Raw genomic sequence first — 121,896 nt, 5'->3', positions numbered from 1 at the left:
TGCATTTTAATGTTACCTTTAAAATTTATATTGAATATATCTACCTATCTCAATATTATTTGTTACCTAGCTGGTCTCTTTGCTTTCACCTTTGCCTCCTACATTTGTAGAATACAGGTTTAACTTCTGTTCAGATACTCAAAATAATAGTGACTTAAAGAAAATAGAAGTTTAATTTTGTCTCATGTAACAGCCAAAACTGTGGTAAGCAGTGTACAAAGCTGGCATGGCAGCTCCATAATGACAGGGACCTCGGCTCCTAATAGCTGGTTGCTCTGCCATCCCTAGGGTGTTGCTCTTCTCTGCGTGATCTACAATGTCTCACGACTATGCTCACTTTATAGCTAGCAGGAAGTGGGGGGTGGACGGAAATAAAACATTCCCTCTTAACCTTTGAGGGAATGGTTTCAAAATTGTACATATCACATATGCTCACTCCCATTGGTCAGGACTTGGTCATATGGCCTACTTAGCTACAAAGGAAGCAGAGCAAGGTATTCTTTATTCTAGGTAGCTTTGTTCCCAGATAAATATTGGGAGATCTATTACTATAGAAGAAGAGAACGGGTATTAGGATAAATCTATTATAGCAGTCTCTGCCAATCTCCTTGTAATCCGCTCTTCTTCCAGCAGACAGTGACCATTCTAAAACAGGAATTGAATCATGGCATATACTGGCCACAAATCTTTCAATGGCTTCCCAGTGCTTTAAAGATACAAACTTCTAAAGTCTTTGCCATAGCCTATAAGACGGTATAGTCTGTAAGAGCCCTTGTCTATTTGCCTGTCTCATCTTGTATCTCACTTTCTGCACTCCAGCCATATCAGTCCTTATTCAATTCTCAAACACACCTTTTGCTGCATGTCCTTTATACCTCAAGTTCACTTCCTCAGGAAAAACTTTCCTAGTGCCCCCCACTTTGTTAAAAAGCTCTAATAATATAAATCACATGTTTCCATTGACACATTTGTCTCACTTATTTGTGCAATTATTTGGATGCGTTTCTCCTCCATGAGACTTTTAAGTTCCATGAGAATAGGGGCCTTGTTTATTTTTGTTTGTATTGTATTGTGTTCCTAGTGCTAGCCCAGTGCTAGGCATAGAGTGGACACTTGAAGATTTGAATATAAGCTGCAATAATTTAGCTCATTATTTCATGAGCCCCAAGGCATAGAATTTATTGTGTAGTGATCTAATATACTAATAGAAATTGTATTATTATTTAAACATTTTACTTTTTCTATTTTTTTAGATGCAGGGGTCTTACGATGTTGCTCAGGCTGGTCTCGAGCTCTTAAGCTCAAGCAATCCACTCATCTTGGCCTCCCAAAGTGCTAGGATTACAGGCGTGAACCACCACACCCAGCCTCAAACATTTTACTTTTTGCTCGAATTAGAGTTTAAAGAAATAGACTTTGGAATATAAGCTTGACTTTACCATTAAATTGTCTTTACTAATTCACATTAAGTCATTTAGTCTTTTTCTCTTTCAGTTCCCCATCTACAAAATAGATATTAAAACCTTGTTGGGGCAACTTCTAGGTCTCAAGCTACTAGAAGTCAGGTACAATAACCTTAGAATAACATCAGAGGTACTTGAGTTCTTTTAGGGATATTGCTTGATTTTCGCTGAAAATGTGCATATAATTTTTCAAAAAGCTAATATAGTTCAGATTTGTTTTGACAACAGTCTTTAAACCCATATGGAAGAATCATCTTGGCTCATTTAGTAAGTATATATTTAAGCCAAAAATATGACGGAAACACATCAAATTCATTCAAAATGAGACAGGAGACCAAAAAGTTGTTGCATTTTAACTTCTTTAATAATTCATTCAAAACTGTAACACGAGAGGAATCCACTATTTAATTAACATTTACACACAATTATAAAGAATAAAAGACTGAACACATTTATGAACAAACTGCAGTATGTCTTTAGGTTCATAGGCTGCCCAACACATTTAAAGTGTATAGCAAATGAAGTCACAGAACTATAGGGCTACAAGGAAATCCCACAAGTTTATAGCTTAACTGGAATCAGATTTATCTTGATACAGAATAATCTATAAACTCATTTAATGGTCATTTTGTCTCATCTAACAAACCACACAGATGTCAACCACCGGGCCTTGCAAATGCAGAGTGGCCATTTACATTTAAAATTAAGTATTATAGACAACCAGAATAAAATCAATTCCTGTATTTACTATTTTCCATTTTCAATATGAGCATTTGAAATGTTAATATGGATACAATTTCACTATTTAAACTCACATTACATATACTGAAACTACAAATGAGTACAGCAAGAATACAGACATACTGCAGCCTTTGACTTTAACATCAACACACTGGTTAAAATACTGAGAAATTCAAACCACACAAAGTCACAAAATGAAGTGGAAAAACCTTAAGACAATTTAATTTAGCACACTTATTTTGCAGCTGAGCAAGCTAAGGACCAGGGGCAACTAGAGCCTAATAATGTGTACTTTTGAAAATGATACAAACTACCTTGGTTGTGAGAAGTGCAGGTTGAACACTTTAGGAGAACAGTCTTCAAACCGGCAATTCAAAATTACCCATTATATGTGAATAAAATTGGAAGGATGTTAAATGTCCACGGAAAGTTACTCTTGTAAGTTAGGATGCCTTATACTGAGGCTTTAGAATGAAAGTACACTTCACAAATGGAATAGTGAACATAAATTACTACAAGTCAAGAAAATAGTCGTACTAGTAAGGTAAACAAGGTAAATTTCCTTATACACAAAAATTATTTTGATGACCTTTTTCAATAATGAATCTAAAATGAAGTGTTTTAGCTCCCTAAACACAAAACGAACATAAAACTGCTTAATAACTTTAGAGCTCATGTAATATTCTTGCTGAAAACAGTTACCGAAATTACCAGCAAAATGACGGAATATCTTTAAAGCAGTACACTCGTATAATCTGTAATAATTTCATTTGCTAACTTTTAAGAAGTATTCTCTGGACTATAAATCTTGTGCAAATAGACTTCCACTTTATTATTACCCAAATTACAGATATCCAAGATACCGACGATATGCACTCTATCCAGTTCAGTTGCCGCTTTTATAATATCACCTAAAAGTAAAAAGCAGATGGTAAGTACTGTAAAATAGTTAAATATTTACCTGACTTTAGTATCACATAAGCTGTTAATTTTTTCTTATAATATTAACACTGTGCCCCGTCCTCTCCCTCTTGCCTTGAATTTATTACATGCATTTACCAAAATTATATGGCAACTCCTGCAGATAAAGGTGAACACATCAAACAGATACACCAACAATGTCAAGGCATGAACTGGTATTCAAAAGCCACATTTAGTTTTTGGGTTTTTGTTTTGTTCTTGGTGGAGCAAAACAAATCCACATATCTTCAAGGTCACTTATAAGGTTCCAAATAAACAGCTTATTGGTATACTTCAAAGAAATGCAAAGATAAAGTTTTCTATTTGAAATTCAATTATCAATATTTTTGTAAAACTATAAGCCATAGAGCAAAACTATATTTGCCTTATATATTTTACTGCATAAATACATGTATACATATGTGTATATGTGTAACTGATGCATCTTTTAAAGTGTATTTCCTTTAAAGTGGCTTTATTAATTAAAACTTATCTTTGGATACTCTTGAGAAACTCTGTGAAAAATGGATCAGGTCTCCAGTAAGACAATTCGCTTCTCAGAAAAAAAAAAAAAAAAATGGATCAGGTGAGTGACATGGCAGAGTAATGAGTTCCAGGGCCCTGTCCTTCTATAAAGCATCTTATAAGCTGACAAAAACTCTTAGAATCAACTTTTGCAGAACTCTAGAATCTAGACAAAAACTTAGAGCAACTAGGGAAAAATTAATAAAGAAATAAACTGCTACACAGTGGGTGGAGTGTGCTGTGGTGTTTTAAATTGCCTGCCTACCACTCCTCAATCCGCAGATAAGGGGCAGTCACGAAGATGGCTGCTTGCACTTCTGGTGCAGGTTGCTAGTGCCAACGGGAGCAATGCAGACCTTATTCTCAAAGATGTGGTCGTGTGTTCTCATCTTTACAGTAGCTCCCTCAAGGAAGATGCAAGGGTTTACTTTTGTTTTACCCAGTTTGGAGCATTCCCACAGCTGGGATGGCTTTTCTGGTGGTGGCATTGCTGAATGCATTTAAAGACAAAAATACTAGCCCGTGCAGCTGGGCAGGTTATAAAGTTGGGACAAGCAAGCAGCAAACCAAAAAATCCTGGGCAGGAAGAAGCTGAGAAAAGATATATATGGTGGAATGTGGGCTTTAAAAGCTCCTTTGTACAACGGGGAATCAAGAAGGCCACATGCATACCCAGGGTAGATATATGGTCAGAAAAAGGCTGAGAAGACTCTAATCACTCATCTGTGGCTGACCTTCATGCTCTGAGCAAGCAGGAAGTGAAGGCTAAGGCAGAATTGTAAATGGCGTGGCTAAGTGTCGAAGGAGTGCCACCACTCCGGGTCAATCTACAAAAACTGGGAGAATATATTTTTTCTTTTTCATTTCTGGGCTCCAGGTGTTTAAGGAAACTGTCAAAACACTAGCTGACTACTGCTAACATAATGCATCACAGACTTCAGTGGCTACGCATAAAAATACTTTATTTTCAATATAAGAAAATGAAAACACTTAGAGGTTAAGTAACAAGCAAAGTCACATGGTGATTCTTATCCAGACAAGCTGGCATGAAGGCATATGCTTTTAATCTTTTATGCTAGAGCTACATCTCTACAAAACTATGCTAAAATATAGTAGTAGATCCAGGTTTTGTGGGACCCCAAGGGTATACTATTTGGGGGCACGTTTTAATGAAAAAATACAAAATACATAAGAATGCCAAATGGGTTTTAGAAGAGATTTGTGAAAATTTAGGCTACATTAGCATCACAGTAAATCCATCTCTGCTAGACTTATCAAAATATCTAATTAATGATTTAAAATTGTGTAAGTTCACAATAGCAAAGAGTTGGAACCAACCCAAATGTCCAACAACGATAGACTGGATTAAGAAAATGTGGCACATATACACCCTGGAATACTATGCAGCCATAAAAAATGATGAGTTCGTGTCCTTTGTAGGGACATGGATGAAACTGGAAAGCATCATTCTCAGTAAACTATCGCAAGGACAAAAAACCAAACACCGCATGTTCTCACTCATAGGTGGGAACTGAACAATGAGAACTCATGGTCACAGGAAGGGGAACATCACACTCCGGGGACTGTTGTGGGGTGGGGGGAGGGGGGAGGGACAGCATTAGGAGATATACCTAATGCTAAATGACAAGTTAACGGGTACAGGAAATCAACATGGCACATGGATACATATGTAACAAACCTGCACATTGTGCACATGTACCCTAAAACCTAAATTATAATAAAAAAATAAATAATAAAAAACAAAAAAACCCAAAAAAAAACAAAAAAAAAACAAATAAAATTGTGTAAGTTCACTAAATCATAATGATTGCAACTGGTAGTACTATATAATTTTCTTTTGCCTTGAGTGGGGTGGACTTTAATCCAGATGCTTTGGAAAGATTTCAAGATCTTGAGATCTGATGCTAACAGTGACAACCTAAACCTTGATAATTCTAAGTGTTATCATATTTTGACTTTTATGAACAATGACTTACTTCTATCCACAACATAAAATATAAATAAGTCTTCTGTTCAGGTAATTCTGCCTAGTTGTGTAATGCTTTGAACAAATGACAACTTCTCTATGCCTCAATTTGCTTATCTAGTACCTACATCATAGTGTATTTTGAGGATTAAATACACATAAAGCATTTAGAATGGTAGTTGACACATAGCAAGCATTCAATTAAATATTAGCAGTGATAATCTTTACTTAAGGAAACCTATTATGAAATTAGGATAGTATTTATATCATAAAAATTCTTTAAAAAGGACTATAGATTTTACCTATAAAACGAGCTACTCTTCGGTTCATTTTAAATTGCTAGAATTACAAAAATTATACATTTTTAGGAACCTTACAAATGCATAAGATAAGTGTGACAAAGGCAACACTATGTGTTCTCCACTCCATTTCCTCTCTTTGGTCATAGGAAAAAACAAAGTGTCCTGGCTTCCCTTGTAGCTAGGCTGGGATCATGTAACTTAGTTCCTGCAGATGAGAATGCAAGTAGAAGTAATGTGTCAATTCTGGTCCAGTGTAATTAAAAGCCAGCATCTCCTTCATCTTTTTATTCCTCTGCCTTGACAACGCTAGAAGCCATTTTTTCCTGCTTGGGCAGCAACAAGATGGAAGCAGACTGGATTCGTGAATTGCTGCTGGCAAGAGAACTGATGACTGATTGCATCAGACTTGAGCAAGAAATAAACTTCTTGAGTTAAAGTCCCTGTGACTTTAGAGTTGCTTTGTAATTGAGCATAGTCCAATAGATATTGTAATACAGTGTGGTATTCCTGTCTCTGAAACTAATAAGGGAAACCTTGATTACCTAGAGAATAATAAAATTGTTTTCTTAGATGTGTTAAAACATTTCCATATTATGCTGTACTTCCAAAATGATATCCTTGGACTTCAAAATTAAAGATGACACCAAGTAGGATATCATATCAGTAATCAGTATTCAATAAATGACTTGGGATAAATGGCTATTTGGAAAAATATATGAAGCTGGATCCCTATCTCACTCTTTTTTTTTTTTTTTTTTTTTTTTGAGATGGAGTCTCGCTCTGTTGCCAGGCTAGAGTGCAGTGGTGAGATCTCGGCTCACTGCAACATCCACCTCCTGGGTTCAAGCGATTCTCCTGTCTCAGCCTCCTGAGTAGCTGGGACTACTGGTGTGCACCACCACGCCTGGCTAATTTTTGTATTTTTAGTAGAGACGGGGTTTCACCATGTTGGCCAGGATGGTCTCGATCTCTTGACCTTGTGATCCACCCACCTCAGCCTCCCAAAGTGCTGGGACTACAGGCGTGAGCCACTGTGCCTGGCCAAGGATCCCTATCTCATTCTTTACACAAAAATAAATTCTAAATGGATTAAAATTTTAAGTTGTAAAGATGAAGCCATATCAACACCCCCCAAATCAAATTCAGAAATGGGCAAAGCATTTGAGTAGATATTTCTCCAAAGAAGACATACGAATGGACAGCAAGCACATGGAAAGATGCTTAACACATCATTAGTAATTAGGGAAAAACAAATCAAAACCACAATGAGATACCACTTCACATCCATTAGGATCACTGTTGTCAAAACAACAACAACAAAACAAAGCAGAAAACAAGTGCTGGTGAAGATGTGGAGAAATTGGAATCCTCATGAATTGCTGGTGGGAATGTAAAATAGTGCAGCTGCTATGGGAAAGCTTGGCAGTTCCTCAAAAAGTGAAACATAGAATAACCATTTAATCCAGCCATTCCACTACTGGGTATGTATCCAAAGGAAATGAAATCAAGTTGAGGGATCGGAGGCAGAGCAGGAGGGCAGAATAGAAGGCTTCACCAATTGTCTCCCACCCCTCCCCTGACAAGGACATTAATTTAACAACTATCTACACACAAAAAAAGCACCTTCATGTGAATCAAAAGTCGGGTGAGCACTCACAGTACCTGGTTTTAACTTCATATCACTGAAAGAGGCACTGAAGAGGTAGAAAAAACACTCCTGATTCACCAATACCACCCCCCACCCCCCTGCAGCCATGGCAGGGTACAGAGAGCATTTCTGTGCCCTGGGGAGAGGGAGATCCAGCAATTGTGAGGCATTGAACTCAGTGCTGCCCTTGTTACAGCAGAAAGCAAAAGTGGACCAAATTCAGCTGATGCTTGCTCATGCATGGAGCACTGAAACCAGCACTAGCTAGAAAGGAATTACTAATTCTAGCAGTCCACAAGCCTCACCACCACAGGCTAAAGTGCTCTGAGGTCCTAAATAAACTGGAAAGGCAGTCTAGGCTACAAGGACTGCAGCTCCTAGGAGAGTCCTAGTGCTGAACTGGACTCAGAGACAGTGTACCAGGGGCGGTGTGTGTGTGTGTGTGTGTGCGTGGGGAGTGGGGGGGAGACATAACCTACTGAGACATCAGCCAGGGTGTCTAAGGAAGTGCTGGCATCACCCCTTCCTTAACCCCAGGCTGCACAGCTCATGGCTCCCAAAGAGGTCCCTTCCTTCTGCTTGAGGAGAGGAGAGGGTAGAAATGGACAAAGCATTTGAATAGATATTTCTCCAAAGAAGACACAGCAAGATAGGGCATAGCAGGATAGGGCACCAGTCAGAGTCGTGAAGACCTCGTTTCGGGCCTTAGCTCCCAGATGTTATTTCTAGACACACTCTAGGCCAGGAGGGAACCCAGTGCCTTGAAGGAAAGGATGCAATCCTGGCAGTATTCATCACCTGCTAACTGAAGAGCCCTTGGGCCCTGAATAACCCACAGTGATACCTCAGGTACTATGTCAAGGATCTTGGGTGAGACCCTGAGACTGGCTGGCTTCAGGTGAGACTCAGCACATTCTCAGCTGTGGTGGCTTTGGGGTGAGACTCCATTTACTTGCGAAAAGTAGAGGGAAAAGTAAAGGGGACTTTGTCTTGCATGTTAGATACCAGTGCAGCCACAGGGAGGTAGAGCAACAAGTGGGCACTTGGGGTTCCCGATTCCAGGACTTGGCTCTTAGATGGTATTTCTGGACCTGCCCTGGGCCAGAGGGGAGCCCACTGCCCTGAAGGGTGAGTGCCAGACCAGGCAGCATTCACCGCAAGCTGACTGAAGAGCCCATAGGTCTTAAACAAACATTGGTAGAGGTCTGGCAGTGCTCCCCATAGGCCTGTGGTGCTGATAGCCATGGATGAGGTCCCTCCTGCCTTTGGAAAGGGAAGCAAAGAGGGGGAAGGACTGTGTCTTGTTTGAAAGCCAGCTCACCTACAGTACAATACAATACCAGCTAGACGTCTAAGATTTTTGACTCCAGTCACTGGCTCCTGGATAGCACGTCTGGACCTGCTTGTGGACTGGAGGAACTAGCTGCACTGAAGGGTAGGCCACAGGCCTGTCTGGCTTTGCCACTGCCTGACTATAGAGCCCTAGGGCATAAGGCGAACATAGGTGGTAGCCAGGGAGTGCTTACAGCAGGCCTTGGGCCAGACTCAGAGTGGTGCTGGCTTCAGGTCACAGTGGTGGCTACAGGGCAGCTTGTGTCACTCCAGCCTCAGCTTCAAGTGGCTCAGAATAGAGAGAGAGAGAGAGAGAGAATCTTTGGGAGAAAGTAAGGGAAGAAAACAAGAGTTTCTGCCTGGTAGTTCAGAGGATTCTCCTGGATCTTGTCCAAGACCATCACTCAGCCATAGCCACAAAAAGGAATGAAAAACAGGCAAATTTCTAGAGACGGAAAGTGGAATAGCTGTTACTCAGGGATCGGGAGAGGGGAGAATGGGGAGTTACTGTTCAATGGGTGCAGAGTTTCTGTTTGGGATGATGAAAACGTTTTGGAAATGAATAGTGGTGATGGTTGCACAGCATTGTAAATGTACTCAGTGTCATTGAATAGTACATACAAAATAGTTAAAATAGTAAATTTTGATCTGTATGTTTTATCACAATAAAAACATATCAGTATATATGGGTGAAGCTCTAAAAGTGCTGGAAAAAGACAGTGAATTTAAAAAATGTAGTCTTGACCTGAGTGATGCCTGAGTATGACATAAAACCAGCAGCTACAAGATAAAAAGTCTAGTGTATTTGAGTACATATGAGTAAAATTACTTAAACAACCAAAACAAACATCCCATTGAAACAATGTCAAACTGGGTAAAAGTCTTTGTAACACATGATAAAAGGTTAATTTCTTTAATATGCAAAAAGAACTTACAAATTATTAAGAAAAAATAGAGACAAATGAAAGGTAACACTAGCATAGAAAGTATATAGAAAGAAAAAACATATAAATGGCCAAGAAACGTATTAAGATTTTAAAGCTCAGAAATAATTGATAAATGCAAATCAAAATAATAATATATATTTTTGCTTATCTATCCACTATAGATTAGTAAAACCAATAATATCTAGTTTTTACAAGGGCATGAGTAAACTGGCACTCTTGCTTTTGGTTCTAGTGTAAATTAGTATAACCATTTTAGAGAACCATTTGACATATCTACCAAAGTTACATATCGCTTGTATAAGTATGCCCTGTGGAATACTATTTAGCCATAAAAAGAATGAAATTATGTCTTTTCCAGGAACATGGGTGGAACTGGAGGTCATTATCTTAAGTGAAACAAGTGTAAAGATTTTATTGACACACACACACATAATGGATATTCATGCAGTACTGTTTGTTAATAGCAAAAACATTTGGAAACAATCTAAATGTCTACCAGTAGGAGACTGGTCAAATAAATTTTGGCACATCCACACAGTGAAATACCTTGTAGTTATTAAAAAGAACGAGGTAGCTTTCTATATACTAATATGAAATATGTCAAAGACATACTGTCAAAGGGAAAAAGCTGGATATAGAACCATATGTTTACTAATTCCATTTTTGTGTATTTATTCGAGAAAGAGAGAGAGCAATAGAATACATACTTTCATATGCAAAAATCATTTCTTAAAGAGTTCAAATAATACTGGTTATCTCCTGAGAATAGGTGAGTGAGTTGGTGGAAAGGGCTGGACCTGGGAAGGCAAGGAGGGGAGCTTTCATTTTTACCTGGTACTTTTGTGTACTATTTGAATTTTAAAATTATTAATGTATATAGCTTTTGTAATAAAAAGAAACTACTTTATAAAGAATGTTTGAAAGATGACACTAGTATTATACCATGAGACACTGCATTACATCATTTTGTAACTATTTTTAATCTTTCAGTTGAGAATCATGAAAGGAAAGAAAGTTTGGAATCGGATCAGGTTTCAAAATCTAGCTTACTCATGCTAGTGAATCTCTCTGATTTTCAGTCTAGTTATCTATAAATAGGGGATAATAAGGTTCACCTTGTGATATTCTTATTAGGATTAGTTGTACCATATAAAATGCCCAGGCACAGTGCTTGGTACAGAGTTAAATGGACATTATTATTATATTATACATATTATTATTAATGCTATGTCATGAAAAACATGGTATTCCTCTCAAAATGAACCGCTTTGTTTGTGATTACAAATTAATTTTTCTTCCCTAGTGATTCCTGTCCTTCACATCTCAAATATTACCTGCGTTGTCAGAAGGGTACCAGGTATATTTCATATGATCATGTTAGTGACTACTGGAAGAATACTGGCACTAGCACCAAGCAGTTAGCTGAGAACACTGAACTGGTATTTTATATCAATAATAGTGTAGACATACAGCAGAAGACATGTAACATAAGTGGATATTATATGAAACATGAGCATACATGAGTGCACAAATATTTAAGCTGCATATTAGGGCACTAATTAAGAAATGTGAAATTACTGAAAATCTAAGGAGCTCCAATGTAGAAAGTAATACTGCAAGTGTACATCATCTCTAAAATGGACTGTGGGAAAAATAAAAAAAAACATCTCTTATAAAATTAGGTACCCAAGTTCAATTTGCAGCAACTGTTACTGCCCCAAATTACTTTGTCATCAGGCACAGCTCATAAGACTTGTTCAAAAACAACATACACTCAAGAGTTTCATCACCTTAGAAAGACCCACCATAAAATCCCAAGATAATAAGGCCTTTCTTAAAAGCCATTTTAAATGTAATATCCCGATAAGCTCAATGAAAACCGCTAGAAACTTTACCACATGATTAGGAATTAGAAATAACAGAAAAACGTGAATGGGGTAATTACAATTGGACAGATAATTTTACAGGTACATAGAAACAATTTAGAGTTCAGTATATCATGCAGCAACCTAAACAATTAGCTTGTTGAAGAGTTTCACTATTGGGAATACATATGCTCCTAGCAGTTCTCAAGAAATTTATTGCATAGCACTGGAATAACTAAACATTTATAAGAGAGAACAATTTTACTGTATTATACTATAGAGGTATTGTAATTTCAGGCAATTACAAGAAAGGACAAATTGTGTCGCCTGAGAAAAAGGAAGAAAAGAGTAGAATTTGTACTATTCCATGTGCATACCACTTATGTCTGATGAAATAATTATACTTGGAATTGCATTATAAGATAATATTCTTAATGCTTGTCTAGAGTAGAAACAGCTATTCAATTTATTTAAAAGACATATTCTCATGTATAAGTCTTGGGGAACATTTACCAAATAACCCTTTAATTAAAACTACATTAAATTTTAAGGCTAAAACTGTTTACATAATAAAATCTTAAGGTTAGGGCTGTTTATAATTTTTTTTTTTCTGAGTGAAAAGAACACTGAGATTGTTTTACCTGCAACCGCTCTTGGACCTGGCAATCGGTCATTTCCAGTTGTGTCCTGTGGATATGCACAGCTGTAATTCATGGAGGTCAACAGTGTGTCTATTTGAGATGTTCGAATATCTTCTGGACAATACATGGGTAGGAATGCAACATCGATTGCTATCTCATGGTTCAGACCTGTTAAAGAAAATTCATACATTATTAAAAGTTCAGTGGGTTAGCATGTGGTGCTGGTGCCAAGTTTGCTGGTTTTTGATCCCAACATCTTCCAGATAGCTTTAGATCTAAAAAAACCTGTGTTTGAAAACTGGAGACTAAACTCCTAGTATTGCAATTTATGAATACATGGTATTTGTTGAAAGAGTAGATACTCCAGTGCAACCTTTCACCACTGCTGGAAATAACAGTTCAAAAGGTTTCCCCTACTGATGGAAGATTGGAATCTTACTATCCAAAGGACAGCATGGTAACATAAATGACATGTAGAGTGTTTCCTTGGTCATTTAGGACAGGTGCTATTCCGGGGCAGGGGAGTTTGGAGATGACTATTGGTTCCCTTATTGCCATTTGGACTCAAGGATATCTGACTAATGCAAGGTCAGGGATGACGTAGTAGCTAGATCTCATCTGTCCTCAAATATACAAGACAAGGTTCGCACACTCACCATTAGGGCCATAAAAGGTTGTGCTAGAAAAAGGGCTAAGGGGGAAGAAGTAAAGTGAATCCTGACCTTTGGCTGTCATCTTTTTATGTGGGTCAATGTCAGTTGGGGTAGATAAAAAAGACTTCCTAGAGGAAGAAAAGAATTCTAGCTATGTACTAAAGGATGAATAGCATTTAAATAAACAGAGAAGAGGGCATTTTAGGCATGGCAGGGAATAGCACAAGCCAAAGGTGTAGGCCAGAGTAAAAGACCATCTTGGCTAGAGTAAGGGTAAACAAACACACAAGCACAGCTTCAAAACTATGAATTCCATTTAGTGACCCAAATCAGAAACCTGAGAGTTATCCTTAACTCCTCCTTTTCGGTCTTTCCCAGATATTTAGTCAGCTACATTCTATGACCTTAATATTTCTCTGATTCATCCGTTATAGTGATTCATAAGTACTGAGTACGGGCCAATGACGGATAACCAATCCTTCTCGTTAAGCTGCAAATCAATCCAGAAATGCAAGTTCTTTGCTTTTTATGGGGAAATGACATTAAATCTCATATATTTAACTTAACATATAGCTAAAGGCCCCTTAGCGCTTTCTAAGGATTACTAAAATTTGGTAGCCATAAATTGAAATAATCATGTTATCTAGAATTTTCCAAGAATTCTAATTCAGTATTATAAGAAGCATAGCCACGTCACAACTCCCAGCAATGCTGCAAGACTCATATGAATGTGCACATGCTGGTATCTTATATCCTTGATTCTAAGACTAAATTTAACTTAGATATATATCATTAATTTTATTTTTTAATAAAAAGAAAACACTGCATTGTTTACCATTGACCATTCCAACTTGCAAACAAAAAAGGAAGGACGCCTTAAAACTGAGAAACTATCAGAATTTGGAAATCCTGATATTTTCAAGAAAGTAGACATATTAGTGTGTTATTGATATTATTTTGAGTTGCTTTCTACATTATAAAATATTGGGAGTAGAGCTTCAGCATTATCAGTGAATTTTTTACTGAGCTGTTTGATTAAAACTAGAGTTCTGGTCGGGCGTGGTGGCTCATGCCTGTAATTCCAGCACTTTGGGAGGCCGAGGTGGGTGGATTGCTTGAGTCTGGGAGTTTGAGACCAGCCTGGGCAACATGGTGAAACCCCGTCTCCACCAAAAATACAATAATAAAAATAATAACTGGGTGTGGTGGTGTGCGCCTGTGGTCCCAGCTACTTGGGAGGCAGAGGTGGGAGGATTGCTTGAGCCTGGGAGGTGGAGGTTGCAGTGAGCCAAGATTGTACCACTGTACTCCAGCCTGGGCAACAGAATGATAACCTGTCTCAAAAACAAAAGAACAAACAAACAAACCACTAGAGTTCAAAGTACAAATGTTTAAATCAGTAGGCCTCAGGGCTTTTGTGCTTGCTGCCTCTATGCCTAGAATGGTTTTTCCCCAGATAACTACATCTCCACCAGGTTTCTGAAATGTTCCTTTCTCCAGGAGACCTCTGCTATTTAAAATGTAACCCTTTTCTACTACAACACTCTCCAGCACCTGTTTTTCTTAGCATTTATCACCAACTCACACTACTACAAGCTCTCATAGGGCAGGGTTTTTATCTGTTGTGTTCACTGATGTGGCTTTAGCACTTAGAAAAGTGCTAGGCACACAGTAGCTGCCCAGTAAATATTTCTTAAATTGAGTAAATAAATATACATGTGTGCATTTCACCTATAATTTTTCAATAATAGAATTTAAGACATTTGTGCAAGAGCATTCAAATATAAATTAATCCATATTCCCATTACCAAGAAATGAACACAAATATCCTGTACAAACTCCAAGAAAAATGGCTATGATGTAAGGAGAGCTGTTAAAATAATCTTTTCTAGATTTTTTTGTCAAAGCATTTTTTGGAAAAATTTGTCATATGGTGTGTTCTTTTCTTTTACTGTAAAATGCATCTAAAAGATAATTTCAAATTTTAATAACATTAATTGTGACATCAAGGTAATTTAATATACTATAGATACACTGAAATAATAAGGCTTTACTCATCTTTATATTTTCTTTTATGAAAGCAGCCAAGTAGACCAATATAATTCTTTCCCTCCTTGGTATTAGCCTGTGGGCTCAGGATCAATTATTTCTACCTCTGGGGTATGCCACTTTCCTTGCTGAAAGCCTATTTGAAAGATTAGCTGAGTAGCACTGGGTTCCCTCAATGTTGATTCCCTTACCAATTAATGCTGTTATTGGGGTTTATATCTTTTGACTTTTAAAAGACAAATAGGCAGCCTTCAGAGACTTGGAAAGGCTGGCTGGATTATGTTCCTAATTATCTAAGTCAAATGAAAATTGAGGAGATGACTTTTAAACTTTGACTCATCAGATTTCATGGGTAACCAAATTAGTGTTAGTAGAGCCAATGATACACTATAACCTCTGTAAGTTCAATTAAAACTTTTGAAAGGCGTGTTCTTATATTTAAGGTGAGAAATAATTCTTAAAATTGGGAAAGACTGACCAACAGAGTTTACATTTTGTACTTGGGCTAAGGGCACTGAAAATCTAGTTCGTTACTTCATCTCAATATATTCTATTTAAAGTGCATAATCTTACATGGTAGGCAATGGGCTGAGGTTTTAATGGTTATAATTTATTGATTTGAGGCAAGTGAGATGGCCCAGCAAGAATTTAAAGACAAGAACCAGTGCTTCTAGGATAGGTTTCTGACATTGCCATGGTACCAAACTGGTGGTTGCTGAGAGCCATTAGAACTGTGGGAAAGAAGGAAGACTAATAATTCTATTCAATGTTTTCAATAACAATTCACCCTTCCAGTCAGAGGTAATGACCAAGTAACAGGGTTGTGGTCCAAACAACATTTTTGGCTCCAAGAATAAGGCACTTCAAAATTACGAGGTCTTCTAGAGACTTGCAATATATTGCAGAGGTATAATAAAGCACTAGAAGATAGTATCACTAAATTAGACAATCTTCGTGCTTGGAGAACCTTAAACATCATACAGATTTATCTGCCTGGATTGGCTTAGGCAGTCTTAACTAAGAACAGGGGTCTAGAACAGGGTAAACTATGACTGGGGGGTTTGCGGGGGGCGGGGGGGGGGGAAATTCAGCCTGCCCCTGGTTTTGTACATTCCATGAGCTAAGAATAGCTTTCACATTTTTAAATAGTTAAAAAAGTCAAAATAACAATACTTCATGATACATGAAAATATGAGATTCATATTTTAGTGTACATAAATGTACAGCCATGTGCATTCATTTACATATTGTCAATGGTTGCTTTCACATTAACACAGCAGAGCTGAGTAGTTGCAAAAGAAATTGTATGGCCTGTAAAACCTCAAACATTTACTACTTGGCCCTTTACTGACCAAGTGTGCTACCTTGTATAAGATACACTTAAAGTCATCTTTCAGTTTTAGGATTCTACCTTTTAACAAATAGCACAGTAATAAGAGATTTATTCCTCTCTTCTGAGTTTATTGCTCATGTCCATGCTTAAAATATATACAAACCATTTGTGTGATCTTATAATACAACTTGGGTTCATACTTTTCTAAAAGATATGACAAATTCAGCACTTTCACATCCGATATTCAGCTCTCATTCTAAGTAGTACTTGAAGTATAGATGTAGATAGTACTTGAATGAATGAAGATATGAATATAGATAGTACTTGAAGTATAGACAATGTATACTTCAAGAACTACTTAAAGCACAGTAGTTTTCAACCTTTAATCTGTTAGTTTATACCTGATGGACAGGATGTGTGCTTGGCAGTGGCATTCTCTCTGTGGCAATAAGTCTCTCTTATGAATGGAGTAGACTGAATGGGCTGCTTCTCTAGTGTGTATCAGAATTCTAAGAAGTATGAGTAGGCCTCTTGCAGATGACTTTGATAAGCTACCCCTTCCCACCAAGACTATGAGAATCACTGGATCCAGTACCATTTATCCCAGCCCTCTAGGTTTTATCCCTCCATTAAGTTAAACTATTAGAGCGTGAAGTAATTGCATTATATAATAATAAAGTGAAAATATATTCCTTTATAGAAATGCTTTATTAAGGTATGACTAATGATTATACTGATTAGGTATATTAAAATGTTGATCCACGAAGCAACTATCTGAAGATCATTTACATAACTTTTTAAAAAAACTACAGTTGAAGTTTCATACAATTAATTCAGACTTGAATTTTGTTTGAGAGAAAAAATAGCAGGGTTCCTATATATAATTGTTTTCTCTGCAACAGATGATACGTTTAGAGAATCAGGAGATCTGCTTTCTAATCATGGCCTGGCTTTTACCTAGCCAAGGGTAAGACTAGAAGATATCCAAGGTTGGCTGGGCGCGGTGGCTCACGCCTGTAATCCCAGCACTTTGGGAGGCCGAGATGTGCGGATCACGAGGTCAGGAGATCGAGACCATCCTGGCTAACACAGTGAAACCCCATCTCTACTAAAAATACAAAAAATTAGCCGGGCGAGGTGGCGGGCGCCTGTAGTCCCAGTTACTTGCGAGGGGGAGGCAGGAGAATGGCGTGAACCCCGGGGGGCGGAGCCTGCAGTGAGCCGAGATCGCGCCACTGCACTCCAGCCTGGGCAACAGTGACCAAGGTTTTATTTGGCTTTAAAATTAAATAACTCATCAGAAAAAAAAACAATTAACAACTAAAAAAAAACCCCTTCTCCCTTCCTGCCAGAAAGCACAGAAAATTATTGCCAGTAGTAGAAATTTGGTTACTTGCAAGTACCTAGTAATACCTACTTTTGTGCTTCCTTTAAAATGTTCTGTTTTGTTTCATTCATAAATGGCTTATTTTCCACTGTCTTTTAACTATGTAAACCATCCTTGGAAAAATGTAGGATATAAAATTTATATAGAAATAGCATACTTCTAACATGGATTAAAGCTAGTGGGAAGAATGATGAAATTTCCTTCTTCACATTTGATTCCTGCTTTTAGCTGACTCATAGCCAAAGCTACACAAGTTTATAATTACATGTAATACAGCTGAGAAGTCTTAGTCAAGCTGTTTTAACAGAGCACTAACACGTTAAAAGTAAGAAAAAAATTTAAGTTCTATGTTTCTAGATGAACTCATCATTTCCATGGTTACCTTTTTAATTTTTAATTTTGTGGGTATATAAGTGTATATATTTATGGGGTACATGAGATAGTTTGATATAGGCATGCAATATGTAAAAATCACATCAGGGTAAATGGGGCATCCATCTCTTCACGCATTTATCCTTTGAGTTACAAATGATGCAATTATACTCTTTTAGTTATTTTAAAATGTACCATCAAATTATTATTGACCATAGTCACCTTATTGTGCTATAAAATTGTAGGTCTTATGCATTATTTCTAAATTTTTGTATCCATTAACCATGATTATTATTTTTTTGATGGATGGGAAATTTTGCTATAATTTTTTTTCCTAGATACAAAACTAAAGTTGATGAACTACTTGAACAGACCAAGTAATACATTCTAGTGAAAAAGCATTTGAAACTTAGGTCTGTGATTGTCTAATGGAGTCAGTGAGAATTCAGACTTTTCACAGATTACATACATACTCACATGTCTGTACATATTTATATGTGAGGAGGTAGGGAAGAGGGATTGGGAGAGAATAAAAGGGAAAAGAGAATCTTGATAAATGTCAAGGCAATTCATCCAAGGACTGCAAATGTTAGCACCACGCTCTCACCAACTGAGCTAACCGGCCAAGATGTCCAGTACTACAAATGTAAAAATCCATGAACTACATTATTTGGTCATTAAGTTAATTTGCTAATAATTTTTTCCTCATTCCTTCATTTTAAGGTAATAAGACCTGGTACTAAGATCTTCCTGTGAAACACAAATGCATTGTTTTGCTTGACTGTGAGAGTCATTTTAACTAAGATTTTGTTTTAGAATTTTTTTGTGTGTAAATTTTTCATCTTTCTGAAACAAAAAAAAAATCTAAGTTTTAAAATGTTTTGACTTCTTTAAATTTCTGTAAGTTCCATCGCTACCTCTCAATTTTGAAAAACCTGGGTAAATCAGCTTATTTTCTCTTATCAGACAAAGGAAGTTTTTTCAATAACTTATTTCTAGTCAACCTCAGTTACTTGATTATTTTATTATCTTGAGGGTCTAAACAGAACTTTTTTTTTTTTTGTAGGGGCTTCTTTTGATTAGTATTCTTTCTTCTCTTTAACTTACACTTTACCATACAGTGGTTCCGATGAATGAAGAAGCAGAGAATATAGGCAAGAAAGTGGTGGCTAAGGGAGAACAGAAGCTGCCTTAGAAGTAGTCAGATAGTCATGAATGAGGAAAATTCCCTTAGTTCTTCCATTCTTCTCTCCCCAGATACTTTCCAAGGACTTGCCAATGTTTAGAAGCACACAATTAGAGCTTCATTTATTCCATAATTTGTTAGGTAACATGGGGTACCTTAAAATGGCGCCGTACCTTAAGATGCGGCCGGTTCCGGGTTCTTCTCTCCTCCTTGACCGGGCACTGTCTGAACCCGCCAAAGGAGGGCCAATCAGAAAGAAGCATCTCCCGCCTTCCCTTGGGCCCGCCCCTAGCCCAATCCACGTAGGCCCAAGGGATATAAAACCCAGCACACCAGCAGCCCTCTCTCTCTTCTCTTCCTTCTCCTTGCGTGGTGCCTCTTGATACCTCCAATAAAGATCTCTTGACCACGACCGGTGTAGTTTGGTCTCCGCCCGGCCCCTTTCATAATTAGTGCTCCATTCCTTTTGTTGGAGCCAAACAAGAACTTCCCTTGGGCTTAATGTTTTTGTGGGAAGGGCTTAAATTTTTAAAGCAAAATAGTAGGTATATTTAAAATATGTTAAATTAATGATATTCAAAAAGAACAGTGAACTTACCTAGTATGGTTACTTCAAAATGTCCAAGGCTTCGGGCGCTCTTAAAATCATCAAGTTTTGGGGGCCTTCCTTCTGGTGGTACATATTTCGCAGGCTGAGAATTATACTGCTCACTAAGAAACTTCCTGTGTTCAAACATAAATTTCCGTGGAATACTTTCAGGATAAACACGGCTGTAGTGTAGGTGATCTATTAAGCCAAACTTTTTCTCTCTCCACAGCTGACTCTCCCATCTATCACTTATAGTTTTTCTGGCTTTCCCTTGCAGACTAGCACTTATATTTGCTCGACCTGTTAAAGACACAAGGAGATAGACACAATTGATCTATAAACTAATCAAATCAAGTCATTCACTGCAAAAAAAAAAAACACAGATTAATGAGGAAGAGTTTAAGTAACATTAAAAATCAAACCACCACCTACAAAATATAAAATGAATACACAAAAGAAAATTCTTGTTAAAGTGAGGAACTAAATTCACTTTCAAAATAAACTTTTACTGTAAAATACTAAAGTGACATTGTTTTCTCTGTTGTTGGAATTATGTAGATTTGTAATTACCTTCTTTCTACTTTTTCTAAATGTTCTAAATGCTCTTAAACGTATATTCTTTTTATATTCAGTGACAAATTCAAATTAAATCAAATTCGTGATTAGAGATCACTCACTCTTGGTGGAAATTTGAGCCTAAAATAAAATTTTATTAATCTCTGCTAAAAGTAAACTGAACAAATACAGTCTCCTTCTTCAATACTTCTCCCCTTCAGAGGGGCCATTTAGGGGTTGGGCATGGTGGCTCATGCCTGTAATCAGCATTTTTGGAGGCTGAGGCAGGAGGATCACTTGAAGCCAGGAGTTCAAGACCAGCCTAGTTAACATAGAGAGACCTGTCACTAATAAAAAAAAATTAAAACAAAACAAAAACAAAAAACAAAGGGGGGCCATTTATTTATTACATATGACACTCCTTTATGGAAAACAAAAAGGGAATGAAATTGAGATGAAAGACCACCTCAATTTTTGTTGTTCTCTATCATCAAATCAAATTATCATTTATGTATGATTAAAATCCAACACATTAAGTTTCTAATGCAGAATATAATTTATCCCTTATTGATATGGTTAGGCTTTGTATTCCTACCCAAAACTCATCTTGAGTTGTAATCCCCAGGTGTTGAGGGAGAGACCTAGTGAGAGGTGATTGGATCATGGGGGGTGGTTCTCCCATGCTGTTCTCCTGAAAATGAGATAGTTCCCATGAGATCTGACGATTTTATAAGTGTTTGACCTTTCTTCCTGCACACATTGTCTCTCTTGCCTGCCACCATATAAGACGTGCCTGGCATGATTGTAGGTTTCCTGAGGCCTCCCCAGCCATGTGGAACTGTGAGCCAATTAAACCTCTTTTCTTTGTAAATTACCCAGTCTCAGGCAGTCATTTATAGCAGTGTGAGAATAGACTAATACACATATACATTATGACATTCGTTCATCCATTCAACAAACAATTACAGAACATCTATTATGTGCCAGACACTGTGTTAAAGAATTTGGTACAAGTAATATTTTGATTAAATAATGTACCATAGTAGAATCGGAAACACTGTAAAATCAGAAAAAAAATTGATTTTGGAACAACAGTTCTGCTAGCTGAGATAGGCTGACAGCTTCAGAGTTTACCAAAGTTGCTGACTTTCTTTCTTGCCTATGTCCTGGTATTCTTATCCTAGCATAAAAAACCTTGCTGAGGCAGAAGGTGGCTGCAATAGCAAGGTTTCAGTATGGTTAAAATACTACTTCTGATTTTCAGACTTTATTACATATTCCCAGAGTACTTGCTTGGTTTCTTAAGCCTAGCTGGAGACTTATTGAAAATGCATTACAAGGTAAAGTATTAGTTTGAGTTGTAACGGAAGATGAAGAAGTTGAACACATACTTCTTACCAGGAATTTAAAATATTGCAATACTACAAAAGAGTTTTTTAAATTAAAAATTCAGTTGATGAACACACAAATTCCTATAATAATGATTGATAACAAAAGGGATAAAAAACTTAGTCACACATGAAAAGATCAAAAGGAATAAATCAAAGCTGAGAAAAAGAGTTAGTAGGACTAAATTGATGATTGGGAAATGACTTCATCTTTTGTATCTTCTAGAAATAAATCTCTTCTCAAACTAATAAAAGTACATAATCAGAAGAACAATTAGTAGCTATTGCAATGATCTAACCCATATTAAACATTCCTGTTTGACTTATTTTAGAATACAGCATGCAAAAGAAAAAGTGATATGCTATTCTAATTTTTAAAAATTAAGTACTTACATCTACCTTATAGAAAACAATTATATGATTGACTCGTTCGGAAAAAGCCAGAATATTTTCTATGCATATTTTCTTATTTGAGTGTTAATATTAAGGACTGCCAAGGTACAAATGTTTATATGAAAAATTCCTCTAAAGAAATATGCTTTATTTTTTTTATTTTAGTAACTGGGGACTACAATTACCTACCTCAATTATATCTTCATAATTAACTAATACAAATGGGTATGAAATCAATACAGGAGACATTGGCAGTTATTGGTTGTGAATAGTAACAAATCAAAGGCAATAAATAGGAAAGAGACAAAATATATCTAGAGCTCAGGTTTTTCTAAAAATAAGATGAAAATCATGAACTAGTTTTTTTGAATATTAATAAAATTACTATATGAAACATATTTTAAGCTTAATGCATAGCTAAAATATAGGTTAATTACTTAGCAAAAGTATATTTTTATATTTTACAATTGTAATTTTCATTCTATTATTTCAATTATCTATTTTACTCTTATTTCTGGTGAGATTGGTTCAATCTTTTAATGAGAAACATTTACATTTAGGTTGTAAGGTTAAAAAAAGAATGCAGTTCGAACGTATGTACGTAGGCATCGCAAATTTTTTTTTTTTTTAAATCTACTCCAAGCATTTCATTACATGGATAAGAGTGGTGGGTTGATAGAGGCAGGCTCACGCCTGTAATCCCAGCACTTTAGGAGCCTGAGGCAGGAGGACTGCTTGAGGCCGGGAGTTCAAGACCAGCTTAGGCAACATAGGGAGACCCTGTCTCTACAAAGTAATAATAATAATGATAATAATAATAATACTAATAAAATAAGCAGGCATTATGGCACACATCTATGGTTCCGTCTACTTGAGTAGCTGAGGTGGGAGGATCGCGGGAGCCTGGGAGTTCGAGGCTGCAGTGAGCCATGATCGTGCCATTGCACTCCTGCCTGGGTGACAGAGCAAGCCTCTGTCTCAAAAAAAAAAAAAAATGTGATGGGGTGTATGGAGGCATGGGGGAGGGAAAGGAGCTATTTTCTTTGCCTCTCCTTCTTGCTAGCAAGTATATAACAGGCTTTTTAAAGACTAGTGAAAGCCAGAGGCTACCTGTAATGCCTTGTGTTACTGTTAACTTTTCAAATGTATGTCTGAGTTACTAGATATAAGCACAAACCACACAAACATATAAATTGTATATTCACAAAATGAATGACTTTTGAATTTACAAGCATATAAAAAGCCAAAGCTATCATGAAACTACCTGGGAATACATTAGTGACCATGTTGACACATATAGATCTAATTCATTCATTAAAACTGCAATATAGTATTACAGTATATTAATATGCTGTATTTATAATCATATGTTAATTAACATTTAGCTTTTAATTTTCTCTATTATAAATAATTTTCCAGCGAACATCTTGGAATGTGTCTTCCTATGTGGCCAAAGACATAAATGGAATTTCTAGGTCACAGAGTGTAACACATTCCCAACAAATTAGGTATTGTCAAATTATTCTCAAATGGTGGTTGCAGCATATTTATTCTAAGAAAGGGGGGAGGTGCATGAGTCTCTCCCTAATACAAATGCCTACTCCAGCTGGAATACTGAGTTTGTTAAAAAGAGACAAGGAGTAGGTAATTGAGGGATCCTTGACTCTTCTCATTTCTCTACTTTAAATTTTTATCAATATCCAGTTATAGTTGATTGTATCAGAAATCTACTTTTCTGATATAAGTATAGACACTCAAGCTTTATTTTGTATGGTATGTACTTTTCCATCTTTTTATATCAGATCTTTACATTTAAATTGGTTTTCTTTTAGATGTTATATGGTTGGGTCTTACTTTTGTATCCAATACGATAATCTCCACTTTTTACTTGGGGGTTTTATGCTATTTATTTTAAATATAAAGGCATACCTTGTTTTAATGCACTTTATTGTGCTTCACAGATATTGCATTTTTTTGCAAATTGAAGGTCTGTGGGAACCCTGTGTTGAGAAAGTCTATTGGTGACATTTTTTTTTTTTTTTTTTTTTGAGACGGAGTCTCGCTCTGTATTGGTGACATTTTTTAAACAGCATATGTTCATTTTGCGTCTCTGTGTCACGTTGTGGTAATTATCACAATATTTCAAACTTTTAAATTATTATATATATTATGGTAACCTGTGATTACTGATCTTTGATGCTACTATTGTAATTGTTTTGAGGCGCCACAAACCACACCCATGTAAGATAGCAAACTTAATTGAAAAATACTGTGTGTGTTGTAACTGCCCCAATTACTGGCCATTCCCCTGTCTATCCTCTTTTCCTCAAGTCTCCCTACTCCCTAAGACAAAATAATATTGAAATTAGGCCAATTAATAACCTTATAATGTTTTCAAAGTGTTCAAGTGAAAGGAGAGTCACACATCTCTCATTTTAAATCAAAAGCTAGAAACAATTTAGTTTAGTGAGGAAGTCATGTCAAAAACCAAGATAGGCTGAAAACTAAGGCCTTCTGAGCCAAACAATTAGCCAGGTTGAGAATACAAAGGAAAAGTTCTTGAAGGAAAGTAAAAATGCTATTCTAGTGAACACATGAATGATAACAAACTGAAACAGCCTTATTGCTGATCTAGAGAAAGTTTTGGTGGTCTGAATAGAAGACCATGCTAGCCACAACAATATTCCCTAAGGCCAAAGCCTAATTCCTAGCAAGGCCCTAACCTAACTCTCTTCAATTCTATGAAGGCTAAGAGAAGCGAGGAAGCTGGAGAAGAAAAGTTGGAAGCTAGCAGAGATTGGTTCATGAGGTTTAAGAAAGACGCTATCCTGACTTACTAGAAATACCATCTGACCCAGCCAACCCATTACTGGGTATATACCCAAAGGACTGTAAATCATGCTGCTATAAAGACACATGCACACGTATGTTTATTGCGGCACTATTCACAATAGCAAAGACTTGGAACCAACCCAAATGTCCAACAACGATAGACTGGATTAAGAAAATGTGGCACATATACACCATGGAATACTATGCAGCCATAAATCATCATTCTCAGTAAAGTATCGCAAGGACAAAAAACCAAACACTGCATGTTCTCACTCATAGGTGGGAATTGAACAATGAGAACACATGGACACAGGAAGGGGAACATCACACTCTGGGGACTGTTGTGGGGTGGGGGGAGGGGGAGGGATAGCATTAGGAGATACACCTAATACTAAATGACGAGTTAATGGGTGCAGCACACCAACATGGCACATGGATACATATGTAACAAACCTGCACATTGTGCACATGTACCCTAAAACTTAAAGTACAATAAAAAAAAAGAAAAAAAAAAGGAAGAAGCTATCTCCATAACATAAAAGTGCAAGGTGAGGCAGCAAGTTCTGATGTAGAAGCTGCAAGTTATCCAGAAAATCCAGCTAAGATAACTGATGAAGGTGGCTACACTGAACAACAGATTTTCAATGGAGATAAAATAGCTTTGTATTGGAAGAAGATGCCATCTAAGACTTTCATAGTTAGAGAGGAAAAGTCAATGCCTGGCTTTAAATCTTCAAAGGACAGGCTGACTCTCTTCTTAGGGGCTAATGCAGCTGATGACTTTAAGTTGAAACCAATGTTCATTTACCGTTCCAAAAATCCTGGGGCCCTTAAGAATTATGCTAAATCTACTCTGCCTGTGCTCTAGAAATGGAACAAAGCCTCAATGACAGCACATCTGTTTATAGCATGCTTTACTGAATATTTTAAGCCCACTATTGAGAACTACTGCTCAGATAAAAAGATTCCCCTCAAAATATTACTGCTCATTGACAATGCACCTGGTCACTCAGGAGCTCTGATGGAGATGTACAAGGAATTCAATGTTGTTTTCATGCCTGCAAACCAAAACCATTCAGAAGCCCATGGATCAAGGAGTAATTCTGACTTTCAAGTCTTAATTCTTAAGAAATGCATTTCATAAGGCTATAGCTACCATAGTGATTCCTCCGATGGATCTGGGCAAAAGTGAAAACTGAAAACCTCCTGGAAATTTGAAAACCTTCTGGAAAGTATTCACCATTCTAGATGCGATTTAAAGTATTTGTGATTTATGGAAGGAGGCCAAAATATCAACATTAACAGGAGTTTAGAAGAAATTGATTCTAAACCCCATAGATGACTTTGAGGGGTTCAACACTTTAGGGTAGGAAGTAACTGCAGAAGTGGTGGAAATGGCAGGAGAGCTAGAATTAGAAGTGCAGTCTGAAGATGTTACTAAATTGCTGCAATCTCATCATAAAACTTGAATGGACGAAGAGTTGCTTCTTACAAATGAACAAAGGTGGTTTCTTTGAGATTCAATCTATTCCTGGTGAAGATGTCGTGAACATTGTTAAAATGAAAATAAAGAATTTAGAATATTACATAAGCTTAGCATAATAGATAAAGCAGTGGCAAGGTTTGAAAGGAGTGACTCCAATTTTGAAAGAAGTTCTACTGTGGGTAAAATGCTGTCAAACAGCATCACATGCTACAGATAAATCTTTCCTGAAAGAAAAAGTCAACTGATGTGGCAAAATTTATTGCTGTCTTATTTTAAGAAACTGCCACAGCCGATTCCTCAAGGATCTAGAACTAGAAATACCATTTGACCCACCCATCCCATTACTGGATATATACCCAAAGGATTATAAATCATGCTGCTATAAAGACACATGCACACGTATGTTTATTGCGGCACTATTCACAATAGCAAAGACTTGGAACCAACCCAAATGTCCATCAATGATAGACTGAATTAAGAAAATGTGGCACATATACACCATGGAATACTATGTAGCCATAAAAAAGGATGGGCCGGGTGCGGTGGCTCACGCCTGTAATCCCAGCACTTTGGGAGGCCAAGACGGGTGGATCACGAGGTCAGGAGATCGAGACCATCTTGGTTAACACGGTGAAACCCCGTTTCTACTAAAAATACAAAAAATTAGCCAGGCGTGTTGGCGGGTGCCTATAGTCCCAGCTACTCGGGAGGCTGAGGCAGGAGAATGGCGTGAACCCAGGAGGCGGAGCTTGCAGTGAGCTTAGATCGCGCCACTGCACTCCAACCTGGGGGACATAGAGAGACTCCGTCTCAAAAAAAAACAAAACAAAAACAAAACAAAACAAAAAAACAAAACAAAAAAAAAAGGATGAGTTCATGTCCTTTGTAGGGACATGGATGAAGCTGGAAACCATCATTCTGAGCAAACTACCGCAAGGGCAGAAAACCAAACAGCATATGTTCTCACTCACAGGTGGGAATTGAACAATGAGAACACTTGGACACAGGGTGGGGAACATCAAGCACTGGGGCCTGTCGTGGGGTGGGCGGTGGGGGGAGGGATAGCTATAGGAGTTATACCTAATGTAAATGACGAGTTAATGGGTGCAGTACACCAACATGGCACATGTATACATATGTAACAAACCTGCACGTTGTGCACATGTACCCTAGAACTTAAAGTATAATAAAAAAAAGAAAATCTGAAAAAAAAATAAAGCTGACAACAACTTAAAAAAGAAAAAAAAGAAACTGCCACAGCCATCAACATAAGGCAAGACCCTCCGCCAGCAAAAAGACTATGACTCACTGAAGGCTCAGATGATGGTTAGCATTTATTAGCAATACAGTATTTTTAAATTAAGGTATGTACATTTTTGGATATAATGATATTGCATACTTATTAGAATGTAAACATCACTTTAATATGTACTGAAAAACCTAAAAATTTGTGTGATTTGCTCTACTGCGATTTTCACTTTATTCTAATGGTTTGGCACCAAACCCACAATATCTCTGAGGCATGCCTGCAATTAACCATGGAAGGACTTAAATTTGCTACTTTTCTATTGTTTTTCTTTGACTCATCTATTCCTTATATCGATTTTCTCTTTTCCTGCCTTCTCTTGGATTGAATGTTTTAAAAAATAATCCCTTTGTAGATTCTGGATATTAGCCTTTTGTCAGATGGACACATTGCAAAAATTTTCTCCCATTCTGTAGGTTACCTGTTCACTCTGATGATAGTTTCTTTTGCTGTGCAGAAGCTCTTTAGTTTAATTAGATCCCATTTGTCAATTTTGGCTTTTGTTGCCATTGCTTTTGGTGTTTTATTCCTAAGTCTTTGCCCATGCCTATGTCCTGAGTGATAGTGCCTAGGTTTTTTTCTAGAGTTTTTATGGATTTAGGTCTTACGTTTAAGTCTTTAATCCATCTCGAGTTAATTTTTGTATAAGGTGTAAGTAAGGGGTCCAGTTTAAGTTTTCTGCACATGGCTAGCCAGTTTTCCCAACACCATTTATTAAATAGGAAATCCTTTCCCCATTGCTTGTTTTTGTCAGGTTTGTCAAAGATCAGATGGTTGTAGATGTGTGGTGTTATTTCTGTGGCCTGTGTTCTGTTCCATTGGTCACTTAAACAAATTTACAAGAAAAAAAAACAACCCCATCAAGAAGTGGGTGAAGGATGTGAACAGACACTTCTCAAAAGAAGACATTTATGCAGCCAACAAACATATGAAGAAAAAACTCATCATCACTGGTCATTAGAGAAATGCAAATCAAAACCACAAGGAGATACCATCTCATGCCAGTTAGAATGGTGATTATTATAAAGTCAGGAAACAACAGATGCTGGAGAGGATGTGGAGAAATAGGAATGCTTTTACACTGTTGGTAGGAGTGTAAATTAGTTCGACCATTGTGGAAGACAGTTTGGTGATTCCTCAAGGATCTGGAACCAGAAATACATTTGACCCAGCAATCCCATTACTGGGTATATACTCAAAGGATTATAAATTATTCTACTATAAAGACACATGCACACGTATGTTTACTGAGGCACTGTTCACAATAGCAAAGACTTGGAACCATCCCAAATGGCCATCAATGATAGACTGGATAAAGCAAATGTGGCACGTATACACCATGGAATACTATGCAGCAATAAAAAAGGATGAGTTCATGTCCTTTTCAGGGACATGGATGAAGCTGGAAACCATCATTCTCAGCAAACTAACACAAGAACAGAAAACCAAACACTGCATGTTCTCACTAATAAGTAGGAGTTGAACAATGAGAACACATGGACACAGGGAGGAGAACATCACACACTGGGGCCTGTCAGCATGTTGGGGGCTAGGGGAGGGATAGTATTAGGAGAAATACCTAATATAGATGATGGGTTGATGGGTGCAGCAAACCATCATGGCACACATATACCTATGTAACAAAACTGCACGTTCTGCAAATGTATCCCAGAGCTTAAAAGTATAATAAAATAAAATAAAATAAAAAATAATCCCAATAAGCCCTGCTATTGATTAGCTACACTTTTTTTTAGTGTTTTCTCTAAGGTCTATAATATACAACATTAACTTACTACAATCTACCTTCAAATGATGCTATGCATCTTCATGCATGTAGTGTAAGAATTTTAGAACAGTGTATTCCATATCCCCTCCAGTCATCATGCTATTTTTTCATAACACTTTACTTCTATATAAACTATAAACTCCACAATATATTATTATTATTTCTGATCTAAAAGAAAAATGAGAAAATATATTTTATTTTACCCACCTATTTACTATTTCTAGTGCTTTATCTTCCTTTACTTAGATAAAAATTTCCATCAGGTGTTATACGTTTTCTGCCTGAAGAACTTCCTCTAATATTTTTCATTGTGTAGGTCTGGTGGTGATGAATTCTCTCAGCTTTCGCAGCTTTTGTCTTTATTTTGCCTTTATTTTTAAAAGTTATATTCATTGTGTATAGAATTCTAAGTTTACAGTTTTGTTTTTTTTTTTTTGACAGAATCTCACTCTGTCACCCAGGCTAGAGTGCAGTGGTGCAATTTTGGGTCACTGCAACCTCTGCCTCCTGAGTTCAAGCGATTCTCCTGCCTCAGCCTCCCAAGTCACTGGTAATACAGGCATGCTCCATGATTATATAATTTCTTAAGAGACATCTGCTGTCATGCTTGTCTTTGCTCCTTTGTGACTTATGTGTATTTTTTTCTTTTCTCTTTCGCTTCAAGATTTCATTTATCCTGGTTTTCAGTGGCGGTGTGTGTGTGTGTGTGCGTGCATTTAATGATGTTTTTGTCTCCTTGTTCTATTATTTTAAGAGGAGTGCACCATGATTGTTATGTGCATCAACTGCTCTTTTAAAATCCACCAGGTTATTTACCTTTTTAAAATTATATTATATGTTATATACATTCATGATGGTTACTGTATTCTTAGTGGAATGTCCATTTATCATCCTATATATTCTATATTGTCCCTATTTATCTTTACTTATAGTTTTTACCTTAAATTCTATTTAATTCATATGAATATTGCTATACCACTTTTCTCTTGGTTAGTATATATCAGGTATATATTTTGCCATTCCTTTATTTTCAATCTTTTATATTATTTTGCTTAAGTATGCCTCTCTCTTAAAAAAAAATTTCTTTTGAGATGGGTTCTCACTATGTTGCCCAGGCTGAAGTGCAGTGGCTATTCACAGACACGATTATAGCACGCTACAGTCTCAAACTCCTGGGCTCAAGTGATCCTCCTGCCTCAGCTTCCTGAGTAGCTAGGACTATAGATGCACGCCACTGCACCAGGCTTAAGTGTGTCTCTTATATGTGGGATGTAACTGGATTAATTTTTAAGATTGAAATATGAAAGTTTAATATGTTTACATTTATTGAAATTGTTGATAATTCAGAATTATCTCAGCTATATTATTTTGTGTTTTATCTTAAAAAAAAAAAAAGAGAGATGGAGTCCAATTATGTTGCCCAGACTAGTCTTGAACTCCTGGCCTCAAGTAATCTTCCTGTCTCAGACTCCCCAAGTGCAGGAATCACAGACATAAGCCACCATGCCCAGCCCATGTTTTATCTTAATCATGCTTTTTCTTTGCTTTTTCCCTCTTTTTTCTACCTTTCCTGCCCTGAAAAATTTTTCATAATTCCTCCCCTTTTTTTCTGTGCTGCTTCAGAAGTTACACATTCTATCCTATTCTTTCAGCTTGATCTTAAATTTTTAACTCACATGTTTAAATTTACAAAGCCTGCAGTATATAAATCTCTACTATTTTCCATAAAGATACAATGATCTTAGAATGCTTTAGTTCTCATCTTTCCATCTATTTCACCTTAAATAGTATTTTCATTCTACTTTGTTTCAAATCCCATGAAATAATTCATTACCATAGTCATTAATTTCTACTGCATATATTTATTTATATTTGCCAATATTTTACTAACTTCTTTGCTTACCATTGCTTCTTACATTCTGATATTTCCTTTTGGTTTGATTTTCCATCTCTCAGAATTCTTTAGTAATTCTTTCATTGAGACTCTACAAGTAATAACTCTTTTAGTCTCTGACTATCTGAAAATATCTTTATTTCACCCTCACTCTTGCTTGATTGTTTAGGTAGACATAAAATACCAGGTTAGGAATTATCTCAACACTCTGAAGACATTTCACTGCCTAAAGCATTGTTGTTTTTGGGAAATTTTTCCGTCTAATTTTGTTTTCTTTGTTGATAAGTCTGTCTTTTTTTATCTCTGGTAATTTTAAGGATGTTTATCTTTGATGCTCTGCAGGTTCACTATCATGGTCTGTATCATTTATCACATATCATATGTCTAGATACAGATTATTTTTATTCTACGCAGAATTCACTGTGATCCTTCAATTTAATAATTCATATATAGATATACAATTTTGAAAAAATACCCTCTTCAAATACTGCTTCTTCCTAACTATCTCTGTTCTGTCCTCCTGAACCTTTATTAGATATAAATTGGACTTTCTCATCCTATCCACTATGTCTTTCAACTTGTATTTTACCTTTCTAAACTCTTTACCACTCTCTGGTGTGATTTCATCAGTATCTCCAAATACACTAAATTATTTCTTCATCTGCATTTATCTATTATTCTACTCATCCTCTACTGATTAAGTGTGTGTGTGGATATCTTTTTCACATATGTCAGTTCTTTCTTCATACTGATCTGTTTCCAACTTACTGACTTTTATTTATTCCTTTAACTTTTTAAACTTGTTTATTTTAGAGCTGGATGTGGTGGCTCACACCTGTAATCCCAGCACTTTGGGAGGCTGAGGCTGGAGGATCACTTGAGGCCAGGAGTTTGAGATCAACCTGGGAAACATAGTGAGACACTATCTCTATAAAAAATTATAAAATAATAGACGTATGTTTAAAAGCCTCTTTCTGATTGGCCTAGTATTTCTAGCTTCCGGGGTATAAATTCTTCCATGTGTTACATCTGATCACATTGCCTTTCAGTAGTAGCTCATTTCCTTTGGAAGTTTGTAATTTCTAACCATGAATCCATTTTCTGTAGATACTGTTTTCCAAGGGAATCTCAAGCACCCTAGGTTACAAGAAACCTCCCTTTTAGGAAGTTTCACAACTGCCTTTGTCTAGACCTTAGGGTCTTGATTTCACTGATTTTGGACCAGATATTAGTGTTAACTTCTTAGTTCAGTAGCCTCACCATTTTAATCATGTTAACTGCAACCATACTTCCATGCTGCACAGGTCTGGGATTCCACTTTCTCTCAGATGACTTTTTCTTACCCATTGCCCAGGAGATACAGGAAGTTCTTTGATACCTCTCCACATTGATGGTCACAATTTTTCTGCCCTTCTGCAAACTTCCAAGTTTACATTAGTTTTACTTCTTCACAAGTAGGAGGTCTGTGGTCTGGACTGTCCTTCCCATGTGGTTATTATACCTCAGCCCATGAAAATTAAGGCCTCTATCTAGTTCTGAGACGTCCATGAACACTTTTAGTTTTGGTTCCTACTCACTATTAAATTTAAATTCCTTTTTTGTTTCTGGCACCTGGTGATTTTTCATTCTTGTTTAGAGCTTGATTGGATACTTATATTATAATGTTTTTCTTTTGTGGGTTTTCAATCGGCCAGATTTACCATAAGGCAATCCCTCCTTTTGCTATTGGTCTGTCAGGCTATTCTTGGATTTATTTCTTTCTCAAGCCTAAGACTCAATCAATTCTATCTTTCAATTTTAGTTAGCAAGTGAATGATTAACTTATATCTGAACAAGAGCTTTCTCCAAAACAGCATGGAATAGGAAGGAAAAGTTGAAATTAATTTCAAATAACCACTTCCCATGAGATAAACAAAATGTGTCCATAAAGCTCAGCACAGTGCCTGACACATAAATGCTCAATAAATGGCTGGTACTACTATTATATAATTGTGAGAAGTACCATATTATCTTCTGTAGGTAAAAGAGAGGGGATAATCTTAGCAGATGCTAATATAAAAATCTGTATGAAGTTTAATCACCAAGCTGACAAGCTGAAGAATAGAATTTAATTGCTTTCTCGGATATTAAACAGAGAATCACAAAACCTGGGAGCAATTATGGTTTTCTCTCTCATTTTCAGAATTTAGAGTCCAGGAAAGATCCATTGTCTGAGGAACATTTTTTTTAATTCAAATTATGCTTAGCTGGGAAAAATAATCTTTTTCTCCATAAGTCCCTAAATTACATTTTTTACTGAAATCATCTAAAGTGCTTGAAGCTTTTGGACAAAGTATTCGGCCTTATAGAGAATAATCAATCTAGAATATGACATGAGAAATGAATAAAAATCTACTATTAACTAACCCACATAAATCTAATAGGTAAGCACAGATGTTTCTAAAAGGATTTATAATGTTTAGAATGGACTTGTTCACAGTGCCCCAATTTTATATCATGTAACAATCAACAAAAGTATCATGTAACAATCAACAAAAGTCATATTTAAATACTTTGGAAAGGTTCGTTGAGACATCAAATTTAAAAAGGTAGTATTCAATAAAATGACAGTATCACTTTTGTCTAGGTGGAGGATGAAGACAAAATAACACCAAAAGCAAAGCCAGGAAATAAAGTGCTAAAAAGTCTAATCCAGAGAGATGATACCTGATAAGATCTGACTTAAACCAAACCATTCTACGGACACCCCACCAGAAAAAAATTGTATTACGAAATCACTTCAGAAATGAGGCCAAAGTTCAAACCAGCCAACCCAATAGCAAAGAAAGAAGATACAATTTACTTTTAAGAGTTATCCATATTTGTTGTCAATTAAAAATTAAGCTTCCTACTTATTCTTCCATTAAAAATAGTACATTTGAAGAGATATACTATTACTAATGAAACAGACTGGTAAGTATAAGTTTGTTTATAATTACTTTCACTTTTGGGATGATACCAAATTGATCAGTACACTTCTGACAGTGACCTAAGCTAATATTGCTATATGCAAAGCATACATTCTAAGCATGTATTACCTGTGCTTAGTAATTAAATAGTAATCTTCATAGAATAATGTTTCATAAAGTTTTCATAAATAATAATAACAAATAGTAACATACGGTTGAAGATGCTTGGCATGCCTGGTTTAATTCCCTTTGTTTGTACAGAAGCTCCTGGTTGAGGTACAGCAACTCTATAAAGGATAAGAAGAGTATAACCAATCGTTATAAAAAGAGCCTCAAATGAAAAACGAATCAACTAGTTCTATTCAGAATTTATTTTAATTCAATAAATTTAGAAAATATACAGGTTAAGTTTGTTGAATAATACATTAAAATACACTAACAATTATGAAAAAATCCATATATAAAACAACTCAAACACTGCAATAGATTTAAATTTTAAGGATTATTCCATAAAAGGGAGCATTAATTTTATTAAATATTACCTGAAGATAATATTTTTATTCTTTATGACAGAAATTTAAAATTTAGTGCATACACAGCAAACAAAATAATCAAAGTGAAGAGACAACCCACAGAATGGGAGAAAATATTTGCAAACTACTCATCTGACCAGGGATTAATAACCAGAATACACAAGGAGCTCAAACAAAACTGTAAAGGAAAAAAGCTAATAATCTGATGAAAAATGGGGAAAAGATTTGACATTTTTATGAGAAATGACATTTCTCTAACAGACATTTCTCAAAAAAAGACATATAAATGGCAAACAGGTATATGGAAAGGTGCTCAGCATCACTGATCACCAGAGAAACCCAAATCAAAACTACAATGAGACATCATCTCACCCCAGTAAAAGTGGCTTGAATCCAAAAGACAGGCAAATAACAAATGCTGACAAGAATGTGGAGAATAGGAAAACCCTGTATAATGTTGGTAGGAATGTAAATTAGTATATCCACTATGGAGACAGTTTGGAGGTTTCTACAAAAATTAAAAATTGAGCTACCATATAATCGAGCATCCCCCCTGCTCGGTATACACCCAAAAGAAAGAAAATCAGTATATCAAAGAGATAGCTGCACTTCCATGTTTGTTGCAGCAGCTTTTACAATAGCTAAGGTTTGGAAGCAACCTAAGAGTCCATCAACAGATGAATGGATAAAGAAAATGTGGTACATGTACACAATGGAGTACTATTCAGGCATAAAATGAATAAGATCCTGTCATTTGCAATGACATGGATAGAACTGGAGATCGTTGTGTTAAGTGGAAATAAGATAGGCAATAAAAGATAAACATTGCATGTTCTCACTTATTTGTAGGAGCTAAAAATTAAAACAGCTGAACACATGAAGATAGAGAGTAGAAGAAGAATGGTTACCAGAGGCTGAGAAGAGGAGTGGGGGAGTTTGGGAGAGGTATGGATGGTTAATGGGTACAAAAATATAGAAAATGAATAAGACCTACTATTTGATAGCACAACAGGGTGACTGTAGTCCATAATAACTTCACTGTACATTTTAAAATAACTAAAAGACAGTGTAATTTAATTGTTTGTAACACAAAGGATAAATGCTTGAGGGGATGGATACCCCATTCTCCATGATGTGATTATTATGCATTGTATGCCTGTATCAAAACATTTCATGAATGCACCTAACATATCCTTACAAAAATTAAAAATAAATAAGTAAAAATAAAATAAGTGCAATGGCCTAGTTTTTATGTTTTCTTTGTTCAAAAATTATGGGAAACAATCTGGCCTGCCATTCCAGTTTTATTTCATAGTTTTTTATTAGTCCCATGGTGCTTTAAACCTTCATGCTTTTCTTTCTGCCTGGAACAATCCTATGTCCCCTTTCATTTGCCTGGTTAACTCCTATTCATCCTTCAGGATTTAACTCCAGCATAATTTCCTACAAGAAGCTTCCCTCGATCTCTTGCCAAGGCTAACTGCCCCTTGTATATGCTATTACAGTATTGTGAATAAACTTCTATCATGGCATTCACCATATCATATTGAAATTACAGGTTTAAAAGTCTGTCTCTTCCACAAACAAGACTTAGCTATCTATGAAAGTATGAACTCATCTTTATCAGTTACATCTGCTATGACCCTATTTCCAAATAAGGTCATATTCAGAAGTCCTGAGGGTTAGGACTTCAACGTATGAATTTTGTGGGGACACAATTCAACCCATAAGTCTGCCCTCTGGTCCCACAAAATTCCTGTCCTTCTCATATGCAAAATAGGTTCACCCCATCACAACAGCCCCAAAAGTCTTATCCCATAGCAGCAAAATCCATTGATCTGTTGCTTATAAGAAACATACTTTACCTATAAAGATACATGTAAACTGAAAATAAAAAGGTGGTAAAAGATATTCCATGTCAATGGAAACCAAAAAACCGTAGGAGTAGCTATCTTTATATCAGACGAAATCAATTTCGAGACAAAAACAATAAGAAGAGACAAAGAAGATCACTATATAATGATAAAGGTGTCAATCCAGCAAGACAATATAACAATTTTAAATATGTATGCACCCAACACTGTAGCACCCAGATATATAAACCAAATATTATTAGAGCTAAAGAGACAGATAGGCTGCAATACAATAATAGCTAGAGACTTCAACACTCCACTTTCAACACTGGACAAATCTTCTAGACAGAAAATCAACAAAGAAATATTGGACTTAATCTGCACTGTAGATCAAATGGATCTAATAGATATTTACAGAGCATGTAATCCAACAGCTGCAGAATACACATTCTTTTCCTCAGCACATGGATCATTCTCAAGGATAGATCATATGTTAGGTCACAAAACAAGTCTTAAAACATTCAAATAAACAAATAATATCTAGCACCTTTTCTGTCCACAATGGAATAAAACTAGAAATTAGTAACAAGAATGATTTTGGAAACTATACAAATACATAGAAATTAAACAGCATGTTCTTCAATTACCAATGTGTCAATGAAGAAATTAAGAAGAAAATTGAAAAATTTCTCAAAACAAATGAAAATAGAAACAAAACATAACAAAACCTAAGGGATACAGCAAAAGCAGTAGTAAGAGGGACATTTACAGCTATAAGTGCCTCCAACAAAAAAGAAGAAAAACCTCAAATAAGCAACCTAATGATGCATCTTAAAGAATTAGAAAGGCAAGAGCAAAACAAACCCAAATTAGTGGAGGAAAACAAGATCAGAGCATAAATAAATAAAATTGAAATGAGAAAATCAATACAAAAGATCAATGAAGCAAAAAGCTGCTTTCTTGAAAAGTTAAACAAAACTTACATTTAGCCAGGCCATGAAAAAAGAGAGAAGATCCAAATAAATAAAATGAGAAATGAAAAAAGAGCTTTTACAACTGATACTGCAGAAATTCAAAGGTTCATTAGTGGCTACTATGTAAAACCATATGCCAATAAAATGGAAAATTTAGAAGAAATGGACAAATTCCTAGACACATACAACCTACCAAGATTGAACCAGGAAGAAATCCAAAACCTGAACAAACCAATAACAAGTAATGAGATGGAAGTTGTAATAAAAAGTCTCTCAGTAAAGAAAAGCCTGGGATCCAATGGCTACACTGATGTATTCTCCCAAACATTTCAAGAAGAGCTAATATCAATCCTACTCAAACTATTCAAAAAAATGGAGGAGGAAGGAATACTTTCAAACTCATTCTGCAAGGCCAGTATTACCCTTATAACAAAACCAGACAAAGACACATCCATAAAAGAAAACTACAGGTCAATATCTCTGATGAATTTTGATACAAAAATCCTCAACAAAATACTAGCAAACCAAATTCAACAATATATAGAATGATCTCTCATCACGACCAAGTGAGATTTATCCCTGGGATGACAACATGGTTCAACATATGCAAATCAATGTGATATACCATATCAACAGAATAAAGGATCAAAACCATACAATCATTTCAATTGATGTTGAAAAAACATTTGATAAAATTCAATATCCCTTCATGATAAAAACCCTCAAAAAGCTGTGGATAGAAGGAACGCACTTCAACATAATAAAAACCATATATGAAAGACCCACAACTAGTATCACACTTAGTGGGGAAAAACTGAAAGCCTTTCTTCAGATCTGGAAGACAACAAGGATGCACACTTTCACCCCTGTTATTCAACATGGTACTGGAAGTCCTAGCTAAAGCAACCAGACCAGAGAAAGAAATAAAGGGCATCCAACTTGGAAAGGAAGAAGTCAAATAATCCTTGTTTGCAGAGGATATGATTTTATATTTGGAAAAACTTAAAGACTCCACAAGAAAACTACTAGAACTCGTAAAGTCACTAAAGTTGCAGGATACAAAATCAACATACAAAAATCAGTAGCATTTCTCTATGCCAAAAGTGAAAAATGTGAAAAAGAAATAAAAAAGTAATCCCATTTACAACAGCCACACATAAAATTAAATACCTAGGAATGAATATAACCAAACAAGTGAAAGATGTCTATAATGAAAACTAAAACACTGATGAAAGAAATTGAAGAGGACATTCAAAAATGGAAAAATACTGTATGATCATGTATTGGAAGAATCAATTTATTACAATGTCTATACTGCCCAAAACAATCTACATATTCAGTGCAATCCCTGCCAAAATACTAATGACATTCTTCACAGAAATAGAAAAAACAATCCTAAAGTTTAGATGGAACCACAAAAGACCCAGAATAGCCAAAGCTATCCCAATCAACTTATGCAAATCAATGTGATATATCAACAGAATAAAGGATCAAAACCATACGATCATTTCAATTGATCAACACACAAATCCACACACCTAAAGTGAACTCATTTTTAACAAAGGTGTCAAGAACATACACTCGGGTAAAGACAGTCTTTCCAATAAATGGTGCTGGGAAAACTGGATATCCATATTCAGAAGAATGAAACTATATCCCTATCTCTCGCCATATATAAAAATCAAATCAAAATGGATTAAAGACCTAAATCTAACACATCGAGGTATGAAACTACTACAAGAAAACATTGGGGAAAATCTACAGGACATGATCTGGGCAAAAATTTCTTGAGTAATACCCCACAAGAACAGGCAACCAAAGCAAAAATGACAAATAGAATGACATCTACCCATCTGACAAGGGATTAATAACCAGAATATATAAGGAGCTCAAACAACTTTATAGGAATAAACTAATAATACAATCAAAAACGGGCAAAAGATTTGAATAGACGTTTCTCAAAAGAAGATATACAAATGGCAAACAGGCACATGAAAAGGTGCTCAACATCACTGATCATCAGATAAATGCACATCAAACCCATACAATCATTTCATTTGATGCTGAAAAAAACATTTGATAAAATTCAACATCCCTTCATGATAAAAACCTTCAAAAAGCTGTGGATAGATACCATTTTACCTCAGTTAAAATGGCTTAAATCCAAATACAGGCAATAACAAATGCTGATGATGATGTGGAGAAAAGGAACTCTGTACACTGTTGGTGGGAATGTAAATTAGTACAACCACTATGGAGAACAGTTTGGAGGTTCTTCAAAGAAACAGAAAATTGAAATACAATGTGATCCAGCAATTCCACTGCTGGGTATATACCCAGGAGAAAGGAAATCAGTATACCAAAGAGATATCTGCACTCCTATGTTGTTGCAGCACTGTTTATAATAGCTAAGATTTGGAAGCAACCTACATATCCATCAACAGATGAGTGGATAAAAAAATGTGATACATATACCCAATGGAGTACTATTTAGCCATAAAAATGAGATCCAGTGATTTGCAACAACATGGATGGAACTGGAGATCATTATGTTAAGTGAAATAAGCCAAGCATAGAAAGATAAACATTCCATGTTCTCACCTATTTGTGGGATCTAAAAATCAAACAAGTGAACTCATAAAGGTAGAGTTTAGAAGGACGGTTACCAGAGGCTGGGAAGGGTAGTAGGGGGTGCGGGGAAGTGAAGACATTTAATGGGTACAAATAAATAGCTAGAAAGAATGAATAAGACCTACTACTTGATAGCACGTCAGAGTGACTATAGTCCATAATAACTTAATTGTACATTTAAATGTAACTAAAAGAGTGTAATTTGATTGTAATACAAAGAATAAATGCTTGATGGGATGGATACCCCATTCTCCATGACATTCTTATTTCACATTGTATGCCTGTATCAAAACATCTCATGTGCCCCCATAAATATATATGTACCTACTATGTACCCACAAAAATTAAAAGTTAAAAAATTTTAAAAAATAAATTAAAAATTTTACCTATTACTTATTCACAACCAAAAACTGCTGTGCACCTGGGCACACTCTAAAAGATTGGAATTTTTAAAATCTTAAAATCCAAAGTGATTCTGCACTCTGCTTTATGAGTGTTTGGGCTTTCCTGACACTTTAAAGAAACCAAAACTTCCAATCATGTACAATTCATAATGTATGAATGTTTTGTAGTAAAGACCCATGCTTAAACAACTGGTAAGCAAATGTAAGCTATAATGTTCTTGTTGTTCAAGAAAATGGAAGAATGACCTTGGGAGTGAGACTACCTCCTTGGTTTCAGAGGACAAGGGCTCCCTTTTCAATTCCAGAGGGTGGGTTCATTTCCTTGGTTCCAGAGTGTAGGGCCATCACCCAGTGTTGTAGGAGTGGGGATGCTACCCCAGTGAGCCCAGAGGACATAAGACTGTGGCAAAGAGAATAATTCTGAAGCCTTAAAAACTAATGCAATTTATTTGCCTTGCTAGGTTTTGGAGCTGCTTGTGACCCATGATCCCCCTTTTCCTTCCAATTTGTCTCTTTCAGAATGGGATTGCCTATCCTATACCTATCTCATCACTGTATTCTGGACAGATAACTTGTTTGATTTTATAGGTATACAGATGCAGAAGAATTTTGCCCCAGGATAAATCACCTGTTCATGGATGGACGAATTACATTCATATGAGATTTAGATGAGATGTTGGATTAGAATTGATGCTGCTATGCGATAAGACTTTTGGGGATGTTGTGATGGGGTGAACCTATTTTGCATATAAGAAGGACAGGAATTTTGTGGGACCAGAGGGCAGACTTATGGGTTGAATTGTGTCCCCACAAAATTCATATGATGAAGTCTTAACCCTCAGGACTTCTGAATATGACCTTATTTGGAAATAGGGTCATAGCAGATGTTACTGATAAAGACGACGTCATACTAGATTAGGGTGGTCCCCTAATCCAATATGACTGGTATCCTTATGAAAAAGGTGAAATTTGGACACAGACACTACACAGAGAGAACTCCATGTGAATATGAAGGCAGAGATTGAGGTGATGCTTCTATAAGTCAAGGAGTGCCAAAGATTGCCAGCACACTAAGAGGCTAGGAGAGAGGCATTGAACAGATTCTCTCTCGCAGCCCTGAGGGAACCAATGCTGTTGACACCTTGATCTTGAACTCTATCCTCCAGAACTTTGAGACGACGAATTTTGGTGTTTAAGCCACTCAGTTGTGGTATTTTGTTATGGGGGCCCTAACAAATTAATACAGCTTCTACGATAATTGCTTATTTTACAGGGTAGAGATAAACCAAAAGAAAAAATATATTTTACATATACTTAATACAAATGACTTACAGATTAGCGTGTGGGCCTTGAAGAATTCTTATTTTATTGCTCAGACTCAAATTTGTAGATGTAGTTTGAGAATTCACAGGCTCATCATCTTGATGCCGTTTACCATTTCTTTCTTGAATTTCTACTCTAGCTGCTTGAGAGGTCGACGGTCTGTTAGCATTCTAAAACCAATAATTTAGAGAAAACACTTTATGCTAATTCACAATTATTAATCTCATAAAAGACTACAATTTTAGTTTATTCATTTTTCATAATCAAGAGTTCTGGCAAAACTTTTCAATCATAACAGTGCTTTTATGAAAATGATTAAATCTAATCCATCTGTTATTAAAATATTTTTAAAAGGAAGACAAACAAAAGTCCTTCTTATACTACTATCTGAAAAGCTGGATTAAACACTTATTTCCATATAAATAGTAGTAGTCCTAGACATAGTGTTTAAAAAGATAAACTCATGGGAAAAATTAACTTGTTTGTCTTGATTGTGCCAAGATTCCAGAAGTGGCGCCTTCTATAATACTAAACTATTTGTTCTAGAAGAGTTATAGAACCTGGGTAAGACTACTATGCCAGATATAGAGAAAACTTCCCATGAAAGCTTTCCTGTAGTACTGGCCTGGACAAAAGGTAGGAAATTAATATAGTCATAGATACCAGCTAGAAATTTAAAACACCCACGATAGCCTCAAATTACACAGAATGCAAAAAAAGGATACCAAGTTTTGAGGGCCTTGGGAAATGTCAGGAGGCTATAATCATTATTGGCTTAGTCTGCCCCCAAATAAATGACACAAAAAGGAAACAAACAAAAAACTAAAAATATTAGGTTGGTGCAAAAGGAATTGCGGTTTTTGCCATTACTTTTATAGGCAAAAACCACAATGCCTTTTGCACCAGCCTAATGTTTTCTCTTAGGCTTACATTATGAAGAGTCAATACACGTGAGTTCTGAATAAAATGTAAAAGGTACCAATTGCAATCATAATCACAGTGCTTTCAGAGAAATACTATTAATTCTCTGGCACCATACCCGAAGTGTTTCTGATGCTGAGGCACTTTCAGTCGCACTGCTATGGGGGATATACTTTATAGCAGTAATTATCCCCTGAATTGCAATGCGCTTTTGTTCCCTATACTGCAAGTCTTCAATCTCCTTCCTGACTTCACTTATAGCTGTCAAGAGCGACTCAACTGCAAAAGAGTAAGTCCAAGAAAATTGTAAGTTTTAAAGAACTGAAATGATAAAAAATAAGAATTAGATTTGCAATGTAATTTCACAACACAAAATTATAAACTTACTACATTAACTGTGAGACACTGTGTTTATATCTGGCATCCTTTTATATAATTTTGTGAAATAGGCAAAATACTTTTATCAGTTAAATTTGAATACAGGCTTCCACTCTGTACCCTTCGTTTGCAAAATAAATTTTGCATATTAAATGCAATTTCCATATTATATTTCAAACTATAAAGTGTTGCCTAGCCACTGCATAGAAAAACACATTTTAATTATTTCAAACACTATTACATATTGCTAGTATTATGATGTATAAGAGGATGCCAATATTTAGATGATAGGTCGGCATTTTAAAGTTTCTCTTTTTTTCGAAAACCATGCAATTATCTCATAGCTTTTTAAAAAAGAACATGCTTGTGTTAAACTTTTCAACTGTCATATATTAATTCTACTGAAAAGTATATTAATAGTAGGCTTCTCATCAGTACTTCAATTCCAAATTCAGCATCTCATTTATTTTGGCATCATTTTATATTTAAAGATAGCATTCAATTGTGTTAAACACAATATATATCATTCCACAAGAGTCGCATAATACAGTTGTCAGTCTCTGAATATCAAGTTACCCAGTGTCTCCTTTAGATATCTTTAGTCTTTCTGTATAACATCATAGCAGTTGAGATCTACACCAAGGTCAGATGTGATCTCAATGACATTAAATAAAGATATTTATAAGCTGAACATCCCTTCTCAGAAATATATTGGACCAGAATATTTCAGATTTCTGATTTTTTTATTTTGGAATATTTGTATTATACTTATCAGTTCAGCTTCCCTAATGCAAAATTCCAAAATCTGAACTGCTCCAATGAGTAGTTCTTTGAGTGTCACTTCAGTACTCAAAAAGTTTCAGGTTTTGGAACATTTCAGATTTCGGATTTTTGGATTAGGAATATTCAACCTATATCTCCAGTTGGTTATCTTCTGTGTTTCCTCTTTTCTTCCAGTCTGATAAAAATCAAAGTAGTAATCTTTAGACCACCATGCGAGATATAGGGAAAACTATACAGAAAATACGTGACATGTATTTTTAGATCTGCATTAAGACAAAGCTATTATCGGTGAATGTTGCTAAACTTTAGTTCACTCCCATAAAAGAAAAGAATAAAGATGACTAATTGAAATAGCATAAGCCATACGTATAAAATATAAACATATGTAGAAGGACTGGCAATTACATTAGTACCTTTAATAGAACTACTATACTTGGAAAATGTCTCTGGCACTGGTGGATAGGGGTAATATCCACCAATAACCATATTCTTCTGTTCCCCGGAATCGGACTTTGTTCTAATCCATTGAATAAAGTTTTTTACCTTGGCATCATACGTATACGGCTGGCCTCTATGACCTCCTCGCGGGAAGGGTAAATCATAAAAAATGAGAAATAAAAATGTCACTGTAACAATCTGCATGAATATTTTTGTGTAAAAACAGTTTACTATTAAAACAATCCCTCTTTTATCACCAAGAAAAAACAGTCAAGTTCACTTATTCACTATGTATAATTATCCAAAGACAGTAAATAAATCCTAAGAAGGAAATCAGACACACTGTGTATTAGAGTTTAAGTGGACTGAAATGTAGCTAGCTATAGGATGCTAAAAATCACACATTTGAATTTTTCTAACTATCCAAATGGTTGACATCTTCTGAAATAACCGATTTTTAAACTATGAATTAACCTGAAATTATGGCATCATGTATGAATGAAGCTTCCTATGAATATGGCTCAGCATTTAAATTTATGGTCTTAAAGCATACTTAAAAGTGCCATATTTACATCTGATAGTATTTATAAGATAACATATGCATTGACAAAGATGTAGGTTACACCTTTCCTAGGACTCTTAACAAATTTCTTAATTACTAACATGGTAACAATCTGGTAAACACCCCATTCCACACTATTTCCTCACTCTCTCATTTGGAAACGTTTTTCTTTAATGTTTTGATCCTATTATTGGAAGGAATAGGGAAAAATAATATACTTGCAGACAAGTAACGAGACCTCTCTTGTTACATAAATAAAACATAAGATCTTGGGGTTGAAATTCGACACTCATTTTTGTTTTCATTTAGAATTTTAAAATATTGTTAACAGAATCCATATTATGATACCAGGCCTAACCAGGTCTTCAATCTATCAAGCAATTTATGATTATCTACATTCTATGCCAAGCAGGAATCAAAGTTGACTGAAGGATATAAATGCAATTTTCCACTGAGTCACAAAATCATTGCTTCATTCATAAGTAATCCATAAGCAATGTATTTCACAGACCAAAAATTCTTTGCTAAAACACTCTTATAGTAATAAAGGAAGTCAAAATAAAGCTATCTTGTAGTTGAATGTTATTATGTAAAAGTTAATATGTACTGAAGAATTTTAGGGAAGAGAAAATATATTTCTAATAATATACACAAAGAAATTACTCACCAGTAATAAACACTCCACTCTCATTTGTAGTGGTGAGGTAAAGCAGCTTAGGTACTTGATTGTCATTTCTGACAACTTTCAACTGTGTACACACAAAATATGCCACTAGAAAACAAAAACACTTATGAAATTACTTTTCCATTTCAAATAGGACCTAACAAGATCAGGATCTAACACAATGCTTCTCAAACTTTAATGCAGAAAGAAATCACATGGTACCAATGTTAAAATGCGAATTCAGATTCAGTAGGTCTAGGGTGGGGCCTGAGATTCTGCATTTCTAATAATCTCCTAGGCAGTTATTAGTGCTGCCAGTCCTGGGACCACACTAGGAACAACAAGGATTTAACACTACTCTGCTTTTTGCGAGAGGCCCCTTTTTTTTTCAGAAAGTACAACAGCCAGCTGCAACTAACTAAAGTCATTTGTTTGTTGCACAGATAAAGAGTGCAAGTCATTTTAACTGGGCACACAACTGAGTGTGAACAGTGATTTCCAACAGAGAAAAAAAAGCTTAGTTTCTCCATGATACTTTCACTGACTAACCCTATCTAACACTAAACTCTGAATTACTCTAACTCCTTCCACCAGATAGGGCTTATACATACATTACCGATTCGTATTTGCTTATGCAAGTGTTTTTTATCTTTTATGTATTTATCTTAATTAGATTTTAAGGCCAATGGCAGGTCTTATATCATCTTTTTATTTTCTTTTCAACTTGCTAACTTTATAGGCTAAAAAGAATATCTAAAAATGAGAGTATAATGTCTTCAGATTTCAACTACTTTCAACAGTTATCAATTGTTTTTACCTAATAGGCTAATTATTATAGTTTCATTAATCCAACATTATTTTTTATTTTAACTCATTATATGTCAAAACACTTACGGTTTTACAAACTAGGAAATGAGGAAGTAAATGTAAATTCTTATAATCACACAAAAGTAATTTCTCATTTGAGAATAAAAATTTCTCCAGAGCACAACTGTACATTCATTTGCTACATCTCATATTTACTAAGTTCTTTATTCTGTAGCAATGAAAAGGAAGAAAATCTGTTCAAATGCTAAGAATTATCTTAATTTATATTAAGAATTATCTTAATTTTTCCTTTATTTCAAAAATTACAAACATATGAATATTAATGGCTAAAGGTGTTGATACAGGAATATTAAAGAAACCTCTAAAATATGTTAAGCCAGTAGATCTCATATTACGTGTTCTTACAACAATAAATAAATTTAGAAAAATAAAGAAACCTCTAATTCTAAATTCATGGCCACTAAAAATCTGAGAGTCAGATCTATCACTTCCTAGCTATATGAAATCCAGGAAATTACTTAACCCCTCTGGATGTTTGCTTTCTCACCTGAAAATTTATAACAACATCAACTCTTCAAAAGGTAATTGAGAGTACAAAATGAGATAATATCTATAAGCATCTGGTACATGGTAAACACACAACATTACTTCCCCTTAGTTCTTCGCTTTTCTTATGAAAAAAAAGAGTCATACTACCAAAGAATTTTGGTATTATTCCTGAAGAATCTTGGCCATGCTCCCCTTCTTGGGCCTGAAGCCCCCATAATACTCACCATTAATTTAATGATTTTTTCCTTCACTTTTGGTCAAAAGATAAAAACAAATTGTGACTGTTGTCAACTATTATACTAGAATAAATCTCACCAAGATCCGAATATACGTTTCTTGGAAGGATACATCTCACATCATCACAAGAAATACAATACGCGTGTTTGGCAAAGTTCCTGTGCGAAATCTTTATCCAAAATTCTTGTTAGCTTCTTGTTTAAAGTGGTTACAAACAAACAAAAAGGAAGCTGGCAATAAAACCCACCTAAATTGAGGCAATAGGATTATCACCAGAAGTCATCACTGCCAATTACTTATTCCCTAAAAGAAGTTATATCAGAGTTAATAGCCCACTCACCTTGGAAGCCCATGCCTTGATTTGGCCAAAACTCTCTTTCTGTTCCATCCCCCATAAACTGGGGTGAGGTTTGGTTCTATTCAGATATATTTTTAAAATTTAATCTCACAAGCCTAGGGTGGAATCTAACAAAGCAGAGGTGTATAATACTGTTTTGTATAGAGAATAAAGGGGCAGCAGAACAGCCCTATATACAGTGTCTAGGTCTCTTGGTGTTCTACAACATCTATCTTATTGCTGGTTAAAAAAGTAATAATAATAGATATAGGCCAGGTGCAGTGGCTCACGCCTGTAATCCCAGCACTTTGGGAGGCTGAGGTGGGCAGATCACCTGAGGTCGAGTTCCAGACTAGCCTGCCCAACATGGTGAAACCCCATTTCCACTGAAAATATAAAAATTAGCCAGGCATGGTGGTGTGCTCCTGTAGTCCCAGTTACTCAGGAGGCTGAGGCAAGAGAATCATTTGAACCTGGGAGGTAGTGGTTGCAGTGAGTCAAGATCGTGCCACTGCACTCTAGCCTGGGCGACAGAGTGAGACTCCATCTCAAATATATATATAAATACACACACACACACACACACACACACACACACACACACACACACATATATGTAGTAAATATTGGGAGTTACTTCAATGTTGACCAAGCATTTAACACAGGTAGCAATTAGTGTTTATTCATGTAATTATTTGGAAAATAATAAAATGTCATCCCCTATCTAAAATAGCTTTATATTCTAAATACAAATAAGGAAATATTCATTGAAACTGCTGAAAAGTATTATACTTTTTTCCTTATCATAATAGATCTGAAGACTAGCCTGTTATATGTAATATGTAATAGGACAAACCTAAAATAATTTCAAATAAATAAAACTAGTCGAAAAAATACTTTTATATCTGAATGGATCCAGGGGAGAAAGTCAATGCCAAAGTAAGTCAAAGTAAAATATTGACCAGCTGGTATAAATAACACTACCAACTCACTTGAATAATTTAATATTCAACTGGAACCCTACTTACCATTGTCATTATGTAATTACATAGTCCACCAATCATCTACCAATTAATGCTATATAAGTCTTCGATGTCTTTAATGCGGTCTACTTAATCAATTTCCAAATGTATAAAAAGGGAATTGACTGCCTATGTTTTAGTCTTACTGAAATTTAAGGATTTTTTAATGTGTGGATTGTTTACAATGAGAATTGATAAGAGGACCTGTTTTCTGAAAAACTGGTTTCAATCCCAAGTTAATTCTGAACAGACAACCAACGGGTTGTTAATGTCTATAATACCAAATACGATATTAATATAGAAAAGATTTAAACATGCTGTCAGACTGCTTGAATTTGCCAACTCAATGTCACCCTACTTCTGTAAGTCAGTTTACTCTACATTTTTAAAGTTAATTCTCCTACTTCCAAACATAAAATAAAAATATTAAAAATTGCTTACTTGGGTAAATATTTTCAAAGATTTCTGGCTGCGATGTTGAAAACAGTTCCACTATAAATGGTTGTTCTGAAGTACCGTCAGCAATGTGAATCCAGCGATATGACCAAAAATCTTCACGGTTTTCTATATGGATAGAATATTAAAATAAATGAAGGTAACTGTTACATACATATGAACACAAAATTATTCACTGAAATACTTTTTATGATTTTCAATTTTAAAAGCTTACCTTTCTTTTTTGACCGCTGGACCCTTCCTACAAAAACTAAAAGGCCAATAACATCACAGATGCAATTTCCTGGCATATCATCCAGTTCTGACCTAAAAAGGTAAAATCACTAAATTAATATTTTATTTTTAAACAGTGAAAAACATTCTACAATTATTATTTTGAAAATGTATATCTACATAATTGCTATAGCCTAATTCTGGGTAGATTTTGAGCAAATTACAATGCATTGTTTTTCAGTAATCAGGACTGAAGATTAATATTTAAGACATTTTACAAGAAACTATTTTACCTTGTGGTAAATCGGTGATTTAACTTTGGCAGTCTCCATTCTGGTTTCACCTGCTTTTCTGGAATGATAATTATATTTGTTGGGGGATCTCGAAGATTCAGGCAGATTTCTGAAAAACAAATATATTACTTTAATATGCTATTTAATATACACCAAAGAATATACATGAATATATATTAAAAAGCAAAATAGTAGACTGAACATTTTGAACCCACCACTAAACTCAAGAACTAGACTATTATCAGTGTTCTTCTACCTCCATTATCACATCCACTTATCTCTCCACCACAGTTTAAAAAGTTTAACCACACTTTGAGAACTTTGTGTTCTATCATTTCTTTAACTTGAAAAGGGTTTTATCACTTTGCCCAGACAAAATCCTATTTGGCTTTGTTTTTGAACTTCATATGAGTGAAATTATATTCTGTATTTTATGACTACTTTTTTCACTCAACATTATATTAATAAAATTCATCCATGTAGCTGCATGTAGCAGTTTTCTTGACATTTCCACAGCTGAATAATGTTCCAGTGTGTTAATATACTATAATTTATTAACTAAAATTTATTTATCCATTATTGTGTTGATGGACATCTGGAGTATTTCCAGGTTTTTACTATTATACATAGGGTTGTTTAAAAATTTTTGTATATGTCTCCCTGTGCACACAGGCAACTGTTTTTCTAAGATATTATATGTAGGTGCAGAAATGCTGGATTATATGATATGTAAATGTTCAGCTCTATAGCATAATCCCTAATCATTTTAAGTGACGAGCCTATTTGTGTTTCTACCAGCAATGTGTAAAAATTCCCATTGATACACATCCTCTCCAAACCTTGGTATTGTCAACTTTCTTTCTTTCTTCTTTCTTTCTTTTTTCTTTCTTTCTTTTCTTTCTTTCTCTTTCTCTTTCTTTCTTCTTTTTCTTTCTTTCCTTTCTTTTTCTTTCTTTTTCTTTTCTTTCCTTTACTTTTTTCTTTCTTTCTTTCTTTCTTTCTTTCTTTCTTTCTTTCTTTCTCTCTCTCTCTCTCTCTCTCTCTTTCTTTTCTTTCTTTCTTTCTTTCTTTCTTTCTTTCTTTCTTTCTTTCTTTCTTTCTTTCTTTCTTTCTTTCTTTCTTTCCTTTCTTTCTCCCTCTCTCTCTCTCCCTCCCTCCCTCCCTTCCTTTCTTTCTCCCTTCTTTCTTTCCTTCTTTCTTTTTTCTTTTGACAGGGTCTTACTCTGTTGCCCAGGCTGGAGTGTAGTGGCACAATCATACAATCACGGCTCACTGCAGCCTTGAACTCCTGGGCTCAAGCAATCCTCCTGCCTTAGCCTCCTGAGTAGCTACAATCATCATGTCCAGCTAATTTTTGTAATTTTTGGTAGAGATGGGGGGTCTTGTTATGTTGCCCAGGGTGATCTTGTCCTGGCCTCAAGGCTTCTTCCAGAATCAGCCTCACAGAGCACTTGGGTCTCAGGTGTGAGCCACTGCACATGGTCAAATTTAGTACTTTTGGCCAATCTAGTGATATGGCAATTTGTTGTGATCCTATTTTGTACTTCCCTTATTACTAATCATATTGAACAACATTTCATGTACTTATGGTTCATATATGCATTCTCTTCTGTGAAATGCCTTGGTCTTTTGCCCATTGTTCTATTGAATTGTTGAATTGTCTTTTAAAAATTTGCAAGAGTTGTTTATATGTTGGATATTAATTCTTCATTGATTATGTAGTGGCAAATACAATCTTTACCCAGTTTATTTATCTCTACTTATTTATTTAAGGCTTTCTTAATGTCTTCCAATAATGTGTCATAATCATCTCCACATAGGTCTTACACATCTTCTCTTACATTTATTTCTAGACATCTTATAGTTATTGTTGACAATGTCAATGATGTTTTCAAATTATAATTTCTAACTCTTTATTATTGGAGTATACATAATCAGTTGACTTCTTTTGTAGCTTTGCTAATATCTTATTATTTTTAATTTTTATTTCTAAAAACTTTTATTTTAGGTTCAGGGGCATATGTGCAGGTTTGTTATATAGGTAAACTCATGTCACGGGGGTTTGTTGTACGGATTATTTTGTCACCCAGGTACTAAGCCTAGTACTTGATAGTTGTTTTTTCTGATCCTCTCCCTCCTCCCACCCTCCACTTTCAAGTAGGCCACAGTGTGTGCTGTTCCCCTCTTTGTGTTCTCATCATTTAGCTCCCATTTGTAAGTGAGAACATGTGGTATTTGGTTTTTTGTTCCTGCATTAGTTTGGTAAGGTTAATAAATCCTATTATTTTTAATACTTTGTGTTATTTTTTCTCTGTATAAAATTTAATTTGCGAGTAATAAGAGTCTTGCATTTTTCTTTAAAACCTTTATACCTTTAATTCATTTTGTCTTCTCACGCTGGCTAGGACAGCCAGTACAACACTAAATAGAAATAGTAATAATAGGAGACATCCATTTTCCCCATTTTATAAAGGAATGTATCTAACTTTTCCCCATTAAGAATTGTGTTTGCTGTTTGGTTTTGATTTTGTAAATACCCATTATTAGGTGTTTTTGTTGTTGTTGTTGGTATTGCTCTGTCGCCCAGGCTGGAATGCAGTGGTGCAATCACGGCTCATTGAAGCCTCAACCTCCTGGGCTCAAGCAATCCTCTCTCCTCAGCCTCCTGAGTAGCTAGGACTACAGGTGCATGCCACCACAACTGGCTAATTGTTTATTTTTATTTGTAGAGACAGGGTCTTACTATGTTGCACAGGCTGGTCTCAAACTCCTGGCTTCAAGTGATCTTCCTGCCTTGGCCTCCCAAAGTGCTGGAATTACAGGCATGAGCCACCATGCTCAGCCCCCTTACTTAGTTTAAGGAAGGTTCCTTCTCTTGCTATTTTCTTTTTTAAATTAATGAATAGTTGTAAAATTTTAATAAAAGCTTTTTGTGTATCTATTACAATGCTCATTATCTAATTTGTAAAAATGGTGGGTGACACAGATTTTTATATGTAAAACCAATTTTGCATTGCTGAGGAAAAATGCAACCTAGTCACAGTATGTGAACTTTTTTTTTTTTTTTTTACACATGATGCAGTTTGCCAATATTCCATTCAGAATATCTATATATATGTTTATATGTTAGTGGCTGAAGCTGACCTATAATTTTTCTCCTTCATACTATTCTTGTTTGGTTTTGATTATCACAGTTATATTGGCAGCAAAAAATGAGTTTGAGAATATACTTTCTAGTCTAGTCTCTGGAATAGGTTTAGAATGCTATATTCCCTAAATGTTTGGTAGAATTTCGCTATAATATGATGTATGCCTGGTATTTTCTTTGTGGGAAAAATTTAAACCTCTGAGTCAATTACTTTAATAGTTATAAAGCTATTTGGGCTTTTTTCTTCTTGGTTAGTTACATTTTTCTAAGAACTTTCTGTGTAGCAAACAAGGCTTAAACCAGGATGAAGATATTTTATTTCTATTTCTGCCTATTACTAGTCATGTGAAAGGAAATATTCACTTTACCTTTATGAGTTTCAGTCTATTCATATATAAGCAAGCAAAGTTTGTATTACATAATATTACCTTGCATCATAGTTTGCATATTCCAAAGTACTTTCATTGTCATAGTATCAATTATATTCAAGGTCCCTTCTGGCTCTAAAATGCTAGGGTTCCTAATTAAAGAAATAGCCCCTGCCCGCCAAAATAAAAAATTCTTGTTGCTATCATCCAATCAATATGCATTATGTAATACAGTCTGAAAATCTCAAGATTTTAAAGGGTGTATTATTTGTGTATGCCAGCTACGTACTATTTTGTAAAAGGTATACAGAATAATGTACAAAATTCAATATACAAAGCCATACACATCCAACAAATAATATATCCTTTGTTTTGCAATAGAATTTCCATCTTTATAGATTTCCATTTATTCAGTCTTTTAAAAAAATTACATTGGCCAGGCGCGGTGGCTCACGCCTGTTTTACCAGCACTTTGGGAGACCGAGGCGGGTGGATCACTTGAGGTCAGGAGTTCAAAACCAGTCCGGCCAATATGGCAAAACCCTGTCTTTACTAAAAATACAAAAAGTAGCCTGGCATGGTGGTGGGTGCCTGTAATCTCAGCTACTCGGACAGGAGAATCATTTGAACCCAGGAGGTGAAGGTTGCAGTGAGCTGAGATTGCACCACACCACTCCAGCCTGGGTGACATAGCAAGACTCCGTCACAAAAAAAAAAAAAAAAATCACATCTTAGTTCTTCTAACTTGGAACTATGTGTGGAAATATGAAAAATAAACCAACATAAATGACCCCATTAGTTTTTCTTCCAACATGAACACCTAGAAGGCAGTGATGGTACCACAAATCCTTATTCCTTTACTGACCAACTCTCCTCCCACTATATACTGTTTCTCATTTATAATGCTCAGAACATTTAAACTACACTGATATTTTTCCTAATCTCTGCTTAACACTTTCTCCCATGCAACACATTCTCCTACTTTACTGTCCATTCTTTCTTCAATTACATTTTTATTGATTTCCTTATCCTTTTTGTCTATTACAGTTTTAATATGGTTTAGTGTCATTAGTCTTTCATTTTACTGTAATTTGTTTATCTTACATAGTTGTCACCCCATGAGACTAATTTTTAAGGGTAGAACTGTATATTACTTACTTTTGCATCTCCTGTGTCTAACACGATCTACAGAACTGCCTTTTTTTCTCTTTAAAAGATAATTAATCACCTTCCGGCCGGGTGCGGTGGCTCATACATGTAATCCTAGCATTTTGAGAGGCCGAGGCAGGTAGATCACTTGAGGTCAGGAGTTCGAGTCCAGCCTGGCCAAAATGGTGAAACCCCATCTCTACTAAAAAAACACAAAAATTAGCTGGGCTTGATGGTGTGTGCCTGTAATCCCAGCTACCTGAGAGGCTGAGGCAGGAGAATCGCTGGAACCCAGGAGGTGGAGGTTGCAGTGAGCCGAGATTGCACAACTGCACTCCAGCCTGGGTGACAAAGTGAGGCTCTGTCTCAAAAATTAAATAAATAAATAAATAAAAACAATAAAAAAGATAGTCACCTTTCTACTCTGTTTCTTTGGGATCAGCTTTGTAGATTCCACTTATGAGTTAGATCTTACAGTATTTGTCTTTCTGTGCCTGGCTTATTTCAATTAGCATAATGTTCTTCAAGAATCTAAAAAAGTCAATCTCATAGAAACAGAGAGTAGAAAGATGGTTACCAGAGGCTGGGGAGTGAGTGGCGAGGCATAGGGAAAAGCGAGATGTTGATCAAAGGCTACAAAATTTCAGTCAGATTGCAGAAATGTCTTAGGGATCTATCGCATTGGATGGTGACTACAGTTAATAATAATGTATTATATATTTCAAAATTGCTAATAGATTTTTAATGTTCTTACCACAAAAAAGTGATAATTTGGTAAGGTGATGGATATGTTGATTGAGTCTTTCTACAATGTATATACACAGATCAAAACATCACACTAGACCCCATAAATATATTTTATTACTATTTGTCAATTAAAAATAAAGAAAATGCTAGGATAAAAAGATCATTAGTCAGTTTCATGCAGGTAATTTTTAAAGGTCATAAAGCCATAGTTCCCAACCTTGACTGTACCTTTGGGATCAGCTGAGGAGATTTAAACCCATAGCAATGCCTTGGTCCCATTCTCAGAGTAATTAAATCAGAATCTCTGAGGGTGGGGCACCAGTGGCTCTTTAAAGCTCCCCAAGTGATTTCAATATACAGCCAGAGTTGTAATCTACTTACACATGTAGGCTAGGCAAACTACAGGCTGCAGATGGCTGCAAGTTTTTGTAAATAAATATTTATTGGAATATTGCCATATCCATTCCTTTACATACATATGGCTGCCTTCAGTCTACAAAGGCAGAGCTGAGAAGCTGAAACAGAGACCATATGGCGTGCAAAGCCTAAAATATTTACTACTTGGCGCTTTACAGAAATAGTCTATTGCTTCCTAAAAAAAGAGGGCAAAAGTCCTGTTACTTATCAAAAATATAAGGAAGAAAATAGAGACTGCTGCTAACATTAATAAGAAGTAAAACTGTTTTAAAGACCAAAAGGTACATTTTAAATATATTATCACCAAGGCTATCATTTATAAAAATAATTTCTGTATCTGCAGTTACTTACGTGAAAACATAAATAATTTCTCATACCTTAGAAAGTTTCCATTATGAAAATCTGGTCCTATAATTCTATATAGCAGAGGTAGCATGCTGTAAATCAGCGTCCTCTTGCCAACTTTTATTGTGTTTTCTTAGTAAGTCACAATATCTCTATCAGTTTAGTTCCTCACCTTTCTATAGCAAAAACTAATGAGGTAATAGACTGTGTGTACCAGACTACCTAGGTAATAACTTCTTCATCTAGCAAGATCTGACCAATGTCTGCAAAATGCTTAAGATTTTAATAAATAATCATATAAGGTTTTTGCAAATAAACACAAGTTTAAGAAAACAATGAACAACTGCTACCTTTATCTGAATATTCTCTAAGTAATTAAGCTTAATGGATTAGCCGGGGAATTTAGAACACACAGAAATTCAGGTCCACAATAAAGGTATTATAAACCAAAAACAATATTTAAACTTAAGCAATGTAATCTACAATTCTTGCAAATGAAAGTGAAAAAATCACGGTCATATCTAAAAACAATTATTTAATATATTAATTTTAATGGTCCAAAAATATTTGTGATGTCAATATATCAATACTAATTAGGAAAAGCCCTTTCAAGATTGTAGCAATTGGCAAAATTTGAATACTGACTACAGGTTAGGTATTAGTATTGTATCAATTTTAAATTTCCTGATTTTGATAATTGTACTCAGATTATGTAATAGAATGCTCTTGTTATTAGAAAATATATGCTGAAATACTAATGAAGTGTTTAGGCTTAAAGGGGTATGTATGATGGCTGCCACTTTCTCTTACTGGATCACAAGGAATATATATACATACATATGTGTGTATCTGTGTGTATGTGTAAAGATATGGATATGTATGAAGAGAGATATATAATGATAAAGCAAAGGTAAATGCTAGTAATTGTTGAATATGCGTAAAGGGTATATGGGAGTTCTTTATACCATTCTTTCAACTTTTATGTAAGTCTGAAATTATTTCAAAAAGTTAACAGAAGTTCTTTTCAGACAGCACCTACTAGTAAGTGCAAAATATATTCGTTATTAACTTAATATTATATGACCAAAAATAAAATAAAACAAAATACGTACAACCCAAGTGGAGCTCATTCTTCAATCAACAATAAATGTCTCAGATAATTTTTCTTAATAAATAAAATAATAAATAGGTATATTTATTAGGTTATGTGATTGCTTGAAAATTTTATGGACAAATAAATTTAAAGGTTTCATAGGTTCTAACAGCTTCAGTAATTTTTATGGTCTTTTTTCCTAATATGGTACATTGCAAATTTATATAAACAAAACAACGATAAGACAACAAATTCATTGAATACTTAACCCATTGTAGAAATTAGTTTGATCTGTGGATCCACGGGGACAGGCTGTATTCTGAATGGATAACTCTTTTTAACAGAATAGTCTTGAAGCAGAAGAACTAAACCAACCCGCAAACTTTTATACCACTCAGGACACAGGGCATTCCACATAATCACTGACACTGTGCCTGAACTGTCAGCAACTTCCAAAAAGGTCTAGAAAGAAAATGAGTAAAAGCACATACATATTTGCCACTTTTATCTATACAGATAATATATAGCATATTATTTGTGATCATTTAGAGTGATGGAAAATAACATTTAAATTTTAATTATTTATTAATAATGATTCAGTTGTCAATTCTGCTAATATTGATCATCTAAAGATTAGAGATAGAGAAATCTATTGAGGTGGAAAGTATTTGGAGTTTTTCTCAGTATTAAAATTCAGTGACAGACAACTTCAGTTCTGCCTAAAAGGCAGTCTGTAAAGTGTTTTCTGATTCTTAATTTCTTCTTAAATAATGATGTTATATTCTCAGACCCTTTCTCTAAATGAAGAATATACATTTTGGGTAATTCATTCTTTTATTCATTAAACATTTACTGAATCCATATTCCAGACATTATGTTAGGCCCTGGAATCCAGAGATGAATCAAACATCATCCCTAATAATAATAGCTAAAATATATATAGGACTTGCTATGTGCCTGTAACATAGGTAAATCCTTTACTAATTCAATCCTCACATCAATCCTGTAAGGTAAGCACAATTAGTATCCATATTTTACAGATGAGTAAACTGAGGCTTTAATAGGATAAATAATTTTCCCTACATCATAAAGGTAAGAAATGGTAAACAGAGCTGAAACTTGAATTCAGTTCATATGACTACAGGGCATGCACTCTTAAGCACTATTAGATACTTCTTCCCTACAGTCAGGGAGCGCACAGTAGAGTAAGATTAGCAAATCTATTAACAGGTATGTGTAACTGGGTTATGCATGCTCTGATAGACCTACGTAAGGGCATATAGTGGGGTCCTGAGTAGCATGTAGTTGATTCTCCCAGTGACTAGGCATATAGGTATACATGGAAAGACTTAAATCAGAGGTAAGCACTGAACTGAATCTTAAAGATGGCTTCGCCAGTCTGATGAGAAGTGAGAGGAAGAGGATTCTAGGCAGAAGAAACAACATGAGCAGAAGTATGAAAGGTAGAAAACAATTGGTTACTGTTAGAAAATTCCAGCTAGGGCAATTTGGTTAGTATGAGGCATAGGGAGCTCAGGAAGAGACGAGACTGGAGAGGCAAGCAAGGGTGAAATGATGGAGACACAAAGAGGTAGGAAGGCAACAAATAAGCGGAGTTAAAAAATCAGGGAGGAAAGTATTGCAACAATGAGAAGGCAAAAAACTATCGGGGAATGACTGAATAATTTATGATATAATGTGCTAAAAATATATAACTGTAAAGTATTATGGATGAAGAATTTTTAGTGATATGAGAAAATATTTGAGAAAATATTTAAGAAAATGTTAAATGATACAAAATTATATGCACAATATGGTTCCCATTTTGTAAAATAATTTAATGTGATATATGATATACACGCTCACATGAAATATGTAATACATATACATATGCACATATATGTGATATATATGATTAAATATCATAGATATGTGTATGTGTATATATATATATATGATATGCTTGTATATGTGTATATATGTGATTTACACATACACAAGAAAGGGAATAAAACACACCATGTTAACAGTGGCTCTCTCTGAGTGGTAAGATCTTCAAACAGATTTCTACATTTTCCAAATTCCCTACAATAAGCATGTATAACTTTTATAATAAAAGTTTAATGAAACATCTAAAGTAGTTCTTGATATCATGGGAAAATACAATATAATATTAAGTAAGAAAAAATAGAACACAAACATATCAAGAAAGTAGAGCTCATGAGCATTATACGGCACAGAGAGTCAAGACAGTAGAGAAGTATCACACAGATTTGACAATTAGAGTTACTAGCGAATGATAAGCTAAGGAAAAAAGCCAAGCTAATTGTGTTGAGAAATGGGAGGCAAGAAAGTAAAAACACCTAGCGTAGACTACTTCTTCAAGAAGCTTACCTGAAGAGAAAGATAGGGAATAGAAGAGTCATAAGGCCAAGGGAGATTCTTTTCTTTTCTGTTTTTAAATGGGAGACTAGAGTATGTTCATATGTTGGCGCAGAAAGCATAGGTGAGAAGAAAAGGTTGAAGGAAAATAAAAAGGTGGGAAGGAGACCACCTGGATCAGGGAAATAAAGGGCACCAATACAGAAATAATTTCTTTTTGTACCATAAATTATGCAGAAAAATACTTTATAATATACATTTATGTACATTTAAAAATTATTACATCGAACTTATGAAATGCTATTTAAACGAACAGGTTATCATACTATGGAATGAGGTGTGTAAGTTATAATTTATAACTTTTAAATTAACATATGATATCTTATTACTTGTACCTGATATGGTTCAATCATCTTTTTATCAGGTTTTCCATAGTATCGTAGTTTTGATTTATGTAAGATCCTCACAAGCAAAGCAGGAAAATTTCTTCTGTTAGTCCAGGTCATTTCAAGGTGAGAAAGGGAAATTATTTTGGTATCTAGAATATAAAAAAGAGGAAAGAAATCCTGTTTAACATGTAATGGTAACTTCAAAGATCTATTTTAATGGTTAAAAATAGTAGCTTGATCATACCTAAAGTGACTCCTTCTTGCCAGCTAAACCTTGCCAGCTAAGTCTATATACCTCTCCCACATAAACTACATTTGATCCCTAACATTAACAGCTGAAATATATATAGGGCTTACTATATGCCTGGAACATAGGTAAACACCTATATTAACCAACACGTTGTCCCACCTAGAATTCCCTCCATCTTACCAAACCATTTAATAACTTCCTGGAAAACCTGGATCTAAACTCACCTCCCTTAAGACATTTTGTGAAAAAAAACAAAAAACAAAAAACCTCAGTGTCATGGAATATTTTTCCCATTACTAAGCACTTACATATTTAATTTACAGAAATGGGCTAGGTGCAGTGGCCAATGCCTATAATCTCAGCACTTCAGGAGGGCAAGACCAGCAGCTTGCTTGTGCCGAGGAGTTTGAGACCAGCCTGGGCAACATGGCGAAACCCCCCATGTCTCTCCAAAAAGACAAAAATTAGCTGGGCGTGGTGGCACGTGCCTATAGCTCCAGCTACTCAGGAGGCTGAAGTGGGAGGATCACCTGAGCCCAGGCAGCTGAGTTCACTACAGCCAGGCTGCAGTGAACCATGATCACACCACTGCATTCCAGCCTGAGCAATTGAGAGCCTGTCTCAAAAAAAAAATCATAGAATTGTTTTATTACACATTTTTGTATTGCCTTCACCTCAGTTTCATATGTATAAATTCTATCTCCCCCAAACATGACAGACATGGCCCTGTATCAGGACCTTTGCAATTGCTGTCTTCCCTTTAGATATCCAAGTGACTTTCTCCCTCCTCTCTTCAAGTTTTGCTCAAATATCACCTTCTCAGTGATATTATCCCTAACCAACCTATTAAAAACTGACCCCTTTACTTATCCTCCATTCCACTTTATTTTTCTACATTGCACTTACTATCTTCTCATATGCCATATAATTTACTTAGAAACGTTTTTATCTGCAAGCTTGCTGGCAGGTTCAAAAACTGCTAAAAAGCTATTCATCAACTTAAAGAATTAATTTGTAATACTGATGTATTCTTCCTTGGATTAAGAGAGGTTCCACCTGCAATTGTCTCCACATTTTTCTCTCTCACAGCCCATAGTTCCAACTATTAAGATTTGAATTTGCATTAGTACTAGTATTTCTTTTGCTAAGGCTCCCTTCATTTCTAGCTTTGTTCAAATAATGTTTTATCTAGTCAACATTTTTGACATAAAAGTCACACTTGTAATTTCTTTTTAATAAGGGATTAAGTGGTATTATATAATTATGTCTATACTATAAAACACACACACAATTTTTAGTATTAGGATACCCTGTAATTTTCCTTCCAGATTCTCCCAATAGATTACTATCCCAGGATCACAGGTCCTAACATTTGATCTGATATAATTAAGTGATTTCATTTTAATGTCAGATGAATTTCAGATCAGCTTTGAATTGTCTGGGATGTACATGGAACATTCTTGATCAATAAAAGCACATATAGCTCCTTTATTGTCTGGAATAAATTCAAGAGCTACATAGTTTTGTAAAACCAGAGTTCTAAGAGCCTCTGTTTCTGTTATAATTAGGTCCAGAGAGTTAGCTGTAATCAGACACCTTTCTGGTTAACATTTTTCCCAGTTTGGGTTTTTAACTCACAAACTTCATGGAATACACATTTTATCTCTCAAATCTAAAAAAGAATTAGAGGCCCTTTACAGACAATGAAGAATTTGTGTAAATTCATAGTAATAAATGTGTTCATTATCAAAAAAGAAATAATGAAAATAAACTGGTTATTCAATATGCAATAGAACAGTGATTCTCAAAATGTTTTGGTCTCAGGATCCCTATACATTCTTAAAAATTATTGAAGATCTTGAATAGCTATTTTTTTTTCTTTTGTTGAGATGGAGTCTCACTCTGTTGCTCAGGCTGGAGTGCTGTGGTGTGATCTCGGCTCACTGCAACCTCCACCTCCCAGGTTCAAGCGATTCTCCTGCCTCAGCCTCCTGAGTAGCTGGGACTACAAGCATGCACCACAATGTCCGGCTAACTTTTGTATTTTTTAGTAGAGACGGGGTTTCACCATGTTGGCCAGGCTGGTCTCCAACTCCCGACCTCAAGTGATCCGCCTGCCTCAGCCTCCCAAAGTGCTGAGATTACAAGCATGAGCCACCGTGCCCATCCTGAAGAGCTTCTTACTGTACTATTAAGTAGACTAAGAATTTTTTAAATGATCAATTCATTAAAAATAACAATAATAAACTAATATGTATAATTATAAATAACATATTTTTTTGAAAAATGACTATATTTTCCAAAACCAAAAAATAATGTAGTGAGAAGCGTGGCATTGTTTTGCATTTCTGCAAATCTTATTAGTATCTAGCTTAATAAATGACAGGTGGATATTCATATCTCCTTTGATATTCAGTTTGCTTTTATGTCACATGTCATTTAGCCCCTGGAAAACTACACTGTACACTTGTGAGAGCATAAGAGTGAAAAAAGGTAAGTAAAGCCTTAGTATTGTGAAAATAGCTTTGACCTCATGAATCCTCTGAAAATGTCTTGGGGCACCACTAGAGGTCCCTGGACCATACCGTAAAAATCATAGCAGAAGAATAAATCTAAGGAATGCAGGAGGAATAAAAATTAAAGCTAAAAATAATGAATCAGAAAACACTACACCACAATAAAAAATAGAATTGATAAATTCAATTCTCTGGAAAAATTAATAAAAAGGTAAATCTTTGGCAAGTCTAATCATGAAAAAGAAAACAAAAATGTAATACTCAGAATGTAAACAACTATACACACAAATAAAAATTGTTAAAAGATTATTATGTATGATTTTATATCAATAAATTTGAAAAGATCAGTGAAATAGATAATTTCTTAGAAAAATATGAATTACCACTATTGCCATAAGAAGCAACAGAAAACCAAACTAGGTCCTTACCCATGGAATAAAATGAAAAAAGTTTATGAATGATGGCTTCCAAAACTGGCAGCAGGTTCACACGGTTTTACAAGAAAATTCTAACAAATTTCAAAGAACAGCTCTTTCCCTGAGCTATAAATTGTCCCAGAGCCTAATAAAGTATAGAAATTGTACCACTTTGCTTTATAAACTTAGAACAATCCGGAAAAATTCCAACAGAAATAGTACAAGAAAGAAAACTATAAACCAAAAATCAGTTATGATGGCAAAAATCCTAAATACAATACTTATTTAGAAGCATGCACAAAGACAACTGTGCCATGATCAAGTGGAGTCCTAAATATCTTCTCTTATTCAGTAGGGGTATATTATATATTTTGAATAATTCTGGAGACTGAAACAGACATGTAAGTTTAAATAATTTTGTTAAAACATTAATACATGTACCCCATATATATCTACACCTACTATGTACCCATAAAAGTTTTTAAAAAAAATTCAGTAACAACTAGGAGACTAGGAGAATACAAATATAATGTATAATTTCCAAACTACTAGAAGAAAAAGAAAATTTTAATCCTGCAAAAGTAAAAAAAAAAAAAATAAGGTGGCATATGGTAAACATAAAGTAGAATTTCAAGAACAGGTACAAACACCATTATTCACATTAAATTTAGATAAATTAAATTGATCTCTTAAAAGAAAAATAATTGGTTTGGATCAAAAGGCAGTCTTAGCTATACACTTTTTAAAAGAGACAACCCTAAAACAAAATGGAAATAAAGGGATGGACAAGCATACACTAAGCCCAGTGGTTCTCTTTTTTTTATTTTTTGAGACAAGGTCTCACTCTTTTGGTCCAGGCTGGAGTGCAGTGGCACGATCAAGGCTCAGTGCAGCCTCAACCTCCCGGACTCAGGCTCCCCCCACCCCACCCCTGCACCAAGTAGCCGGGATTACAGGCACAAATCCATGCCCGGGCTAAGGTATTTTTATTAAATATGGGGTTTTGCCATGTTGCCTCGGCTGGTCTAGGCTGGTCTGGACCTAGGCTGGTCTCAACATGGACTCTGAATTCAAGCAATCCGCTCGCCCTGGTCTCCCAAAATGCTGGGATTACAGGCATGAGCCACCGCGACCGGCTTGCCAGTGGTTCTCAAAGTGTGGTCTCTGTACCAACAGCATCGTTACCACCAGTGAACATGTTAGAAATGTAAATTCTAGGGCCCTACCCCAGACCTAATGAATCATACACTGGGAATGGTGGTCAGCAATCTGTATTTTATCTTGTGTTATTTTTGTATTTTTGCATTACTGAATTACTGTAGTCATTTTTTAAATAATTACACTCCAGCCTAACGGCGTTTCTTTACTGTTTTCCATCTTTCAAATCCATTAAAAAAAACGGCAAAACTGATTTAAACAATCATGTTGGAAACTAGATGTTGTGATAACTTATTGTGCATCAATTCATTTTGATTATATACTTTCATGATTTTCATGTATTCTGTTTAGCTTTTTGGGATCTTCTTTGCCATTTCAAGTGAGAATTTTACTGAGACGGTAATATCTTTAAACCCCTCTCTTTTATTTTCATGGCATGCAATTGGCATTTCTTTTTTGCTTCAACATTTGAAACATACTGCCTTAATAATTTCTTTAAGTTTTGGTGTATTCTTTATCTTTGCAACCTTTTCCAAATTTTTTTTTTCTGCTTAAATTTTTTTCTCTGATTTTTGTAAGTGTAATTTGGATTTGTTAGTACCTGGATGCTTATTTGTCTCCAATTCCCATTGCTCATTTTTGCCCCATCCATTTTTTGCAGTGTTTCTTGACATTATTTGTGAATTCTTAGAGTTAGGAAGCACTTAAGTTATTTTTCTGACTGGCACTCTAGAGGTGATATGCGTGCCTACTCACATTTGAATATCATTGTCCTGATGTGCTACCAAAAAGACTGTGGAAGTGGCAAACATTACTATTAGGAAAAATAGAATTCAAGGCAAAAGGGACAAAGAGGCAAATTCCATATTGATAAAGTGTAAAACTCAACAATAATATATTAATCAGTTATGAAATTGCACACGTTATAGTAACATCTAAAGCAAAACCTTTTAGAAATATAAGGAGAAATAAATGCAACTATCATCAGAGAGAGAAGCCAATATTCCTCTGAGAAATGGGCAAATAAAGTAGATTAAAAATAAGGATCCGGAATATGTGAATTATACTTTTAAAAACCTGGTATAATAATAAACTTTAAACCTAATAAATAAGCTTTTTCTGAACTTTCAGAGATTAAAGAAGCAAAAAAGAGCCGGGCACAGTGGCTCACGGCTGTAATCCCAGCACTTTGGGAAGCTGAGGTGGGTGGATCACCTGAGGTCAGGAGTTCAAGACCAGCCTGGCCAACATGGTGAAACCCCGTCTCTATTGAAAATACAAAAATTAGCTGGGTGTGGTGGTGTGTGCCTGTAGTCCCAGCTACTTAGGTGGCTGAAGCAGGAGAATCGCTGCTGGAGAACCTGGGAGGCGAAGGTTGCAGTGAGCCGAGATCATGCCAGTGATCCAGCCTGGGAAACAGACTCTGTCAAAAAAAAAAAAAAAAAAAAAAAAGAAATGCCAATTGCATGCCAAGAAAATAAAAGAGAGGGGTTTAAAGACATTACCGTCTCTGTAAAATTATCACTTGAAATGTCAGAGAAGACCCCCAAAAGTGAAAATATCAGTGAAATTTAGACTCCAAAAGGCTAAATAGAATACAGGAAGGTAATGAAAGTATATAATCAAAATGAATTGACGCACATTAAGTTATCACAACATCTAGTTTCCAACATGGTTGTTTAAATCAGTTTTGTCATTTTTTTAATGGATTTGAAAGATGGAAAACACTAAAGAAAAACCACTGGGCTGGAGTGTAATTACTTCAAAAGTGATTACAATAATTCAATAATGCAAAAATACAAAAATAATACAGATAAAATAAGAAAATATAAATAACGAGTAACAATAAAATCTCTATACTTCCAAACCTGGGGGATGCAGCCTAAGCAATACTCATGGGAAATTTCAGAATTTAAATGCTTTTGGAAGAAACAAACAAGGAAATATATGAACCAAGCATTTAACTCAAGAAAGTAGTACAAGAAAAATATGAACAAAGGAAGTACATAAAAGAAATTAAAGATGATAGCAGAAATTAAGTAGAAAACATCTCCTCACCATAGATTTTGTTATTAGTAAAACCAAGTGTCTTAAAAAATGCCAACAATAAGACTGATAAACTTCTGGCAAGACTCACCATGAGAAAAGGTGAACACACAAACATGAGGATTGTGAGAAGAGTCATGATTGACAAGATAGGTCAGAAAACATAGATTACTACGTACAACTTTGAGATCTAGGTGAAATGAGATTTCCTAGTGAATTACCAACTCTCAAAAATGGGCTCTTGAAAAAGCATTATTGGTTTAATCATTTTCTCTAAAAGAAATTGAAAAAGAGGCATCCCCCCAACAACCCCCAATCCCGGCCCAAGACAACAGGTTCAGATAGTTTTAGAGAGGAATTTTACTAAATCTTTAAGGAACATATAATTTATGTAAGTACAGAAAGACGGGCAAGCTTTCCAACTCATTCCACTAGGCTAATATTAACTCCATATAAAAATTGCATTGAAAAAGTACTCTCCCTGCAAAAAACAAAAACAAAAACCAAACCTGTAGACCAAATTCACTTAAATAAACAGACGTAAAAATAATCATGACCAAGTGGGAATTCAAAAGTGGCTCAACATTAGTAAAAACATCCATTTATTTCATTCATTCCTTTATTCAACAAATACTGAATGCCTACTATGTGCCAGACATTGTTCTAGCTATAAGATACGGCCCACAGAAATGAAAATAAAAAAAAAAAGAGTTGTGGATCTTATAAAAATGTAAGCAGGGAAAGAAAAACAGCTAAAGAAAATAATTTCAGAATGCTATGATTCTATGAAGATCATTTGCGGGGTGGTATAATAAGAATAAATGGGGGAGGAAATATTTATTTAAAAGGCACTTTTAAAAATGTTTTTATTTGAGCTGAAACTGGAAGATGGGAAGAAACTTTCCAGAAAGAGGAAAAAGCAGGTGCAGGAAAAAGACTGGAGGTTTGAAGATCAAAAAGAAGGCTGGTTGCTAGAACAAAATGGTGGAGGAGAAGGGTTAGAGATTAGAGAGGTGAGGAAGGGATTCTGTAGGGCAGAGGTCAGCAAATTATACAGCCCACAAGCCAAATCCTGCCTGTTGCTTGTTTTTGTAAATGAAGTTCTATTGCAACACGGCCAGACCCATTCATTTACATACCGCTTGTGGCTGCTATCCATATACAATGGCAAAAGTGAATGGTTGTGACAGAGATCATGTCTGGAAAGACAAAAAGATTTACTGTTTGGCTCTTTACTGAAAGTTCGCCATCCTCTGCAGTACAGCCTGCCTTCCAGACCCCCGTAGAGTTTGGGTTGCTGCCTAAATGCGATGGGAGCCACCTGAGAGATTTAGGCAGGAGGGTGTGGCACAGGTTAACTTCTATTTTTAAAAGCTATATTTGAGGTTACAATATGTGTTACCTTTCATATAGGGTACTGACCAGGAGGAGGCATGAGGGAGAATTTTGGGGTAACAAGATACAGAAATGTTCTATATCTTAAAGGGAGGAGGGTGATGGTTACACAGGTATATATACATGAAAATTTATCAAGCTGTATTTTTAAAACCTTTTTTTTACTGTGTACAAGGTAAACCTTAATGAAAAGTTTCAAAAGCACAAACGTGTGCCATAAACAAAGTTAAGAGAAAAAGAACAGAATGAAAGAAACTAATTTGCAGTATACAGCAGACAAAATTTTAATACCCATTAGCAAAGGAATCCTATAAATTAATTAGAAAAATGTCAAAAGATATATTTAAAAATAGTAAGATATGGGGAAATGGGCATTCTCATATGTATGTTGGTAAATGTAAATTAGTACAACCTTTTCAGAAGATGATCTGTCTATATCCACAAAATTAAAAAAAATTAGATACCTTTTAAGCCAGCAATTTCGCTAGAGGAAGCCGTTCAACAGCAATACTTGAACATAGTAAACAAAAATATGTGTACATTCTAATGATGCTTAGCATTGTATGCAATACTAACACACTAATAAGTGTCTAAAACTACAAATTACCTATTCACATGGGCATGATTATAGAAATTATGGCACACCCATGCTATGGAATATTGTATGTACAGATGTACATGAAAGATGCCTAAGATGTGTTTAGTGGAAATAGCAAATCACACAATGCGAAATTAATTCCTTTTTTAAAAAAATACACAACAAACTGCTGACAATTTGAGATTTTTAGAAGAAAGGTGAAGACACTAGGGAAGGTGAAAGAGGTCTTTCACTTCTCCCTAATATTTTATTATTAACAATTTGAGACACATAGCAAAACTGAACAAATTTTACAGTGAACATCAATATGCCCACTTCCTAGATTTTATCACTAACATTTTACTATACTTGGGTGGTATATTTCTAACACAATATACTTTTAAATATACAGATTGGGTTTTATTTTGGCATACAGACATTGCCTTTTGTATTATAAATATGGTTTTAATGAATGAATAGATATTATGACAAAATACATTTTACAAAGCATTAATCCCCTCAACTTTTCTTGTAGGGCACCAGTTTTTCATTTACATATTCAATTCTAAAAATTAAAGTGATCAGCATTTAGAGTAGTAATGCACTACTGCCTTATTTCACATTTGAGATAAAATCACTCCATTTTTTCATCCCCGAAATAGCTATCTTGCTTTTTAAAATTTAGTTATTTAAAACATCCTTGCCTGCACATTTCTATAACATCTTTTTTTCCTTACAACTGGATGTGACTATAATTGCATGGTTTTTGAGCTAGTTATCCTTTTACTTTCAAGTTTGTTGCTCTTACACGTCACAGTAAGATTATCCATGATTTAGCATTGTGACAACATTGTAAAAGGGACTGAAAAGCAGTAATGTAGAAAATTATAGTCTTTCTCCTTGCAGTACTTTCTTTTATTTTATTTTTTGCATTTTATTTCTTTCCCCATTTCAAACGTGTTCATACCTACAGTACTATTATTCCCCTTAATTTCATCTGTTAGAGAAAAAAAAAAACGTATTTTAGAGCAGTTGCTGATGGCAAGCTAGTGTTTTCAAGCTAACTTCCTACTTCTGATACAGAAAAATTGAAGTTCCCAGATCAGTACTCTTTGTGGTGAGTAATAAGAAACAAGAAAATGAGAAGAATGTCAAGCCTTCCCATAAAATCACACAGTTAAAAGGTGATATTTACATAACTGTTACGGGGCGCTTCAATCAATGTAAAGTATTAAGGAATACATCACGGAACATCCTTTTCGAATGAAGATTAAAACATGCAAACCCGCAAATTTTTACAACCTTAATGCTAAATTCAAATCTATAAGCTCTTCAACCGACACAACGTACTATTTCCACAACTGGATTGGGAATAAAACTAAGAATAATTCCACCACAATCAAACATGTAACGAACGTATGAGGAATACCGACTCCCACATCAGTACGTCTGCCAGACTGAATTTTAAGATGTAGTCAGACACACTTCCTGAATTGGCCACTTTTGCAATCAAAGAAACAAACAAACAAAAAACACCAACAAAAACCACGGGCTGTGCAAATCTTATTGAGCATCCCTTGGTCATTTAAGAAAACTTGTCTACCTACCACTCCTGGCTTGTAATTAACAATACAAAAGCATTTTCATTTCCTTTCCCGTTCGCGCAAGCTCCTGAAAACTATTTTTTTTAAAACCCTCTCTGCCGTTCTTTCCAAACACTTACCGCTAAAGTTGTGTTCCTCAGGTTGCTTGTCTGTTAACCAGATATCTCCATAGGGATCTTCGTTATTCCACAGCGCCAGGTAATGACTCTTCCCGCCTCTTAAAGGCCTCTCTGGTTTCTCCTGGTGCGCTCTATTTCTGAAGGGAGTTTCTAAAGAAATACTGTCTGAAGTCTCCCCACAGTGGACGTTATCTATGCACAGGATCCCCTGGCCTATCCTTTTCTCATTGTAAAGACATGAGACCCTGGAAATTCTCATTTGAATGCCAACTTTAAGAATATTTTGATATACGAGAGAGTTCAAGCTGGGGTCCAGGTAGCACTTCTCCTGGTACACCCCATCTGAGATCGTCACATCATAGCAATAAAGGGGAGGCTTGGGCACCGTGTCGCGTGGCTCATCCTCTAACAGGTACCTCTGGACGGCCAGCACAGTTACAGGCACCACCTCCGAGGGGGTGACACACTGGCGAGGTGAGTCCATAATCTGCTCAAGAACCTTTTGGATCCAGGACCTGGGCCCTTGGGAACCAGCTCTGCGGATCACCCCTCCCGGGACCCCAGCCCGATTCCTCTCAAGGTTCGGCCAATCTAGCCCTGCATGTGAGGGACCAGCCTCAGGCTGTCCTGACTCACCAGACATTCTTGGATAACTGCGTACCCGCTTCACTCCCAAAAGCTAGTTTGCCCCGTCCAAAGCGGAGAGAAATAAAACCGCGCGCTTTGGCGACGGTCGCTACTCTGCCCCTGCTGACAAGCAAGGCTCCGCCCCGTAGCGAGGCTGCAAAGACTTTACGCGTGCGCGCGCCAGCTCTCCCACCCCGCCCCTCGCTCCGAGCGCTTCCGACTCGAGACACTGTTACTAGGCAGTCACACGCGCGAGTTACGTAGCAGGTCGTCCGACCTTGTGCCCGCCGGGTTGCCGTCTGGGGGAGGGATGACAGGGGAAGGGGAGGGGGAATCGGTGGTTGTCATGGTTCTCAAAGAGGGAGGGGGAGAGCGCTTGTGGTCCCCTGGAAAGGAGGATGCCTAGAGGCAAGGGAAAAGAGAAAGTGGCAAGAATCAGGGTGCAGAGTCAAAGCTCAGGGATTTGGGGGTTTGGGCTTTGGGCCAGGAACAGAAAGTAATTTACAGTTGGTTAACATACATTAATGTAATAACATGGGTTTCCTGTAGTATGAACAAAACCAGATAATTTATGCACAGCCTCCAGGACAGACCCTAGCACAAAAAGTCCTCAATAAACATTAGCTGCTATTGCGATTAGCATTAGCATAATTATCTGTAGTGGTTCCCTGAGTGTAGGGTGGGTGAATTAGTGTTTAAGTGCAAATGAAAACAGAAAACTAGAACTGGCTTGTAAAGGGCTGCCTTTAGATTAGACTTCTTAAAATGCACGTAGTTTTAATATAATACCTGGCCTAATATACATCTAAGGTATAGATTTCAGAAACTTTAATATTTGTTTGTTTAATGCAAGGCATATATCAGGAACGAATGTAAAGTGAAAAAGCTGATAAGAATAGTAAAAATTAAGGATAAAATATTTATCAGATGTACTTAGATGTACCAGTAGACACAGAAGGGAGTAATTGTTCTAAGAATACTTTTTAAGATGGTTATGAGCTAATTTTGTTTATACTAATTTTCTTTGGCTCTCTATTTTATCATTCTTTATTCACTATTTATGAAGTCTCTATATGAGGTAGGCACTGTTTTAGGCCACTGGGAATAACTGTAGTCAGGGTCCTTCCCTCAAGTTTCTTCTCATTGCTTGGGCTAAAGAGCCCTGCCGTTATTAATACTTAACTAATTTACTCATTCTATACAGATTTCTTGAGTGTCTGGTCTGGGCCGGGTATAGCCTTGCTAGGGAGACCAAAAAACATAGTAAGGGGAAATAAAGTGGAGGGAACAGGAGTTAATATTTTATAAAATGTATGATTACAGAAAAGTTCTCTAGTAAGAGACTGAACAGAACAGAGATGTGCAGGAAGTGAGGAAGTGAGCTATGTGGATATCTAGGGGAATGGCACTTGAATCAGAGAAAACAAGAAGAATAAATTCCATGAGACAGAAGCATACTGGATATTTTCAAGGAAATGCATAAGCCAATCAGTTGCAGTGGAGGGGCGAGGGGGAGAGTGGTAGGAGGTGAGGTCAGAGAGGTAGCAGGGTTTCTTCTGTTATGAGCAAAGGAGTGAGGTGACAGTCTTGAACCCCACTTCCTTTGTGATGCCTCCCCTCACCAATTCAGTCTAGGATAATCTTTCTCTTCTCTGTATCACCCATTTGATACTTATCATCTAATACTTGCAGTTAAAAAAAAGCTTAATGTATGCATAACTCAGAGTTTCTCAACATGGGCACTCTTGATTATTTGGGCCAGAAAGTTTTTTGTTGTGGGCTGTCTTGTGCACTGTAGGATGCTTAGCAGCATCTCTGGCCTCTACCTATTAGATGCCTGTAGCACCTCCCCCTCCAGTTGTGAGAACCAGAAATATCTCCAGACATTGCCAAATGTCCCCTGGGGTAGCAAAGTCGCTCCAAGTTGGAACATCCGATTATGATCTGCATTAACTAGATCTTAAACTTTTCGAAAGCAGAAACTGATTTGTTCTTTCACTACTGCTATGCATAAAAGTCACTCAAATATTTTAAATAAGTAAAACATATAATTCACAGTGCCTCTCTACCAAAGGGAATATACAAGTGTGGCTTTCCATAAACAAACAAATACAATGTACAAAAATCCAAACTTACCAAACATAAAATAAGTTGCCTGAGTGTAGGTACTTTGTTATGTAAACTGCAGAATCTCCAGTGGCAAAATAAGTAGCATATAGTAGGTACTCAATAGTGTTGTTGAATGAATAAATGAAATTATGGATTTGTATTGCATTTACTGTAGGGGTCATTAAATGTCGACTATCTCTGTTGTTTATCAAAGGAGAATGTGTTTGAAATATTTCAAATCTGTTCCATCAGCAGCCCCTAAACTATATATGCTCAGTGAAATTTATGAATAATAGTATTGTCTCATCACATTCTGGGTTCTTCCAGCTAATTCATGAAAGATGGATATTGGCAGTCGTGCTTAGTATTTGGATAATTACTGGAATTGGGAAGAAATAGCACTAATGTTTAGTTTTACACTACTACTAACAAAGATGTATGGTGACTGTGGGCACACATTTGGAGACTTACTGCTCTACTGACAATCTGCTGATAGTGTGCAGCTCCTCCCCAAGAATTAATGTGCCTACTTGAGTAGTGGTCACACCTGTGAAAGTATGAATGCTCTCTGATTTGGCATTACTAAGCACCTGTTTTAGGATCACTTTCACAATAATAGAAAAAGTAAAGGATATGACCTTCAAAGCCAGTAATGAGTATTATTAAGGTTATTGATCTTTTTCTCCTCTCAGATCTGAAGGCTTATTACAGTGCCTTCCAGGGTTTAAAATGGTAAAAGTAGGCAAAACAGAATTTTATAAAATGGAATGTTCTAAGATATTCAAAACACCTTAAATACATTATGAAATGTATTTTGGTTGTCCACTAAATTTGGTGCAGCTATAAGCCACATTGATTTTCTTCATCTTTAAAATTGAACCAATAAAAGTAGTCATAGTTGTTGAAAAAATTAAGTTAGTTCATATGGGCAAAGTGCTTAAAACAATGCCTGGCACATAGTAAGAGCTCAATAATTACTAGCTATTGTTACTACTATTCTAAAAGGAAGATAAAGACATAACATAAAACGATAGAATGCTAGAACTATAGGGAGCCATTAGATGCCCACAGTTCGGTGTTCTTCAGACTGTGGATTGTGAAACATTAATGAGGCTATGAAGTCAAATTATTGGGTCACAAACAGCAATTAAAAATATGTAAAAATAACAGCACAGAAAATATCAGGCTACATCACACATAGTAAGGGTAAGAATTGCTTTGTAAAATTTTTGTGTTAGATTCGATGTATGTATATGTGCTTACTGGGTTGTGATGTAAACTGTATTTCTTACTATAGGTTTGGCCAAAATGTTTAGAAACAACTTCTACAGTTCAACTATCTTTTATTATAAATGAAGAAACTCAGGCCTAGAAAGGGGGACGAACATGAACAAGATAACAGTGTGATAAGTGGCAGAGCATAAGGCTTTCCATGACGTTAGGTAGGACAGATCCTGCATTATCTTCCAAACATATCAATTTTTTTGTTTGAAGAACCTTGTTTTTTTCTATCCTCACATTCACTTAACAATCCTTTCATTCATTTACCTAGATAGGCAAATTAGCATAATTCTCCAGCCTTGGACATTGGAGGTACACATATAGGTTCATCAAATTCATAAGATTATAAGAGTGTGGGTGGAGTTGTGGGGGAGGAAGAAAAAGAAGTGGCATGACTAGTTGGTGCTAAAAGGATGTGGAGAGTTCAGCTGCTATCTCAAAGAGTATTTAGGTAAGCTCTCCAAACATCACCACGGTAACAAGAGAGGGCCTGAGGGTGGCTGCCTGGCAACGAGAGCACTACAACCTCCAGCGCAGTGCTGCCCTTTTCCAACATCTTTCCCTTTTAAGGCTGCTCTTGATGATTTTATTAACTAAATTGCCGCTATATACAAGGATAGATCTGTATAGCTTATAATACCCTATAGCTTGTCGGAATCAAGGTTGCTCCTATGTTATCTTTCTATCAGATGTCGAATGAGGTTTGATTGATATATTTGAAGCATGTAAACAGAAGTCTTTAACACAGATTTACCATTAAAGTGGTTCTAGACTCCTTTTGCCCTTTAGTATCTCAAGCAAATGTTCATATTTGTTCCCTGCCTTTGCTCAACCTGAGCACATATTAAACATACTATGAATGGTTGATTGATGTTCTTCCCTTTTCCTTTCTTCCATCCAAATCCTACTTCTATTTTTAATAAAGACCTAAGCATGTTAGATTTTCTTCTGAGTCTTAATATATATCTGTAAGAGACTTGGATTTTAGAATGTAGTTTTGCTGTTTTCAATTTATTAAGTCTTTCTTTTCTCTGACTATTAGAGAAAGTGGGATTGCCAGTAAACTCCTGGGATTCTACAGATTAACTTAGTCCTTCTTATACTCACTTATCATCCTCATTTGTCATGATGTGTCTAGCACCCTTTAATGCTTATATTATTTCTTTCAAGATTTTGTTTGTTAAAATGTGTGGCTAAAATTTGATAGCATTTTGGAAATCTGAACTCCAGTGTCTACCCTGGGTTGCTGTACTTGAAATAGAACGGGACTGGAAGTTGGTTCAAAATAGGCTATTTCTCTAAATATGTCTTTATTAGTTTTTTTGTTTTTATACAACAGCCTTATTAAAATGTAATTCACAGACCATACAATTTACCCATTTGAAGTGGAAAATTCAGTTGTTTGTAGTATATTTAAAGACTTGTGCAACCATGACCACAATCTAATTTTAGAACATTTTATTATCCTATAAAGGAACCCCATACACATTAGCAGCCATTTCCAATTCCAACTGACCACTGGCAACTGCTAATCCAATTTCTGTCACTATGGATCTGCCTATTCCGGACATTTCATATAAATGGAAACATACATTGTACTTGACTTCTTTCACTTAACGTAATAATTTTAAGTTTCATCCATGTTGTAGTATACTTCATTCCTTTTTATGACTGAATAATATTTCATTGTATGGATACACCACATTATGTTTATCCATTCGTCAGCTGATGGACATTTGGTTTGTTTCCACTTATGGCTATTATGAATAAAACTGCTATGAATATTAGTGTATAAGATTTTGTGTGGACATATGTTTTCTAATCTCTTTCGTAGTTACCTAAGAGTGAAATTGCTGGCTCATACAAGTCTATGTTTAACTTTTTGAGGGACTGCCAAACTGTATGACAAAGGGTTGCATCATTTTACATTCCTACTGACAATGTATAATTTCCACTTTCCCACATTCTTGCCAACACTTGTTATTTTTCCTTTATTATTATAGCCATCATTGTGGGTGTGAAGTGGAATATTTTGTCAAATATTGCAAATATATTCTCCTAGTCTGTAGCTTGTCTTTTTATCCTCTTAACAGTGTCTTTCACAGAGCAAAAGGTTTTCAGTTTTTAATTTTGATGAAGTCCAATTTATTAATATATATATTTTAATTTTTAATTTTTGTGGGTACATAGTAGGTGTATATATTTATATGGTACATAAGATGTTTTGATACAGGCATGGAATGCATAATAATCACATCAGGGTAAATGTGGTGTCCATCATCTCAAGCATTTATCCTTTGTGTTACAAACAATCCAATTATGCTCTTTTAGTTATTTTAAGATATATAATTAAATTATTATTGACTATATTCACTCTGTTGTGCTATCAAATACTAGATCTTATTCTTTTTTTTTTTTTTTTTTGAGACAAGGTCTCACTGTGTCGCCTAGTCTGGAATGCAGTGGAGCGATCTGGGCTCACTGCAACCTCCGCCTCCGGGGCTCAAGCTCTCTGCCTGCCTCAGCCCCTTGAGTAGCTGGGATTAAAGATGCATGCTCCTGTGCCTGGCTAATTTTGTATTTTTAGTAGAACCTGGGTTTTGCCATGTTGCCCAGGCCGGTCTTGAACTCCTGGGCTCAAGTGATCTGCCCACCTTGGCCTCCCAAAGAGCTGAGATTACAGGCGTGAGCCACAATGCCTGGCCCATCCTTTCTAACTATATTTTTGTATGCATTAATTATCACCATTTCCGCCCAACTCCTTATTTGTGGGATCCAATATTTCCTTTTAGTATCAAGTCTGAGAACCCTTTGCCTTGCACTAGATTTCAAAAGTAATCTCTGTGTGTGTGTGTGTGTGTTTTTTTTTCTAGAAGCTGTATCCTTTTACATTTTACATTTAAGTCCATGGTCCATTTTGAGTTTGTTTTTGTATAAGATGGGAGACTTTGGTCAAGATTCATTTTCTTACCCATGGATGTCCAATTATTCCAGCACCACTTGTTGAAGACCAGCCTTCCACCATTGAATTGCTTTTGCACCTTTGTCAAAAAATCAGTGGCCAGTTCTTTTGTGAGGATATTTCCAGGTTCTCAATTTTATTCCATTGATGTATGTGTGTATATCCCTCCAGAAATACCACACGGTCTTTATTATTGAAGGTGGTCGAGTCTTGAAATTAGATTTCTCCTTTCTCCTTTTATCAAATTTATTTTAGCTATTCAAATTTATTTACCTTTCTGTAGAAATTATAGACATATTTTGTCCGTATCCACAAAAATCTTGGTAGGATTTTGATAGTAATGGCTTTAAACCTGTGTATAAATTTGGGGAGATTGACAATTTTACTACATTGAGCCTTTCAATGCATGAACTCTGTTTACTTAGATTTTCTTATCAGCATTTCATAGTTTTTAACATGTAAGTTTTGTGCGTGTATTGTGAGATTTACACCTATTTCAGTTCTTGAGCAATTGTAAATGATACTGTGTTTTAAATTTCAGTGTCCGTGTCTTCATTGTTAATATGTAGAAATAAGTTGATTTTTGTATGTCAAAATTGTATCTTGCGAACTTGCTGAACTCATGTATTAGTTCTAGAATTTTTTGATACCTTCTTTGGCATATTTTACGTAGACCACCATGTCATCTGCAAAAAGGGAAAATTTTAGTTATTCCTTTCTGAATTGTATGACTCTTATTTCTTTTCTTGTTATGATGGTTAGGATCTCCAGTATAATGCTGAACAGCAGTACTGAGAGTGGACATCTTTACCTTGTTCCCAATCTTGGAAAGAAAGCAGTCTTTCACCATTAAGCATGATGTTAACTGTACGGTTTTTGTAGATGCCCATTATCAAATTGAGACAATTACCTTCTATTTTTATTTTATTGTAATTTTATAAAGCATCATGAATGGATTTTAGATTTCACCAAATGCATTTTCTGCATCAATTGGTATGGTCATGTGATTTTTCTTATTTAGCTCATTGATATGGTGGATTACATTGGGTGACTTCTGAATATTGAACAAGTCTTGCATACCTAGAATACATTTTGCTTGGTCATGATGTATAATTATTTTTATACCTTGCTGAACTTGCTTGGCTAATATTTTGTTGAGAAGATTTATGTCTACATTTATGAAGAAAATTGGTCTGTAATTTTCTTTCTTTTTTTTTCTTTTTCTTTTCTTTTCTTTCTTTTTTTTTTTTTTTTTTTTGAGACAGAGTTTCACTCTTGTTGCTCAGGCTGGAGTGCAATGGCGCAATCTTGGCTCACTGCAACCTCCACCTCCCAGGTTCAAGGGATTCTCCTGCCTCAGCCTCCCGAGTAGCTGGGATTACAAGTGCCCGCCACCACACCCAGCTAATTTTTTGTATTTTTGGTAGAGACAGCGTTTCACCATGTTGGCCAGGCTGGTCTTAAACTCCTGACCACAGGTGATCTTCCTGCCTCAGCCTCCCAAAGTGCTGGAATTACAGGCGTGAGTCACCATGCCTGGCCAATTTTCTTTTTTTGTACTGTCTGTCTAGTTTTTGTATTAGGGTAATAATGCCTCCATGAACTGAATTAAGCAATTCCACTCTTTTATTTTCTGGAAGAGATTGTGTAGAATTGTTATCTAAAAAAAATTTGGTAGAGGTCTCCAGTGAAACCACTGGAGCCTGGAGATTTCTTTTTCAGGACCTTTTAAAAATTATAAATTCAACTTTCGCAGTAGATGTAATAGGCAAATGGTGTAGTTGGTGTACATGAATTGAACCCAACGTACCTCCTAACTTACATTTTACCTCACAAGAGCAGAGTTTGTCCCACCAGTTTCAGCATGTAGTTGAAAGAATCGAGCAGAATGTACCATTGGCAGCAGGCGGAGATCACAGAAACAAGAGGATGAGGATAAGCTGTGTGTGCTGAGATCATTACCCCAAAGTCATCAGTTTCACTATTCCACCTGTGGGGAGGAGCAATTAAGGGGTGGGAGGAGAGGTCAAGAGTGTTAATCTAATGGGGGGGGTTCTTCAGTCGAAAATATTAATTTAAGAGAAAGATGGGATACCCCCCCAAATAGCTACATGACAGCAAGATTTCAGAAGAAAACTATCTTAAAATGAGTGAACATACTTTAGAGAATTTTCTGCATCCTACACGTAACAGAAAATGATATTATTACATTTCTTTAAAAAACAAAATTATTTTAAGTCCATTTTTAAAATTAAAAAACCATAACTCTAACAAGAAAAAAATGTTCTAAGTAAAATAATAGAGGTATTTAGACTATTTTCAATATACATTAGCCTGAAGGATGCATACAACCTGATTACTGTGGATTGCATTCTCTTGGTTTGGATCCTGTTTGGTTATCCTCCTGCTTCTCCTCTTCTTACTTCTTAATTTGACTCATCTGGTTCTTTGCCATCTTCATTAGGATCTTGAACCTCTTCATCAGAGGCATCATTATCATCTGTGACACCCCTTGAGTGATGTCATATTGATCCTGGGAGTCATGGAAAAAGTGCTCCACTTTATCTGCAGCAAGGATAGTTTCAGCAGCAGCATCTAGAGATCATCCCCCAAGAACTTCAAGGGGACAAAAGCAATTAAATAAAGAGTCATTATATACGTGTTAGATTGGCAATAAAAAGGGCATGGACAAATAAACCGCTAGTGGAAATGTAAATTGTTTCAACTAGTGGTTAAATTGAACATATGCACACTCTATGATCGACGAATTTTGTGTGTGTGTGTGTGTGTGTGTGTGTCTCCAAGAATAGTGCTTGTCAAAGTGGAGGGTGATACTAACATTTCATGGGGAAATGATTTTTCCTTGTGCTGGAAAGTACCAGATATTTTAGGGTGTTTAACATCCCTGGTCCTAACCCTCTGAACATCAGTTGTACCCCCCAATCACTGTGAAAATCAGCCCTTCCCAGGTGAGACCTATTGGCCAAAAGAAACCCAAATAGCTGCACTAATAGATGTGTAAAAGAATGTTCACAATAGCTCTTAACTGGAAATAGCTCAAATGTACATAATGGAAGACTGAATAAATAAATTGCGGTGTAATCACACAACGGAACAACTTGTTGCCCTCATGATATCGACATACCAGCCCTCACTTGCCTATGGTCAGGCTTTATAATGCAAGAGCAAAATAATCTGTCTTATTCAGCTACCTTTCCAGTCTAAAAAAAATACTAGTTTTAAAATTACTGTGATTTGGAAATGGTCCCCGTCCTTTAGTAGGGACCCTGCCAAAAAAAATGTGGTATTCTAATGAGATTTTGCCCCTTTAATCACCACACGAGATTATCCCCTAAAATGTATGAAACCCGTAGGGCTTAGATATAATGCTGGTTGATGCAAGTTGATTATGATACAACATTCTGAATTGAGGCATCGATATTTTTGAAATGAAAGTGTGTGGTTGGCTTTTAGCTATATGATTTTTAAGGTGGACTACTATGCCTGAGCAACCCAGTCTCTGAGTGTCTGACCACCTTTGATGTAATTAAGTTGGTCAGACTCTGGATATCTGGTGGTCCTCCATGTGATTGGATAGCGTAAATCTTGAATGTTTGCCAATTTTCATAAAAATCAGGACTTAGATGGCTTCATAAGAGAGAAGCCCTAATGTTTTAATTTTTTAAACAGCCTGGAAACAATTCATATCACTAGTTTGTGTTGGTGCTATTATAACCTCTGACACATACTTTAAAATGTACTATTCCTTCTTTGACTAGACACAATTTTCTGGATGGCTAGGTTTCTCTGGGAGTACCCTAAGGCTCTTGAAATAATTTTTTCCATCCTTCTCCTCTACCAGTGTACTTTATACTCTGAAGAATGTTGAGACATTTTAACTCAGAATTTCTCTTTGGTTGAGAATCTTCCACTTTATTCCTCACCGGATCACAGGAGACAGGCATTGGCAACAACATATCTGTGTGTTTTATCCACAGTTTGCTTCTATTTTCACTACGAGAACGGGAAAGCTAACTTTTAATTCAACTAGTACAAATATGAATTCTTATTATTCCACGTACTAGTTGTTTCACCTTGTGTAAGTTACCTAAAACACTCTAGGCCTGTTTCCTCCTTTTAAAAGTGGAGTGGATCACCTACCTCACAAGGTTGTTATGAGATTTGAATTATACTGTACCTAGAAGGTCTAGAACCTGGCCTGTTTGAAAGTTAACACTATTTACAGGGTTAAAATAGCAATTCCTAAAGAGCAGTAGTCAGTAAAAAGATGTTCCATAATGTATACTACTCAGGCAGGAGAATGGCGTGAACCTGGGAGGTGGAGCTTGCAGTGAGCCGAGATCGCGCCACTGCACTCCAGGCTGGGCGACAGAGCGAGACTCCGTCTCAAAAATAAAATAAAATAAAAATAAAAATAAAATTATATACCAAATTGCCAGAAAATTTTAAAAGAGTGATAATGGGTTATTGTGAGGTAGCATTTTGTCTCATCTCCAAGTGGTTGGACCTTAGTGAGGCGAGAGTAACAAGGAGAAGGACTTGTTAACCAAACTGTAGGGAAGGCACTTGGGCTGCTTATGGATCTTTCATGCTTTTTCTCCTATCATACTATGGACTGATCCAAAGTCTAAACATCACATTAAAGCCAGAAGCCATCTCTTTTCTTCCCTCCAGAGGTGCCCCTAAGGCAAAGATATATTTTAGAATATAAAAATTATAGCTTGAAAATTATGCATGGAGCTTTTATTTTCAGCTAGGATGGAGCAGCTAATATCAAACTAGCTCTACTATTGACAATAATTATAAATGCTTGACAAATATTTTACAAAGCTGTTTGAAGACACTAGAGACCAACCAAGGCAGATAGGACATGACAAGATATGATATAGTGAAGGGAAAAACATTGAGATGAGTTTTGTATTTGCTGCTGCTTTCTCCCCTCGAAGAATTGCCCAACTCAGACAGTGTTTGATATAAAGGCTAAACAGAAAGCAGCAATTAGAGATTATAGCACTCTTACTGGGCCAGGAAGACCAAAACTGAAGGTCACACCTACCAAGTGGCTGGGACCTGAATGGCCAAGGTCCCTGGGGGAAAAAAAGGAGGCTGTTATGGACTGAATGTTTATGTTGCTCCCAAATTCATATATTGAAATCCTAACCCACAAAAAGATAATATTAGAAGACAGAGTGTTTGGCAGGTCATTAGTTCATGAAGGTGGAGCCCTCATGAATGGGAATAGTGGATTTGTAAGAGACATAAGAGAGATACTTTCTCTCTCCACTATGTGGAGATCTGAGAAGACGGCTGCCTGTAAACCAGAAAGAGGGCCTCCACTAGGACCTGACCATACTGGCACCTTGATTTTCTACTTCCCATCCTCTAGCTCTTTGAGAAATAAATTTCTTTTTAAAGCTATCCAGCCTGTAATAATTTGTCATAGCAGCCTGAGCAGATTAAGACACAGCTAGAGAAGTGTGATCAACATTCTGCATGAAATTTTTCCTTGACTAGATCAGTAGAGAAAAAGATGGAAGGATACAGAAAAGAGAATAAGAAACATAGATAACATGATGAAAATGATACAGAAAAGAGAATAAGAAACATAGACAACATGATAAAAAGGTCTGACATATGTAGAATTGGAATCCGGTAAGAGAAGAGAGAGAAAAGAGGGCAAAAGCAATATATATATTTTTTTTCTTTTGAATTTGTTAAAACATTATTTTATTGTTTTTTTTTTTTTAAGTTCCGGGGTACATGTGCAGGATGTGCGGGTTTGTTACACAGGTAAACTCTTACCTAGGTATTAAGCCCAGCATGCATTAGCTCTTTTCCCTAATGCTCTCCCCACATTGTCCTCCCCCGACAGGCTCCAATGAGTGTTGTTCCCCTCCCTGTGTCCATGTGTTCTCATTGTTCAGATCCCACTTATAAGTAAGAACATGCAGTGTTTGGTTTTCTGTTCCTGCATTAGTTTGCTGAGGATAATGGCAAAAGCAATATTTAACAAACACTTGCTGAGGATTTTCCACAAATTGAAGGAAGGCATCAAGCTACATGTTTGAAAGGCTATGTAACTGTGAAGGAGCATAATGACCCTAATTTGAAGAATCTGTGAATATGTTCTGTTACATAGCAAAAGGGATGTAAGGTTTCAGATGGAATTAAGGTTGTTAATTAGATGACTTTCAGATAAGGAGATTATCCTGGATTAGTTAAGCTGTGCCCTTAAACATGGACAAGGAAGGTAGCAGTATTGATTAGGGAAAGATGTGGCATGAGAAGGATTTGATCAACCATTGCTGGCTTTAAAGAAGGAAGAAGGGGGCCATGAGTCAGGGAATGCAGGTGACCTCTAGAAGAAGGAAATGCTGATACTTATACCCAGCAAGAAAACTGGGAATTCAGTCATACGAGTGCAAAGTACTGAGTCCTGTTAGCAATCTGAATAAGCAAGGAAATGAATTTTCCCTTAGAGCCTACAGAAAGGAACTTATCTCTGCTGATACCTTAATTTTAGCCCAGTAGGACATTTTCTGGACTTCTGACCTATGAAATTGTAAGACAATACATTTGCATTGTTTTAAGTCACTAAATTTGTAGAAACTTGTTGTGACAATAGAAAACTAATGTAGTGAGAAAGAAAACCAGACTTGGGTACATCAAAGTGAAGCTGATGGGTATCAGAAACAAAGATAAAATTTTAAGAGTAACTAGACATCAAAGGTCCATTATCCTTAAAGGGGCAACAATAAGCTTGACAAATAAATTTTTCAACAGAAATAGTGAAAGAAGACAATGTTGTGACATCTTCAAGTGCTGGAAAAAAATTAATGCCAACCTAGTAAACATTCTTTCAAAATGAAAGTGAATCAAATGTGTTTTAAGATAAACAAAAATTGAGAGAATTTATAAGATGTGCACTAAAAGAAATACTAAAGGAAGTTATTTAGGCAAAAGGGAAGTGATTGTAGACGGAAGCAAAGCAATTCAAGAAGGAATAAACACTAGAAAGGATTAATATGAGTAAATCTATATGAATATTAGCTGTTTAAAACAACAACAATAATATCTTTTGGGGTTTAAAATATATGTGCAATTAAAATACATGATTACAGCACAAAAGGTAGGAGACTATAAATGGAGTTGAAGTGTTTTAAGGTTCTTACCTAATATGGGAAGTAGTAAAAGCACTATCTTAAGGTAGGTTTTATTTTTATTTATTTTTTTAATTGAAACGTGACCATTTATTTTTGATTTTAAAAAATTTTAACTTTTAATTTAGATACATGGGGTACATAGTTTGTTACGTGGGAATACTGTGTGATGCTGAGGTTTGAGGTATGGATCCCATCACCCAGGTAGTGAGCATAGTACCTGGTAGGTAGTTTTTCAGCCCATTCCTCCTCTGCCCCCTAATAATCCAGTGTCTATTGTTCCCATATTTATGTCCATGTGTGTTTAATATTTAAGTCCCATTTTTGTTTTCTGTTCCTGCATTAATTCACTTAGGATTGTGGCTTCCAGCTCCAACCATGTTGCTGCCAAGGACATGCTTTCATTCTTTTATGGCTGTGTAGTATTCCATGGTGTATATGTACCACATTTTCTTTATCCAGTCTACCATTGGTGGGCACCTGGGTTGTTTCTATGTCTTTGCTCTTGTGAATAGTGCAATGATGAACATATGAGTGCATATGTATTTTTGATATAGTTATTTATTTTTCTTTGGGTATATACCCAGTAATCGGATAGCTGGGTCGAATGGTAGTTCTGTTTTAAGTTATTTGAGAAATTGCCAGACTGCTTTCCACAGTGACTGAACTAATTTACATTCCTACTAATGGTATATAAGTGTTCCCTTTTCTCTGTAGACTCAAGGTAGATTTTAATAAGCCAAGAAGGAATGGTGTAATTGTGGTAACTAAACTATTAATAAACAATATATCACAGACAAGGTATAGGAGTGTTAAAATGAAATAAAAAACAACTTGATTAATTAAAAAGAAGAGAATAAAGTTGAAAAAGGAATAAAGAAGAGAGAGCAAATAGAAAGCAAATAGTAAAATTTTAGATGGAAGCAAAGGAATTCAAGGAATCACATTAAATATGAATAGATTACTCCAACTAAAAAATGAAGATTGTCAGACTGGATAAAAATACTAATTACAACTATGTGCTGCTTATAAGAGACATACCTTAAATAAAACAGAATATTTGAAAGTAAAAGTATTAAAAAAAGATATACCATGCAAACATGAACCAAAGTGAAGCTGCTGTATTTATAGTAATATCAGACAAATTAGATTTTAAGACAGAAAACATTGAGACATATTAGACAGACATTTCACAATGATTAAAGGATCAATTTAACAAGTTTTTTCTTAAAAACTTAATTGGTATGCATATGTGAAGTAGATCAAAAATACAAAAAGTGAAAACTGAGAGAACTTTATATATAAATATAAATAGATAAACCTATAAGCATGGTTGAAAATGTTAGCACATCTCCTCAAGTAACTGGCAAAAGAAGCAGATAAAAAAAAGTGTGGATATGGAAGAATGGATAAGAAGACTAACAGGTAAGTCCTAGCTAATATATTTAGAACATTGCATGCAATAAATGTAGAATGCACATTCAAGTGTACATAAGTTATTTATCAAAACTGACCATGTGCTGGGCCACAAAGCAAGTCTCAATAAATTTTGATTGGCTGAATTCACAGAATATGTTCTTTGACTACAGTGGAATTAAGCCAGAAATAATATCAAAAAGATAGTAGAAATCCCCAAATATTAGAAAATTAAGCAATATATTTCTAAATAAAGCAAGTCAAAGAAGCACTCAAAATGGAAATTATAAAATATTTTGTGCTGAATTACAATAAAAATATGACATCACAACTTGCACTTAGAGCTTTAAACCTTATATGCATGTATTAGAAAAGAAGAAATGCAAAAATAATTATGTAAACACTCACATCAAAAGGGTTAAACAAACAACCAGTTAAATTTCAAGAAAGGAGAGAAATAATAAGGGCTGAAACCAAAGAAACACAACAGAGACAATAAAGAAGATCAACAAAGCCAAAAGTTGGTTTTTTGAAAAGAATAATTAAATTGGTAAATCTGTATTAATATCAATGAAGAAAAACTGAAGGCATAAATTATAAGTATCAATAATGGAAAAGGGACATCAGTACAGAATCTATAAATATTGAAAAGATGAGAAGATATAATGAAAAACAAATCTGATGATTTGCATAAAATGCACAAATTACTTGAAATACATTTTACCAAAACTGATTTCAAGAAGATATACAAAATCCAAATAATCTCATAGACATTAATGAAATAGATTTCATAGTAAATATTATCCTGCAAAGAAAATACTGAATCCAGGTGCTTTCATAGTGAAACTCCCCAATATTTATGGGAAAAAAATACTACCAATCTTACATGAACTCTTCCAGAAACTAGAAAAAGAGGGAACAACACATTTCCATACTTGTTTTGTGATGCTATTATAACCTTGATACTGAAAATCTATGAAGGACCTTATAAGAAAGGAAAACCATAGACCAATATCTCTTGTGAATATAGATGCAAAAATCTTACATAAAATATTAGCAAATTGAATGCAGGGATTTATAAGGTTAATACATCACAACCAAGCTGAATTTATTCCAGGAATGAAAGAACGGTTTAACATTTATAAAGCAATAATATAATTCATCACATTAACAGAAAAAAGAATATATGATTATTACAATAGAGGCAGAAAAAGCCTTTGATAAAACTCAACACTCGTTCATATGAAACAATTTTAGAAAACTAGGAATAGAAGGAAAGTTTCTTAATTTGATAAAAAGAATCTTTAAAAACTACAATACATCAATACATGGCATATTAATGGTGAAATATTGAAAGCTTTCCTTCTGAGACCAGAAACAGACCTGCCTGTCTGCATCACCATTTCTAATCACTGCATAGTTTAGCCAGTAAAATAAGGTAAGAAAGATGTATGAACTTTACAAAGATTGTAAAGGAAGAAGTAAATCTTTCATTATTCACAGATGACATAATTATGTTTAGAAATTTCAAAAATATTTACAAATAACTTAGAAGTAATAAGTAAATTTTGCAAGTTTTCCAGATATAACGTCAGTATACAAAAATTAATTGTATTTCTATATATTAGTAGAAAGCAGAAAATACAATAAAAAGCAATACCATTTGCATTAATTTCAGAATAATCAAATATTGAGGATTAAAATTAGCAAAATATGTCCAAGATCTCTATACAGAAAACTTCAAAACATTGAAAGTAATTAACACAGACTTAAATAGAGAATTATACATTGATTGTGAATTGGAAGACTTTATATTTTAAAGTTATTATTTTTTCCTAATTCGATCTCTGATTCAAAATAATAATTCCAGTAGGGTTACTTTTCAAGGAAATTGACAAATGAATTCTAAATCTTAAATAGAATTGCAAATGTCAAGAGCAGCACTGCAAATATTGAAGAAAAACAAAGTTTAATGACTTACAGAAATCAAGATATTTTACAAAGCCACAATAGTTAAACCAATATATTATTGTTATATAGAAAAATGGCACAATGGACTAGAATAGTCTAAAAAGAGAACTATACATATTCTCTTTATGACAAAGAATTCATAACAATGCATTGGGGGAAAGAAAGGTCATTTTAATAAGTAAATCTTGATCAACTGGGTATCCAAATGGATCCAAAAGAAACTTTGCACCTATTTCAAACTGCATACGACATTTAATTCCAAATGAATTGTAGAGTAAATGTCAAAGGTGAAACAAATAAAAGTTACTGGATATAACATAGGAAAATGCCTTAATGGTCTTGATGTAGTCAAGCATTCCTTTAAAAAGACACAAAAAGCACTAATTCTAAACAAAAATAAAATAAATTCGACTTCATTAAAATTAATACACTATTGGAGTTAAAAGACAAGTCACAGAGTGGAAAAAATATTTGCAATACTTATGTCTGAGAAATGGCTTGTATTCAGAATACATACAGAACTATAAATCAATAAATAAAAAGCAACCCAATTGTTGTTTTAAAATAACAAGTCTTGAACAGTCAGATCAAAAACAGGATATCCAAATGGTCAATGCAACAATAAAAAGGTGCTCTATTTTATTATTTGAGTAAATATAAATTAAAATCAGTATCTGGTAATACTATATATCCATCACAAATGCTAAATATTTTTTAAAAAAGCAAGCAGACAGGTGTCATCAATGATGTGGAATGTGAGAATTCTAATACATTGTTGGAGGGCATGTTAATTGTTACAACTTCTTTGGAAAACTGATGGGCTGTATATCTTAGAGCTCATGGTGTTACCCAGCAATTCTAAGTATATAAGTACAATAGAAATGCCTATATATGTGTACCAAGAGAAATGCATGAGAACATTGATAGCAACATTATTGTAATAGACAAAACCAGTAAATAACCCAAATGTCCACCAACAACAGAATGAATAAATCGTGTTATATTCATAAAATGGGATTTTAGCAACAATGGAAAAGAGTAAACCACAATTACAAATAACAAGGATACATTTCACAAAAAGAATATTGAGCAAAAGAAGCTAGATACAAAGAATATGCACATATTATTCCATTTATACAAAGTTTAAAAATAGTCAAAACTCATCTATGGTAATAAAAGTCAAAATAGTGGTTTATATCATGATACCGATGACTGAGCAGTATGGAGGAGGCTTCTGGGGTGCAGATGATGTTCTAGATCTAGATCTGGATGTTGGTTCCATGGGTGTGCTCATTTTGTAAAAAAGCAAAACAAACTAAAACAAAAAAAACCCCATCAAGCTGTTGGAAATACTCTTGCACATTTTTCCTAAAATTTCACTACTATATTCCTTTGGAATATTGGAAATTGTACTTAGGAAAAATTAAAATATACTTGTCATTGACCAAACAATTCCACTTCTGGGAATCTATCTGTGGTAGTCAATATTGTTTGCGTAATATTTCTGGTTTCTACTCTAGGTATGTGGTAGGCTTGCTCTTCCCAGCTCCCTTGGATTTGGGTATTGCCATGGACTAGCTTTGGCCAATAAAATTTGAGTAGAAGTGACATATCCACAAGCAAAATAGAAATGACCAATGATTAGGTAAACAAACAATAAACAAAACAATTAAGTAAATTCAAATATAAATAGTACTGAGAATTGAGTTTTTGCCTATTTGGATATAAAAATTAGAAAAAGAACAAACACCATGTTGACAGTAGGGAAAGGAAACAGGCGTTTTTGGGCCCCAGGTCACACAGCTGGGAAGTAGGGAAGCTTAAATCAGAACGCAGGACTGTCTGTATCCATAGCTCTCCCCTTGGAAAGCATAGACATACGGGTATCAATTGCTGACTAGAGTTAGTCATCTATACAGGTAGATGACAAGGAAAATACACCCAGGGTATTTGGACAAGTAGAGACAGTGGATTTATGGGCTGCACTGTTTAGCCGGGGAAAATTCCATTCTTAACTGAAGACAAGGATGTATGTGTATGTGTTCATATGTGACAGGTTGTGATGTGTAACACAATGAGATATGTCATTTTAAGCTTATTTTTTCTCTGATTATAATACTGTGACCCAAAGAGTGAGACGAAAAGAGAAACACACTCTAAGCAAGTCAGGCAACTCTTGACATCAAGTACCTATGCAGGACTCTGCTCTCCAGCTCCATGGAGAATTCCATTCTCATCGAAAGATAAGTCACGTGTGTGTGTTTAACAAAATAGGATAGGCCAGTTTCCGCTTCAACTTTTATTCTGATTTTATAAATGTCCCTTAAACAATCTAATAAGACGCTGAAAATTATAAAGGAGGACATATATATTACCAGTAATTTCTTCACCCGGAAACATTTGTTGTTAACATTTAGGTCTATAAACTTCCAGACTTTTATCCTGCTTGTTGTGAGTTGAATGTGTCTCCGCAAATGATATGTTGAAATCCTAATCTCTCTTACCTATGAATGTGATCTTATGTGAAAATCAGGTATTTGCAGATGTAATCAAGCTTAAGATGAGATCATACTGAATTAGGGTGGGCCCTAATCCAATACTGGAAGAAGAGACAGAGACAGAGAGAAAGAGAGAAGAATGCCATGGGAAGACACAGATGTATCGGGAGATGGCCATGTGAAGACTGAGGCAGGGTTTGGAGTCACGTATCTGCCAGCCAAGGACCAGCAACCACTAGAAGCCAGAAGAGGCAAGAATTCTCCCCCTAGAGCCTTCAGAGAGAGCATGGACCTGCCAACACCTTGATTTTTGACTTCTAGCTTTCATAATTGTGAGAAAATAAATTTATCTTGTTTTAACCTACTTAGTTTGTGTTGTTTTGTTATGGCACCCCTAGGAAATTGATTCCTAAGGATCCCACTATTCATACAATTTAAATAAACTACTTGAAAATCAGTTAAAAAAACAGCATATTTGACAACCTTCCATGTCCATACTATCTACATCATTACTTTGTGAATCACTTGCAAAAGGAATGATTTCTTCAGAGCTTCAAAATTGTTTACTTCTTTTACTTTTCTGACTACAAGGATAGTATATGTTTTAGATAAACAAATGGTAGGGAAAATCTGTAAAGTAAGATTTAGTTGCCCTATGACCCCACACCTAGGCTCCTTTCCAAGATGTTCTCTATAAGCAGGTTTTTAAAATACGTTATTCCAGATTTGGTACCAAGAGAAATGTAACTGCCTTTTACTTTCGCTTACTCTCTCAATGAGAACTGCATACGTTTTATTGATGTACTCTATTAGCATAAGAATGCTTATTTGAAGCATTGTCTATAATGGCAAAATACCGGAAACTAATTGTATGTACACCAATAGCTGGATGCTTGAATAAATTGTGCTACATTCATAATAGACTATTTTCTTCAGCAATTAGAGAAGGAATGAGTTATAGCTATATTAATTACTAGAAGGATATTAATGATGTATTGGTAAGTGAAATGTACACACACTCAATGAATATTGAGAAAAGTGTACAATAATACACAGTAGGTTATCTGGAGTTTGGAGCTGAGAAAGGACAAGGTTTATGTGTATTTGAAATTTTATTTCTTTTTAAAAAAGATCATTATATTATTCCATTCCATTGCTTGCAGTGAATGCATATTAATTTTATAATTCTGGAAGAATATTCGATTACAGAATGAAATGTGCACAAATTTGGAAACCTTTTGTATAATGTGGATATATCAGTTGAAGAATATATTTGAAACATTATCATTTATTATGTTTTAAACTTATGATAAACACATTACATAAATGTAGAAAAAATAACACATTGCATAAGCCCTTGGTATTTAGGATCATAAACATAATAAATACATTTAATTTAGGAGTTCTCTTACAAAAACTTACTTGTAACACACACTTCCTTCATCAAAAGGACCTAATCATCACTCAATAATATAAATTATAAAATTTTATTTATTCAAAAATCCTCATTGATGACAGACAAAGATAGGGTACAATTACTTATCAGGAGGTTTTGTAATAGCTTAGGGTACAATTACTTATCAGGAGGTTTTGTAATAGCATTTGCAGAAACCAAATAAAAGGATGTTACACAGAGCTCTTTTGAGAGGCTCTTCAGGGTCATTTACTTGTTCTTCCTGTGTGTTTCCTTTTCAGATTTCTATTTCAGCATGTAATTTTGAAGTAAGTCCTGATTATAGAAAATGGTCATTGTTCCACAAAATTTATGACATTTTAGCAAATAAAATAGCCTCTGTCACAGTAATTTTCTTCCTGACAACACATTGCTATCATCACAGTCTTCACTTTAATTTACCATGGAGACTATAACAGTGTCAATATTTTTCCAGTCCGTTAAAGACTTCGTAAATGATTGAGAACTGTCATAATGTATATGTTACAAGTGGTGCTGCCATGATGCCCATAAGATTGTCTGAAGTAGCTTTCTCACTGGTCATGATCACAGCTTAGCAAGTCACAATGTTTTTCTGTACCACACATCATTTCAAATCATTAATTAAATGTTTCCTGTGTGCCAGGAACTGTGTTAAGCATTGTACAAGCATATTATTACTCACACTTTAAACCATGGCTCAGGGTTTAAACCATTTGTCACATAGCAAGTGGAAGAGCTAGGGCTAAAATTTAGTTTGTGACTCCAGGTGTACTCTTTAACTACAAGATATACTACATCCAGTAGTATCTGAGGTATAAATACTGGAGTTCAACAAGTATCTGGTTCTCCTCCATTTAACGGGTACTGGAAAACTATAATTCCTAGCCCTTTTGTAATTAGTCAGAGTCATATAACTGGTTCTGGCCAGAGGTCTGTTAACAAAAATGATGTATTTAGTTTCCGGGTTGCAACATTTAATTGATAATGTGAAACTCTCTTAGCATCTCTCTTTCCTAGTTGCAGCGGTGGAGGAGGGCCTGTGTTGAGATGCTGGAGTTTTAAATTTGAAGTAGCTTTATTACTTAGTCACCATCTAGAGGGCAGACACTCAGGAGAGTTGCCTCAATCCACAGTGTAATTTGTATGAGTCAGAAACATGCTTTTGTTGTGTTAAACCACTGAGATTATAGGACTGTTTGTTACCATAGCATAGCTTAGCCTATTCTGATTAATTCAGAAATTGATACTGAAAGTGGAGTATTTTAACAAATCCCTAAAACGTGACATTGGCTAAGTGGTTTTGTGGCAGGATTTTGCAGTGGCAAAAATTTGGTATAACTGTCACCTGCAATGAACACAACACATAAAATTAGAGAACTTGTAACTCTAGAAGAAAAAATTGTGAAACAAAAATGTTAGTAGAAAAGAGCCTGGAAAACAAAATGTTAGTAGTGTTAATAGGAGTGATAGTAGTGCTTGTTGATTGCCGCTGGCTTTGATTGGCAAGACAGTACAAGAGTGAGGTGAGATCAGAAAGAATTAGCTGATTTGCATGCATAAATAAAGGGAAATAGAGAGTAAAGAAACTTCAAAGCTTGTATGTTTGAGAAAACCCACTGAGTTTCAACTTCAAACTGTAAAAAAAAAAAAAGATTTAGAGAGCTTTTGGGAAAAAATTAGACTAATGGTGTGACACCCCATAAACCTTTTAGTTAAATAAAATTACTCGAGGCAAAGATTATCTTAAGGATATAGTCTTCCCATAGAAGACTAACAGTCTCAGGTTAATCCACATTGAAGGTAGAGGGAGATATGGGGGGCAAGAAAGCAAACAAATGAAAAAACGGGCTATAAATCTGACAGCTTTGCCTGCAAAAGAATTCTCTTATTCACACATGGAGCTGACTGAAACCAAGCCTATTAAGGTTTTGAGACAATTGAACTGTTAAATCATGAGCCTAAACTAAGAAAGCCTGTGACAAAGACTTAAAATAATCTTTGAGCTGCCAGAATTAAAACAATTTAGGCCATCAGACACAATGTAAGCCATCAGACTTAAATGTAGGCCATCAGACTTAAAACAATACTTAGTCAATCAAAATTCTGTAGGCAAGAAGCAGGCTGAGAGAAATACATATCCCACAAGAGGACATATTCCATAATGCTCACTTTAGTTACAGCTGAGGAAGATAACGGAAAAGGAAGAACTTACCAAGAGGGTGAATTATGGGTCCACAGAGAACAATGAACAAGAGAACTGCTACAAAGTAAATAATCAAGACCTAATAAATGAATATCTCTAACCTCCCTGGATAAGAGATATTCACAATGCCTGCTATAATTTGCCTCTGTGAATGAGAGTATTCATCGTGGTTACTCCATCCTTGTTTCATCATTGCATATTGGGTGAGTGGGGGACAGATTACCTATCTTTTTAGTTTATAGGTCTCAGAACCAACGGGAATCACAACTTGACCTGATGGAGAGTATTGTAAGTCACCTGGAGATTCTGGACTTTTAAATTGTGACTGAATGGAGTTTGTGGTGTCTTCCTTGGAGAAAAGGTGAGTGAGTTTTCCCTGTGGGAAGAATGAAGGAAATATTTTGTGGACTATGATAGAGATAACTGTGTTCAACAGTATCTATTTCTCGTTTGCTTCCTGGGCATATAGAATATCACACTTACCATCTCTTTTAGAGTCACATGACCAGTATGACATTCACTACTTGGCAGGAGCATTTAGTTGCTTTTGTGTTCTCGCTTCCTTTTTTTGTGGCAAAAAGATGAGGTCTTGGATTGAGATAGCAGTGCCAAAACTCGAAGCAGCTTAGCTTGTGAGTCACCATTTGGAGGAGAACTGCCCTACAGAGCCAATTGAACATGCTGAGATTTTTGGGTTGTTTGTTACCAAGACCTGTTCTATTATTTTTGTCAACAGATATGAAACAATTGTTTTTTTAAAAAAATAAAAAATTAAGTATAAAAACAAATGGAAAAGATTGTTAAATATTTCCTAAACAACTTCTAACAATAGGTATCTCCTATGCTCTACAAACTAACCCAGGCACACACAGAAACGTACGCAGATATTCAATTATTCTTATAAAGTAGTACAACCTTAACACAAAACTGATAAAGATAACTCAGAAAAACAGACTAATTGCATTTTTGAATAGAGGTACATAAGCCCTTAATAAATGTAGCAAATATTGTGAATTAACCAACATAACCTCCATTCTACCCTTCTAATTATAGTTAGGGTTCTGATAGCAAATTAGTTTCTGCCAATTAGATAGACTTGTCTTATATTTGTAAGGTGGAAGTGAGATGGAAGACATCTTTCTGCTACTATTGCTGCTGGCAAGGTCAAAGATAAGAGAATGGCAGCTGTGGCTGGACTCAGTATTCCAGAGTCTGGTCACCAGTTTTATGAGTATGTAAAGGCAATTACAGAGGCCAGTTTAGCATCCTATTGTTTAGTTCCTAGCTTCATGGGTGTAGGAAGTAGTTGTGGGTGGCAACAGTAGCGGCTTCCCTTGAATTTAATGATGCAGTGGCAGCACCCTGATTTCCACCCTCTAGCTATTACAATAATTTTATAAGCACCTAAGTTCCTTTATTAAGTTTCTTTCTTCTTGAACTATGTAGAGTGGCCTCTATTTCTACTTTGACTTGGTAGTATGTGTCCTTGAACTGCAGAGATTTGCATCAGCTCAGAATCAGTGTCCAGTGATACCCTTAAGGTTTGGCTATTTCCCTTCTCCTTTGTACACTTGGCCCATTAAATAGTCACAGATTGATAGGCTAGGGGAAATATTTATTGTATATACTTATAGCAGTATTATAGGATCCTGCTTCCAGGGTAATTGGCCTTCCCTTCATTCAATGGGCTCTGGGCTTTAAAATGGCCCAGGTTTGGGAACTGTGAAAGAGCCTGTGACTTTCTATTGTGGTGACCTAAGTCATGCCTCTGTTCACCAGACTTGAGTTAATTTTTTTTTTTTTTTTTGGTATGCAGACCAAATAGAACCTTAGAATGTTGCCCATCTATTTTAGTCTTAGAGTTACCATAATCAATTAGCCACTGCAAAAGGTCGGCAAAGGTTCTGTCACTTGTCCTCTACTGGTTCAGGATCCTATGATACCCATTGAAATTCAGAAGCCTATTTCTGTGGCAGCAGTTACCTAGCCTCCCAGAGTGCAACCGCTATAGTGATATTATAGTACTCTCCTCTCCAATAATTTCTTAATTTTTGGTGAAGAAAGTGTCATTTGGGTCCTTTTGGGGGACATAGTTGGTAAGTTAGTGGGTTATACATGATAAACCCTTTCGCCATTCTTATCTTTCTAATTCTTTGGCTTACTTCCTCTACATTATATCAAGGAATTTATGGTAACACCATTTAGTGGTATACACCTTTGAGTACGGGTGTGGCAGGCACATTCAGCACTCCAAATCACAATTGCACAACCTTATCTCTGACTTGTCCTACACATGTCAGCCAGCCTCTGTCCTTGGCTACTCCAGTGTTTGCACAATGGGCCTAGGAATGGAAAAGCCACAGTGGTAAGAATGGAGGCTATACATGGGCTGGGAAGCATGGACTACTCACCAAGGCCATCCAGCATCTTGATGGCAGGTTGATTACTTCAGACCTTCCTACCATGAAAAATGCAATGATTTGTCCTTAATAGCATTGATACTTTCTCCATATATGGGTTTAGTTTCCTTTCCCTGGCCTCAATATTTCTGTTGGCATCATAATTTGAAGCTTACAAAATGCCTGATTTGTGACAGGGATATTCCATAACACTGTCTTAGATGAAAGGACCCATTTTACACTGAAGGAAGTGTGGCCATGTGCACCTAGTCATAGGATCCACTGATCCTATAATTTAACATATAACTTAGCACCAGGTGATCCAATAAATCAATTGAATGGCCTGTTAATGGCTCAGCTAAGGCAACAGATAGAGGATAATGCCTTGCAGAGTTGGAATACTGTCCTCCAGGATGAGGTATATGTACTCATATATTAATAACTGATATGCACTGCTGTGTTTCTAATAACTAGACTCCATAGGTCTGGGAATTGATCCAATAACCTACTTACAGAATTTGCGCTTTTTGTTTCTACACACTCAGGCTCTGCTAAATTAGAGGTTCTGCTTTTCAAGGAGAAATGCTCCCATCAGGGGGCACTTTAAGAGTTCTACCAAACCTGAAGCTACAATTACCTCTTGATCAGTTTCAGCTCCTCATTTTGGTGGACCAGGAGGCAAAGAAAGGAGTTACTCTGCTAGCAGAGATAATTGTCTCTGATTATCATTAGGATTAGGGTTGCTGCTACATAATGAAGGTAAGGGTCACAACGAGTGTGTAGAAAAATTGTTGTGTTGACTTGTAAAGAAAATAGTAATTTTAACATAACCATTGAAATAAGAAAATAATTTATAATGAGATATTTAATAATCTCCCACTATATATAGCTTCCACATACCATTCCATTTTTAACCAGTGATATATTCCTGGTGGATATCTTTCAACATTTGTCAGGACAAAATCCATGTGATACCGAAATATCTGTGGTGTAAGGGTTGGTTTATTTTTTCATAGAAAATATGGAACGTATGCAGCTTATCAATATGTACATATTTACTTTCCAGATCACTTCATGAGCATCCATGCCAAAATAAATATGCATTTCTTTATATTTAATTCAAGCTCTAAGCCTCAGGGAATGCATTATGGTGAGCATAAATGGGTGAAATTGACAATCTTTCTAAATTCTTCCAATAGGTCCTTCACTATAGGATTATATGGGGTTTCTAGAAGCTGAAAAACTTGCTAATATCCCATAGCCAAACCCTCATAGTTTTAATAATGGTATTGCAGATTATAAATATTTTGTTCCATGTTATCACTAATGTTTCTTATGAGTTCACTATTTTGAGCTTGTTCTAGGTACTGAGCTAGCCCTGCATATGAGGCTCGACTTGAAGTTGTCAAATAGCAAAATGATGATTTATGGTAACTGGAGCAACTTTGCTACTTGTTGATACAGTTGAACCTTGGTAACCCACTTGGACTTCAGAAAATTGAGAGAACTCTAGAATCTAAACATAGCCAAATGAAATAGTGTTAATCTTTACTAATGATAGTAACATTTTCAAGGTTAATATCTTGTATGTTTACAAGTAGTCTCTAATTTGGAAATAACTATGGCATTAAAATTTTGCCTTGATAGCTGTAATAATGGACTTTTTAAATTACACTTTAAATTCTAGGGTATATGTGCACGGCATGTAGGTTTGTTACATAGGTATACAATTATAAATCATACTACTATATTGTTCCTATCTTTACGCTTGTGTGTATTCAATGTTTAGCTCCCACTTATAAGTGAAAATATACAATATTTGGTTTTCTGTTCTTGTGTTAGTTCACTTAGGGTAATGGCCTTCAGTTCCATCCATGTTGCTGCAGAGGACATGGTTTTATTCTTTTTTATGGCTGTGTAGTATTCCATGGTGTATATGTACCACATTTTCTTTAACCAATCCACTGTTGATGGGCACCTGGGTTGATTCCACATCTTTGTTATTGCGAATAGTGCTGCAATGAATATATGGGTGCATGTGTCTTTTTGATAGAATGAATTATTTTCCTTTGGGTATGTACCCAGTAGTGGGATTTCTGGGTCGAATGATAGTTCTATTTTAAGTTGAGAAATCTCCAAACTGCTTTCCACAATGGCTGAACTAGTTTGTATTCCTACCAGCAGCATATTAGTGTTCCTTTTTGTCTACAGCCTTGCCAGGATCTGTTGTTTTTTGAATTTTTAATAATAGCAATTCTGACTGGTGGGAGATGGTGTCTTGTTGTGGTTTTGATTTGCACTTCTCTGATGATTAGTGATGTTGACCTTTTTATATGATTTTTGACCACTTGTAGGTCTTCTTTAGAGAAGTATCTGTTCATGTCCTTTGCCCATTTTTTAATTAGATTTTTTTTGGGTTTTGCTTGTTGATTTGTTTAACCTCCTAGTAGATTCTGGATTTTAGACTTCTGTCAGGCGCATAGTTTGCAAATATTTTCTCCCATTGTGTAGGCTGTCTGTTTACTCTGTTGACAATTTCTTTTGCTGTGCAGAAGCTCTTTGGTCTAATTAGGCCCCACTTGTCAATTTTTATTTTTGTTGCTATTGATTCTAGGGACTTAGCCACAAATTCTTTGCCAAGGCCTATGTTGAGAAGGGTACTTCCCAGGTTTTCTACTAGGATTTTTATAGTGTGAGGTCTTGCATTTAAATCTTTCATCCATTTTGAGTTAATTTTTACTTATGGTGAGGGCTAAGGGTCCAGTTTCATTCTTCTGCATATGGCTAGCCAGTTATTGCCACCCAATTTATTGAATAGGGAGTCCTTTTCCCATGCTTGAAGTAATACAGTTTTAATGTATTGTTTATAATACAGCATTTACTAATTTCTCACTCCATAGCTTTCTACGCATATCCCATTTTAGTCCTAGTATCAACTGCATGAGTATCATTCAAATACATTTGTCATATACAAAGAAAAATACACACACATTAAGATTCCACTGAAATGCAAGGTATGGGGTGGTTTATTTTGTTTTATTAACTTTGTCATATTAATTTATTTTCATATTTCATCATTAGAACATTCTTTGTCCATGACTATGAAACCAGTTACTCTTCAGAACACTTTATAGACAGCCACCCATGCCAATATGTATATATTGCTAGACAGATATGTAGACATATAGATATAGGTAGTTTATTTTAAAATGAACCTCTGGAAACCATAAATAATGACTTGTGGGAAGAATTAATTGCTGCTAATTGGAATCTTGATTTTTTAATGTGAGATTCAAATTTATCTAACAGTATTTTATGTGTTCATTTTACTCCATTCTGCTCTTCATCATGTTTTTAGCCAATGCCATATTATTTAAAAGCATGTATGACAGACCAACTGTGTACTATGGTGCCTGCTACTGCTGGTACCTCCTTAGTAGACACCGTTGATCAATAAATATCTAGGAGGTTAAAAGTGGTAGTTCATGTTGAGCCTAACTAAATATTGCCTAGGTAGGCAAATATCAGTTGCAGTAACTGGAGCAACTTTGCTGCCAGTTGATACAATTTGTTCCTGGCAGCCTCATGTATTCCACTCAATCATTGGGTATTAAGCTTGGGTTATAGAATAGTGATTTTTAAATATTTTAAAACTAGACTTTATTTTTAAGAGCAGTTTAAGATTTACAGGAAAATTTAGTGGAGGTTACAGAGGTTCTCCACACATGTATAACCTCACCCACTATCAACATACTCCACCAGAGTGGTACATCTGTTAAGTTGACAAATCTACATTAATGCATCATTATTGCCCACAGCCCATAGTTTACATCAGGGCTCTCTCCATACATTCTATCGGCTTGGACAAATGTATAATGACATATATTTATCATTATAATATCATACAGAGTACTTTTAGTGCCATAAAATTCCTGTGTACTCCACCTATACACCCGTTTCTGTAGCTTAACACCTGGCAACCACTGATTTTTTACTATCTCCATAGTTTTGCCTTATGTAGAACATCATGTAAGTGAAATCATACAGTATGTAGCCTTTTCATATTGGCTTATTTCACTTACATATGAATTTAAGCTTCTTCCATGTCTTTTCATGGCTTCATAGCTCATTCCTTTTTAACACTGAATAATAATCCCTTGTCTGTATGTGTCACAGTTTGTCTTTTCACCTATTGAAAACCATCTTGGTTGCTTTCAGGTTTTGGCAACTATGAATAAACTGGCTATGAACATCCATGGGCAGGTTTTTGTGTGGACACAAGTTTTCAATTCCTTTGGATAAATACCAAGGAGCATGATTGCTGAATTGTATGCTAAGAGTATGTTGAGTTTTATAAGAAACTGCTAGAACTGTTTTCCAAAGTGGCTATACCATTTTGCATTCCTGCCAGCAATGTATGAAAGTTCCCATTGCTCCACATCCTCACCAGCATTTGGTGTTTCAGTGTTCTGGATTTTGGCCATACTAATAGGTATATGGTGATATTGCATTGTTGCTTTAATTGGGATTTTTTAATTGGGATGATAAGTCATGGGGAGCAGCTTTTCATATACTTATTTCCATTTGTACAGCTTCTTTGGTGAGGTGTCTGTGTAAGTCTTTAGCCAATTTTTAAATTGGGCTGTTCATTTTCCTATTGTTGAGTTTTAAGCGTTCTTTGAATGTTTTGGAGAACAGCCTTTTCTCAGATGTCTTTTGCAAATATTTTTTCCCAGCCTCTGGCTTGTTTTTCATTCTCTTGACAGTATCATTCACAGAACAGAAATTTTTAATTTTAATGCATTCTAGCTTACCAATTCTTTCTTTCATGGATTGTATCTTTGGTTATGGAACAGTGGTGTTTAAATTTTTAAAAATTCAACTACTTTAAGAGCAGCTAAAGATTAACAGAAAAACTGAGTGGAAGGTACAGAAGATTCCCAAATACTCCCTTCCCCATACATGCATAACCTCTCTTATTATCAACTTCTTTCACCAGAGTGGTACATTTGTTAAACTGACAAACTTACATTAATGCATCATTATTGCCCAGAGTCCACACTTTGCGTTACAGCTCTCCAAATCCAAAAAGCCATTGCCAAACCTAGGGTTATCTTGATTTTTTCCTACACATTTTTAGGAATTTTATAGTTTTGCATTTTGTATTTAGCTCTGTGATCCATTTTGAGTTAATTTTTGAGAAGGGTTTAAGGTCTGTGTCTGAATTTATTTATTTATTTATTTATTTTGTATATGAGTATCCAGTTCTTCCAGCATTATTTGTTGAAAACCTTATCTTTTCTTCCTATGTTTGTATTGCCTTTTCTCTTTTGTCAAAGATCAGTTTACTATTAATATATCTATGTGGGTCTATTTCTGGGCTCCCTATTCTCCTTCATTGGTCTATTCATTTATTCTTCCACGAATACCACACTGTGTTGATTGCTGCAGCTTTACAATGAGTCTTGAAGTTGGTTAGTGTCAGTTCTCCAACTTTGTTCTTCTCTTTTAATATTGTGTTGGATCTTTTGCTTCTCTCTATAAATGTTAGAATCAGTCTGTCAAAATATATGGAATAACTTCCTAGAATCTTGATTGTGATTGCATTGAATCTATAGATCAAGTTGGGTAAAACTGACATCATAACAATATTGAGTGTTCCTATCCATGAGCATAGAATATCACTCCATTTATTTAGTTCTTTAAATTCTTTTCATAGTTTTCCTCATATAGAAGTTATACATATTTTGTTAGTTTCATACCTAAGTATTTCATTTTGGGGGGTGCTAATGTAAGTAGTATTGTATTTTTAATTTCAAATTCCACTTGTTTATTGCTGGTATACAGGGAACTGATTTACTTTTGTATTATATATTAACCCTGTGCCTTGGAACTTCACTATAATTGCTTGTTAGTTCCAGGAGTTTTTTGTTGAGCATTTTGGGTTTTTACCATAGACAATAATGTCATCTATGAATATAGTTTTATTTCTTACTTCCCAATCAGCATATCTTAATTTCCTTTTCTTGTCTTATTGCATTGGCCAGAGCTTCCAGTATGACGTTGACAAGGAGCGGTGAGAGGAGTTACCCTTGCCTTGTTCCTGAACTTAGTGGGAAAACGTCTAGTTTTTTACAATTAAGTATGATGTTAGCTGTAGGTTTCTGCAGATATTCTTTATCAAGTTGAGAAAGTTCCTCTCTGTTCCTAGTTTAGTGAGAGTTTTTAATCATGAAAAGCATTTTTCAAATGCTTTTACTGAGATTTTAGGAGGGTGGAGCCAAAGTGGCCGAATAGGAACAGCTCTAGTCTACAGCTCCCAGCGTGAACGATGCAGAAGACAGGTAATTTCTGCATTTCCAACTGAGGTGCTGGGTTCATCTCACTGGGGAGTGTCAGACAGTGGGTGCAGGACAGTGGGTGCAGTGCACTGAGCATGAGCCAAAGCAAGGTGAGGCATCGCCTCACCCGGGAAGCACAAGGGGTCAGAGAATACCCTTTCCTAGTCAAAGAAAGGGGTGACAGATGGCACCTGGAAAATCAGGTCACTCCCACCCTAATACTGAGCTCTTCTAACGGTCTTAGCAAATGGCACACCAGGAGATTATATCCTGTGCCTGGCTCAGAGGGTCCTATGCCCATGGAGCCTCACTCGTTGCTAGCACAGCAATCTGAGATCAAACTGCAAGGCAGCAGCGAGGCTGGGGGAGGGGTGCCCGCCATTCCTGAGGCTAGATTAGGTAAACAAAGTGACCCGGAAGCTCAAACTGGGTGGAGCCCACCACAGCTCAAGGAGGCCTGCCTGCCTCTGTAGACTCCACCTCTTGGGGCAGGACATAGCCAAAAAAAAGGCAGCAGGAACCACTGCAGACTTAAATGTCCCTGTCTGACAACTTTGAAGAGAGTAGTGGTTCTCCCAGCATGCAAGTGGAGATCTGAGAATGGACAGACTGCCTCATCAAGTGGGTCCCTGAACTCCGAGTAGCCTAACTGGGAGGCACCCCCCAGCAGGGGCAGACTGACACCTCACATGGCCGGGTACTCCTCTGAGACAAAACTTCCAGAGGAATGATCAGGCAGCAACATTTGCTGTTCATCCATATCCACTGTTCTGCAGCCTCCGCTGCTGATACCCAGGCAAACAGGGTCTGGAGTGGACCTCCAGCAAACTCCAACAGACCTGCAGCTGAGTGTCCTGACAGTTAGAAGGAAAACTAACAAACAGAAAGGACATCCACACCAAAACCCCAACGTTTGTTACCATCATCAAAGACCAAAGGTAGATAAAACCACAAAATTGGGGAAAAAACAGAGCAGAAAAACTGGAAACTCTAAAAATCAGAGTGCCTCTCCTCCAAAGGAGCGCAGCTCCTCACCAGCAACTGAACAAAGCTGGATAGAGAATGACTTTGACGAGTTGAGAGAAGAAGGCTTCAGATGATCAAACTACTCCGAGCTAAAGGAGGAAGTTCGAACCCATGGCAAACAAGTTAAAAACCTTGAAAAAAAATTAGACGAATGGCTAACTAGAATAACCAATGCAGAGAAGTACTTAAAGGACCTGATGGAGCTGAAAACCAAGGCACAAGAACTACGTGACAAATGCACAAGCCTCAGTAGCTGATTAGATCAACTGGAAGAAAGGGTATCTGGGATGGAAGATCAAATGAATGAAATGAAGCAAGAAGAGAAGTTTAGAGAAAAAAGAATAAAAAGAAATGAACAAAGCCTCCAAGAAATATGGGACTATGTGAAAAGACCAAATCTACGTCTGATTGGTGTACCTGAAAGTGACAGGGAGAATGGAACCAAGTTGGAAAACACTCTGCAGGATACTATCCAGGAGAACTTCCCCAATCTAGGAAGGCAGGCCAACATTCAAATTCAGGAAATACAGAGAATGCCACAAAGATACTCCTCGAGAAGAGCAACTCCAAGACACATAATTGTCAGATTCACCAAAGTTGAAATGAAGGAAAAAATATTAAGAGCAGCCAGAGAGAAAGGTCAGGTTACCCACAAAGGGAAGCCCATCAGACTAACAGCTGATCTCTCAGCAGAAACTCTACAAGCCAGAAGAGAGTAGGGGCCAATATTCAACATTCTTAAAGAAAAGAATTTTCAACCCAGAATTTCATGTCCAGCCAAACTAAGTTTAATAAGTGAAGGAGAAATAAAATCCTTTACAAACAAGCAAATCCTGAGAGATTTTGTCACCACCAGGCCTGCCCTAAAAGAGCTCCTGAAGGAAGCACTAAACATGGAAAGGAACAACCATTACCAGCCCCTGCAAAAACATGCCAAATTGTAAAGACCATCAAGGCTAGGAAGAAACTGCATCAACTAACGAGCAAAATAACCAACTAACGTCATAATGACAGGATCAAATTCACACATAACAATATTAACCTTAAATGTAAATGGGCTAAATACTCCAATTAAAAGACACAGACTGGCAAATTGGATAAAGAATCAAGACCCATCAGTGTGCTGTATTCAGGAAACCCATCTCACATGCAGATACACACATAGACTCAAAATAAAGGGATGGAGGAAGATCTACCAAGCAAATGGAAAACAAAAAAAGGCAGGGGTTGCAATCCTAGTCTCTGACAAAACAGACTTTAAACCAACAAAGATCAAAAGAGACAAAGAAGGCCATTACATAATGGTAAATGGATCAATTCAACAAGAAGAGCTAACTATCCTAAATGTATATGCACTCAATACAGGAGCACCCAGATTCATAAAGCAACTCCTTAGAGACCTACAAAGAGACTTAGACTTCCACACAATAATAATGGAAGACTTTAACACCCCACTGTCAACATTAGACAGATCAATGAGACAGAAAGTTAACAAGGATATCCAGGAATTGAACTCAGCTCTGCAACAAGTGGACCTAATAGACATCTATAGAAATATCGACCCCAAATCAACAGAACATACATTCTTATCTGCACCACACCACACCTATTCCAAAATTGACCACATAGTTGGAATTAAAGCACTCCTCAGCAAATGTAAAAGAACAGAAATTATAACAAACTGTCTCTCAGACCACAGTGCAATCAAACTAGAACTCAGGATTAAGAAACTCACTCCAAACCGCTCAACTACATGGAAACTGAACAACCTGCTCCTGAATGACTACTGGGTACAAAATGAAATGAAGGCAGAAATAAAGATGTTCTTTGAAACCAATGAGAACAAAGACACAACATACCAGAATCTCTGGGACACGTTCAAAGCAGTGTGTACAGGGAAATTTATAGCACTAAATTCCCACAAGAGAAAGCAGGAAAGATCTAAAATTGACACCCTAACATCACAATGAAAAGAACTAGAGAAGCAAGGGCAAACACATTTAAAAGCTAGCAGAAGGCAAGAAATAACTAAGATCAGAGCAGAACTGAAGGAAATAGAGACACAAAAAACCCTTCAAAAAATCAATGAATCCAGGAGCTGGTTTTTGGAAAAGATCAACAAAATTGATAGACCGCTAGCAAGACTAATAAAGAAGAAAAGAGAGAAGAATCAAATAGATGCAATAAAAAATGATAAAGGGGATATCACCACTGATCCCACAGAAATACAAAGTACCATCAGAGAATATTATAAACACCTCTACACAAATAAACTAGAAAATCTAGAAGAAATTGATAAATTCCTCGACACATACACCCTCCCAAGACTAAACCAGGAAGAAGTTGAATCCCTGAATAGACCAATAACAGGTTCTAAAATTGAGGCAATAATTAACAGCTTACCAACCAAAAAAAAGTCCAGTACCAGATGGATTCACATCCGAATTCTACCAGAGGTACAAGGAGGAACTGGTACCATTCCTTCTGAAACTATTCCAATCAATAGAAAAAGAGGGAATCCTCCCTAACCATTTTATGAGGCCAGCATCATCCTGATGCCAAAGCCTGGCAGAGACACAACAAAAAGAGATAATTTTAGACTAATATCCCTGATGAACATTGATGCAAAAATCCTCAGTAGGATACTGGCAAACCGAATCCATCAGCACAGCAAAAAGCTTATCCACCATGATCAAGCGGGCTTCATCCCTGGGATGCAAGGCTGGTTCAACATATGAAAATCAATAAACGTAATCATGCATATAAGCAGAACCAATGACAAAAACCACATGATTATCTAAATAGATGCAAAAAAGGCCTTTGACAAAATTCAACAACCTTCATGCTAAAAACTCTCAATAAACTAGGTATTGATGGGACGTATCTCAAAATAATAAGAGCTATCTATGACAAACCCACGGCCAATATCATACTGAATGGGCAAAAACTGGAAGCATTCCCTTTAAAAACTGGCACAAGACAGGGATGCCCTCTCTCACCACTCCTATTCAACATAGTGTTGGAAGTTCTCGCCAGGGCAATCAGGCAGGAGAAGGAAATAAATGGTATTCAATTAGGAAAAGAGGAAGTCAAATTGCCCCTGTTTGCAGATGACATGATTGTGTATCTAGAAAACCCCATCTTCTCAGCCCCAAATCTCCTTAAGCTGATAGGCAACTTCAGCAAACTCTCAGGATACAAAATCAATGTGCAAAAATCACAAGCATTCTTACACACCAATCACAGACAAACAGAGAGCCAAATCATGAGTGAACTCCCATTCACAATTGCTTCAAAGAGAATAAAATACCTAGGAATCCAACTTACAAGGGACGTGAAGGACCTCTTGAAGGAGAACTACAAACCACTGCTCAATGAAATAAAAGAGGATACAAACAAATAGAAGAATATTCCATGCTCATGGGTAGGAAGAATCAATATCGTGAAAATGGCCATACTGCCCAGGGTAATTTATAGATTCAATGCCATCCCCATCAAGCTACCAGTGACTTTCTTCACAGAATTGGAAAAAACTACTTTAAAGTTCATATGGAACCAAAAAAGAGCCCACGTTGCCAAGTCAATCCAAAGCCAAAAGAACAAAGCTGGAGGCATCACGCTACCTGACTTCAAACTATACAACAAGGCTATGGTAACCAAAACAGCATGGTACTGGTACCAAAACAGAGATATAGACCAATGGAACAGAACAGAGGCCTCACAAATAATGCCGCATATCTACAACTGTCTGATCTTTGACAAACCTGACAAAAACAAGAAATGGGGAAAGGATTTCCTATTTAATAAATGGTGCTGGGAAAACTGGCTAGCCATATGTAGAAAGCTGAAACTGGATCCCTTCCTTACACCTTATACAAAAATTAATTCAAGATGGATTAAAGACTTACATGTTAGACCTAAAACCATAAAAATCCTAGAAGAAAACCTAGGCATTACCATTCAGGACATAGGCACGGGCAAGGACTTCATGTCTAAAACACCAAAAGCAATGGCAACAAAAGCTGAAATTGAGAAATGGGATCTAATTAAACTAAAGAGCTTCTGCACAGCAAAATAAACCATCAGAGTGAACAGGCAACCTACAGAATGGGAGAAAATTTTTGCAATCTACTCATCTGACAAAGGGCTAATATCCAGAATCTACAATGAACTCAAACAAATTTGCAAGAAAAAAACAAACAGCCCCATCAAAAATGGGCGAAGGATATGAACAGACACTTCTCAAAAGAAGACATTTATGCAGCCAACAGACACATGAAAAAATGCTCATCATCACTGGCTATCAGAGAAATGCAAATCAAAGCCACAATGAGACACCATCTCACACCAGTTAGAATGGCCATCATTAAAAAATCAGGAAACAACAGGTGCTGGAGAGGATGTGGAGAAATAGGAACACTTTTACACTGTTGGTGGGACTGTAAACTCGTTCAACCATTGTGAAAGTCAGTGTGGCGATTCCTCAGGGATCTAGAACTAGAAATACCATTTGACCCAGCCATCCCATTACTGGGTATATACCCAAAGGATTATAAAACATGCTGGTATAAGGACACATGCACGCGTATGTTTATTGCGGCACTATTCACAATAGCAAAGACTTGGAAGCAACCCAAATGTCCAACAATGGTAGACTGGATTAAGAAAATGTGGCACATATACACCATGGGATACTATGCAGCCATAAAAAATGATGAGTTCATGTCCTTTGTAGGGACATGGATGAAGGTGGAAACCATCATTCTCAGCAAACTATCGCAAGGACAAAAAACCAAACACTGCACGTTCTCACTCATAGGTGGGAATTGAACAATGAGAACACATGGACACAGGAAGGTGAACATCACACACCAGGGCCTGTTGTGGGGTGAGGGGAGAGGGGAGGGATAGCATTAGGAGATATACCTAACATTAAATGATGAGGTAATGGGTGCAGGACACCAACATGGCACATGTATACATATGTAACAAACCTGCACATTGTGCATATGTACCCTAAAACTTTAATAAAAAAATGCTTTTACTGCATCTATTGATATGATCATGTGATTTTTCTTCTTTGTCTTATTGATGTGATAGATTATATTGAAGTGATTTTCAAATGTTGAACCAGCCTTGCATACCTGAGATAAATTCTACTTGATGGTGGTGTATACGTCTTTTTACACATTATTGGGCTTAATTGGCTAATATTTTGTTGAGGATTTTGCAACAGTGTCTAAGAGAGATGTTGGTGTGAAGTCGTTTTCTTAGATTGTCTGTGTCTGCCTTGGTGTTAGGATGATGTTGGCTTTGTAGAATGAGTTAAGAAGTATGTCCCCTTCTTTTATCTTTTAAAGGAGATTATAAAGAATTGTTATAACTGTTCCTTAAATGTTTGGTAGAATTCTCTAGTGAACCCATCTGAGCCTGGTGCTTTCTGTTTTAGATGGTTATTAATTATTGATTCAATTTCTTTAATTGATATAAGCCTATTCATATTGTCTATTTCTTCTTGTGTGAGTTTTCACAGATTGTGTTTTTCAAGGAATTAACCCACTTCATCTATTATCAAATTTGACCTATTTATCATTATGTTATGCCCATCTTTATCCCTGATAATTTTCTGTGGTCTAAAGTCAGCTGTATATGAAATTAACATAGGTTCTTTTGTTTTCTTTTAATTAGTATTGGCATGGTATATCTTTCTCCATCTATGTACTTTTAATCTATATGTATTTTTATATTAAAAATGAGTTTCTTTTAGACTACATATAGTCTACAAGTGTCTTATTTCTTGGTCTACTCTTTCGTTTTTAAAAACCTTATATTTTAGGTTCAGAGGTACATGTGCAGGTTTGTTGTATAGATAAACACATGTCATAGGGGTTTGTTGTACAGATAATTTCATCACCTAGGTATTAAACCTAGTACCCAATAGTTATTTTTCCTGCTCCTCTCCCTTCTCCTACCCTCTACTCTCAGGTAGGCCCCAATGTCTGTCGTTTCTTTGTGTCTACGTGTTCTCATCTTTTAGTTCCCACTTATAAGTGAGAACATGCAGTATTTGGTTTTCTGTTCCTGTGTTAGTTTGCTAAGGATAATGGCCTCGAGCTCCATTCATGTTCCTGCAAAGAACATGATCTTGTTCTTTTAATTTCCGCACAGTATTCCATGGTGTATATGTACCACATTTTCCTTCCATTCCCCATTGCTTGTTTTTGTCAGCTTTGTTAAAGATCAGATGGTTGTAGGTGTGCGGCCTTATTTCTGGGTTCTGGTCTCTTTATTCTGTTCCATTAGTCTATGTGTCTGTTTTTGTATCAGTATCGTGCTGTTTTGGTTACTGTACCCCTGTGGTATAGTTCAAAGTCAGGTAACGTGATGCTTCCAGCGTTTTTTTTTTTTTTTTTCTTAGGATTGCCTTGGCTATTCAGGCTCTTTTTTGGTTCCATATGAATTTTAAAATAGTTTGTCTAGTTCTGTGAAGAATGTCATAGGTAGTTTGATAGGAATAGCATTGAATCTATAAATTGCTTTTGACAGTATGGCCATTTTAATGATATTGATTCTTCCTATCCCTGAGCATGGGTCATTTTTCCATGTTCTTGTGTTACCTCTGATTTCTTCATGCAGTGTTTTGTAGTTCTCCTTGCAGAGATCTTTCACCTCCCTGGTTAGCTGAATTCCTTGGTATTTTATTCTGTTTTTAGCATGAGATTCTTTTGTGAATGGGATTGCTTTTCTGATATGGCTCTTGGCTTGACTGTTGTTGGTATAAAGGAATGCTAGTGATTTTTGTATGTTTATTTTGTATCCTGAAACTTTGCTGAAGTTCTTTATCAGCTTAAGGAGCTTTTGGGCCAAGACAATGGGGTTTTCTAGATATAGGATCATGTCACCTACAAATAGGGATAGTTTGAGTTCCTCTCTTTTTATCTGGATGCTCTTTATTTCTTTCTCTTGCCTGATTTCTCTGGCCAGGACTTCCAATACTGTGTTTAACAGGAGTAGTGAGAGATGGCATCCTTGCCTTGTGCCAAGTTTCAAGGGGAATTCTTCCAGCTTTTTCCCATTCGGTATGATGTTGGCTGTGGGTTTGCCATAGAAACCTCTTGTTATTTTGAGGTATCTTCCTTCAATACCTAATTTATTGAGAGTTTTTAACATGAAGGGATGTTGAATTTTATCAAAAGCCTTTTCTGCATCTATTGAGATAATCATGTGGTTTTTGTCTCTAGTTCCGTTTATGTGATGAATCATATCTATTGATTTGTATATGTTGAACTGACCCTGCACCCCAGGAATAAAGCCTACTTGATTATGGTGGGTAAGCTTTTTGATGTGCTGCCGAATTCAGTTTGTGTTGAGGATTTGTGCATCAATGTTCATCAAGGATATTGGCCTGAGATTTTCTTTTTTTGTTGTGTCTCTGCCAGATTTTGTTATCAGGATGATGCTGGCCTCATAGAATGAGATGGAGAGGGGTCCCTCCTCCTCAATTTCTTTTTTTTCTTTTTTTTTATTATACTTTAAGTTCTAGGGTACATGTGCACAATGTGCAGGTTTGTTACATATGTATACATGTGCTATGTTGGTGTGCTGGACCCAGTAACTCATCATTTAACATTAGGTATATCTCCAAATGCTATCCCTCCCCCCTCTCCCCACCCCACAACAGGCCCCGGTGTGTGATGTTCCCCTTCCTGTGTCCATGTGTTCTCATTGTTCAATTCCCAATTTCTTGGAATAGTTTCAGTAGGAATGGTACAAGCTCTTCTTTGTACATCCGGTAGAATTTGGATGTGAATCCTTCTGGTCCTGAACTTTTTTTGTTGGTGAGCTATTTATTACTGATTCAGCTTCAGAGCTCATTGTTGGTCCATTCAGGGTTTAACTTTCTTCCTAAGTTTCAATCTTCAGAGGGTGTATGTGTCCAGAAATTTATCCATTTCTTCTAAATCTTCTAGTTTGTGTGCATAGAGGGGTTCATAACATTCTCTGATGATTATTTGTATTTCTGTGAGGTGAGTGCTAATGTCCCCTCTGCTGTTTCCAATTATCTTTATTTGGATCTTCTCTCTTTTCTTCTTTATTAGTCTAGCTAATGGTCTAACTTTTTTTTTTTTCCAAAAATAAACTTCTGGATTTGTTGATCTTTTGGATGTTTCTCTGTGTCTCAATCTCCTTCAGTTCAGCTCCGATTTTGGTTATTTCTTGTCTTCTGCTAGCTTTGGGGTTGGTCTTCTCTTGCTTCTTTAGTTCTTTTACTTGTAATATTAGGTTGTTAATTTGGGATCTTTCTAACTTTTTGATGTGGGCATTTATTGCTTTAAATTTCCCTCTTAACACTGCTTTACCTGTGTCCCAGAGATTCTGGTGTGTTACTATCTTTGTTCTCATTAATTTCAAAGAACTTCTTGATTTCTGCCTTAATTTCATGATTTACCCAAAAGTCATTCAGAAACAGATTTTTTCATTTCCATGTTTTGAATGATTTTCTTAGTCCTGAATTCTATTTTTATTGTGCTGTGGTCTGAGAGTATAGTTGGTATGATTTTGGCTCTTTTGCATTTGCTGAGGATTGTTTCATATCCAATTGTACATTCAATTTTATATGCCGTGTGGCAATGAGAAGAATGTATATTCTATTCTTTTGGGGGTACAGAGTTCTGTAAATGTCTATCAGATCCATTTGGTCCAGTTTGAGTTCAGGTCCTGAATATCTTTGTCAATTTTCTGCCTCGATGATCTCTCTAGTACTCTCAGTGGGTGACGAAGTTTCCTACTATTACTGTGTGGGAGTCTAAGTCTCTTTGAAGGTCTCTAAGAACTTGTCTTATGAATCTGGGCACTCCTGTGTTGGGTGCATATATATATAGGATAGTTATGTCTTCTTGTTGAATTGAACCCTTTACTGTTATGTAATGACCTTTTTTGTCTTTTTTGTTCTTTGTTGGTTTAAAGTCTGTTTTGTCTGAAGTTAGGATTGCAATCCCTGCTTTTTTCTGTTTTCCATTTGCTTGGTAGATTTTTCTCCATCCTTTCATTTTGAGCCAATATGTGTCATTGCATGTGAGATGGTTCCCTTGAAGACAGTACACCATTGGGTCTCGATTGTTTATCCAGCTTGCCACTCTGTGCCTTTTAATTGGGGCATATAGCACGTTTACCTTCAAGGTTAGTAGTGATATGTGTGGGTTTGATCCTGTCATCATGTCATTAGCTGATTATTTTGAAGACTTGTATGTGTGGTTGCTTTATAATATTACTGGTCTGTGTACTTAAGTATGCTTTTGTAGTGGCTGATAATACCCTTTTCTTTCCATAATTAGTGCTTCTTGCAGGAGCTTTTGTAAGGCAGGTCTGGTGGTAATGAATTCCTTCAGCATTTGCTTGTCTGAAAAGGATCTTATTTCTCCCTCACTTATGAATCTTGGTTTGGCCAGATATTAAATTCTTGGTTGGAATTTCTTTTCATTAAGAATGTTGAATATTAGCCCCCGGTCTCTTCTGGATTGTAGAGTTTCTGCTGAGAGATCTGTGTTAGTCTGATGGACTTCCCTTTGTAGGTCACCTGTCCTTTCTCTCTAGCTGCCTTTATTTTTTTATTTTGAACTTGGGAAATCTGATGATTATATGTCTTGGGGATTATCTTCTTGGGATATATCTTGTAGGGGTTCTCTGCATTTTCTTATTTGAATGTTGCCCTGGCTAGCTAGGTTGGGGATGTTCTCATGGATGATATCCTGAAATATGTTTTCCAAGTTGCTTCCTTTCTCCGCATCTCTTTCGGGGCCATCAGTGAGTCACAGATTTGGTCTCTTTACATAATCCCATAATTCTTGGCAGTTTTGCTTATTCCTTTTTAATCTTTATTCTTTATTCTTGTTTAACTGTTTTACTTCAGAAAGCCAGACTTCAAACTCTGAGATTTTTTCCTCAGTTTGGTCTATTCTGCTGTTAATGCTTGCAATTGCATTATCACAATTTGTAGTGTGTTTTTAAGCTCTATCAGGTCAGTTACATTCTTTTCTATACTGGCTATTTTATGTGTTAGTTCCTATATCATTTTATTGTAATTCTTAGCTTCCTTGGATTGAGTTTCAATATTCTCCTGCACCTGAATGATCTTCATTCCTACCCATATTCTTAATTCTACTCCTGTCATTTCAGCTATCTCAGCTTAGTTAAGAACCTTTGGCCTGGTTAAGAACCCTTGCTAGCGAATTATTGTGATTGTTTAGAGGAAAGAAATCACTCTGGCTTTTTGAGTTGTCAGAGTTCTTGCACTGGTTCTTTGTCATCTTTGTGAGCTAATGGTGCTTCAGTCATTGAAGTTGCTCTCCTTTGGATGAGTATTTTTCCTTGTATCTTATTTGATGACCTTGGGGGTTTGATTGCAGTATTTCATGGACTCAGTCAACTGGCTTCTTTTCTGGAAGATTTTAGGGGGCCATTGCTCAGCTCAGAACTCCTGGACTGTATGTTCTAACTCTGTTAGACTGGTATCAGACCCCAGCTTTGTTCTCTAGCTCCTCTAGAGTAGGAACCTGGTGCACTGGAGGGGCCAGTTTGCTCCTGGAATGTTGGTCACAACACTCCAAAGGGTGGTGCCAGCCAAAGCAATCTGTAAGGCAGTGGCAGTGGAATTAATCCTTGTTTGTATGTGTCAGCAGCAGCAGCAATGTGACAGGGTGCATGCTCCTTGGCTGTTGCAGGGTGCTATTGGAGGCTTGGTTGCTGACCTCCATGTGGGCATTTGCAGCAGTAGCAGTGGCAACACAGCTTGGGGAGGCAGGTGATTTTCGCTGGTGATTGTGCAGGCATTCACATTAGTGGTGGTGTTAGCATGGGAGCAGGGTGCTGGTGGGCATAGGACTGTGTGCACCCTCTATGCTCATTCATGCAGGCAGCAGTGGCCACTTAGGATGAGGGAGGATCCATTATCCTCTGTGCCTTGTTTCTCAGTGGAGGTAGTGTTGGCACAGGGCAGGGCTCTGGCAGAGGCGAGGCTGGCAGGCTTCAGATGACAATGAAAGTGTGGCCAGGAAGGGGGTACATGGTGCAATCACTCTGGCAACAGTGGCACGGCAAGGTGCATATGCACATGCGCACTGTCAGGGAAGGGAAGGCAAGGTCCAACTGTGCACACACTTGCTGGCAAAGCGATGTGGGGGGTGGCTGTGGGTAAGCACATTCAGGTAAGGTAGCACAGGGGAGGCTGCAGTAGGGGAAGGGCAGGGGTGGGCTGGTGCATGTCTGCAGAGGCCACTTTGCTGGAGCACTCTGCCAGTCAGGCACAGTCCACCAGTGGAGGAGCTATAATCTAGGATCCCAGCAGGGTCTTGGGGGCTACACTGTAGGCAGACATGGCCAGGCTTGTGCCCCAACAGAGGCCAGCAGTCCCAGGTGTGCTCAGATTAGACTGGCACCGTCTCATGGGCAAGAATGCCCTGCAGAATTCAGGACCAATAGTTCCCCTAGGGCTGAAGTCTGCTATGGGAGAAAGTTGAGCCTAGTCAGATGGGCATCTCTGGATGTGCTCTACTACAGATGCTCTGGCATCGAACACTCTGGATTTTGCACTGGCTGGAGTTCTGCCCCTATCATTTCTCTAACCAACTCTCCCTGCCAACTCAAGCTTCTGTGGTGGTCAAGGGTTCTGCCAGGATTCTCGAGGCCTGTGGCAAGAGTAGGTTTCTCCTTGCCTGTTCAACTCTCCCCTTCCACAAGAGTTGTTTGGGGCCAGGAATGAGGACCTGTGCACAGTAGCCCCATGCAGCATTCCCACTAGTGTGGGGCTCTGAAAATCTGCTAGGAGTGTGCCAGTTTTCCTGATGTCCCAATCTCTTGGTGGCCAATGTTCCTCCTTGCTGTGTCTAGTCAGCCATTTTGGAGAGACTTAGAGAGATAAGGTTTCTGTAGTTCTTTAACATGGCATCCCTATACACATTCTGCTGAGCAGCATCCAGGCTTTGCCACTCCTCCAGAGAGAATTCTATGGCCACATCCCTGAATGTCTACAGTCCCTGCAGGTCACAGGGTCACAGAGGCTAGACCTCTAGGAGCAGAAGACACAGAGCAGTGAAGATGAGACCTGGAGCTCTGGCTGCTGTGAGAAACCCATATACATTATTAATGTAGTACTGAAGCTGGCAGTGTTTGGAATCAGATGCTTCACAAAATGCCATGCACATGGTAAATATTCAAATACAGGAATTGCTGTTACTACTTCTACTACTGCTACTGCTACTGCTACTCCTGCTACTAATCCTGCTACTACTATTACTAGAGCTAGAAACTGCCGGAGGCAAAGTTGACCTCCTGTCTCCTGACTGAGCCCAGTTCTCTTTGTTCCCATTGCTGCTTTGCATATAATAAATACATAGTTAATAGCCGACAGTGGGATATTTGATTCCACTCTCTTTGCCTCCTTCTGCATCCTCTTTTGGAGTCATGTGGCCAGGCGAGGGCATAGGGGATTTTAGTGAGCAAAAGAGGACTGGTTTTACCACCTGAGCAGACATATATGTGTGCAGCACCAGAGGTCTAGTGTTGGAAGCTACCTTTGACATCATTTCCTCTGCAAATAATTTCTACAGCACCATTAGGAGGTTCACCCAGCTCTGCCTGTATACACCTTTCCCCTTCAAAAGGCTGCCAGTCCCAGAATTGTTTAGCCCGGTAGTGAGAACTTTATTCTGGTGTCTTTTGGTGCTTTTGCCTTATTCTGCCTGGTGAAAAGACAGTTTTTCTAGCAGGGACAGGAGCCTTCCAGCTCTGACAATCCTCTTTCTCTTTTGTTTTACATGAGGGATCTGGAAGCCAAAGCAATCACCCAAATTTCCATGTTTATCACTTTTCACTCTGTTCCTTTTGGCCTTGGTTTTAGGTATTGGCTTTGAAAATATCATTTTGCCGTTAATGCTGGGGTTAATGAGTAACTAAGTGTAGCTAGTTTTGCAATACAGAATATCTTATAGAGATGAAAAGGTTTTTCTTTCTGAGACATGCAAATGGCTTCTTGGGCATGCTTTATAAGTATGTTTTTTTCTTTTTGGGAACTTTTAACATCTCTATCAGCAAGTCAGAGTTCCAAATCACTATGAGGTCTGAACTGCCAGCTCCAGGATCCAAGGCTTAAGTGTGACCATCTGATCATTGGCTTCCTACCTGTCTCAGCAACTTTTTACAGAAAGAGGACTATGGCTACAATATGGAGATTGGATGAAGTGTGAAAGAAATGAAGATGAGATGGAGGAGATAGAAGACATGTGGCCTGTTTGGAGTTGATGCAGTAGTTCAGGCCTTGGACTTGATGCAGTGGCAGCAGGGATGGAAAGAAGGGAGTTTTGAGAGGTATTTATAAGGTAATACTCACAGGACATCATGACTCATTAAATGTGGGCAATAAGAATGAAGAAAACCCCTAGCACAATGCCTAGATTTTTGGCATGGGGGTTTCAGTAGACAGTGATATGATAGCCTGAAAATGTGGAACAAAGAAGGAGAAGACTTGAGGGTATGATGAGTTTACTTTTGGAAACTTCGAGATTGAGATATGTGTGGACCATCCTGGTGGATATATCTAACAGGGAGCTAGATAAATGGCTAGGAACACAGGAGAGCAATCCGAGTTAGAGATATGTAGTTTTGTGAGGTAGAAGTTGAGTTTCTGGGAGTGGATTATATCACCCAGTAAGAGGATAGAGGTCTAAGGAAGGAGCCCTGTCCTGACTCCATGGATCTCTTCCCTCTGACCACTCATGTCCGTGGTCATTGGTGATTTCACAGCTGACCCCCTTACTCCAGTGCCTTGTACTCTTCCAAGTTCAGAGCACGTAACACCGTATCTTTCTGGCTTCCTCACTAGCAATTTAGAAACAATGCACGTGGATATTAAGAATAACAGTGTTAAATGCCTTGCAACTTAAAATGACTCTTTAGATGATAATATGATAAGAGCAATCTAAAATGTAGACATTTATATCTTTATCTCCTTCTTGTTCAAAAATATTTCTGTGGTTTCCATGCATTGCACAAATGCATGGATTTCAACATGTGATCTTGCACACAGCTCCACAAACTCCCACCCTTCCTTCCCAACAAAACATATACTGTGAAAATTATTCTCCTTTTTCTTTTAGTTGAAGAAAGTATGAATCTTCTCTCGTCTCATCTCTTATAGATTTTATCTTAAGAAAAGGCCAAATTAAAGAAAAACACAACCCAAAATTCTAATCTACAGATAATAGTGTATGCCAAGAGAATACTAGTTTTATCTAAGGATTCCTCCTTCTTCAAAAGACTGCCTCTGATTAAAATAAAAAGTGCTTCAATTTCCGTGAATTTAATTTACTTACAGCAATTTCATAATTTCGCTATTACATCTAAATGAGAGGCCATGGCATTATTTCCGTGCCCCAGCAAGCCACTTCTCCTACTCCCTGCCCACATGAGATGAATTATCAGTTTTTTCAAGGGAGACAGAACTCCACCCAGCCCCTGGTGAATGCATCATCAAAATTTGGTATTGTTTTTTAAATCAAGGTAGGAGATTATTATGTTTCTCTGGCTAGGAGTATTTCATCCAACAAAGTTCCCCTAATGGTTCTCTTATTTCATCTCTTATAGAGTCTCTTTCTTCTAAAATGTCACCATTCCTCTGTCTGGTTCTCTTGGTACTTGAGCTTCATGCTACAATTCACTGTGCATCACCTAACAACTCTGAAGGCAAAGTAATCACCTACCATTTGTCCCAACAAAATGCTACTCCATATAAAATGTCATTAATTAATTCTGACTTTGCATTCAACCTGTATTGGAGGTTCATTGTGGATACCCCACATAGAAACACTTTCTTTTCTCTTGTGAGCATTTTTGCAGTTTTGGCCATGCTTTCCCTTGAGGCCTGCTCCAGAACCCAAACTCAGATCCTGGGGTGTTTGGGATTCAACCTCACAGGCACGTCAATGACAGAGATCTTGCATGGCTTCCCCTCCCCTGAGGCACACTCCAGGACCCAAACTCAGATCCTGGGAAGTTTGGGATTCAACCTTACAGACACATCAATGATAGAGATCTTGCATGGCTTCCAGCACATGATCTACTCACTGAATTTTCCGAAGAAGAAGCTAGAATTGCAAACGGGAAACACTCTCTTCACTGGAAAGTGGCTGGAACCACTGGCAAAGTTATTGGATGATGTGAAAACATGTCAAAATAGTCTCTGAGACTTACTTCCCCAATGTTTCTGGATTCCAGGAAAGGAAAGCCAAAGGAAAAGTTGTAAGCCTTATCCACACCCTCAAACTGAACTTCATCATGGTCTTAGTGAACTCGATTTGCTTTAAAGGTAAAGCCCTAAGTGTCAATTTTAAGATCGATGTTAAGATCATTTGAAAATAGAAGAGGAATCTCTGGATCTCTTCTCACTGGCCTAAACAGGTCTCCTCATACCACAATGACATGCTCCCCGGCCATTGCTGCACATTATATGGGCATCTCTCATAGGGAGGTATGGGTCACACAGCTCTGTGAGTTATTCTAGGAAATTTCAATGGAGAGGGCACTTTCAGAGAGATGGGTGATGATGGCATGAATATCCTTCTCACGTCTCTTTAGCGCATAAGATTTTCCAAAAAATTTGGTGAGGTGGGAAAAGTCTGCATTTGGCGCGTGTCAGATTTGGGTTTAGACTCCACTTTGACCTTCACTTTTTGTGCACTCTGAGGCAAATTACATAAATTCTTCTATCATGTTGTGTTAGTCTTCTCAGGCTGTCATAAAAATATCATTGACTGGATGGCTTAAACAATAGAAATTAATTTCTCACAGTCCTGTAGGCAAGGTATCAGCTCATTTAATTTCCAGCGAGGGCTCTCTTCCTTGATTGCTCATGGCTGCCTTTTTGCTGTATCCTCACATGGCCTTTGCTTGGCACCTTGTATGTGGAGAGAGAAATCTCAGTCTCTCCTCCACTTCTAGTACGGCCCCCAATCCTATCAGATTAGAACTCTGCCTTTATTGTTTAATTTAATCTTGAAACTATCTCCTAAAAGCCCTATTTTCAAATACAGTCACATTGAGGGTTGGAGCTTTAACATATAAAGCTTGGGGAAATATAATTCAGTCCATAATACATGTACTATGCACAATAGTTTTAATTTTGATGTAGTCCACTTTACTTTTCTGTTCCCTGCACTTTTGATGTCATATCCAATAAATCATTAACAAATTTAATGCCGTGAATGTTTATTATTATGTTTTCTTCTAAGAGTTTGGTGGTTCTAGCTCTTACATTTAGGACTCTGATCCATTTTCAGTTGATTTTTTTAGTGTGGAATAAGGTATTGGTCCACCTTAATTCCTTTGCTTTTGGATATCCATTGTTTTGTCATACCATTTGTTCAAAAGTGTGTCTTTTCCCCATTGAATGCCTTGGCACCTCTGTTGAAAATCATTTACCATGTATTTGAGGGTTCATTTCTTGGCTTTCTGTCCTATTTTATTGTTCTAATATGTCTGTCCTTAAGTCAGTACCATATTTTTTTGATTACTGTAGCTTTGGAGTATGTGTCAAAATCAGAAAATGTGAAACCTTCAACTTTGTTCCTTTTCAAGATTGTTTTGAATATTTGAGGGCCTTTGAAATTCTGTATGAATTTTAAGATAAATTTCTGTATTTCTGCAAAAAGTATTGTTAGGATTTAGTAAGGATCTGTAGATTGCTTTGTATAGTGTGTACATCTTAACAATGTTGTCTTCATATCTATGAACAAGGGATGTCTTTCCATTTATTTGTGTCTTTGTTAATTTTTCAGCAACACTTCACAGTTTCCAGTGTATAAATATTTCTCCTTCTTAGTTCAGTCCTAAGTATTTTACTTTTTATGATGCTGTCGTAAATATAATTATTTTCTTAATTTCCTTTTTAGATCGTTAGTGTCATTTATTCACATAATATCTTGTATATTTTTTTCTGTATTCTAATCAGACTCCATTCTAAACGTTGTATCCATGTTCCACTTGTTCAGGTAGGAATCACCTGGTTAGTGTGTATTTTTGTCTGTACTGTTACTGAAGTTTGTTACCTCCCTATCCCCATATCCTTTGACAACTACATTTTGCCTGTATATGCCATCCCCTTCATCCACCAAACTAGATTTTGTCTCAGAAAATATGTATTCAAATCCCCAGTATTATAATTTGGTGCATAAAAGAGCATAAGTATTAATGACATAGTAGCTGAAATTCTAGACATAAGGTGAAACCTCTTAGCAAAAGTGTGAAAGTGCTGTTGCAGATGTTGTACTTTTCATCTGTAATTAATATATGCTATTTAAAAATATGTGTCCCATAACCATTTAAAATTTTTTTCTCATCAGACCCACTTGCATGTAGGTTTGCTTACTCTTGGTCTAGTTCACACTTTGGTTTTATAGACAAAAAATTGAAATCCCAGAGATGGAAAGTAACTCGTGGCTAAGAAAATTAATTGATAACATTGAGTTTGGTTTCACTGAAGTTGTATTACAATCTTCGCTTTGCTACTTACACTGTTTTGTGACATTGGGGCAGATGCTTAAACCTTGCATAACTTATTTTCCTCATCTGTCAAATGGGAGTGTAATAATATTCATGTCATCAGGTTTTTGTAAACACTCACTGCAGCAAAGCATTTAATGTGTTTATTATAGAGTCTGACACTTGATAAGAGCCCTGTTGGCCGGGCACGGTGGCTCACGCTTGTAATCCCAGCACTTTGGGAGGCCGAGGTGGGCGGATCATGAGGTCAGGAGATCGAGACCACGGTGAAACCCCGTCTCTACTAAAAATACAAAAAATTAGCCGGGCGCGGTGGCGGGCGCCTGTAGTCCCAGCTACTCGGAGAGGCTGAGGCAGGAGAATGGCGTGAACCCGGGAGGCGGAGCTTGCAGTGAGCCGAGATCGCGCCACTGCACTCTAGCCTGGGCGACAGAGCGAGACTCCGTCTCAAAAAAAAAAAAAAAAAAAAAAAAAAAAAAAAAAAAGAGCCCTGTTAATGTAAGTTGTTTCAATCATGTTGATCAACATCAGACAGTGGGGCTGGTGTAAATTTCATTTGGAGGTTGGTGAAATGAAAGATTTTTTTCTTATTAAAATTCATGTATCCTTTGAATTTTACTCTTAGACCTTTTTAAAGGGTTTGTGGACCCTACGTTAAAATCTCCACCTTAGGAACGTACCTTTATATCTAAATACACACATAGAGGAGAGCTTCCCACTGATCAAAAATATTTATGACAGATGATTAGGTGAGCAGACATAAATTTCTCTCTTCTTAAGAATCTGATTTATTGCTGGGACCATTTACTAA

At 36.3% G+C, this 121,896-nt stretch overlaps 1 protein-coding gene across 3 annotated transcripts; it reads right to left on the bottom strand.

Annotated features, from left to right (window-relative positions):
• Positions 1 to 1,805: 1,805 nt before the first annotated feature.
• RADX (RPA1 related single stranded DNA binding protein, X-linked) lies at positions 1,806 to 70,880 on the bottom strand. Of its 3 annotated transcripts, XM_063634723.1 has the most exons (15): positions 70,723 to 70,866; positions 70,087 to 70,236; positions 60,012 to 60,154; positions 57,504 to 57,696; positions 49,968 to 50,076; positions 49,676 to 49,767; positions 49,447 to 49,569; positions 46,036 to 46,140; positions 44,782 to 44,946; positions 43,326 to 43,486; positions 42,296 to 42,456; positions 34,782 to 34,855; positions 19,990 to 20,280; positions 12,412 to 12,579; positions 1,806 to 3,115 (listed from the first exon to the last, which is right to left on the bottom strand). In XM_063634723.1, the coding sequence occupies exons 1-15, from the start codon at positions 70,727 to 70,729 to the stop codon at positions 2,985 to 2,987; spliced, it is 2,073 nt and encodes a 690-aa protein (XP_063490793.1). In that variant the 5' UTR covers positions 70,730 to 70,866; the 3' UTR covers positions 1,806 to 2,984. The 3 variants fall into 3 exon arrangements, with proteins under 3 accessions (XP_063490793.1, XP_055124576.1, XP_055124577.1); XM_055268601.2 differs by having other exon boundaries at positions 70,087 to 70,880; XM_055268602.2 differs by lacking the exon at positions 43,326 to 43,486 and having other exon boundaries at positions 44,912 to 44,946; positions 70,087 to 70,880.
• Between the last annotated feature and the right edge of the window lie 51,016 nt (positions 70,881 to 121,896).

Source organism: Symphalangus syndactylus, chromosome X (genome assembly GCF_028878055.3).
Source record: "Symphalangus syndactylus isolate Jambi chromosome X, NHGRI_mSymSyn1-v2.1_pri, whole genome shotgun sequence".
Classification (NCBI taxonomy): Eukaryota; Metazoa; Chordata; class Mammalia; order Primates; family Hylobatidae; genus Symphalangus; species Symphalangus syndactylus.
The sequence above is the reverse complement of the archived record's forward strand: the minus strand, read 5'-3'. Positions and strand labels throughout refer to the sequence as shown.

Coding starts and splice junctions, on each gene's coding strand:
- RADX (XM_055268601.2), bottom strand. CDS start 70,729: ATGTCTGGTGAGTCAGGACAGCCTGAGGCTGGTCCCTCACATGCAGGG. Junction 49,570..49,675: donor CCAGCGGTCAAAAAAGAAAG/GTAAGCTTTTAA, acceptor CTATCCATATAG/AAAACCGTGAAGATTTTTGG. Junction 42,457..43,325: donor CAGCATCAGAAACACTTCGG/GTATGGTGCCAG, acceptor TATTGGTTTTAG/AATGCTAACAGACCGTCGAC.